This window comes from Prunus mume, linkage group LG8, assembly GCF_029339155.1.
Source record: "Prunus mume cultivar Tortuosa linkage group LG8, ASM2933915v1, whole genome shotgun sequence".
NCBI lineage: Eukaryota > Viridiplantae > Streptophyta > Magnoliopsida > Rosales > Rosaceae > Prunus > Prunus mume.
Genome location: NC_142705.1, coordinates 22868597 through 22993075, shown reverse-complemented (window position 1 = coordinate 22993075; position 124479 = coordinate 22868597). Strand labels below are relative to the sequence as shown.

The 124479-nt window shown below is 38.2% G+C and overlaps 10 protein-coding genes and 2 pseudogenes across 23 annotated transcripts; 4 read left to right on the top strand and 8 right to left on the bottom strand.

Annotated features, from left to right (window-relative positions):
* Positions 1 to 6250: 6250 nt before the first annotated feature.
* Positions 6251 to 6795, bottom strand: LOC107880143 (uncharacterized). The gene is made up of 2 exons (XM_089043403.1): positions 6586 to 6795; positions 6251 to 6466 (listed from the first exon to the last, which is right to left on the bottom strand). Exons 1-2 carry the CDS (start codon positions 6793 to 6795, stop codon positions 6251 to 6253), a joined length of 426 nt encoding a protein of 141 aa, XP_088899529.1.
* Positions 6796 to 13922: 7127 nt separating this feature from the next.
* Positions 13923 to 16110, bottom strand: LOC103343826 (protein VAPYRIN-like). The gene is given in 3 exon segments (XM_008247467.2): positions 13923 to 14748; positions 14750 to 15745; positions 15747 to 16110. Coding segments are annotated over 3 exon segments (1617 nt in total). The 5' UTR covers positions 15894 to 16110; the 3' UTR covers positions 13923 to 14274.
* Positions 16111 to 24232: 8122 nt separating this feature from the next.
* Positions 24233 to 24795, top strand: LOC148915084 (uncharacterized). The gene is made up of 2 exons (XM_089043402.1): positions 24233 to 24263; positions 24431 to 24795. The coding sequence occupies exons 1-2, from the start codon at positions 24233 to 24235 to the stop codon at positions 24793 to 24795; spliced, it is 396 nt and encodes a 131-aa protein (XP_088899528.1).
* An 18975-nt stretch (positions 24796 to 43770) lies between these two features.
* On the top strand, positions 43771 to 45649 carry SRR1 (sensitivity to red light reduced protein (SRR1)). 2 transcript variants are annotated; one of them, XM_008242342.3, is made up of 2 exons: positions 43771 to 44094; positions 44694 to 45649. In XM_008242342.3, the coding sequence occupies exon 2, from the start codon at positions 44759 to 44761 to the stop codon at positions 45596 to 45598; it is 840 nt and encodes a 279-aa protein (XP_008240564.2). In that variant the 5' UTR covers positions 43771 to 44094; positions 44694 to 44758; the 3' UTR covers positions 45599 to 45649. The 2 variants fall into 2 exon arrangements, with proteins under 2 accessions (XP_008240564.2, XP_008240563.2); XM_008242341.3 differs by having other exon boundaries at positions 43771 to 44145.
* Positions 45650 to 45713: 64 nt separating this feature from the next.
* On the bottom strand, positions 45714 to 48203 carry LOC148915083 (uncharacterized; annotated as a pseudogene). Its single transcript, XR_016122923.1, has 4 exons — positions 48132 to 48203; positions 47794 to 47922; positions 47569 to 47671; positions 45714 to 47444 (listed from the first exon to the last, which is right to left on the bottom strand). The product of XR_016122923.1 is annotated as an uncharacterized LOC148915083 (transcript).
* Positions 48204 to 48853: 650 nt separating this feature from the next.
* Positions 48854 to 52993, bottom strand: SLO2 (Pentatricopeptide repeat (PPR) superfamily protein). Of its 2 annotated transcripts, XM_016796182.2 has the most exons (3): positions 52586 to 52990; positions 52207 to 52395; positions 48854 to 51138 (listed from the first exon to the last, which is right to left on the bottom strand). In XM_016796182.2, the coding sequence occupies exon 3, from the start codon at positions 51073 to 51075 to the stop codon at positions 48955 to 48957; it is 2121 nt and encodes a 706-aa protein (XP_016651668.2). In that variant the 5' UTR covers positions 51076 to 51138; positions 52207 to 52395; positions 52586 to 52990; the 3' UTR covers positions 48854 to 48954. The 2 variants fall into 2 exon arrangements, with proteins under 2 accessions (XP_016651668.2, XP_088899099.1); XM_089042973.1 differs by lacking the exon at positions 52207 to 52395 and having other exon boundaries at positions 52586 to 52993.
* Positions 52994 to 53985: 992 nt separating this feature from the next.
* On the bottom strand, positions 53986 to 54972 carry LOC103339061 (dehydrin family protein). The gene is made up of 2 exons (XM_016796383.2): positions 54701 to 54972; positions 53986 to 54260 (listed from the first exon to the last, which is right to left on the bottom strand). The coding sequence occupies exon 1, from the start codon at positions 54970 to 54972 to the stop codon at positions 54715 to 54717; it is 258 nt and encodes an 85-aa protein (XP_016651869.1). The 3' UTR covers positions 53986 to 54260; positions 54701 to 54714.
* FIP2 (potassium channel tetramerization domain-containing protein / pentapeptide repeat-containing protein) lies at positions 54868 to 69410 on the bottom strand. Of its 5 annotated transcripts, XR_016122605.1 has the most exons (13): positions 69225 to 69410; positions 68702 to 68811; positions 68152 to 68286; positions 67032 to 67187; positions 66277 to 66360; positions 65969 to 66015; positions 65796 to 65869; positions 65528 to 65586; positions 63113 to 63172; positions 61190 to 61270; positions 60763 to 60848; positions 57823 to 57969; positions 54868 to 57724 (listed from the first exon to the last, which is right to left on the bottom strand). XR_016122605.1 is itself a non-coding variant. In XM_089042542.1 (12 exons), the coding sequence occupies exons 1-11, from the start codon at positions 69268 to 69270 to the stop codon at positions 60795 to 60797; spliced, it is 906 nt and encodes a 301-aa protein (XP_088898668.1). In that variant the 5' UTR covers positions 69271 to 69410; the 3' UTR covers positions 57776 to 57969; positions 60763 to 60794. The 5 variants fall into 5 exon arrangements, 4 of the variants coding, with proteins under 4 accessions (XP_088898668.1, XP_008240556.1, XP_008240559.1 ...); XM_089042542.1 differs by lacking the exon at positions 54868 to 57724 and having other exon boundaries at positions 57776 to 57969; XM_008242334.2 differs by lacking the exons at positions 54868 to 57724; positions 57823 to 57969 and having other exon boundaries at positions 60494 to 60848; positions 69225 to 69409.
* Positions 69411 to 84791: 15381 nt separating this feature from the next.
* LOC148915082 (putative CCR4-associated factor 1 homolog 11) lies at positions 84792 to 85540 on the bottom strand (annotated as a pseudogene).
* Positions 85541 to 100806: 15266 nt separating this feature from the next.
* On the top strand, positions 100807 to 105664 carry LOC103342291 (mitochondrial ATP-independent inner membrane protease subunit 1a-like). Of its 6 annotated transcripts, none has more exons than XM_089043573.1 (7): positions 100807 to 100962; positions 102758 to 102899; positions 103578 to 104052; positions 104205 to 104429; positions 104549 to 104659; positions 105069 to 105167; positions 105359 to 105664. In XM_089043573.1, exons 3-6 carry the CDS (start codon positions 103807 to 103809, stop codon positions 105129 to 105131), a joined length of 645 nt encoding a protein of 214 aa, XP_088899699.1. In that variant the 5' UTR covers positions 100807 to 100962; positions 102758 to 102899; positions 103578 to 103806; the 3' UTR covers positions 105132 to 105167; positions 105359 to 105664. The 6 variants fall into 6 exon arrangements, with proteins under 6 accessions (XP_088899699.1, XP_088899701.1, XP_088899700.1 ...); XM_089043572.1 differs by lacking the exon at positions 105359 to 105664 and adding an exon at positions 101059 to 101130 and having other exon boundaries at positions 100855 to 100962; positions 105069 to 105289; XM_089043575.1 differs by lacking the exon at positions 105359 to 105664 and having other exon boundaries at positions 103853 to 104052; positions 105069 to 105289.
* Positions 105665 to 107332: 1668 nt separating this feature from the next.
* LOC103342292 (ArgH (DUF639)) lies at positions 107333 to 112779 on the top strand. Its single transcript, XM_008245902.3, has 10 exons — positions 107333 to 107595; positions 107802 to 108081; positions 108626 to 108727; positions 108922 to 109091; positions 109616 to 109749; positions 109859 to 110036; positions 110340 to 110898; positions 111548 to 111660; positions 111744 to 111987; positions 112378 to 112779. The coding sequence occupies exons 1-10, from the start codon at positions 107399 to 107401 to the stop codon at positions 112594 to 112596; spliced, it is 2196 nt and encodes a 731-aa protein (XP_008244124.2). The 5' UTR covers positions 107333 to 107398; the 3' UTR covers positions 112597 to 112779.
* Positions 112780 to 113162: 383 nt separating this feature from the next.
* Positions 113163 to 118276, bottom strand: LOC103342293 (HSP20-like chaperones superfamily protein). Of its 2 annotated transcripts, XR_016122716.1 has the most exons (6): positions 118134 to 118276; positions 117696 to 118039; positions 115391 to 115499; positions 114500 to 114531; positions 114376 to 114421; positions 113542 to 113569 (listed from the first exon to the last, which is right to left on the bottom strand). XR_016122716.1 is itself a non-coding variant. In XM_008245904.3 (5 exons), exons 1-5 carry the CDS (start codon positions 118136 to 118138, stop codon positions 113538 to 113540), a joined length of 459 nt encoding a protein of 152 aa, XP_008244126.1. In that variant the 5' UTR covers positions 118139 to 118276; the 3' UTR covers positions 113163 to 113537. The 2 variants fall into 2 exon arrangements, 1 of the variants encoding a protein (XP_008244126.1); XM_008245904.3 differs by lacking the exon at positions 115391 to 115499 and having other exon boundaries at positions 113163 to 113569.
* Positions 118277 to 124479: the final 6203 nt, after the last annotated feature.

Below are 124479 nucleotides of genomic sequence, written 5' to 3'. Positions count from 1 at the left end.
TGTGTGTATGAGTAATGAATGAATGAGTGTGTCTGATGAATGTGCTGGAGCTCTCTATTTATAGAGTGCCAAATTCGTCCTCCCTTTTGGCTGGTGAATCACACCTCTCTCAGTTGATGCCCAACTGCCTTAGCTACTCAATAAATGCTTTTAGTGGACTTTCTTCTTGGTCTCCTCATGGTAAGCTTGACTTTTGTTCCTTTTTCTGAGTTCCCAAGCTAATTTGTCTCTCATGTGTGGCTGTTCTTATGTGCAACACATGGCTACAGGATGTGGCCACATTAAGGCCATGTTTGGTAGGCTGGACTAGACTAGACTTCTCCAATTAAAATGGACTAAAATCCTATCTGTTATTTGGTGAGCCTAAATGCACACTTGGACTGGTTGGGCCTAATATTTTGATCGGATACCAATCCAGTGAATGAGGGTTTTATAAACCCAAGCGGAACCATGGGTTTCGAAGCCTCAGCCTCCGACTTTCATTGCGTGCCCAAAGTACCTCATTCTTCTCATTGTCTCTTTTTCTTCTTTTTATTCTCCCCTGTGACTTACACCTCTTTGTGCCATTATGATGGTAGATTTATTTCCTCAATGCATCTATGGAGCTATGATTTTTTTTTATTCTCTCTTCTCTCCTCTCCTCTCAACTATCATCTCTCATCTCTCATCTCAGATTTCTCTCTAAATTTTTTATTTAAATGCTAAATATTGAGATGTTTTGATGATTGCCATTAGTTTTTTCTCTCATCTGTGATTTTTTTGTTTTTGTTTTTGTTTTGAATGTTGTCTTTCATATATGAAATATCTAGATTTTTTTTTCATTTTGTTTCGAATTACCTTTTTTTTTTTTTTTTGGCTAGACTACAATTTTCTTTTCCTCCAAAAAAGACTACAATTTTGTTTCTCATGTCTCCTGTCTCTTCTCTGCCTACGAGAAGCCATGGATCAAAGGCTTTGAGAATTCAAATTAGAAATTTCACCTTTTTTTTTCTTCTCTGAATTCAAATCAGAATTCGGAATTACCCTTTTCTTTACGAAAGAATCCCAGATTTGTATGTTTTTTTTTATATAATAAATATTGGTTTTGTAATTCCTTGTCCCTTTTCTTTACGATGATGGGTTATGTATTTTATTTATTTATTTATTTATTTTATTTATCAAAGATGATGGGTCATGTTTGTTTCTTCAGAAAATTTAGTAAATGAAATAAGCGATAAAAAAAAGTTTCTAAATTGCAGTTTGTATTGTAGTTTTTTTCTCTGAGTGTTCATGATCTAATCTCTTTATTTATTTATTATTATTATATATTTTTATTTTTATTGAAGTCCCAATCTCGTTGAATGTATTGGTTCTGTAATTTTTCTATATAAATATTAGTTGTGTAATTTGATGCGTTTTTTAAAATTTGTTATGATTCCAACACCAAAAAAAAAAAAAAAAGTAATTTTTTATGATGCTAAATAATCTAATAAAATGTAAATTAATTTTGAAATTTTAAAAAAATGAAGTCCAATGTTGTCTAGTGTGGCCTTGTACCAAAAAATGGATTGGACTTAAGTCTAGTCCAATCTAGTGCTTTACCAAACAACTCAATAGGACTTGAAGTCTAGCTCAATCCAACCCAGTCCAGTCTAACACTCCAAGTTCAATCTCAATCAATCCAGTTCAGCCAACCAAACGGGGCCTAAATGTGATAGCAGCCAATAAGGACTTTTCTATGTACTGAGTTGGGTGTTTGACATGCGGAGGACTCCCGATTTATCCAATGGGGTTGAAATTTGGATATGTTATAATAGACACCCATTGGAACAATGTCTATCAAGGATGTCTTCTCATTTGAGCTATGTAGGTCGCTAAAATAAGGCTTTCAAGGTGACCTATGAAACTAGACTAACAAGGAAGTGTAGCCCAAATTGGGTTTGTCTTTAAGCTTATATTCCTCTCATCCCAATCAGCTCTTAACATGCATGTATTTGAGCCCACTATGTGTATTAGGGTCATATCTTGGAGTCTTGTAGACCGTCAAAACCTGCACGTAGAAATGATACAAAGGCTTTATGACAGCGTTTTTGACGTACTTCACCGTACCAAGCTCACCTTCTTACTTATAATTTATTTTGTTTTTTTTCAAGTTCATTGTATCTTAATAGTTTTCTAATTTGTTTATATGTTATTTATAATATAAAGGTTTTTGTATTTGGCTTTATGGAAAGAGGAAAATTATAATTTTTATAACACATTTTGCATATTCATTTTAAAACACATTTTCACCGGAAGTAGGTGTGCTTTTCCAAGAAGCACCGTTAGTCAGAGATAGATTCAGGATTTTGGAATACGTTGGGGCTAAACCCTCATTCGTGTTGGAGCATAGAAAGTGGACAAGAGAATACTTGAGTTGCTGGAGAAAATGGAAAGGATATATGGGCTTTTGGGTTGCTGATTATAATCTCTGTCTGAAGTTGGCTGCTTGTGAAGGAGAAGAGATGAAGAAAATTATGGGTTTTTAAAAACTGAACTTCGAAATATTTACAGTTATGCCACTGGGCTTCCATAGATAATAACTTCTTTGTTATAACTCCGATTTGAGTCCACTATGTGTCTACAGACTCATCTCAATGTGCTCTACGCAACGATGCTCCTAAAAAACCCCAGATTCTTTCCCAAACAAGAAGTCAACTTTTAAATCATTAAAATATTTTTGGGATAAAATTATCTTTTATTGAATAATTAAATATTAAATTAGGATCAGGTTATTACAATTTTTTTCTTCTTGTTTTTGCTTTCCAGGCTTTGCATGTTGCATTAGCTCACTGTGAATAGAACCTTTGGTGTATTGGGCTTGGTTTCTTTTTTTTTTTTTTTTTTTTTTTTTGTGGACATATTTGAATATTTATAGGCTTATGTACATGCCTGTGCTTTCAACTTATCTCAGATTACCACTGTGGTGGAAAACGTCTCAAAGTACCCCCAATGTGCAAAAACCGTCTCACGTTACCATTTCCGTCTTTTTGAAGTTCCGTTCTGAATATTCTTTGTTCATCTCCCAAAATTCCGAACAGTAGCCCTCCCTTTATTACTGTTCATCGCTTATTTACCCTCCAAAACTCAGAAATTTCTCCTAACCAACACAACTAGCAGCAAGAACAACTCGAGAGGTTGAAAAATCATACCTGGATCGAAGAAAATGGTGCTCGGAATCGCCCGAACGAGCAATGGAGATTTTAGGTAAAAACCGGCCAATTTCTTACTTTTTGGTGATCCAGACGATGGTTGGCAGCGGTTGAGATGTGAGGGTGGTAGAGGACAACGTCTTTGGTTCTTTTGATATCCATGTCGTCGCTTGGGGTGGCCGGAGGAGGCGATGGCAGCCCAAAAACGTGCGATGAACGGTAACAAATGGGAGGAGCTGCTGTTTGGAATTTTGGGAGATGAACGAACGTTCAGAACGGAACTTCAAAAACGGAAAGGGTAACGTGAGACATTTTGCACATTGGGGTACTTTGAGACGTTTTCCACCACAGTGATAACTGAGATAAGTTGGAAAGCACAGGCATGTACATAATTAAGCCATATTTATATGTCTATACTATTATTATTTATTGTCGGGGCAGCTAGGCCAAGCCTAATTGGGCTTTTTCAGGCCGGGCCTAAAAGGGCTCATGGGGCCAGGTCGAGGGTTTCATATACTAGCCCCAAATTCTACCCAATCTTAGCACGGGCTTGGCCTAACGTCCTTAGGCTGCCCACTTCAGCCCACGGGTCACAGTCCAAATGATGATCCCTAGTTCATGAGACGATGTCGAGTGCGATAAGGACTCTGGCCATGTTATCGTCCTTGACCCTCCGAAGCAGCTGTCTTTCTCATTCCATCAACTCTAGCAACACTCTCTTCCACCTTGTTCACTTGCACATGCTTGACCTTTCAGCAATACTCTTGTTGATGCCTAAAATTGGTTCAACAGAAGATGACCTCTTCGAGATCGAGTCGGGCAATTCTTCCAGACTAGGTTAGCGTGACTAACCAAGTCGTCCTCCAGAACCTGTAAAACAAGATAGCCTTAGTGGGTGACACCGGTGTGGTGCCGGCTAAGGACCCTCCGATGCATAAGTCAGTCGAGTGTTTGAGAGTAAAATCGCACAATAGGTTCTAGTGCTTAGAATTGCATACCTTTTACGAAGGATGGCCTTAGCCTTTTATATCATCCTAGACGACCTAATCCTTCTCGGAGTGGGACTCTAGAGCAAACCAGCTCTCTTCGAATTAGGACTCCAGAACATCCTAATCCTCATCGGACTAGGACTCCATTTAGACTGGCGTCTTGGTGATCCCGAAACATCCCAACTTCCTTGGGATTGGGAGTCCTTTGAGTGTACACAACGTAAATCAAACTCATATGCACCGAGGCTGAGCTCAAATGGGCCCACGAGTCCACATGGGTCAGGGTGGAAAAGTATAGGGTGACCAGGCTTGAGCCCAGCCCACCATTAACACCGTGGTCTAGCCCAGCTTGACCACTAACACCGTGGTTTGGCCTAGCTCGGCCTAGAGGTATTTTACCTCACAAACATAAGCCCCCCAAGTCCCCAGACAAGAGAGTTTTGTGTGGGGAGTTGTACTTTAATAATTTGGCCGAGCTAGCAATATTAAGTTATAAAATAATTTTTAAATATTTCCTGTGTCACCAGTCGGCACCAGGAGTCCCCCAAGTTTCCACAAAAATGAGCTTGGCAAAAGGACTTGGTTACTGGTGGGGAGAATAAGAATTTAGCGCAAAAGAGAATAATAAAACCTGATGCTTGCCTCATCTCGAGTTAACTACTGTGTGGCTGCCTGTGTACAATTATCTGAGTTTGAATTGTACAGACGATATTTGATTTCAGACTTGTGTGTCTTTGAGAATAACAAAAATGATGGTTGAAAATATCTCATGGTGAGGACGCCACGTGGCAAGTTTGCATTGGTGGGGGGCTAAAAAATTTAGCTTTCCAAGACAGCCCCATTTTGAAATGAGAATAACCCCAAAAGCTGCGGTCGGACCCCCGAAAACGCATAGCAAAGAGTGAGAAGGTATTAGCCCCTAACCTAATTGTTATTTGGAGAAGAAAGGAATGGGAGAGGTCTGAAATCTGATACCAGCAACACCAACACATCCAAGGAGGTAAGATCTCATCACCACCCTATTTTTATTTTATGCTACCACCAGCCCCCATTTCTGAACTGAACATATTAGCTCCCATCATTTTATTTTGCAAAGAGAAATCCATACTTTCCTGTTTATCTTTTTATCTGGACCCACGCGTGTCTTCTTGCTGCTGTCCTGTTGCTTCTTAGTGGAGGCCATATATGAATTGATGTTTAACAATGTTTGGGACCTCATGTCAGCTGTTTGTAGGAAATATATAATATGCCATATATATATGTTTGTGTCTATATGAGATGTGTCGTGAGTGCTTATATATATACAAAAGCACACCTATTTCCTACAAACAGAGGTCCCATATGGAAGCTGATACGCCCCCCCCAGATTCCTTTCTTATATATATATATATATATATATATATCCATACGAGCTTGATAAAAAATATAACTTAGACCTTTCGTCCATACGAGCTTGATAATATATATATATATATATATATATATATAGCTCGGACCTTTCGTCCATATGAGCTCGATAAAAATATAGCTCGGACCTTTCGTCCACATGAGCTTTATAAAAAATATAGCTCGGACCTTTCGTCCATACGAGCTTGATAAAAAAAAAATATAGCTTGGACCTTTCGTCCATATGAGCTTAATAAAAATATAGCTCAGACCTTTCGTCCATCTGAGCTTGGCAAACCTTTAGAGCTTGATTTCATCCTGACCTGAATGCGCCCCTTTGAGTTACTTTGTTAAGGCTTGGAGAGACAATACGCTGGAAAAGGAATCCCAATTTTATTCACTAGTAAAAAATTGAAAACAAAACAAGAGCAAGCTCGCACGCTGGCTAACTAAGTTGAAGAACTAAAAGCTAACTTATGAGCTATCATAACAAGATAGTCCTACATCGAATGAAAAGAAACAAAACGAAAAATCTGAATCTCAAACTGATGATCTAACTCTAAGAGCATGTAGACGACGAGGAAGTCATTGGTAATGCTTCCTTAAATGTTCAGCATTCCAAGGATGAGGCAGATTTGTTCCCTTGAGATCCCTTAGTCGATAAGTGCCCGGGCGTACAACTTTAATGACATGGTAAGGCCCTTCCTAGGTCGGTCCCAAGCTTCCATCTAAAGGTTTGCGAGTAGCAAGTATGACCTTGCGGAGTACCAGGTCACCAACCTGGAAAGCTCGATGTTTGACACGGGAGTTGTAGTAGCGAGCTACACGTTGTTGGTATGAGGCATTGTGCAGCTGAGCATGGTCCCGTCGTTCATCTACTAAATCCAGGTTGAGATTCATCTGATCATCATTTGCTTCAGCCTGAAACACTTCCACCCTGTGTAGCTATTCCAATCTCGGACAGGCACTACGGCTTCAGCTCCAAAAGCAAGGGCATAATGTGTGTCCCCCGTGGATGTTCGATGTGAAGTTCTGTAAACCCAAAGGACTTGGGGTAATAGTTCAGCCCATGCTCCTTTAGCACTTCCAACCTTGTCTTCAAGTTCTTTTTTTATCAACTTATTGATTGCTTCGACTTGGCCATTAGCTTGAGGATGAGCAGGAGATGCAAAGAAATGCTTGATGTTGAGCTCTGCACATAACTCACGAAGCTTGGCATTATCAAATTGTTTACCATTATCGGTAACCATGGAGTATGGGATACCAAATCAACATATGATGTTCTTCCAAAGGAAAGCGGTGCAGTTCTTCTCGGTTATTGTAGATAGGGGTTCAGCCTCAGCCCACCTGGTGAAATAGTCCACTGCAACAATTGCAAACTTGGTCTGACCTTTTCCCCTTGGCATAGGGCCAATTAGGTCAATTCCCCATTGAGCAAAAGGCCAAGGACTACTAATTGAAGTCAAATTCTCTGGTGGTTGATGGGGAACCACTGTGTATTCTTGGCATTTGGGACAGGTTTGAGTAATCTTCTTAGCATCAGCTTGGAGTGTTGGCCAATAATATCCTTGTCTGAGGGCTTTGTGGGCAAGAGATCGAGTGCCTGAGTGATTTCCATAAACACCTTCGTGGATTTCACGAAGCACAGAGTTAGCTTCATCTGGTGTCAGGCATCGCAGGTATGGCAAAGAGAAACCTCGTTTATACAACTTGTTGTTGATGATCAGATATTGGGATGACCTATACCGTACACGTCGAGCTTCTGCTTTGTCCTCAGGTAGGAATCCATGAGTTAGATAATCACGTATTGGATCCATCCAAGTTGGCTCGGAACTAATATGGAACATACCCTCGCGATCTTCCTCAATGCTAGGTTTCTCCAAGAATTCCACCGGGATGGATCTCCCCAGGTCGATATCGAAAGAAGATGCCAATCGAGCAAGGGAGTCAGCTTTTGCATTCTCGAGCCGAGGAATTTAAATGATTTCATAACCAATGAAATCATCCAACAACTTCTTGGCCTCGGCCAGGTAGGCACGCATGCTTTTATCTCGATCTTGGTGTTCTTTAGTGACATGATTTACTACCAACTGGGAGTCGCTGAAAATGCGCAGCTGTTGAACCCCAAGCTCGGAGGCTAGGCGAAGCCCTGTAAGGAGTGCCTCATACTCAGCTTCATTATTCGAGGCCTTGAACCCAAACAGTAAGGCATACTGGGTCTCATTGTCTTCACTTCCTTGCTGATTTGAAGCACCATCAACATGTAGAATCCAAAATGAAAAGTTAGGTTGTATCTTCTTCTCCATGCTCATCTCAAGCTGATCGGTCGACAATGATGGTGGTTGTACATTAGTGAACTTAGAAAGAAAATAGGCCACAGCTTAAGCCTTGACTGCTTCTAGTGAGCGGTATATGATATCAAATTCACCTAGTTCAATTGACCATTTGATGAGCCGACATGAGGTCTCAAGCTTTTGCAAGACCTGCCTCAATGGGTGGTTGGTCAGCACGACGATGGTATGAGATTGGAAGTAAGGTCTTAACTTCCGAGCTGAACTAACAAGGGTGAGGGCCAACTTCTCGATCTAGGGTACCTTGTTTCGGCATCTTGGAGAGCTCGGCACATAATACATAGGGTGTTGAACCTTGCCCACCTCTCTGATGAGCAGAGCTTACCGCTGTGGAGGACACAGATAGGTACAATAACAAATCTTCCCCATGTTCAGGCTTGGACAGAAGATGGGGTTTTCCCATGTATTCCTTTAACTCTTGAAAAGCTCGCTCACACTAAGGGGTCCAATCAATGAGTTTCGTCCTCCCTTTTATAGCTTGGAAAAATGGTTGACAACGGTCTGTAGCTCGAGATATGAATCGATTTAGTGCAGCCACACAACCTGTTAGGCTTTGCACTTCTTTTAAAGTCCTAGGCGACGTCATGTTAAGCAGAGCTTGGATTTTCTGGATTCGCCTCAATGCCACGCTGGCTGACCATGAAGGAATTTTCCCGAGCTAACCCCGAAGGCGCACTTGGCGGGATTAAGCCTCATCTTATACCTCTTTAATACCTTGAAGGTTTCAGCTAAGTCTTGAATATGATGATCAACCGTGACACTCTTTACTAGCATGTCATCGACATACACCTCCATATTCTTCCCAATCTGGTTGGCAAACATCTGGTTAACAAGTCGCTGGTATGTCGCACCAGCGTTTTTGAGACCGAATGGCATGACCTTGTAGCAATAAAGACCTCGGTCTGTGATGAATGAGGTGTGCTTCTGATATGGGGGGTACATCAAAATTTGGTTATACCCCGAGTATGCGTCTAAGAAACTAAAGAGCTCGTGGCCTACGGTTGAATTGACGAGCTGATCAATACGGGGTAATGGGAAGCTATCTTTGGGACACGCCTTGTTCAGGTCAGTGAAGTCAACGCACATTCACATTTTACAGGTGTCTTCCTCACCATGACCACGTTGGCCAACCAACCTGGATAGTTGACTTCACGAACGAAACCAATCTTTGTGAGCTTGTCCACCTCTTCCTTCGTGGCAGTATACCATTCTGCATCATAAGCTTAACGTTTTTGGCGGATTGGCTTGAAGGCAAGGTCGATACTTAGACGGTGTGATATGATCTTAGGATCTATTCTCGGCATGTCCTCATACGACCATGCAAATACCTGAACGTTCTCACGTAGGAAGTTTGTCAGGTCATCACGAATTTGAGGTGGTAGTTGGGCACCAATCTTGACTATCCGATCTGGGTGATTATCATCGATTTGCACTTTCTCTAGGTCCCCTCCATGGCATTGCTTGTTGTTTATTGGTACCTTCTCGTGGGTCGAGCTCGACCTCACGGTCTATTCCATCTTCCTCGATGGTGTACATCTCCATCTTTTCCTTCCTTCTCTGCTTGGATGCCATGACATAACACTCCCTAGCTTTTTGTTGGTCACCCTTTACATATCCCACACCAGCTTTGGTTGGGAATTTCATCAAGAGCATGTAGCTAGCGATGAAGGCTAGGAGAGAGCATAAGGCTGGCCTACCTAAAATGACATTATAAGCAGAAGGACATTCAACTATTAGAAAAGTTGTGTAAACCGTTGTCCGTTGGGGTGCTGTTCCCAGTGACAGAGGTAGTGTGACGCTTCCAATAGGGTTGATGTTGTCCCCAGTGAATCCCGAGCAAGGGAGTGACCAGCGGCGAGCTCTTCTCGTGATATTTCCATCTGTTCGAAAGCTGATGTAAAGATGATATTAACCGAACTGCCTGTGTCAATGAAAACCCGTTTCACACAACAATTTGCGATCTCAGCTTGGACTATGAATGGGTCATCATGCGGGTGAACTACGCCTCTTTCCTCTTCCTCGTTAAAGGTGATCGCTGAGCACCCGAGCTTGGGTGACTTCGGAGTTCGATAGCCTAGACCAATATAAAGGGCCTCGAGTCCACCTGGGGTACGTCGCGCATACTCCTTTCATGCTTTGTTGGAGTCCCCAAATAGGGTTGCTCCATCTGAGATAACATTGATGTCTTTCATAGCACGTGGTTTCTTATCTGGTGCATTGTCATGTGGCTCTGCTTGCTTCTTCTCACCCACTAAATCGGCTTAGACGACCTACTGATTAATGCTTCAATCTCATCCTGGAGTTCGTAACATTGGTCTGTCGTATGACCGTTCTCGAGATGATATCTGCAATATCGATTTGGATCCTTTCGCCCCTTGGAAAACCTCGAAGGTCGTGGTTTCGGTAACTTCTGTTTGGATGTGGAAGAAGACCTCCTCTCAATTAGCATTCAATGGGGTGTAGTTGTCGAACCGTGGTCGAAATAGATTTTGTGGCCGATCTTGATCTCTCTCACCTAGTCTAGAATTCTCAAATCTTCCTTTCTTGTAGTCTGGCTTCTCGCGTACATCATTCCGATCTTCTCTCCATTTATCTCCTACACTAGGCTGCGACGGGTCCTTTCCTTCTGGTGTATCATATGTCATCTCCTCAGCTATGGCATGACGATACGCCTCGGACACCAGTCCTCATAACTCTTAGATGGAAACTTGTTGACATGGAACAGGAAAGGTCCTCTCCGGAACCCAGCTAGAAGAGCAGTATAGGCCGTATCTTTGGAGCAACTAAGGATGCTAATTACTTCTCGATTGAAACGGTTGATGTAGTCTCGCAACTTCTCCTTAGGGCCCTGCCTGATGCTGAGGAGGTAGTTAGGTGGGTATCTCTTCTTTGAGGTAGATAAAAATTGGTTCACAAAGCTCTGTTTGAGCGAGTCAAATGGTGATGGAGTGCAGCTTCAGGACTTGAACCAATCCTTAGCTGATCCTTCTAAGAGCAGAGGAAAAGCCACGACATTTCATGGCATCTCGGCATCCTTCATATTCATCCAGTAACCGAAGTCGTTTAAGAAGTCCACCGGATCAGTGGTCCCATCATAGAATCGCATCTTAGGCTGTTTGAAATCTTTTGGGAGCTTGAATTCAAGGATGTCCCTAGTGAATGGTAGGGTGTCAGTTGTCGTGACCAGGTCGAGAGGTCCTGGACCTCTCTCATGCTCGAGGGCTGTTAGGCGGAGTTCCAGCTTCCGATCCATCTCATCTTGCATTCGCTTCATGGCCTCCAAAATTCTACTTTCTCCAGCTTGCTCATCTCTATTAGGGCGGACTTCAGACTGATCCACTTCCCGATCACGATCACGACCATGATTGACTTCATGATCACGATCGACTTCACGATCGCGATTACGAGGTCGGATGTACTGAGCCTTCTTTGCCTCAAGCAAATCCCTTAGATCAAGGTATTCCCTCTAGCTTTTGGTTGGCATGCGAGAGAAACCAGAGAATGATTCGCGAAGGCTAGGTTCGAAAGTTATCAGCTTCTCACGGTTCGTTCCATTGGGAGATCGGGGACGGCTCTCCCCCTCTTCATCATTCTGTCTTTCAAGTTGAAGTTTGCCTCAGCGTTGGGGTCCGCCTTGTTTACTATCTCCATGTTCTTAACACCACTCTTCTAGCCTTCGCTGCCTTCCTGTGTAGGTCTTCTCGGCTCCTCCTCCGACCTCATTTTTCTGGTCACGGAGTTCATTAATATCTCTCCTCATCTCCTTCAGGTAGGTCTCGATGTTAGTTAAGCGATTGGATTTCTTCCTCCCCTTAATAGGCGCAACAGGGGTGACGGGTTCACTGTGGTCGGACTCTTGACTCATGGTGTCAAGCAAGTGGTTGTTGTCTAAAAACTTAGATGGAAATCAGCAAGATGTCGATTCCCACAGACGGCGCCAAACTGTTGATGCCTAAAATTGGTTCAACAGAAGATGACCTCTTCAAGATTGAGGTCGGGCAATTCTTCCAAACTAGGTTAGCGTGACTAACCAAGTCGTCCTCCAGAACCTGTAAAACAAGATAGCCTCAGTGGGTGACACCGATGTGGTGCCGGCCAAGGACCCTCCGATGCTTAAGTCAGTCGAGTGTTTGAGAGTAAAATTGCACAATAGGTTTTAGTGCTTAGAATTGCATACCTTTTACGAAGGATGGCCTTAGCCTTTTATATCATCCTAGACGACCTAATCCTTCTCGAAGTGGGACTCTAGAGCAAACCAGCTCTCCTCGAATTAGGACTCCAAAACATCCTAATCCTCCTCGGACTAGGACTCTATTTAGATTGGCGTCTTGGTGATCCCGAAACATCCCAACTTCCTTGGGAATTCTCAAATCCCGAAAAGTATAGTAAGATTTAACTCCTACAATTAAATTACTTAGGGCCAACAACCCACGGAAAGAGCTGATTTGAGGATGAGGAATTCACACTCCAACTCGCTTTCTTCCTTTACCTTCTCAGTCCAATGGAAGAACTTTTTTTAGGAAGTATTGCAACAAATGAGATATTTCAGTGACTGACATAAGATCAGTACCTAACTCCTACACCTGGCTCGAGCCCGACCACTAACACCGTGGTCTAGCCCAGCTCGACCACTAACACTGTGGTTTGGCCTAGCTCGGCCTAGAGGTATTTTACCTCACAAACGACTCTCAACAGTATCACCACCATCATTGAAAAGAAAAAGAAAAAAAAAAGCCCCAAAAACCAAGAAATCAATATTCTTCTTCAATTAAAATTCTAGAAAAACTCATGAGAATATAACACCAACCCAAACAATATACACAAACAATAACCCAATCAATTACCCAAAACCCGCTACCCACCAAATCCACTGCAGCCCCAAATTTCCGCAACCACCCATAAAATTCCTCTCTCAAACCATGCCCACATCCAACGCTCTCATGCCCACAAAACTCCTTAATTTGAGTTTTTCTTGTCAACCCTTAGTTTGGGTTTTGTAGCAAAGATTGTAAGAGATTGGGGAAGAGAAGGGAGAGAGAGAGAGAGAGAGAGAGAGCAGCTGGGGATGACGGAAAACCACTATGTTCCCGAGCATTTCGATTACGGTGTCGAGCGGTGACAACGCCAAGACCAGGTTACAGCAGGTTAGCTTCTACTCGATTAAGCCATCGGATCTACGAAGTTGTGAAGCCTTCGATGGTGTTGATGGGCTGTGAAGCTATTCGAAGAGAGAGGAGGGGAAGAGAGATATAGGGAGAGAGATAATTAACCAATTTTTTATATGCTTTATTTTAATTGTTTTTTATAGTTTTAATAATTATAATATTTAATTATATCTTTGTCTATATGGAAGTGTACTCTAGTTGCCACGTCACCGTTCAATTGGTGGATAATGATCCATGTGTATGAAATTACAAAAACACCTCTATCACGTCATCATAGTTAATAGACTTTTAGACGAAATTGACGGTAGGAGACAAAGTGGGTCACCAAACCACGATTAAGCAGAGTAAATGGGCTACTTTAAATTTGAGGAGACAATATTATATTTGACCGTAATATCAGGGAATATTAGTATAAATAAGCCTTGTTTTACAGTTGTAAGTTGGTGCACTTTTTGAAGTTGATGTTGCGCCGATTGTTTGGAAGGATATTGCCACCAACTACAATGTCAAGATGCCAAAGTGAAAACATCATTTTAACGTTTTCTGACTTATATAACTAAAACTTAGAATCTGTCTTCAGTAAAAAAAATCTGTATTTTCTCACCCTCACCACCGAACACAAATCACAATCATATTCTGAGAATAAAAACACAAAACGGCCTCTGAAAACACCACCAAACCGGTCCTAATTTTTCCTTTTATCCTTTTATTTTGGGCAGAAAGTTTATCTGGACTAATAATTTGGGTCATTTTATTTATGTCGTTCCATAAATTGTATCACACAATCGTTGAAAGGCTGGCCTGAGAGTTTATCTCGGCCTTGCTAGATACTACCACACTATGCAAAAGATTATGGGCTCCAGAAACAGCAGTGATAATTATATTCATTTTGTAAGATTACTACAATAAAAACATGCGGAATGGGCAAAAATCCGAGCAAACCAAAGCAATGATCATGCTGTCATTTTGTCTTTTGCCTCTCCTGTATCCAGTAGATGTTATGACATATACAATACATACGATATTTATTAACATATAGCTAGGGAATTACAATCAATTTTGAAGGTGTTTTAGAATGCAAATATTATGAATAAGTCTACAACTTGTTCTGCAGATACGTACTTTGAGACAAAAGCAGAGTCATTGTGACCTCCAAATGTGACAAGCCCTAATTCAACAAAACATCCATACCCCCAAACATAATCCAGCATAGCTACAGAACAGCCAATGGCATAGAACGATCGAAGCTCCCACGAAGAGCCCTAGCTCGACTCGATTTCTTCTTCATCCCTCCCTTGAGCTCCTCCTCTAGACCCATAGACTTCTTCCCAAATGTAACTGAAGCCGGTGACAGGAGACGTGCCATATTATTGTCTTTTGTGGCTCCTCCATGAACAAGTATCCTTGTAATCCCAACATAGTGCAAAGACTCAGCAATCTGCAGTGCAGTCACACCTTTATTAGTTCGAGCCTCAGCATCAGCTCCTTTCTTCACCAACATCTCTATCACATCCGCATGCCCCGACTCGGCTGCGCAGTGCAAGGCCGTGTATCCATCCTCATCTTTAGCATCCACATCCACGCCCTTCTCGAGCAGCGTTCTAACCGCATCGATTTTCCCTTTGAAACAAGCTCTGTGCAAAGCTGTCCACCCATGTTGGTCTCTTCCATTGATGGCTGCGCCCTGTCTCAAGCAGCCTGACAATTGTTCTCACCTCACCCTTCCTCGCAGCAATACACAAGCTATCGCCAAGTCGAAGCGAATCAAACAGCCTTGTGTGCCCGTTCTCCGAGGCAACATCATATGCTGTTCGGCCTGCAAAGTTTCTAATGTCTTTATTAGCACCCTTTTGCAGCAACAGCTTCACCATGTACTCGTCCCCCAACCCGGCAGCGATGTGTAAAGGAGTATCGCCGTCTCTGCTGTCACAAACTTCAGCTTTTGCCCCACTCGCCATTAAGAGCCTGGCACAATCCCTTTTTCGCTCCTCAACTGCAAGGTGTAAAGCCGTGCTACCGTCCTTTGTCACTGCATCAACATTAGCCCTTTTGATTATAAGAAGCCTAAGAACCTCCGCGTGCCCACCTGCTGCCGCTAGGTGAATGGGACCCCAAGTAGAGGACTCGGATCTTTCAGTGCTTGCACGCCGGGCCAATAGAAGCTCCACGATCAAGGCCTCCCCGCATGAAGCGGCGGCTTCAAGTGGGCTAGACCCTGACCGGCTCTGAGCCTCTACATCAGGCTCGAACTCGAGAAGTAGCTGGACAAGGTCAGGCCGGCCTTGACTAATAGCCAAGTGAAGCAAAGATTGACCCTCTGAATCCACCGAGTCGGCTGCTTTCCAAGAAGGATCACTCTTCTCAAGAACTTCCCGAATATCATCCATCAAACCATCTGCCACAAGTTGTGCCAAAATAGGTGAACCAACAAACATAACCTTCACACCACTATCTATGAACACTTGCTTCTTCTTCGTGGTGAACCAGTCACTTGGAACGGCATCAAACGTGGACGAAGAGTCTTTGATGGCTGCCCCGGGCACAACCACGCTATGCAAAAGAAAAGAGTCATGGCAATAAGGGAATGAGTCAGGGAGGCTTGACCCTGGAGGAAGATGATACACAATTTCTATGGTCAATTTCTCTAGGGGAGATATGATCCCGGATTGGGGCTTCACCGTGTAAGCGATTCTTGATCAGCGGTTGAAGCCTGAAGGCCACCGGCATGGTGTACATAACGTTGCGCAAAGTAAGCTGGCCGTAGCATTTCTGTCCCGGTTCGATCCTTATTGCAACAAAATTTGATGGCTCCAAACTTATGAGCCTGTCCATATCTTGATTGATTTTTCAGTTTGGATACAAACTTAAACTAATGGGTAATATTTCTGGGATTGAAACAGTTAGGAGGTAGACAAGAAAAACCATGAAAAAAATGAGGCAGGGAGATTGAGAAATATGGAAGGAAGTAAAGGTGGAAAGTTTGGAGTTTAAGAGAAGGTAGGGAATGCCAAGGCCGGCTTTGGTGAGATTGTGCCAAGTGGGGGTTGTTAAAAACAATGCTGACTTGTTCTATTCGGCGTCTCTAAGGATCTCTTCTCTTCTGTATAACTCCTAAGATCACAGTTGTTGTTTTGGAGGGGACAAAAAGTTACTTTCACTCTTGCATTATATTATGCACATAAATTCATTTTTTTATAGTTGCTAATCTAATTAATTAGCTTCTAACAAGGCTTACGTCAATTGGCTACAAAGTGGGATCAATAAAGAAGCCAACAAGATGCTCCATCTCATTGAAAATTCCTATGAGCATAAACTAATTCTACAACAAGACGACAATATATATATATATACGGGGAGCTTCGGTTGAGGGATCTCTCAAATAAGTTTATTTGAGGGACACCTCATAGAGCTCACTCCGTATTATATTTCACAAATTCAAACCGTTTTGTAGATACTCAATCAAAGATCATCTCACACAAAAAAAAAATCACTTGAATTCGATATCATTTGACTGCCCAATTGAATTATTGAAATTTTAGAACCCGTATGTGAACATATATGAGTTAATTGCAAAGTAATTATAAAGAATTGGTTGTGGGCAGCGACTAAATCCTAGTGTCATTACTTGCCGAATTAACTAATAACAATGCCCTGTACAAACAGGCACTATGAACATTTTTTATAAGATTTTGTTTCATTTCTGTGTTGGCAAGACAATTAGGCGCAACAACATATAGCTAAAGTTTGCCACGTGGCGTCATTTCGTTTGTGAGCGTTAAGCTAGGTTTATGTGATTTGCTGTTTTTAAATCTGCACCCTTGTCTTTGCCTCTTCCAATTACATAACATGACCCTTTCTTTGATTGCGATGTTGCAACTTTGCAGCACACAAGCCAACTCTACGGACTTATTTACCCGGGAAAGAGAAAACTATTAAAGGGTCATTGATTAGATCACTCTTGCTATTGCAATCAGACTTGAAAACTATTGAATAGTCAAATATCCATTTGCAATATTATTAGAGCTGTCAATGGATCTAATTTTGATCCGAATCCGATGTAATTAAGAGCATTTTCACCCATTTTCATGGCAGAGGGTAAGGGGTGTTACTATTCATATGAATAGTGTCAGTTCTTACAAAAGGCAAAGTGTGTTTCCACTCATTGCTATGGTAAAAGGCAATTACTATTCACTTTAAATTATTTTTATTTTTATTTATACATAAATGATTAATTTTTATATGGTTTAGGGTTTTGGTGTCGGAAGTTAAGAATATGGCTAGGTATTTATAAATAAAATAAATAAAATTGAATTTTTTGGTTTTTTTTTTTCAAATGTTTTATTATTTTAATTGGTTGCTGACGTCATAATGATGTCCACATTACGTCACTTGCCTAGGCAGCAAAGCGAGCTGGATTTGCCTATGGGCTTGCCCGGTTGGTGGGCCACGCCTTGCTCGAGCTGCATTTGCGGCTGGAACAAGAAATCGGGCCCTCTCTTATCAGGCGGTGCACGCTGGAAGTGCTCGAATAGAAGATGGATTTGGTGGCGTAATTTAATAACTCGAGTATATTCCGAATCTATTAACCCGTTAAATTAATAGAACAAATTTGAATCTTGTCTAATCCGATCCAATTTGATATAACATATATTTCATTCAATTTGATATAACAATCTTGTGAATTTTGTAAACAAATAAAAACATTTTTAAATTATTTGTATATATGAAAAAAAAAAGAAAAAAGAATTCCAATCTGGTATCGGATAATTCAACAAATCAGATATGAATCTAGTTGTTAATGACCCGTCATATTTTCGGATTGAATCTAGTTGGGTTGGATTTCATGTGCTCCGCTCCATCTCTGACCCATTTATGGGCCTAAATATTTGTTGAGGCCCAAAAATCCAAGGGGCTAAGCCCAAATTAACCCTTAGCCCAATATGAGTGATTGGATGCAAAATAAGCTCAATCGGGATAAAAGAAAATTTATAAGAGCCGCCAACACAAGCTACAAGCGACAAATCATGCTAAACAAGCATGTGCAAAAGGAGCCAAGGACATACCGATATTACTAAATCACGCTCACATGCTCATTCGGCACTACTTGGCCCGACTATAGCCTATCATGGCATAATAAAACCCCAAGCACGAGCATAGAAATCATGCGCATTCTAATACCAAGCTACGTCACGAGCTTAAGTGGGCCCAAGCCACAAAATTACCAGGGCTTCGAGAAGGTTGTGGTATGGAGGGAAACAAGCAATCACGGGGCCCATTGAGGGTTCAAGGCGTAGGTTTCAAAGCCACTTGGGGCTTTGGAACTCAAGCCGTTCCTAGAACCCAAGCATATGGGTTAGCATGAGAGAGAGGAGAAAAAATTGACCCATGCTCTAGGAAGACACCAAAGAACCTACCAAGATATTTAGCAGCCCACATCAATAGAATTAGAGGGAAAGCCTTTCCAGCAGCTTGACAAAAGCCTGTCAAACGATAGAAGCAACAAAGCCAGAGGACCCAATACCATATGTACAAGCCCAAGCCCAGCAACTTGCAAAAATCTGGCGTCGAGCCCTATTCCCGTTTGAATTCCAAACAATGGTCATAAGGGAGCCACGGCAAGACCAGAGGAAATCCATGGGGGTGAGAAAAGTGTCCATCGGACAAAAGGCTTCATCTCTCCCCTTTTCCTCATAAGCTGCACAGGAGAAAACACAAGGAAAGCAGGTGGCGCCTTCCTCTATGGGAAAGCCCAACTGCGTCAAACCATTGGAACCATGAAGGGTTCCTTACCCATGCCCCTTGGATGGAAAAATTCATCAAAATAGGGCTAAGTAGGAGCTGCCAAGGAAAAAGGAAGAGGAAAACCAGACGAAATTAGAGCTCCTAACGCCTATAAAAGGAGACTTTTGCTACCCAGAAAAGACATCCACAACTCAACGACCCAGAGCTTGACCAAGCTTTGTCAAGCAATCTGGAATTTACTCAAGCCACCCAATCCCATTTCTCCGTTGTTTTCTTCTTCCCCTGAGATAAAACCTTGCTAAGTTTTCCTTCGTTCTCAGTTTAGATTTGATCCTCTGTAAGAAATTCATGTTGTTCTCTCTCTCTCTCTCAAACTGCTAAACTCATGAAAGCTTAGCTCTCATGCCACATACTCCTCAGGCTGAGCCATTAGCGAAATTCTCATGCTTATTTGGGTGTTAGTGAAGTGATCCTGAGAGTGTTCTTTTAAAATCTCATTAGATTTTCTAAAAACTCTCTTGGGAGCTTGTTTTTCGAACTCAAGCATTTGGGGGATTTTGCTCGTTGTCTTCCTACAGCAGCCCAGGCCTATTCGTCAAGCGGCTGGAACAAAAACCCCTACATAAATTGGCGACTTCATTGGGGAACAAGCTGCCATTTTACTGATGCCTCCAAGAAAGAAAACCAGGAGCAATACCATGGCCTCCCAAGATGGGCCCGACCATGGTGATTCTGAATCAAGGCAAAATGCTTCCTCTAGAGGACAAGAACATGCAAGTGAGGAAGCCTTCACCCTCACTGATCTCATCACGGCTATACAGGCCATGGAAACCAGAAGGAGATGATGGACACTATCAAAGAATTAAAAATCTTGCTTCAAGTCAAGCGAATAGGATAGGCGTCCTTAAGAAGAATCTGCGCTCTTTGGAAAGAGTCCGAACAAAGGGACCGTCTTTTGTCACCAGGAGGATGTCGTTGCCATGCTGGAAAAGGAGCTTAGTCGAAGTCAGGAGGATTGGAAGTACATTCCTCAGCCACCGTACCCAGCAAGTTTACTCCAGCAGCCCTATCCCAAAGGTTACGAAACACCAACCTTTGTTCTCTTCGATGGGAGGAAAGGAAGCCCGAAGGAACATGTCAACCGATTCCTTGATGCTTTGGGGCCACACGCTGGTGATTATAATCTGCGACTCCGAGAATTCTCAAAGAGCCTCACCGATCGGGCTTATACATGGTACACCACATTGGCACCAGGCTCTATGCGTTCCTGGGACAATTTGGCAAGCGAGTTTTGTAAAAATATTTTCAGACGAGGAGAGGGTCACCACCACGCAGCTCAACAACACTCGCCAAAAGCAAGGGGAGGATCCGTGGACTTCGCGAGAAGATTCCGGGACTTGGCTCTCGATTGCTATGACGAAAAAGATGAGGAGGCACTTGTTGAGTTTGCATCGGCAATATTGTGTCGGACTATAGAGTATACTTGGAAAATATCGGCATCAGCCAATTTTCCCTCTTGGAAGTGGTAAGAAAGACAAGCATGTTCGTCAAACCATGGATAAAGGAAATTTGGAGGAGTGAGAAGAAGGAATCACATCAGGTGTTAGCTACGGATGAGAAGCCATCTAACGACTATAGCTCACGCAAAGCGGAAAGATAGGAGGCGTACCGCCGCCTTGCAAAGATGAAGAGTTTCATGCCATCCTCGACACAATGATTCTTGTGGCGCGATCAAACCTCTCGGGCCCTACAAGGTCCTCACAGGAAGAAAAAGTGATCCAGATCACATCGCCGCTACCACGGTTTGTAGGACATCAGACCACCGCTTGTCGAGTTTAAGGAGGATCTTACATGGCAAAATACATGAGGGAGTTCTTGAGCTTCCCTCTAGGAAGCAGGCTATTGATGAGGACCCTTTGCCAAAACGGAGGGGGAAAGAAATGGCTGCTGTTATTACGTGTTCAGATGATTTGCTCGACGATGACGAATTGTGTCACCTATGGAGGAATGATCCAAAGCCACCAGAGGCTATTTGGGAGCCTTGTGGAAACATGGATAAAGCTTACTGGTGCAAATACTCGAAACCGTCAAGCTATGACACGCCATGGCCACTCGCTGATGGATGGGATGGTGTGCAGACAATGGGGTGTTCATGTTGGACATCTTGGAAGAACAACGCCAGGGAGCCTAGTCCGACAGCAGGAAACGTCTGCTGTGACATTTCACACCCTTACGAAGTGAGGCAAGCTGTAATGGAGCAATATCTAGGCTCGAAGCAGGACCTGGCTTCACAAGTCCTCCAGAGAAACCCTAGAGTTAAGTCACTCTTCGACCAACTTGGTTTCGGGCCTCAAGCGAGGGAAGTAGCTGCTGTAGCCCTCATGAATATTTCTGCAGAACCAACCCCCATTGCTTCACTGCTCAACCTCAAAGGTCATTCTTGGAAAATGACAATGCTATTGTTTTCACAGACGAGGACATGGAAGTTCCATACCCGAATCATAGGAGGCCGCTTTACCTGGAGGGACAAATCAATGATGTGTTCATACGGAGGGCTCTGGTAGACACGGGTTCTTCATAACATCTTGCCTCTATCTGTACTTACAGCAGCTGGTATTCCACTATCCAAGATTGTGCAGTCCCAAACGAGCATTAGCGGTTTTGGGAATCAAAGTGAGGTTACGGTTGGATATATGCAAGTAAATTTGGAGGTAGGGCCCGTTCGGTCACTTACCAAGTTCTATGTGGTGGACGTAGATGTGGCTTATCATGCTTTGTTGGGAAGGCCATGACTCAACAAACATAAACTTGTGGTCTCTACGTACCATCAATGTGTAAAAGGAAGAATTGGGCTAAGACCACTCCGCATACCAGGGAATCAAGCACCGTTCAATCAAAGCGAAGCTCACTACTCCGAGGCAGAATTCTACACTAAGTACAGCGCGGAAGCAACCCATCCAAGAATTCTGGGACTTACCTGCCATCGTGGACCGAGATTCGGGATCTGAGCAACGAGGAGCTCATAACCATCGTTGATCGAGAAAGAAAAAGGCACTCGGAGGCCAACAACCATGCCTACGATCATCCTCAATGCTCAAAGGTTATTACGCGGATGGGCGCCTTGTATATAAACATGGCGGGATTGAGGCTTGGCCGTATCCTACGAAAGCCAGAGTATGGTGGAGAAGCTATGCAAGCGGACAGCCATGAGCCTAAATGGCAAGGCACCCTTGCCTTGTCCTTTCCAAGAACCAATGACAGCGCCCAAGCACATGCAAGATGGCTCAACGGCAGTAGCTGAGCGGCTGGAAACAATTAATTTAAGTGATGACCCCTCTGTCCCAAGACCCATCTCTGTCAGTGTTCATTTAACGGGGGAAGAAAGGGAGGCTTTGGTGTCGTTATTGAAAGAATTTCGAGATGTGTTTGCTTGGAGTTATGAAGAGATGCCCGGCCTTAATCCAAACTTGGTAAGTCATACGCTGAATGTTGAGCTCGGTGCAAGACCTGTTGTACAACCACGAAGGAATTTTCATCCTAAAATTGAGAAGCAAATCAAGGTGGAAGTTGAAAAGCTGCTAGCCGCTGGATTCATCAAGCCAATCAAACACCCGACATGGCTAGCAAATATTGTACCCGTGAAGAAGAAAACTGGGGTAATCAAAATATGCACAGACTACCGTGATCTCAATCGAGCTTGCCCAAAAGATGAATTCCCGCTGCCCAACATGGATATCTTGATTGATTCAACCTCGGGTCAAGGCATGCTATCCTTCATGGACGGATTTAGTGGCTATAATCAAATCAAGATGTCTCCCAAGGATGCCGAAAAAATAGCTTTTGAACACCCTATGGAAATTTCTACTACACGGTCATGCCATTTGGTCTTAAGAATGCCGGTGCTACCTACCAACGGGCCATGACGGCAGTGTTTCATGATATGATGGGAAAAGAGGTGGAAGACTATGTGGATGACCTTGTAGTAAAATCCAAAACCAGAGAAAGTCATCGGAGTTACGAGGTGGAGTCTTTGGAAAGGTGCGGTGTATGGGTTAAAAATGAACCCAAAGAAATGCGCATTCGAGTCTCATTTGGCAAGTTCTGGGCTTCGGGTACACAGTGGTATAAATGTGGATTCGAGAAAACCAAAGCCATATGCTCTCTTGCACCGCCTAAGAATCCAAAGGAGTTGAAAAGTTTTATGGGAAGATTGTCATACATTCGGCGTTTTATTCCAGGCCTTGCTGCAATGATGAGTGTCTTCACTCCTCTCCTTAAGAAAGGGAAGCCATATATATGGAGCGGGGATGCCAAAAGCTTACGGTAGGGTACAACAAGCGATCACAAAGCTGCCTACGATGAGGCACCTATTCGAGACTTCCCTTAAGCTTTACTTGGCTGCGACAAGTGCTGCGGTTGGAGCTTTGCTTGCGCAGATGGCCATAACGGGGAGGAAAGCCCCGTTTATTATGTAAGCCGACAACTGAGAGGAGCTGAGGCAAGGTACCCAAAAACGGAACTCTTATGCCTTGCTCTCATCTATGCTGCACAGCGCTTGCGACACTACTTCCTTGCTCACAAGTTACAACTCATAGTAAAGTCCGATCCCGTAAGATATCTGCTCACAAGGCCGGTATTATCCGGTCGTCTCGCACGTTGGTTATTGCAGCTTTCCGAATTTGATATCATATGCACAACTCCTAAGGCCATCAAGGGACAAGCTGTGATTGACATGCTAGCTCTGTTCCCCGAAGTAGAAGGATCAACCCTTTCCAAGGAAGTCCTGGGAGAGCTGCCGGAAATGGTCGCTACTGTTACAGAGGAGGAACCATGGACCCTCTACTTTGATGGGTCTTCCACATCGAAAGGTGGAGGGGCAGGTGTCGTGCTCATTAATCCCAATGGGCAAGCTACGGCTCTCTCATTCAAGCTAGACTTTCCATGCACGAATAACATGGCGGAATACGAAGCTTTTATTGTAGGATTGTCCACAGCAAGAGAAATGGGCGCAGAAAAGGTGAAGATCATCGGCGATTCGAACCTAGTACTAAGTCAATTGCAAGGAAGCTTTGCGGTAAAGGAAGCAACCTTGGCACCATATCGGACAGCTGCTGAAAGGCTCATTAATTCCTTCAAGCAAATCGTGATGGAGCACATTCCAGGAGCCACCAATAGGTACGCTGATGCTTTGGCCACATTGGGATCAAAGCTCTCATTTGTGCAAGAGCAGCCCAACATCACCGTGATAAGGAGAAGCACACCAGTGGTCAAAGCAATGGCCCGAGGGGACTTCTTTGGAAGAGGATGATTGGAGAAAGCCCTGAAGAAAAAATTAGGTGAAGAGAGCAGCATTAAAGACTTGAAAGACTATGTGACTATCTTTGGGAACTTACAGGCGTCTTAGGAGGTGTTCTAACCGGTGTGTTGGGATGGCGAGAAGCAAGAAGGAGGTTGCAAGAGGTACGATGCCACTTGCGGCTTGGAACTAGTAATGTCTGTGCAGCGCTTGCACGCATAAAGGTTATTATTGGCGAGAGATGAAGAAGCAAGCGGTGAACTACAATCCGGTTGTCCCACCTGTTCTACGATACCCTCTACGGAGGAGTCATTCACTGTTTCATTTGCAGAAGATTGGCGGACTCCATACTTGGCATTCTTTGTTGGAGGAACTCTGCCGACCAACCCCAAGCTCGCCTATAAGCTCAAAAAGACCATAAAGACGTACTTTGTTGATGGGTCAACTCTCTATCGGAAGGGGTTTAATGGTGAGCCATTAAAGTGCTTGGGAGAATCAGAAGCGCGTGAAGCCATGCAAGAGATACATGCTGGAGAGTGCGGAGAGCACCAAGGAATGAAGAAGCTTCACCGGCAGCTACTAAGCATTGGGTATTATTGGCCTACCATGAAGAAGGATGCACATGACTTTGTTAAGAAATGCCACACCTGCCAAATCCATGCTAATCTAAGCCACAAACCTCCCACATTGCTGTAAGACATGCGCACTCCCTGGCCTTTCCATACTTGGGGGCTTGATTTAATTGGGACAATCCATCCCCCTTCCGATGGCTACATATGGATCCTCACCGCTACGGAGTATTTCACGAAATGGGTTGAGGCAATTCCCCTTCGAAAGGCCACAGGAGCTGCTGTCTCGAATTTCATTCGGGAATACATTGTGTGTAGGTTCGGAATCCCATACAAGATGATCACCGACAATGGCACACCTTTTGTTAACAAGCAAGTAGGTTCAACCCTTAGTGGGTACGGTATCAAGCATCGTCGCTCTACGCCTTATTACCCGCAGGGAAACGGTCAAGCGGAAGCTACCAATAAGACGATATTGAGGATTCTAAGCAAGATGGTATATGAGTATCAAGGAGGCTGGAGTGTTCACCTGCCGGATGCTTTGTGGGCTTATCGCACCTCACCAAGGAGCGCTACAGGTTTTTCACCTTACTCACTTGTGTATGCGGATCGAGGCTATTTCACCCGTGGAAATCACCATCCCGACAGCCGGGATAGCGGTATCAATGATCTTGAATGGGATGCAAAGACATGCTCAGATTGGCGTTTGCTAGATCTCGAAGCAGTTGATGAGAAAAGGATGGAAGCTGAAAGAAGGATGGCACTCTACAACAAGACTGTTGCCCAAGCCTATAACAGGACCGTTAAGCCTCAAGCCTTCAAGCAAGGAGATCTCGTGCTAAAAGTCGTTGAACATGTGAGAAGGCAAATGTCAGGACCTTCCAAATTTGCCCCACAATGGGAGGGTCCATTCGCAGTCAAAGAGGTACATAGCAGCGGTTATTATCGCTTGATCTCTGTCAAGGAAGGCATGCTAACGGACCCCATCAATGGAAAATGGCTCAAGCCCTACTACTGCTAAGTAGGCATAATATCTTATTTTCATGTTATTGCATTTCCTTTTATCTAAAAAATGTTGTCTCCTTCTATATGCTCTTTGTTTTGAAAAGCTTTTGTATCATCATGGTAGCATGGGGTTTGAAATGAAAATGAAGGAGTATTTTGAAAAAAAAATTGTGTCTAAAAGTTTGCCCTTCTTTGTACCTCGAATTTCTTTTTGAACATGCGTTTACAATTACATATAAATATACGGCGGATATCCAAAAAAAAATGGAGGAAAATATTACTTAGCAAAAGACATGCCAAGCAAAGCCATTTGAATGGGATCCTAGGTCTGTAGCAGCTTTCACGCTTAGGCAAAATGAAAAGGAACAAGCCAAGCTAAGCACCCACAAAAGGAAGCTAGCATGCTCATAAGGTCCAAGAACCTTCAAAGAAAATAGGCAGTGTCAAAGGGCCATCCTAACAAAACTTTGGCAACAACCACCATGCTTCAAAAGGATACCCGATCTAAAATTCAAGCAAAGGATTCTACCAACCAGGCATTTTATACATGTCGAATAAGAGCTACAATGTGTTTCTGGCAAAAGAAAAAAAAAGGGAACATAGGTTAAAAATTTGGAACACAACAACACTAAAATGCCAAGCTACTACAGTACAAGTTTTACAACATAAGTCAAAATCAAGCTATACATGCTAAAAAGTAATGTGCGCTTCAATCTTGAACGAAACTCTAGAATGTGTCAAGCTAGTCAATCCTACACCAAGCAAAATGCGACATGCAAAACAGAACAAAAAAAAGGGAATGTCAGGAGAAATCAGAGTAACATTGAACATATGTAGAATGAGAAACATGAGGAAGGACGAAAAGTCACGAGCCTCAAAGTACCACCAAGGATGGCTAGAAGGGCGGAGGAGGCCGTGAGAAGATCTTATCCTTTGCCTCCATCACACACAAGATCAGCGGAAGAGACACCTTAGGCGAGAAAAGAGGCCACGCAATTCCTGTCTTTGGTTTTCGATTAAATCTTTGAAGACCAAAGCCTCTGCTGCTGCCCTTATTTCATCAGGGCGGGATTTGACTTCATGTTATGAACAGCCCGTGCCCCAAATGCAGCACATGCCAAACCCTTCACGAGTTCGAGAAGAGACTTTGCTCGAAAGCCCGAGTCATAGCCTCATAAAGCGCATCCACTTGTGAGAGGAACTGTGATCGGAATGTCCAGTACTGCGGTATCCATCCCATGGAGCACCAAGCGAGGGCGGAAGCGGCCTGGCGAGAATGAAGAAATAATACCGATCATGTCCATGAAATCCCGCACTTGTCGAAATTTCTTCAAAGCTGATCGCGTTGTCTCGGGATAAACAAGAATTCCCGGAAGAGTGCGTAACCATTAAATCGATGGTAGAGCGGCGAGGAGTTCATCTGCGGATCGAAGGACTGAGCACCGCTGTCAAAGAAAGCCATGAAGGCGATAAATGATTCCTCCCTCCGGCCAAGACGCGTCTTTGCGAGGGTGTTCTCGACAAAGATTCGATGGTAATGATAGCTGGCGTTTTGTGATGCTCGCATTGTCACATTGAACCGGAAGAAGTGCTAGGGGACTAGGCCTGTCGCGGAGAAGTGGTTGAGCGTGAGGCCAGGCAGGCGAGGTTGTATGGGCGACAAAGGTGTTGCTCCAAAAGGCTCTTTGAAAGGTGGCGAAATGGCGAGGATCAAGGTCCCTTTGAGAAAATCTTTGGAAGATAGGTGGTAAGGTTTGTAACTTGGGCGTAGGCATTTCATCCGAGAATCCGTTGGTGTCATGGTTGGAGAGGATCCTGTGAGGGCTGCCTCGACCAGTGTATCGAATGTGTTGAAGGAAGAAGGTACTACGGGCACAATTTCCAAATTTGAAGCGAGATGCTCAGCCTGCAAAAAAGAAAGGGTGCATGCAAGGATTAGTACGTGATAATTGACAGGTAATGGGTATTGGCAGATGAGTAGGAGAAGAAGGTAAATAGAATATTATCTGTAATAACCCAAACCCAAAATTAATATTTAATTATTAATTTATTTGAGAAAAAGACAAAAATACCACTAGAATATTTTATTAGTTTAAAAGTTGACTTTTTGACCGGGAAGGAATTTGGGGATTTTAGTTGTACCTTGCATAGAGCGCGACGAAAGCGAGTTCGTAGACATGTAGTGGACTCAAATCGGAGTTGTAACGAAGGAGTTACGATCAAAAGAAGTTCAATGGCATGACCGTAAATATTTCAAACTTCGGTTTATATAAACCCAGAAATTTGGGTTTCGAAACTCGACCAGCCGATTTCGAGCGATTTCTCCCACCTCCGGTCACGATTCAGGCAAGACCGGTCGCGTTAGAACCACCACACTTTCCTCTTCCAGTCCCAGCCCATCTTAGTCTCGATCTGCCGTCGTGATAGCGGAAACCGCCACGCAGGGGCGGTTTGGACAGCGATTTTGCGAATTTCGTGGAGCTCGTTCTCCCTCCTCCGGCCATCGTTTGAGGCGAGGTATGGTTTCTAGCTATTTTTGTGCTATAGCTGCTGGTTGGGTAGGATTTCAGAAATTTCTAGCGTAGATAGCTCGATTTCGAGCTAGGTTTCAGCAGGTTTTGGTCCTGTTATTAGGCCACTTCAGGCCAGTTTTGGGGTAGGTCCAAGAACAAAAGTGGTTCCAAATAAGGTGGTATACCTAGGATAGGAGTCTTGAGCTTAGATGTTGAGTTTTTCTGGTAAGGCGTGATCGCTTAGGACACCCACGCGCGGCCGCGTGTGGCGCGCGTGAGCAGATTGGTCGAGACCCCATTCAGTTCAGAATGATCCTTGTCGTCATGAGCGTAGAAATTCGCGGATCTTAATTCGGATACCGCTTGAACCCTAACGGATCTCGCCTAGTATGCGATTTCCGGGTTCTATATGTTTGAACCGTTGGATCGTAGTCAACTTCAGTGTATGTTGATCTAGGTTTTTCCGAGATCGTATAGTATTTGGCGGATCGTAAACGGAGTCGGATACTCCGCATAACGCGTCATCCCTAGAGTATGTTTCACGGATAATTGAACGATTACAAGTCGAGGCGGTGAAAGAACTACGTGTGGCTTGATCCTCGTGAAAGGCGTAAGGCAGCTCGATTACGGCGCAGCCACGAGATAGGGCCCGAGTTTGTGTTATCGCTTCCGGTATTTTGGTCATTTACGACCCACGGGCACTAGGTGTCGTTTGCGAGATTCGACCAGGATTCCAAAGTGGAATTTGGGTCGTCATTCAATTGGTATCGAGCAAGCGTAGGTTAACTTCCTGAGACACACTACATGTGCATCCTTATTTTGAGAATTGTTGGACAGTTGCTTGGTTATTTTATTTCATTGGAGTGGGTGAGTAAACAGACACCTAGAAAGATTTGAGAAATTTGTTGAGGTTTTCATATAAAAATCATGTTATACATGTTTTTGTATATACACACTTATGTCGAGAACTGAGGTTTAGCAAGATGAGTATTTCATTATATTTTTTTTATCACCTATTTATATTTGTTCATATAATAAATTTAATATTGGAATGACATGCTAAGCAAAGAGCAATGTGGCTAACCAGCTAGCTAAGTAGTTGGTGCATATATTCAGGAGTTGAAAAGGAAGAAATTTAATTTTTGGTTTTCATGATTTTTGGTACATATAAATATATGTATATATTGTTGCATATATGAATATCTTTTAAGTTCAGTTGAAAACCAATTTATCGAAAGTTTGTGTAAATAGCAGATTATGGTTTTCAAACCCACCGTGAGAGTACCCCCATTGCCTTGAGGCGATCGATTATTTTGCCCCACGAGTTCGGGGCGCTTTGGCCGTGTGGTGCCGGAATTGCTGGCTCCGGATTGAGAGGTTGTCTCGAGACCTGCCGCTTTGGATCAGGTGACTACGGTCCCCGAGTCCGCCGATTGCGGCTCGGGTTGACTCCGTGTCACCGAGACTGCCAGGAATTGACGGATATCGATTGCGGCTCGGGTTGATTTTGTGTCCTCGAGACCCGAGGAATTGACTGCTATCGGGAATTGATGGATATCGTGAATTGGATCACTATGGTGTACGCCTAGGAGAGGATTTTATACAGTTGTCATTATTTTCTTAAGCATTACCTCTACATATATATATATATATATATATATATATATATACACATACATATACCCACACATGGTTACTTATGAATTTTAAATGAGTTCGATGTAAGGGGTGCATGCAAGGATTAGTACGTGATAATTGACAAGTAATGGGTATTGGCAGATGAGTAGGAGAAGAAGGTAAATAGAATATTATCTGTAATAACCCAAACCCAAAATTAATATTTAATTATTAATTTATTTGAGAAAAAGACAAAAATACCCCTAGAATATTTTATTAGTTTAAAAGTTGACTTTTTAACTAGCGGGAAGGAATTTGGGGATTTTAGTTGTACCTTGCATAGAGCGCGACGAAACGAGTTCGTAGACATGTAGTGGACTCAAATCGGAGTTGTAACGAAGGAGTTACGATCAAAAGAAGTTGATGGCATAACCATAAATATTTCAAACTTCGGTTTATATAAACCCGTAAATTTACGGGTTTCGGGAAACTCGACCAGCCCGATTTCGGGCGATTCTCCCACCTCCGGTCACCGATTTAGGCAAGACCGGTCACGTTGTTTCCACCACACTTTCCTCTTCCAGTCCCAGCCCATCTCGGTCTCGATCTGCCGTTGTGATAGCCGAAACCGCCACGACCAGGCGGTTTGGGCGATTTTGTGAATTTCGTGGGCTCGTTCTCCCTCCTCCGCCATCGTTTCAGACGAGTGAGGTATGGTTTTCTAGCTATTTTTCGTGCTCTAGCTGCTGGTTGGGTAGGATTTCAGAAATTTCAGCGTAGATAGCTCGATTTACGAGCTAGGTTTCAGCAGGTTTGGTCTTGTTCCGCCAGGCCAGTTTTGGGGTAGGTCCAAGAACAAAAGTGGTTCCAAATAGGGTGTTATACCTAGGATAGGAGTCTTGAGCTTAGATGTTGAGTTTTTCTGGTAAGGCGTGATCGCTTAGGACACCCACGCGCTGCCGGCGCGTGTGGCGGCGCGTGAGCAGATTGGTCGAGACCCCATTCAGTTCCAGAATGATCCTTGGGTCGTCATGAGCGCGTAGAAATTCGCGGATCTTAATTCGGATACCGTTTGAACCCCGACGGATCTCGCCTAGTATGCGATTTCCGGGTTCTATATGTTTGAACCGTTGGATCGTAGTCAACTTCAGGTATGTTGATCTAGGTTTTTCCAGGATCGTATAGTATTTGGCGGATCGTAAAACGGAGTCGGATACTCACATAAGCGTCATCCCTAGAGTATGTTTCACGGATAATTGAACCGATTACAAGTCGGAGGCGGTGAAAGAACTACGTGTGGCTTGATCCCTCGAAAGAAGTAAGCGACCCTACGATTACGAGCGACCACGAGATAGGGCCCGAGTTTGTGTTATCGCTTCGGTATTTTGGTCATTTACGACCCACGGGCACTAGGTGTCGGTTTGACAGGATTCGACCCGGATTCCAAAGTGGAATTTGGGTCGGTCGTTCATTATCGATGCGGATACCTCAAGGGTCAGGCGAGGATCGGACAATGGTCGCGGCGAGGTTTGGGTCCTCGGCAATGTCAATAACTGCGGGATGAGCCGCGTCGAGTGTCTGATTATTGAGTGAGGAAGAAGGGGACAAAACTTAAAGCGCGTCGATTACACTCGGCGCTAAAGCGGCGTGTCTGCTACAGCGGACTCGAAGAAAACATCTGAACCACCTTGTCCTCTGGATAGTATTGGAATAAGCAAATGCATCCTCACTGCAACCCTCATTGAAGTCCCTGTCGAGAATCTTCACTAGCATCGTCAACGTTCTCTTGCTCTGGAACATTAGCCTCGGATTCGGTGGTGTCACTATCATCACTATCATCGTCCTGTCACTACGATTGGGGTTCAGCGACTTCATGATCTTGGTGCGTGTTCGGAAAATCTTGCATGTAGAATCATGCGCTTGGCGTTTATGGGTCACTGAGGAGATCCAGGGTGTGTCACTTCTCTTTCTCTTTGGGGTTGTACCCATTTTCCATATAAAAAGATATATATATGTATATAATAAATAAGTATCTACCCACATATCATGCACGCAAAAGCAAAAGAGGCATGAAGAATCTGAAGTCAAGAACACTACGGCGGAGAGGGTAGTTTCGGCACCTTGCAGGCGACCGGCTCCGGATCTGGCGAGCCGAGCGTGGCTGTTCAGGGAGTTGCTTCTTTGGTTGAGAGGGCCACTGGGGCTACCTTGAATGAACCTTTTGGGTTTCTTGGCGATGCTTCTCACGCACATTCGCTCCTCCTCTCGCTTCCTTTTGCTGTGTTGGCGTTGCACTTTTCGAGCCGCGGGACTCTGTACCCCGGCCGGCCGTCTTAGGAAATTCCCCAACGATATCACCACTCTTGGAAATCAAGGGCAAGTTGCGTTTTTGGCTAAGAGGGATGGCTTTCTCTTCCGAAACCAAGCCCACAAGGACGAGCCGTTGTAGGAAGCGATTTGTCCCAGGAAAGGATTGGAACTCACGGAAGGAAGAGAGACAGCGGTTCAGATAAGCTTGGTAGCCTCTGGAAAAGCCACCAACCCTCGTCTTGCTCGCTAAAACGATGGGCCTGCAACTGGCTGGTATGTGGTCATTGCTCCAGAAGATCCTGTGTAGTGCAAAGGGGTCACCATGGTTGGGACTACTGGGAACCCCTTGGTCAAGCCCGAACTGCCGCCTGACTCGTTGTGGAGAGTAGGTCACGAAAATCTCTGCGCGATTATGCCCAAGAATAGGCAAGGGGATGGGAGCAACATTCAACAAAGCATACTTCCGGAACTGGTCACTCTGCGACACGGCTGCTGGAATCTCAATCGTATCAGCGCGTCGGTATAGAAGGGCACGAAAGTGAAGGTCTCTGTGAGGTGCCGTAAGGACGAAGACAAAATTCTCGACATTGTCTAGCAGCTTTAAGAAATTCTGGCCTTTCCTCTGCATTCTCTTGAACCACCTGCAAACTAATGGAAGATTGTTTGGCATAAAGGAACCATTGCCCCAGTCAGCCAACTTTATAGCATGCGAATGAGGGAGTGAATGCACATCCAACCCTTTGAGACGCTCCCACAAGAACACCTGCAAGAAACCAGAATTTAGGAGGGTCCAACGCCCATAGTTCCTGATGCACTCTTTTCCAGAAGTTGGGTTCAATTAAGTAGATGGTATAGATGTCCCAGGAACATGGGGGCTAAGGGGATGGTATCGCCTCGGGCTATGGCCAAAGCCAAGGGAAATACACGCTCATGAAGGCATCCTGAGAAAAGTCACAGAGCACGAACCGCCCAAGCCACAGAGCTATAAAGGCAGCCAAACGGCAGGGACTCTGTCTGTTTGCATCCCCAAAATATTGTATCCAGTTGCTAAACCGGGTGAAGTCTTTGGGAGAGGTGGGAGCGCCTCTTCGCAAGACTGCAAGGTTATCTATTTCTTACGGAGTGAGGGCAATGCAGAAAGGACTACGGTCGCCACAGACAGGAAGGCGAGAGATATTCGCCACATCTTCAAGGGTAGGGGTAAATTCCCCCCATGAGCACACAAAGGTGTGAGTAGCGGTGCTCCACCTCCGGACCACGTGACGAAGCATCTTCGCTTCGATATGGATGTCCCACAATTTGGAAAGGAAGATGGCATCAAGGACTTGTGCTCTGCGCAGGATGTTGCATGTGGATGGATCCCGCAGTTCACGGTCGACCCATTCTGACCAACCTTTACTGATGCCGCAAGGATATTGGAAGAATAGGGGAACGGCTGGAAAGAGGCCCTTTTCAATGCAGCATCTGGATATGGAGGCAGGATTAATTACAGGAGTAGTCTCAGGGGATAGCTCATCACCAACAACGGGATTTTTACGGGCATCTTCAAGCAACAGGAGCGGCCCTTCTGCTTTAAGATTGTCATCCATGGAGTAGAGATGGTCTAGCATGATCGGCGGAAGGTCAGTGGATGCCATGGCAGGCCTACTAAGTCACAGACACCTGCGAAAAAAAAAAAAAAAAAAAGAGGAAGAAAGAACAAAATGCATAAGTTCCAAGCACCTTCACGAATTGTTGAACGCACGCACATCTCTGTAATATCATGCCAAGACCATATCAAGAAAGAAAAAAGGAGACCAATTCAATATCATCATGCAAATCTTTCCTATGAGAGGGGAAAAGATTATCTGGTGCTAAAAGAAAAAGAGGAGAAAATGAATCACAGGGATAAAATATGCGAAGGAAGCCATGGAGTGGCTGTTCCTGTTCCTTCCACCATGCTTCGACACCATCTAGAGGTTTTATGGTTAATCAAGGTAAGATATCGCCTCAAGCACGCTTAAAATCCCAAATCAGTGGTCTATGCCCGAAATTCGAGCCTAGGGCTTGGGAAATTAGATGAAACCCAGACCGAGAAAAGTGCCCTGTTCATGAGGAATTCTAAAAATAAAAATAAAAATATAAAGGGTGCCTCCACATGTACATATATGCGTATGTATATGTGTATGTGTATAGATGCATGTGCCCGGAGTAACGAGATGTAGAAAACAAGAAAAAGCAGGAGCGATGCTTACCACTGCTATTCTTGGAATTCTTCGACTTGCAAGTCGAAAGGGGAAGCGCCTTGCGATTACACAGTAGAAATTGCTCCACAATTCGCCAAGTGACTTTGCTAAGCTTGGTTTTGGACGGATTGAAGAGCGAATCGAAGAAATTTGAAGGATTTTAAAGAAAAATCGTGGCTTTTCCCGGATGTTTGCGAGCGGTTTCCTTGGCGTAACCAACCAGCGGTTGTGGTTGAGGCCTCACTGTGATTTCTCATTTCCCAAGGGTTCTCTAGACCTGTGTATGAAAAGAAACCAGCAAAAACGAAAAGGGGGCAACTAGTTTTAGGGCTCGTAGCGTCTGAGAAGAGAGAGTCGAGAGGCGAAAAGAGAAAAACAAGAGAAGAAAAGGAAAGAAAAATAAAATAAAACAAGATTGATGGAAGCGTACCTGGGGAATGCAAGAGACCACTGGAAAATAATCATGGCAGCACACACGCGTGGGAAAGCGAGAAGGTCACGTCAGCAGCCTGGATTTGATTTTTCTTTTGGGCCAGGTTTGATTATTTGACCCATCTCAAAGCTATTCATGGCCCCAATAATCAAGGGGGCTAATGTTGAGGCCCAAAAATCCAAGGGGCTAAGCCCAAATTAACCCTTAGCCCAATATGAGTGATTGGATGCAAAATAAGCTCAATCGGGATAAAAGAAAATTTATAAGAGCCGCCAACACAAGCTACAAGCGACAAATCATGCTAAACAAGCACGTGCAAAAGGAGCCAAGGACATACCGATATTACTAAATCACGCTCACATGCTCATTCGGCACTACTTGGCCCGACTATAGCCTATCATGGCATAATAAAACCCCAAGCACAAGCATAGAAATCATGCGCATTCTAATACCAAGCTACGTCACGAGCTTAAGTGGGCCCAAGCCACAAAATTAACCGGGGCTTACTGAGAAGGTTGTGGTATGGAGGGAAACAAGCAATCACGGGGCCCATTGAGGGTTCAAGGAACGTAGGTTTCAAAGCCACTTGGGGGCTTTGGAACTCAAGCCCGTTCCTAGAACCCAAGCATATGGGTTAGCATGAGAGAGAGGAGAAAAAATTGACCCATGCTCTAGGAAGACACCAAAGAACCTACCAAGATATTTAGCCCAGCCCACATCAATAGAATTAGAGGGAAAGCCTTTCCAGCAGCTTGACAAAAGCCTGTCAAACGATAGAAGCAACAAAGCCAGAGGACCCAATACCATATGTACAAGCCCAAGCCCAGCAACTTGCAAAAATCTGGCGTCAAGCCCTATTCCCGTTTGAATTCCAAACAATGGTCATAAGGGAGCCACGGCAAGACCAGAGGAAATCCATGGGGGTGAGAGAAGTGTCCATCGGACAAAAGGCTCCATCTTTCCCTTTTCCTCTGTAAGCTCTGCCTGGGAGAAAACACAAGGAAAGCAGGTGGCGCCTTCCCCTCTATGGGAAAGCCCAGTTGCGTCAAACCATTGGAACCATGAAGGGTTCCTTACCCATGCCCCTTGGATGGAGAAATTCATCAAAATAGGGCTAAGTAGGAGCTGCCAAGGAAAAGGAAGAGGAAAACAGACGAAATTAGAGCTCCTAACGCCTATAAAAGGAGACTTTTGCTACCCAGAAAAGACATCCACAACTCAACGACCCAGAGCTTGACCAAGCTTTGTCAAGCAATCTGGAATTTACTCAAGCCACCCAATCCCATTTCTCCGTTGTTTTCTTCTTCCCCTGAGATAAAACCTTGCTAAGTTTTCCTTCGTTCTCAGTTTAGATTTGATCCTCTGTAAGAAATTCATGTTGTTCTCTCTCTCTCTCTCAAACTGCTAAACTCATGAAAGCTTAGCTCTCATGCCACATACTCCTCAGGCTGAGCCATTAGCGAAATCCTCATGCTTATTTGGGTGTTAGTGAAGTGATCCTGAGAGTGTTCTTTTAAAATCTCATTAGATTTTCTAAAAACTCTCTTGGGAGCTTGTTTTTCGAACTCAAGCATTTGGGGGATTTTGCTCGTTGTCTTCCTACAGCAGCCCATGCCTATTCGTCAAGCTGCTGGAACAAAAACCCCCTACAATATTATAGCTACAAGACTATAAATTATGGAAATTGCCATTCATTTTATATAAATCGAGACGTTAGATGGGCAACCCAAAGTTTTTTATCTATTTCAATTGAAAATGTTAGGGAGGTCACATTGTCAGTAGACAATGTCAAGCTAAAACTTTCTTTTGGGATGGTCTTAGAATTTGGTGAAGTCCTCTATTTCTACCTTCCATGAAAAGGAACTTATGGTTTTGAAAAGAATGCTCTTTAATGGAAAAATCCTCAATGTTTTGACATAAAAGATTGGGGCATATCTCTAAAGAAAGAATTATGTTAATAAAAGAAAATATGTTGTCAAACCTTGACTTTAGGGAGATCACATTATTGTGACACATTATGTATCAGCCTTTCTGATATAAGTGGGGTCAACTTATATTGGTGAAGCCTACCTCTATTAGACCATCTCCGATGCAAGCAAGCAAGACTCAAAATTTGAAATTTCGGGTCCAAAATACCTCAATGCCCAAAAAGGCCCATACCATTTAACCAACTTATTATATTTTCATTTAACACCTTCAAAACAATGGTTATATTTTTATTATTTGTTTTTGTCCAGGTAACGTAAATTTGGCCTCATTGCTAGGAGAAAATGTCATGACATTAAGTTCAATTAGGGTATAGTATACTAATCAACGTTGGATATGTCATACTATTGTAAATTCATGAGTTGGTGGATGACCGCCATACCTCTTAGCATTCCACCATTGGATTTTATGTAACATATGCACTAAGTATTTGTAATTAGTGCTTGTAACCTATAGGTATATTGTAAACGATGGTATTCAATCTCCTATCTTGTAAGCCTATAAAAAGGTAGTTCTACCAAAGATTAAGCAGTGAATAAACATGGTGAAACTTTATCTTTAGCATGTCACTTCTCTCTGCATTTTCTCCCTCTAGTTTTATAAAACGTTATCAGCACGACATTGCTCTTGGTATGTTTTCTTTCTTTGAATTTTCTTTCTTCTTATATGAGCTAGAGTCATCACATAGTATAGAGTTTCTTTGTACTCACCATCAGACTTCATCGTGCTCGTTTAAGGAAAAAAATTCTTATTCTTATTACACATGAATATAATGCCATGTTTTTTATTATTTGTTTGTTTATTTAATTTTAAGTATGATCTTAATTATTATGATGAGTTTGTATTATACAAAAGATCAGGGCCTGAAGTTCCTCGATCCTCATCATATAATTGATTGAATTAGAACCTGAAGTTCTTTGATTCTAAATAATTGAGGGCATGAAGTTCTGCGAATTTAAAAAGCACATAAGGACATGAAACTCCTCGATTTTGTATTAATCAAAATCAGATTTCCATGAGGCCTACATATGTCAAGAACCCAAACCAGAAGTTTTGAGTGCATATACATGGATTTGAGTATGAAGTTCAAAGCACAACTATTAATTCAATTTATTTAGATCTACGTATTCGAACTCGAAGTTTCGAATATATATTGATATGAACATGAAGTTCACAGTTTTTCATGGATCTTAATACTGTATATGAACCTGAAGTTCATTACTTATTTGTGCCTATATGAACCTAAATTGGTTGGAAATCCAATTCTTAAACTTGTAGTTTTATCTACATATTGAATCCACATTAATATTAGATTATCTTGGAATTTCATACTCTTTTATTTATTTATTTTATTCCTCATTTATACCACTTTACTCATTTTATTTTATTTATGTTATTAGTTAATTTCATTTTACAATGGTAATGTTTTGTATTACCGCCTCAATATTGATAGCCAGAGGCGTCTATTGGAGAAACTTCCTACTTTCTTTTGTGAGTAGGAAGCTTATGATGTCATGAACCAAAAGTTCATCAGGCCCCAATATTACACAACTATTAAAGTAGTTGAAGTTTATGATGTAATGAACTAAAAGTTCATAAGACCCCAATATTACACAATTATTAAAGTAGTTGAAATTTATGATGTCATGAAACAAAAGTTCACGAGGCCCCAATATTACACAACTATTAAAGCAGTTGAAGATTACGATATCATGAACCAAAAGTTTATTAACCGGATAACTTTTATGTTGTGGCATGACTATCTTGGCAATCCATGTTCCACAATGATACATAATATTTTTATAAATTTGTAAGGACATCGTTTAAAGACTCAAAATATTGTCTTGTCCAACAAATATCATTACAAAGAATGCTCACAAATAAAAGCTGTCATAAGATCATCTCAGTCAAAAATTGACTTTGAGCCCTCTTTCTTGAAATAATTCCAAGGGATATTTGTGAGCCTATACAACATTTAATTATGGATCACTTCACCAGTTTTATTGAATGTGCCTACTAAAATGGTCACATATTTGTCTCTTGTCAATACTCTTACGAGCATGACTCCCACATTATCCAATCCAGTCAATTTGAATTGATAATGATGGTGAGTTTATTTTCCTACATTTTGAGACAATTTTCCCGCCGTCAGGGGGAGAAATGACAGTTCCTGAAGAACATTGTGAAATAGTGTTGAATCAATCCGCTTTTGTCTCATCAAGATAATGCATATATAATGTTATGAATATGCAAGCATGGATTGATATTCATGTATCACAATCCATTAACATGACAATAAGTGACTATGAGCATGACAAAAATATAGGTTCTAAAAACTTAACTCCCTAGAAATGGAGATTATTTGAAAAATTCAAGCCCTATAAAAAATAACGCTCTATATGAGGTTATGATCCACATATTCTAATTAATTCATCGTAAAAGAGATGTTTGTCACATAAGTGACAACATCAGCCCCTGAAGAGGCATTGGTACCCCAATTCAATGAGATGCTTATAAATTAGGGAGTTTCACTAAAACACCCAAAATGGGGGTTCGAATTATAAAAAAACCCAAGCATTATTTAAACATATAAACACACGCAAAACCCATCATTACACACACTCAAAACCCATTATAAACACACCCAAAAAGTTGACTTTGGGGTTGATTTTGGGTGTGTTTCTATGTTTAGATAGTGCTTGGGTTTTTTTATAAATACATGTCTAGGATTGGGTTTATTTATAAATTTGTATATAAATTATGCATGCGCTTGCACATGAGAATTGTGGAATCACAAATTGATGATACATTTGGTTTATTAGTAGCTACTACAATCATCAAGGGCTATGATTATATTAAATCGCCTTATGAATGTCAACAAGCTAAGTGATTGGCCAAAATGGAAATAGGCAATTCCATTTATCACGAAATATGAAGTGTGGGATATTAAACCTATAACTCAAACACCAAATTACAAATGTTAAGTATGAAGGTTACGAATTGGTGCTTGTGAAGTGAAATAAGATCACTAGTATGACATGAGGTTTCCTGGTAGAGACATGGTTTTAGTCTCCCATCTCATCATATATGCATCCACATTTCTATAAGTATAGTTGTTATTTTAACGTGAAACTTATAGCATGTGTTAAATGCATATTTATTAAGATTGTATGGTACATGAAGATCCTCAAAGCTCATGAAATATTTGAGATATATCTCATGAAACGACCGCTTGAAGGATATAAAGTACCACGATATTCTTGATTAAGAGTTAACACTAAGAGTTTGAGTATTTTGAATTCAAATTTGATATTGTTGTAACATATTCTAACTATTAGATTAGTTGTTGATGCTACTAAAGAGTTCAATCATTTGAAAAGTGAAAAACAGGTCGAATAGTGTGATAAACGATCATGTGTGAAGATAATGTTGCTTGTATTGCTCAAATAAGAGAAGGGTTCATCAAGGGTGACAATTTCAGAAAAAAGCCAAGAGATTGGAGTTAAAAAAATTCTTTCATAAGATAATCTGGCGAACCTTTTTACCAAAGCTTTTTCTGAAGCCTAAATTCCTGAAGTTAATGAAAATCAAAGGGAGATATTAATCAGGGGGAGATATCAATCAGGGGGAGCATCCAATTCTACTACACACAGGACATATGCGCATTGTACTCTTTTCCCATTTTACTAGGTTTCTGTCCCACTGGGTTTTTTCTAGCAAGGTTTTAACGAGGCAACATAAGCGCATCCAACACCATATCAATGATCCATAAGAAAGTTTCACTCTTTTTCCCTTCGCTTCGGTTTTGTCCTCACTGGGTTTTCCAAGAAAGGTTTTTAATGAGGGAACTATGTCATTGTATGGTGGACATCCAAGAGGGAGTGTTGTAAATGCATGAGTTAGTGGATAACCGCCATACCTCTTAGTATTCCACCGTTGGATTTTATATAACCTATGCACTAAGTATTTGTAATTAGTGCTTGTAACCTATAAGTGTATTGTAAATGATGGTATTCAATCTCCTATCTTGTAAGCCTATAAATAGGTAGTTCTACCAAAGATTAAGCAGTGAATAAACATGGTGAAACTTTATCTTTAGCATGTCACTTCTCTCTACATTTTATCCCTCTAGTTTTATAACACAACAATGTATGGAAGAAAGACTAATTATTGGTTGTTGCAATTGATTTGTTTGTTTACACATTGATGTTGATTCTGTTGATCCCAATTGCCAACACGCCCATAACTACTATATCAAATGAAGAAGGTATTAGTGTATATAACTATAAGGCCAAAGCAAAAGACAATTTTTGCTATATATATATATATATATATATACTTCAATAATTTAATTGGAGCACATGCTTCCGATTACTTGAAGCCTCAACAGTACTTTAAGTTATTGAAGTCTCCATCTCTGTGATGTAATTTTCCTTCTTTTATCATTGAAAATTTGCTTAAATTGTCAACAATTAATATTCCGTTCTATGTAATTTAAATTCATTTCAACATCCCGTCCCGAAAATTCATTTTTTGTTTCTGAATTTCTATGTGAAAGTACAATTTTTTCTTTGGAAATAGGGGACGAGTTTTGGTCCCCATGCAATTTTGCATTTCAGTCAATATTTTATCAGGATGAGTTTTGATAAACTACTTCGCACCCTTTTTATAGAGCTCACTCTTATGAGTTTGTAGACACTTATTACGCATGAATTAGAGCTTTAACGAGGATATTATGGTCAATGGAAGTCCAAAGTAATTTCGGATAGTCCAAAGTAAAATCAAAAGAAAAAAAATAGAAAAAAGCTTTATAAAATTTATAATTAAAACCTAGCCCTTTCCCCACAGACGCATCCCACCACTTGACCAAGACCTCCGTAGTGCTCCGGGTTCTTTCCTATATTTTCCATGCAACCCACCCTAATCCCCAAATTTTGGACCAAACAACTAATTAAACGTCCACAAAAGCAAATGAAATTCGAGGAATGAAAAATGTATGTTAGTATGAAATTGTGTTGGCATTTCCTAGAACTTAGTATTGGTTTGGAAGTGTCATTTAGCTATAGGGTTGAAGCAAAATTGTTGTCTCTGATTTTCAAAAACTGCAGGATTGAAACAACTCAGCAATCCCCGAATTCCAGATTTGTGACTTATAACGTACGAGACATTTGATATGAAGAGTAAGATATGTCATTTTTCATGCACTCATAATAGGAATGTTTTTTTTGGAATCTAATATGATTTTATTTTCTTGATCTTCCTTGATTTTAATAAATTATAATCCATTTAGGAGTGCATCTCATTTACGCATATTTTGCAATATCTTTTTACTTAATATTTCTTTCTCTTATCCATGATTTGTTACTTATCCTTTAAAGTAATTAACTTACAAATCAAGTTTTAATCAGATCACATTATTAAAGGTGTTGAGATATTCTTGGTAGTTGACCTAAGAATATTAGGACTCCTTTAATGATGGGATTATCATAAATTTCCTTTATTGGGTTTTTACTTTCCTATTGTTTTGGGCTTCATGTGTGATCATCATTAGAATAGGAAAAATATCTTTTTATTTTATTTTATTCAAATCGTGCAAATAAAGTAATTTGGTTTTCAACGTGTTTTCTTTCATGTAAAGAAAAAATCTATAAAATAAGAACTTTGTCTTCTTTGTTCGGAGAGCTTTCACGATCATATTTTCAGTCCATAAACTTTGGAAGGCTGAGTTTTAATTTGAGATAAATCATCAAGTGTTCCATGTTTACATGGTGATTTATCAAACACTTTTATGATTCATATTGCATTCATTTGCATGTTTGGTGACTCATACGATCGAGGGCACCAAGACCGTGGTGGTGGCTTTCCTCCGGCGAGCTTGATGCGATCGTGACCAGTATTGCGTTCAACATAAAGAGTGTCAAAGATCACTCCGTGACAGAAGTTAAGTTATGAAGAAGTCAATAAACATTATTTATAATGTGTCTAGGATAAGTGTGTGAGTACTTCTTTTAATTATCGTTCTATAGTGGATTTGTGTTGGACTGAGGAGTCTCGTGGATTTTCCCCAGAGGTGGGGTTTTCTCACGTAAAATAATTTTCTGTGTATTCCTTTATTTTATACTCAACACGTTTCAAGATTGATATTACCGAAGTTTATTTTTATTTATTGATTATAATTTTAAGTTGGCCTATTCACCCCTTCTAGGTTTTCTTAGTCTTCCTACAGGTAATTTCAATGTACATAACCAGTGGCTGAGGATAAAGTTGGGGATGATAATCATAGCCTTGGACTTCAAGTTCAATGAAAACCATTGCAAGTTGGAACTGAAGTACGAATTTGGATTCAGATTCAAGTTATTAGAGTTGGAGTTTCCTTTGGTGGAGTCTTGGTCGACAGCGATGACGTTGGCTTGTGTCTCGCAGGTTATAAGAGAGGAAGATTCAGGGAATGAGATAAGCTTCTAGTTGTGGTGCGTCAGGGAAGGAGAGAAGCTTATGGCAAGAGTAGGTGTTGGATGGGAGCGCTGGTGGTCTTAAAAAAAAACAATTTCTATTTCATTTTTCTATTTACTAAATATTTTAGATAGTAAAAAAATCAAATAGTAACTCACGTGGATGAACATGACTTTTTGGACTGAAAAGTGGATGAAATTTGAAAATTTTAATGGCAGAGGTGAAATTGGTGGTATTTTTTTTAATACGAATTTATAAATAAACCTAATCCTAAACATGTATTTATAAAAAAATCCAAACACTATTTAAACATAGAAACATACCCAAAATCAACCCCAAAGTCAACAATTGTATATTTTTTGGGTGTGTTTATAAATGGGTTTTGAATGCATGTAATGATGGATTTTGAGTGTGTTTATAAAGTATTTTGGGTGTTGAATTTTTTTATAATTTTAGCTCCTATTTTGGGTGTTTTAATGAAACTCCATTTTTTTAAATTCGGACCTAAATTATCTGACGTTTTAGTTCATGAGATTAAATTTGATTAGGGTCATAATTTAGGGGGGAAATGGCTGAAAATCGTTTCAGAAATGTTAGAAAAGCCCAAAAGCCAGCCCAGTGAAAGCACACGTCACCCTCTGAGTCTTCTCTCTCTCTCCCTGAAGATTTCAGAAAAGGGCCGGCGACCCGGCTTTTTCCACCTTCACGAAAAAGCTTCGCCGCCACCTCCTCTACCAAACCCACCCCACCACCGGCCCGGAACACCCCCACAGAAGGCGGCAGAACGCTCGAAAACGGGCGGAGTCGCACCACCGTTGCCCCCGCTGTCGAGGTTGTTTCTGGCCAATTTCGGTCACCTCTGTCGGCGATCTTTCTTGCAAAAGGTAGATCTCGTCCTCCTCTGTCGTTCCCTTAGAAGACCCGACCCAGGCAAGGTGATTTCATTCATAACTTAGGCCTTTAATTGTTGATTAGTATAGTTTTAGTCTATTCCATATCCAGTTCAAAATTTTCATCACAGTGTTTAAAGTTTTCTGCTTTGTTTGACCGTGTGGTAGACCAGCTTTATCACATTTTTCTTTCTTGAGTCTCTAAGTAGTTTAGAAAACATGCTAGCAAGGAGAAATTTGGTAATTGTTGTCCTGTTTCCATTATTTTGCTTGTAGCAGATTATCTGATCAATGATGCTCATCAGAGTTTTAGGTGCTCTTTCTTTTATGCTTTTTCCCCTTGTATATTTATCTTGATTGTTTTTTATTAAAATGAATGCCTGTTTCCACTGAGGAAGTTGGTTGGATTGATTTGGATTTGGATTTGGAGATCATAAATCTGAATCTTGTGGTTGGACTCAAATCTTAATAAGAGTTGCATTTGCCCAAGCATTTGAATTCCTAAATTAAATTAGGAATTTTACATGTAAAACGTCTCTCTCTCTCTCTCTCTCTCACCACCACTGATTGTGTTTTGTTGCAAATTGTAACAGTTGTGTGTATTGAATACCTGGATACATAATCATAGAAGAATTGTCAGAAGGATTCTTGGATTGCAATGGCAGCTTCTGCAAAGACTCTAACTGCTGAAAGCCATACTTTAAATGGAGACTGGACAGTTGTTTCATCTCGTCGTGGAAGACAAAGAAAAAATCCTCCAAAAATTACAATTCGAGTACAGAAGCAACCATCGCATTGGGCTCCAACTGATCTTGAAATCAATTTCGCCCGTGAATCAAAATTAATGCAGAAGATGCAGATCTGTATGAAGAAATTGGAGATGTCTCAATTCTTTCTTAATTTACTGGATGAAATCCAAACTCCAGAAATGATGAATTACTTCCATAGGGTTTTGAGCTCGGAGTTGAAGATGAAGATGGTTATATATGGCATAGGCAGCATCGAATCATATGAATCCCCTCGTTTGCAGTTGAGCCTTGCCATCTTGCTGAAGAGAAAGTTCAATTGGATTGGAGATATAGAGGTCTTTGATCCCATTCTTTCTGCCACAGAATCTCGGGTTTTGGAAGCTCTCGAATGCTCTGTGTTATCGATAAATGAACAAGGTCGGCGTCAGGCTGAGAAACCAACAATGTTCTTCATGCCACATTGCGAGGCAGAGCTATATGATAATCTTCTACAAGCGAATTGGGAAGCACGGCTTTTGAATTGTACAGTATTGTTTGGGAACAGCTTTGAGACATACGAACAGCATCTATCAGAGTATAAGAACTCAGCTATTGTTGATTCGACAAAGCATATCTTGGCTGTTCGAAAATTCACAGATGAGTTTAGGATTAAGACAATTTCAGATACTTATTTCAGTGCCTTTCATGATTCGAGTTGGCATTTTTTCAGGCCTGTCCTTGAGACAGAGCTGCAGTTGAGCAATTTGTAGTTGTGAGTTGAGAAATTTCCTGATGATTGAAACGTATTATCATTTTTAGTACTCCATGTCCTGTTGAAAAAGTTTCAAGTGTTGGTATTATCAGTGCCTTTCAGAAATTTCCTGATGTTTCAAGTGTTGGTATTATTGATTCCTATTAACCAAAAGCCATAGGATCAAAACCCACAGAAAGCCAAGAATGTTACAACAATGAAAAACAAGCTAGAGAAAAAACAAGACAGAGCATTAAAAGGATTGGGGGGGTGGGGAAGGTAATGAAGATGTGATTGTGTCTCATCAATTTATAAATTAACGATCAACAAGAAAAATATACACAGACAGACCCTATACTAAAGTGAAAAGGAAATCTCCATCTCTAATTAAGGCCAAACTGAGTCGACAGAAACCCTAGACTCTAGCTGCTGCAGAAGATCTTCCACAGCTACCATCACCTCATTTTCTTGTGCTTGGCCATTGCATTTGTAGTTGCTTCCATTTCTGGTCAGTGGGTTTTTGGCAGTAGAAGAATTAGAACAAGAAGAAGGAGGAAGTGTTGCCCACCACAAATTACTTGGATCTGCGTTATGGGGCCGACCTCCAAGTACAGACAAGAGAAGAACAAGAGAAGCCATAGAAATTTTGATGGAATTGAGAGAGAAAGAAGAAGGCAAGGCAATTGATGCAGTTGAAGTTGAAGTTGAAGATAGTGAGATGACTTGTTTTGGGTTTTATATAAACTAGTATGCGGGGGTGGCGGGGGGCGCATGAGAAGAAGGTGAAGCAAAGTGAATAAGGAGCCCACTGCTTCTGTTGTTAGATTAGACCCAATGTTTGTTTGTTCGACAGGAAGAGGAGAAAACAAGGGACGCCCACTTCCCCAAATCCGCTAATTTTTCAGGTGACTGAATGCTAGCCATCGATGAGTGGAGCCCACGGAGATCAAAGGCTGGCATTCAACCAAGATAATAGCGTCTAATTTTTCAACAGCTGGTGGTGGATAGTTGGTCGCTGTATTTAATTTTGGGTCTTTGTCGTTGAACTAGATGGCATCCAACTGTTGCAGCTAGCGGTACTACTTGTATTCTATGTGCGTTTTTTATTGTTGTGGCCAACCCGTCACCCACTTTATTTAAAAATATAAAATAAATAAAAAAAGAAGTGCAATTACAAAGAGGATCTTCTACTGATGATATATTACCATACATGTCAAATTTTAATCTAACCAAATACAAGAATCATTATACTAGTGTCCAATGGAGAGCTTGCAATAGTTTTCATTTTCTTCTCTTCTTAATCTCAGAGCTCGTTTAGGAATGATTATGGATAGACCAGAATAATTTCTGGGAAAAACCACATTTCATGTGATTTTCCATAAAATCATTTAAAACAACTTAAAGTGATTATATAAAGAAGAGAAGTGATTCTCCATAAAAGTATTTTTTAGCCTATTTAAAATTACTCTCAAATGATCCCTTAGTCCATGACTTGGAATAAAGGGAAATGACTTTTTACTCGCAATAAAACTCGAGCATTACTTATGAAATCAATATCCTTTTTTTTTTTTTTTAAAGTGGTGTCATGCGATTTCAATTCGGTGAATCTCAGCCTTGTGGTTATGTTTGGTATCAATTCTAAGTCATATTTCGTGGATCCTTAGCCTCTACATTTAGAGACACAAACAGAGTTTCTCAGCTCCGGTGTGACTTGTGGAGAGGAAGAATCAGCTTCCTGCAGTGACTGATGGCTTAAATAATCTAACTTAGGGCATCTGTTGTTGAAAGAGCCCTGAAATCCAGTCCTTTTGTCTTCTGTTTCAATCAACTTCTCCCTTAAACCATCTGGAAGGTAAGCCAAAGCACTTCTGCATGTGGGTTGGTTGAAGATGCACCAAAATGGGGAATGAGAAATACAATAATATAAAGATCTGCAAGTGAAAAATTACTGTAATATAATTCGTCTCTTTACTTTTTTTTGCTTTTTACCTTGTGACAAGGCCTCAGTTGAACCCAAGCAGCACCGATTGCCTAAAGCCAATATTAAATCCCTCTCGTGAAGAAGCTTCTTTTCCCGCTATAACGCCATCACCAGTGAACCATCTACATATTTATATCAACAGTCAAAGGATAGATAAGAGAGCCACTTGAATTCAATTATGTATGGAAAACAACTAAACACAGACAAGACAATGACGAAAGTGAGTCTCAAGTGTACAACCACCGTGTGGAATTGGTGATGCATCTTCTGCCAGTACCTGCCCAAAGTACATGCTTCAATTCATCGTCGGAAGCATCCCAAGATCCATCCTCATGACACAAAGCAATCAATCCTATCATGCTCTGCAACAAAACGTTAAACAGATTTCTTACTACAGAAAGCAGCAAAACCACAGCAGCTATAAAATGCCAGAAGAATTAACTGGTGGACAGGATATAAACTTGAAACACAAGCAGAATCGTTGAACGAACAATACTAAAACAAAATTTATTGCAGCTCATCAACATTTTTATTGTGTCCGTCTTTTTTCCTTTTTAATTCCCAGATTTACATAACTTGGCAAAACACTTGAAATATCCATTTTCACATCCTTGACTACTGTAGGGCCTCCTTTTCCCACCATATTAATTTGAATGATGTTTGAATGTGAGCATCCAACTCAAACCAAATTGGCAATGGGTGAGGAGGCCCAAGATCAATTATACTCTTATGAATAAGCACTTCAAAGAACTTAAACAATGTCACACATGCTTCAGCTACCAGAGTTCACAGAGTTATTATAAATTTTTATAGCTGTTACAAATATAACCACAAATTAAGAGAGCTTCACCAAGGCTATCAAAGTAATGCTAGTTTTGCGAAACAATCACATCAAAATATTCTGAAAAGAATTAAAAAAAAATACATTGATGTTACACAAACAAAGAAGATGTTACGTTCTCTTGATTTACCAAAAAATTATATAAAACAAATAAATAACAAAGAAGAAAACAAAGATATTTGAGATGAACATAAAGATAAGGATGTCAGAGATGAATACAAAGATATCATCACCATAAGAATTCAAACTCTCACTATCTTATCAAGTGAAGGGAAAAGCAGATCTTACCATATTGTTGGATGCTTAGTAACATGAAAGTTGATCAATTGGAGCAATTGAGTGCCGTACCAACCTAACAGCAGACCCATAATAGGCAGGTAGCCCAGTCCACCATAATATGAAATTCAGAAAATAGGCATGATAACAATGAATTGTGACAGAACTCTTTGGGCTTTATTTTCTTTTTCGTTTCCAGGAATGAAGAAAAGTATTTATCAAATTTTATAGAGGAAAATATTGGGGAGCACATTTAGAAAACAATATTGTAGGCAAATCACCCGAGAGCTGCATCTTCCAACATATCAACATCGTACAATGAGGTTAGTTCTGTTTCACCATGTTCTTCACAAATCTCGTGATCACAAGCATCTTCGACATATCCGGATTGCTTCATCTGTTCAATGAGCAACTTCAAAAGATAATGTATTTCCTTGCATTGAGGATGGCTTTTATCTTTCACCATGAAAACATGCACACGACCCTGTATCTCAATCCAACTGCAACCTGGCTGCTTGATAACTCCCCGTTGCCTCATCAGCTTTCTTACTGTTACAACATCACCCCATCTTCCAAGCTCGGCGTACATGTTTGAAAGAAGAACATAAGGTCCAGAATTCCTAGGTTCAATATCTAAGAGCTTCTCCGCCACATACTTCCCTAAGGTAATGTTACGATGAACTTTACAAGCAGCAAGCAAAGACCCCCATATAACAGCATCAGGTTGCATTGGCATGATCTCTATTAAATGTTTAGCTTCATCAAGGCAACCAGCTCGACCAAGTAGATCAACCATACATGTATAATGGTCCTTCAATGGTACCAAACCATGCTCTTCACTCATAGAGTAAAAATATTCTTTTCCTTCATCAACCAACCCTGCGTGGCTACAAGCGCATAGAACACCAATCATAGTGACATGGTCAGGTTGCTCCCCAGATGCCAACATTTTTCTAAATATTTCAAGAGCTTCAGTCCCATAACCATTTTGTGCATACCCCACAATCATGGCATTCCAGGAGACATAATCCCTTTCCAACATACTTTTAAACACCCGACATCCATCTTCAATGGATCCACATTTCATGTACATATCTATTAGAGAATTTCCCACAAAAATATCAGGCTCTTCCCCAACCTGGAACTTAAATCCGTGTTTCAGCAAGTGTACATGAGCCTGCCTGCCAAGCTGCAGATCAACTAGACTTGCACAAGCATTGAGTAGATTCCCAAATGTATAGTGGGTTGGCAAAACAGACTCCCTCTTCAGGAGGAGAAAGAGTCCAACAGCCTCTTCATTTTCCCCATTTTGTGTGTACCCTGAAATAAGTGCATTCCAAGAGACTATATTCCTTTCCATCATCTTTGCAAACATCAATCTTGCAGCTTTTACACTTGCCGCTTTTGCATATCCACTTACCATTGATGTTTCGGAGACAACATTTCTAACAGGCATCCCATCAAAAATCCATCTGGCTTGCTTTAATCTATTGCATTTTGCATACATATCAACCAACGCATTGCCTAAAACAAGATCATCCCTGTATTTGTCACATTTTATGACACAAGCATATATTTGCTGACCTTCCTTTATTGCAGACAAGCTTGCACATGCACTTACCACACTGGCTAAAGTTAACTCATCTGGTTTGAACCCACCATCCATCATCCTCACAAAAACTTCTAGGGCTTCACTTGCTGGACCATTCTGCTCATAACACGTAATCAAACTGTTCCAAGAAACTGTATTTCGGTCACTCATCCAATCAAAAACTCTTTGTGCAGAAGCAACACTCCCACATTTAGAGTACATATCAATAAGTGCAGATCCCATATAAACATCTGACGAGTAACATGACTTAGCAATAAAAGCATGAATTTGGACACCCATTTTCAACTTTCTCAAACCTGCACAAGCACTAAGAGCACTACTGAATGAGTATTCATTAAGCACAAAATCCTCCACATGCAATTTGACAAAATACTCCAAAGCTTCTTCAAAGCGGTCATGCTGGGCAAACCCTGATACCATCGAATTCCACGAGCACTGGTCAGGCTCAGGCATTAACCTAAAAATCTGCACAGCCTCATCAATAAAACCCAACTTCGTTAATGTACTTATGATGGAGTTCCAAGTGAAAGTGTTCCTTTGAGGCATTTTATCAAACAATTTACGTGCATCATCCAAACAACCACATTTTCCATAAGCATCAATAAGCCTATTCTGGATAAAAATCTCTGAGGAAAATTGGGTTTTGATGACACGAGCGTGGATGCGATGTGCATCACGTGCTGACTTGGTTCGAATGCATGAATCCAAGAGCTTCGCAAAGGGTGTAGAGTCGAGGAAAGAGAGGTCACCCACAAGTTGTTTGAACAATCCATGTCTAGTTCCCATTCCATTATCTTTGCTACAATCAATTAAGCAGCATTGAAATGAGAATACATGACTCTATGTCTCCTACAAGGTGGAAAGAATAAATATATCAATGTCATTTTAAAATTAACTCATGAATGAAGATTAGAAAGATTAGAAAGAGTGTGCTAAAGGAAGCAAGAGAGCACATGTCATTGTATTCGTAATTATTTGGGAGAAATTTAATCACTTGTGAACTGTATGCTTGATATATACTGTTTTACTGAAAGTATGAAATAGTTGAGTTACATTGGTTAGACAAAAAAATGCAGAAGTTGCAAGAAAGATGAATGGCTCCAGAATCATCACCCAACCAAGATTTGCAGCATAACAAGACATAGTAAACACAATAAGAGCTTATCTCATATGGTAATACAACTATTATGAGTAACTAAGATAAGAACATAGCATATGCCAAAATATTCGTTCAGTTTTTAAATATCAAGATCGCTAATAACCATGAAATTATTCTCTTATATGGTCAAAATGCATTAAAATAACAGCCCAAGTGAACTCAAATAGGCGTAAAAGGGGACATTTCCATATAAATGATTGGCCCTGCCCAATGTTACAACAAGTTGATCTTATTATTCTCAAAAAAATCCAACATAAATGCAAGTTAGCTGTGATCATGATACAATAAACAGAAGATAACTGAACTAATTCAAGGAAGAAATCTATACATCTGATTCTTAGGAAACCACTGAAATCCAAAAGCACTGATACCATGTTAAAGTCCAACTACTAACAAAACCCGAAAAGGTTGTTTGAGAACAAGCCAACACTAATGGAACTGTAAGAGATTAAGCTAAAGGCTCAAATAGTATTTAGTATCAGCAGTGGATTGGGCTTCCCTGCTCCTACTGACAACAACAAATGTACGTCTGGTTTGCTAAATGGAACTTTAAGAGAAATCCAACCCCCATAATTAAGACAATATAGACAGAAAGTACCACCAATACCCAGTTAATGTTTCAGCTTCAGTAGAAAAGGATGAAACTAATAACCAGAAAATTACATTTCCATTAAGTCCGGTGTTAGCTTGGGGACAGTGAATTAATTAACTGAGAAAAAGAAATGACTTGATTAACTGCAATTGAAAGAGAAGCTGACCTGGGATTTTTCAGTCAGTTGAGAACAAATAGCAATTACAGCGACTGCAATTGAATATCCAAATTCTAGGTTTCAGACGAAAACGACGACGTCACAGCGAGCTTACTTACTGGAGTTGGGACTTCCTTCTTCCTCCTATCAGAAGAGGGAAGAACCAATCCAAGGCACAGTTGTCTTGTTTGTAACTTTCTATAAAAGAAAATATCAAAATAAATTTTCTGACTTTTTATTGGCACAAATTTGGGGCCAAAACTGTATGCAATGCAACACCACAAACCCTGGTTTGGTTATTGTTACTAAAATATGGATGGGCCGTGACAGTTTCGGGCATCTCCAAAAATGAGAAATGAGATAGAGGAGAGAGAAGGAGGAAGCTCACCTGGAGAAAAAGAGAGAGCAGAGAGCAGAGAGCAGAGTGAGAATCAAAGAATGTGAGCCCAAGGTTTAGACAGGGTTTAGGGATGAAGCAATTTCGCCTCACACCGAACAAACGACGGCGTACGACTTTGGAATTAACGGCTAAGATTACTCTTCTCTTGCGCGCGCTTTCTCAACTCGCACTATTTATTTATGATTGTTCAACGTCTCCTCCATAACCATAGTTTGAAGTTGTTATATGTATGAGTGCTAGGAGGAATTGACTAATTACAGTCTTTATCGTATATAGCCAAAATTTAGTCTATATTTTCATCAATGTCAGTTTTTATAAAATCTTTCAAATATAACGAAAAATTCTCTTGCACACGCACAACTGTATGCGTATTGCGGCCATGGTCGAACTACCGCACGTGATGTTCTTTGTTTTTTCGTTTCTTTGACATTGTACATTGTAGAAAGTAGGGGTGGTTGCATTCGAATCGCAATTTTTGCAAAATTGCAAACCGACCGACTATTTGCAGTATGGTGATTTTGAAACCGCAAAGCGGTCGATTACTGTGAATTAGCGGTTAAAACCGCAAATTCTTTTTGTGTCATAAAAATCCAATATTCTACATTTTAAGCCTAATTTTGATGCTTCTTTTGAAGCCTTTTGATTTCAAGCATATTTTAACCCAAAAATATAAATTCACAACATCAACTTTTCAAGCATATATAAATTCACAACCTCCTCAACTTCTCAAGCATTTACAACCTAAAGAAAATTAAAGTTACAATTCCAAGCATTTCAATTAAAGTTAAACTTCTCAAGCATTTACAACCTCAACTTCTCAAGCATTCCAATTCCAAATCCTTTAAAGTTACAAAACAAAAGGAAAATGTAATGCAAAATGAATTAAAGTTGCAACCCAAAAGAAAAATCCAATTCAAAATTAATTAAAGTTACAAACTAAAAGGAAAATGCAATGCACCAATATTACAAATTAAAGTTACAAATTCAAGTGTTGGTGGTGGTGAAATAGATTTGAATGATCCTGTTGTGTTGTTTGAGCACAAATACTATCTACAAAATGCAATTTTTTATTTTTATTTTTCTAAATATAGTCGCAGTTTGCAATAACCACAAATTTTGAAAATCAAATACTGCAACCGCAACCGCAAATACGATTCGATTCTTCGTACTGCAAATGCGGTTTAGTTTCCTGCGATTGCAATTCCATTGCGATAAATTGTCAATTAATTTTTGCGATTTTTCGGTCTACAATGCCACTCCTAGTAGGAAGTAAGAATTGACACATGCATCAATTAATTTAGGTGCATTTTGATGGGGAGATGGTGTTAATTGAGACATAACAAGCGTATGATATAAAACAACAAACCACTTGAATACTAAGACACAGATAATATTAAGCATTTATCCTTATTCATATGAAAGTCGGTCAGAGGTTTCACATATATTCAGTGCCTGCTTAGAAACATTTTACATATATAGCTACCACTAGCAACAGCATTCAGCAGATAAACATTAAACACGACTTCTTTTTTCTTCTTCTTTTTTCGGGGTTGGGCTGTGGAACAAGCCTTTTCTTTTCTTGAAATGTAAAATATAACGTTGGGCCGTAAACGGAAAGGAAATAGGAGTTGAGCATGTTCTCATCTCATGACGCCCCAAACACCTACAAGGCAAATAAAAAAAAACACAAATTCATTAGCAATGACAAAGAAAATCAAATTCATTTCACACAATATTTCCATTATTTGTCATCTTGGTATTTGAGAATCCAGATCCTTTAGATCATGTCACAGATCTCACTTTTTAATTTTTTTTTTTTTAATAAAAACGATATTCTACTCTAATCTAATCTAAATAACGAGAAGGGTGATGCGAACTTGGGTGCAAAAGTACATCTGCTTTAGCCAACTTGACTAAGTTCATGTTTACATCATAGATCTCAATTTTAAGACGTAGCAGAAACCATATCCCGTATATTTATTTAATCACAATCAGATATGTATGCAAAAATAACTTATTAAAATTGTAAAATAAATATTTTTGCAGATATATGAGATCATCAAAAGTTAATGGAACAAAAAGCACAGGAAGATGGTGGATTACCAGAATATTATAGGTTAGTCGCTGTCGCTGCTGCTGCTGTCATGGCCATCCTTCTTCTTGTCCTTCTTCTTCTTCTTCTTCTTGTCGTCTTTGTCTTTCTCTTTGTGATCGCCGTCTTTCTTGTGGTGTTCGTCTTTCTTGTCCTTGTGGTGCTCGTCTTTCTTGTCCTTGTGGTGCTCACCTTCCTTCTTGTACTCCTCGTCTTTCTTGTGCTCGTTACCTCCTCCTCCTATGTGGAGGGCGTCTCCAATCTTGTGAACGATTCCTGCCATTGTTACTCTCTCTCTCTCTCTCTCTCTCTCTAGAAAATATGAATGGATTTTGATCTTTTGTGAAGGGAGGAATGTGAAGATGCCTTTTTATAAGGGAAACACACAACACCTTTCATTTTCCTTTTATTTTATTTTATTTTTTATTACAGGGGCTTATTTGGTACAACAAAACAAACGCGTTTCTTACAACGTTTGGTAAGAATTTGGAAATGCCTTTGTAGAAGCACCTCGAGTGTTTTTCTAGGTATGACTTCCAAATGTTTTTGTTTTAAGGCATTCTAGTAGAAGCGTTTATAAAAATTACAAAAGCGCTTATGAGTAGAATCGCTTTTATCCAATTTGAGCGTTGGGCGGTGTAGGGTTTGACTGAAATTACAAAAATGTCCACAGCCAATGAGATCCATAGAACGTTTGAAAATGCTATATTAAAGTAAGAGAAAAGAAGAGGTTTGTCTGAGTCTACTCTCAGTCTCCATCACCCGATATGCCACATCTTCCGGATGTCGGTAAGATCGTCTTAACTTAAATTAATAATATATGACTATTCTTTTTGTTCCCCGTTGGCCATGTTTTGTCCATAATCCATCTGGTTTGCCAATTAGGTATTTGACTCAAGAAGACCTGCCCTATTATCATGTATAGGAGGAGAACAACTTCCCTCAATCTGGCATGTCCGTTAGAGGTTTTCTCGTGTACGAAGGAATCGAGCCATTAACCTATCTTAATTCTAACTTATTAACTTGTCTAATCTCGCTCGAATTATTGAAACCTTTTATTTTCTATGTTCCCGTCTTTTTAAGAATATATAAACAAAAGATATTTAATATCTGAAAATGACTTGCATTATCTTTGAAATATGGTGTTCCTTGCGTTGAATTATGTTTGCACCCAATGCTATATCGATTTGGGACTTGTAAGTCGCATGTTTTGAATTTGGCATTTGGTAATTAGAATTCACATTCAAATAATAATAATTAAATACAAGGGGAACACAGTTTAGCATAAAACAACATCTCCTAGTGAATTTGAAGGTGAAAAAGGATCGTAGATTGGGAAATGCAAAAGCTCTACAAAAAGATTTTGCCAACACTTCGGATAAGCATGAATCTTTCTGACATTTTGCTATCGAAACTTTCAACAACGATCCTTAAATAACGCTACTGAAACTAGCGTCCACCCACCAATAGCATTAATCTCATGATTTTCACCAGGTCATATGAATCTATGTTCCAATGCTTTACACGTGTACGGTGAATAACTTGCCGACATTACTAGTAGCCTTATGCTGTTCTAAGAAACATCATAACTCTATGTAACCATCACTTTGGCCCATTGTGTCAATGTTGTCTTTATCATCAAACTTTTTCAGATATCCTATCCTATCTTATCTTCAATGAAAATGAAAGGTTTTTTTTTTCTTTCTTGTTCTAGATACAGACCCAATAATTTTATCTTCTTTGAGTAAATTACTCAAATAGTCCTCAAATTTGTACACGATTTACATTTTGGTCCATAAATTAAATTATTAGTCCAAATGGTACATAAACTTTATTTTAATCACTAATTTGATCCAACTGTTACATTTTGTCAATGTTACTGTTAAATATGAGGGCAAATTGGTGATTTCGTACGTTAAAAATAAATATACAAATTTATAAATAAACCCAATCCTAGACATGTATTTATAAAAAAAAACCCAAGCACTATTTAAACATAGAAACACACCCAAAATCAACCCCAAAGTCAACTTTTTGGGTGTGTTTATAAATGGATTTTGAATGTGTGTAATGATAGGTTTTGGGTGTGTTTATATGTTTAAATAGTGCTTGAGTTTTTTTATAATTTCAACTCCCATTTTGGGTGTTTTAGTAAAACTCCCAAATAAATAAATGCTAAAAAATAAATAAAAACTCTCTCTCTCTCTCTCTCTCTCTCTCTCTCTCCATTCCCCCATGGCCACCACCCTCAAGCTCCAACCCCCAAACCCATCCCACAACCACTCTCCACCCAAACCTATCCAACAACCACCCTCCATCCCAAACCCATCTCTCCATTTATAATCTGCTGACCTCTTAATTCATTCAGCAAAATCCTATCTCTATCAAATTGCATTTTATTTCCAACGCCATTCGCGCACATTCATAAAACATTTCTTAGGCTCCAGATTTTTGTTCAACATCATCTCCAGTTTTATATTCATTTGTGCATTTCATTGAACACATGAGAAGCAACCCATGATGTAGGGCATACAAATCCCTCACCCCACCTCCGCTCATTTCTTTTTTACCCTTGAACCTACCCGTAGCAAGCATTGGCTAAGAGGATCTGTGCCCCAACCATCTTGGTGGAGGTGGTCTCCGACCAACTCCTCAACACCATCCTCCGAAAACTGAAGCTAAACTTGGTAGCCTGCTTCAGCTTTTTCAAATTGGCTTCAAAACAGCAAAAATTTAGGCCCAACCTCAAGTCTTATGGTATAATTGTACATATATTGTCAAGAGCTCGAATGTACGATCAAATCAGAGCGTATTTGAACAAATTGGTTGGCCTCTGCAACAATAATTATTCAGCCTCTATGGTATGGGATGAGCTTGTTAGGGTTTATAGGGAATTTACCCATAACCCCATCTCAACAACCACCCAGACCCTCTCCCTCTCCCCCTTGATTTCCCTTTGTTGTTGAGAGACAACCACCCACCACCCTCCTCCCCACCTCATCTCTCGCCAACCCCACCTCCCAAAATCACAGCCACTGTCAAATTTTCATGTGCTTGATGAGTTTCCCAATAGTTCACAAATTGGATAGTAAAAATGAAGAAAAATATTAACTTTCAGGAAAATTTGTGATACCTCTTGACGTTCTTAGCCGAAGAACCCAAGAGTTTTTTCAATTCCAGAACATAATCGAATGGCATTTGCTTGTCAGCTTCAACTTTTTCATCCCCGTTTGCTTCCAAGATGCTTTTGTGTTCAGCATGAAGAATAGAGTCCAAGCACCTGCAAATTAAACAGCTTTTGGTTATTCAATATGTCTTTGTTTCTTCCAGCCATTTAAATGGGTTCAATGGGATTACAAAGAGAGAAGAAGAAAGTATTGCAGAGCATCATCTTCATCGCCATTTTTGTATTTTATATTTATTTTAACCCTATTTTATTTGTTAATTATGAAAAGTCGTATTTGCCCCTAAAATTTGGTTACATTTTGTTGAGGCCCAAAAATCCAAGGGGCTAAGCCCAAATTAACCCTTAGCCCGATATGGGTGATTGGATGCAAAATAAGCTCAATCGGGATAAAAGAAAATTTGTAAAAGCCGCCAACACAAGCTACAAGCGACAAATCATGCTAAACAAGCACGTGCAAAAGGAGCCAAGGACATACCGATATTACTAGATCACGCTCACATGCTCATTCGGCACTATTTGGCCCGACTATAGCCTATCATGGCATAATAAAACCCCAAGCACGAGCATAGAAATCATGCGCATTCTAATACCAAGCTACGTCACGAGCTTAAGTGGGCCCAAGCCACGAAATTAACCGGGGCTTACTGAGAAGGTTGTGGTATGGAGGGAAACAAGTAATCACGGGGCCCATTGAGGGTTCAAGGAACGTAGGTTTCAAAGCCACTTGGGGCTTTGGAACTCAAGCCGTTCCTAGAACCCAAGCATATGGGGTAGCATGAGAGAGAGGAGAAAAAATTGACCCATGCTCTAGGAAGACACCAAAGAACCTACCAAGATATTTAGCCCAGCCCACATCAATAGAATTAGAGGGAAAGCCTTTCCAGCAGCTTGACAAAAGCCTGTCAAACGATAGAAGTAACAAAGCCAGAGGACCCAATACCATATGTACAAGCCCAAGCCCAGCAGCTTGCAAAAATCTGGCGTCGAGCCCTATCCTCGTTTGAATTCCAAACAATGGTCATAAGGGAGCCACGGCAAGACCAGAGGAAATCCATGGGGGTGAGAGAAGTGTCCATCGGACAAAAGGCTTCATCTCTCCCCTTTTCCTCTATAAGCTCTGCACTGGGAGAAAACGTAAGGAAAGCGGTGGCGCCTTCCCCTCTATGGGAAAGCCCAGCTGCGTCAAGCCATTGGAACCATGAAGGGTTCCTTACCCATGCCCCTTGGATGGAGAAATTCATCAAAATATGACTGAGTAGGAGCTGCCAAAGAAAAAGGAAGAGGAAAACCAGACGAAATTAGAGCTTCTAACGCCTATAAAGGAGACTTCTGCTACCCAGAAAAGACATCCACAACTCAACGATCCAGACCTTGACCAAGCTTTGTCAAGCAAATCTGGAATTTTCTCAAGCCACCCAAACCTCTCTTCTGTTCATCTTTCTTCTTCTTAGGATAGGGCTCGCACTGATATTTCCTCCGTAAGAAACCCACGCTGTTTTCTCTCTCTCAAATTGCTAAACTTGTGAAAGCTTAGCTCCCATGCCACATGCTCCTCAAGCTAAGCCATTAATGAAATCCTCATGCTTATTTGGGTGTTAGTGAAGTGATCCTGAGAGTGTTCTTTTAAAATCTCATTAGATTTTCTAAAAACTCTCTTGGGAGCTTGTTTTTCGAACTCAGGCATTTGGGGGATTTTTGCTTGTTGCCTTCTCACAGAGCCCAGGCCCATTCGTCATTCTTTGGAACAAAACCCTACACATTTAACAGAAAATGTAACGGTTGGATCAAATGAAAAGTCGTATTTGCCCCTAAAATTTGGTTACATTTAACAGAAAATGTAACAGTTGGATCAAATGGACGATTAAAATAGAGTTTATGTACCATTTGAACTAATAATTTAATTTAGGGACCAAAATGTAAATCACGTACAAGTTTGAGGACCATTTGAGTAATCTATCCTATCTTCTTTCTTGTTTGACTCTTCTATTTAGTCAATAATATAGGTGATACTCTTTCTTCTCCCGATATTCTATTTTTCTCTAAGAATGTTTTAACTAGGCTTCCGTTAACATGCTAATTCTTACCAATGCAATATCATATTTTCTATAAATAAATAAGAAAGGACACACAGAATTAAGCGAGCAGAAGTGATGCATTGATTATCATTGGGTCAAATTTTGTTAACCTTTCTATTGATTTGAAGTGTAAATTAATAATTTTATTTCTCAATTAAAAAGCAAAGTAAAAAGTAAAAAATGAATTATATGGTAATGATCCTTCAACTTGAATCCAAGTTTGACTTTGGCCCCCCCAGTTCAATTATTCAGGTGTCAGTGAAATTTTACGGTGCCTGAGGTGCAGTGAAGGGGAGATATGCAGAGCAGTGGATGATCATGTAGATGCGGTCTAGTCTAGATGTGCAGAGTAGCATGGGTAAAATTTCCACTCATTTAAGGTTTTTTTACTTGATTTTTAATTCTTAAATCTTGTTTTATACTTTTTATTCTAACTTGTTATTGATGTAAGGTAGAATTACTAATTTACCCCTTTGATTAACAAAATGTTGAGGGATTTGTAATCAGAAAGCGATACACACGTAGAAGTACGAGGACCACAGTTAAATTAAAGAACTGTATTGTATTGTAGGACGAAAGTGAAGATCGGGTACAGATTCAGTGACCGTTGTCATAATTTACCCTTTCATCTTTATAACTACTAGACATTTATCACCAAATGAATTGAATTTGGGTAAAAAGATTTATGTACAAACCACATCATTTGATTACTAGGGTGGTGGCCTCAACCCAGAAATTGGACAATGGGAATCTTGGCAAGACGGAGACAAAGGATGACAAAAATAGGTTATACACAAACAGAATTACAAACCTCCACAGGATCTACAATAGCAACACTCAGTTTCATCTCATAGCTCCGAGTAAATTGGCACCATCAAGCTTTGCACCTTCCAAATGCTGTTCAAAACATAAAAAGAACAGTCACATCCTCAATTCCTTGCCTTGAAAGATACAACTATCAACTATCAACTAAGTTATCAAGAAAAGATCTTGGCCTTCTCAATGCTACAATGGACCTTAGATTATGCACATGTAAAAATATACTACAATTTGAGAGTTGAGACGAACAAAAGGAAAGCTATAAGCCCAGGCATCCCTAATAAAATTCAAGCGAGGAAAGTAAATACTAAACTTGGAATGCAACATTGTTCATGTTTAGTAACCTGATCAATCTATTTTTTGGTTTTGAAAACAATAACCAAAAGAAAGGTCACAGAATGCCGAGCAGCTTTCATTACCGTATCTCGAAGATTCACTTGCCGTAAATAAGCTCGTTGAAGGTTTGCATCCTTCAAATTGGTATTGCTCAACTTGGCACCCTAGCACGCAAAAAATTCAGCCAAACAAATCAATTATGATAGTGGTAGGGAGCAGATTCTTTTAAGATTCATTCATGCACGCATAATGTGATATAAGATGAAACTACAGATTTTTTTCTTTGATATTCACTTTAGGTAAACAAGGGGGTATTTCTCCATAACAACCTCTTATACCAGCTTATACGATTGTCATATATATGAACATTCTTAATCACGGAATTAATGTTTCGAAAAAACATGCTGAGTTCTTTCTTTCAACATTAAATCAAATAACGTATAAGAAATGTGCGCCTCTCACATGCAATTATACACAAATACGATATATAGAGGAGGAACATGAACAAAAGTTGGCTCCGTAAACTAAAAGATAAGTGCCATAAACATATTTCACTATGTGAAATCAATTTATTTTATGTCAGCCACATGAATACATTTTTTCAATTGAGCCATTTCTTAAATTTTTCGTTTTACCTTGTCTTTGTTTGCCACATGTACCCGCCCCTGCCCCATGTACACTCCCTAATTAATTTAAATTGCACTTAATGATACTCATGAACCATTTATTAACGATAAGTCCATCCCACAAAAGCATCGAGGAATAAATCTGGCACAGCTTCTAAGAAAGAGACATGCAGCACCAAATTGTTAACTGACTCTTCCTACTCATGCAACGTCAATAAAACAAAACCTGTTGCCTACAACATGTAGGAAAAAAAAATATATACAATATAGTATACACTATACACTAAGCAAGAGAATATGTAACAAAAAGGTGACTCTTACTGCACATGCAGCGTCAATAGACAAAAAACTGTTTCCTCTTCAATGTCAAGATATTTAGAATGCATCATTAAAGAAAAAACACCACAGATTTTACATTGCTTTTCTTTTTATACCGGCACCACTCACCTCCAGTGACTACCTAGTCCAATGTCAAGATATTCAGAATGCTGAATCCAAAGTAGAAAATAATTAAATGGATATCTTACATTGCTTTTCTTTTTATACATTCACCACTCACCTCCAATGACTACCTAATGCAATCACCAAACATTTTCTCAAAAGCACCACAGATTTGATGCCAAATCTAATATGATAAACATGTTGGTGTAGGGTTTATCTATATCACTAGTGCTAAGAATGGGTATATAACTAAATATACCTCTAGGAAGTAGCCAAGAAAGATAACTCAAGGAGAGAGAAACTGAAATGTCTCAGATTAAAATATGAGAGCTAATTGCCCTAGTACTAAGGCAGCTGAAATGTCTAATAGTAGAACATTAGAACTAATCCCTAAAATGGTGTTCTTCTTGAATGTCCCTTTCCTAGTTTGGTTATATGTAGGGAATCAGAAGCAAAAGATTATTACAAAGTACAAATAATGGGTCCCAAATCTACCCATTAATTGTTTGCTAGAAAAATGCAGGTCCACAGATAAGGATCCCTCCATAAAGGTTAAACAAACAAGGGAATGGAAGAATCATTTTTACATTTCTATCCCCTTCCCTCTATTATCTCAGAGCAAACGAAGCTTTAGAAAAAGGCAAAAAAAATTGGGTAGAAAATGAAAACTATTCTAATGGTACTCTTCTCCTCCAAAAAAAGGAGAGCAAAGATATCCCCCCTCATGTTGCAATGTATTAGCAAGCCGATGGAGCTACGTGGTTCAGAAAACTTAGAATTATGACAATTCATGAGCTTCTTTAGAAGTCAAACTGGATAATTGAGCTCTCAAAATCAATTTATAGGAATGCTTTTAATCTCTTAAGCATAGAAGACATATTTCAGACCTTTTTAATTTATTTATTATTAATTTTTTTTGGCACATAACGACCAATTTACCTTCAAATTTGCTCCTTCCAGAATAGCTCCCTCTAAATTGGCATTTGTAAGATCAGCATTCTGAAAAAATATGAGAAACAAGTAATATATTATTACCCTCTCTAAGTACCAAATCCTAAGGCATCTTGCACTCATCGACAAACAAACGATTGAATGATTAATTGCAGTGCGATCAGCAAGAAAATCAGGAAATTCTTCTCTTTTTATTGGCAACCTCCTAATACAACAATATTGAATTCATAACGATTAACAGAGAGAGACAGAGCTTTTTTCTTTATGGCTATATTTTTGGTGGACATCTTTTACTTTCCTTCTTATTTCCTTCAGTTTCTAATAGCAGAGTCATCTTCCTAGTGGTCCTTGTGTTTTCATGCTTTCTGACTATGAGTCATTTAGAAAGAAACATCTTATCTCACATATGTAGTAGGTTCCCATGATGGACTGGCATTACTAGATTGTAAGGAATATCTTTATTGTGCAGTTCACTGGCAACGAACAGAAGGAATCACATACAAAAGCTCACAATAAGTAAGCCAATCTGCCAGTGAATACGAATTACAGAAAGGCTTTTCTAGACAGATTTATTGTTGTGCTCGTTGTAGTCTGAAATCAATTATCTATAAGCGCCAAAAGCAAAATCATGAGCCAAGATCATAAAGAGCATACTGCGAGTAGGAAGTGGAATTAATCCTCCCAAATAAAACCAACAGGAATCTGAAATTTATGCTGCAAAGGAGAGGATTGGGATGTCTTAAAGTGTTCCTATTTGAATTGAAATCTTTATTTTAAATTCTGAAGGTTATCACGCCAGTAAATTCTATTGCTGATAGTTCTTCTCGTTCAAATCTGCAAGAACTATGCCCGTTGTAAAATTCAAAACTTGGCAACAGCCGCTGGAATATTTCCTGACAGCAGCAGTTTCAAGATTGGCACTCATTATAAACTATCAAGCGAACTCCAATGCTTCTAATGTTTTCCAGAATGGTAGACATATATGTCTAAGCTTAATACTATAAATTTTCAGATTTGTTGGAGTTGTGCTCTCTTTTCAAGAATTTAAAAAAAAAATTCCTGTGTCGATTAATAATAAATCATATCATTTATATGAAATAAAAAAAATAGGGGCAAGAATTATAGTTGGATCCGGAACCTCTGCTTGTTTTTTCTCTGCCATGATCTGCTTGACTTTTATTATAAGCATGACACCTCATTTAAAATATATCTAAAGGCTAAAAAATTGACAACACCTCATCTTTAAACACTAAAAAAAACATTAAACCTACGAAGTAAAAATTCTCTTTAACCAAATCAGGTTTTCCCCCTCGCTCTGCAGTAAGAACCAAACATGATGATCAATATCAATCCTTAAATCGGGAAAAAAAGTGTAGGGTCCTTCAATTTCAAATATTTGTTCTTAACAAACACTTCAATTCCAGTATTTTACACTGGAAAATTATTGTTGATTTCAATCATAAAATTTTAGTCGTGTATTTGGCCAAATAGGCATTTGCAATATTCTGAATATTTTCTGCAGCAATGCCAGCACCATCATGTTCTTTTTCTTCAATTTTTATCAATATGCTTTGTAATAATCTTTCCTTATGCGAGAAAAGAAAGATATATGTTCAATGTGTTAGAAAGGTAATTTCAATTGTATTTCTTGAACTTGGGAAGGTGATATATATTGTCCCAAACACATGAGAATCAAGATGGGGGAGAAAAACTTGATGTGAATACTGGGACGACAATATTTATTTGTTCAGTTATTGTTAAAGGTTTTTCTTTTCTATTCTATTCAAAATTATGTGGCAGTCTTTTAGCCATTAGATATATTTTAAATGAGGTATCATACTTAGAATAAAAGTCAAGCAGATCATGGCAGAGAAAAAACAAGCAGAGAATCCGGATCCATTATAGTTAGCTTGTAAAAGAAAAATATAAAGTCCTATTCATCACCCTCTAGGATGCAATTTCATTCATGTGCCACAGAAAAATTCTAAGCCTAAATTTCTATTTTGCTTTAATTCGTTAAAATCCATGACTTTATTTACTGGTTTTTTTTTGGGTAACAAAATCTGTAGAAAAGACAATGCAATGAAGTAGGAAAAATAGGCTCTTGTAAGCTCAACCATTATTGGCAATCGACTCTTAAGGATAAAAAGAAAAAAGAACCAAAGTAATACAGGCAACTGACAGAATATACGACATGCAGTTAACTTTGCCCTCATTAATGGAAGTAAATATGTTTGGCACCATAGTATAGATTCAATGACGTTAGATGACTAGTTCATCTTTCTTGCATAACGCATCACAGACGAACAGTTACTATCTCATTAATGGATGTTCTGGAAAACCAAGGAGGACAAATTACTTGAAAAATAAGTGAGCTACATATTAAAATTATAAATACAGAACCTGTAGGTGTGCAGAACGCAGGTCTGCCTGGCAGAAGCTAGAATTAATCAAGCATGCATCTGCAAACAGGGTAAAACATGATTAAAAGGAAAATTCGAAGTCTTAATAGGAGTAAATGAGGCACATAAACTTACTAGAAGTTAAAAAAATTAAAGAAAAAATTAAGTTCATGTTAACAGAACACATGCCAAGGAATTTTAGGCAACATTAGGATGGAACTAACAAATAGAATATTACTAAAATTTTATCACAATGGAAAAAAGTTTGCCTTGTAGATTTGCACTTTGAAGATTAGCTCCAGCCAACAAAGCTCCACGGAGATTTGCCCCAGTAAATTCACATCTTCCCTAGGTAAAAGATAATTGCATTAATCAGGCAGCCAGTAACATATTATACATATTATATAATCAATATCACTGCTGGGGAATTTCAATGCCATACTCCCGCAAAGTTGCATTGTGAAAATTGGTGCCCTCAGCATCCACATCCTGCAACAAAATATGAAAGCTTCAATAGTCATGCTGATGTTATAAAAAGAATGGACACCCTATATACCAAATAAAATAAACAGTAGAAAATCTTTAACTTTAATACAAGTGTACAATTAAAACTCTGGATCGTGGATGCTAAACCAGGTCGATGTTCTTTTATAGAAAATAGAGTGGGTATTTCTAACAAGATATAGCATGTATAAATAACAGTAGTTGTTCTCAACAGACCAGATGTACCATCTAATCACTTAAGCTTACCTTGAACTTAGCACAATGAAGGTTTGCACGTGAGAAAAAGACATTTCTCAGACATGCATAGCTGAAGTCAACAAATGACAGGTCCTGCCATTCCATTGACAAAATAAGACCGCAACATCAAAGACACATTATCAAACAGAGTTTTTCTTGCATTTTTACCATCCAAAAGAAGTTCCTAATTAAACAAAAGAATCAATTTCGAAAGTTGCACTCATATGCCTCAGTTTGGTAACACAATTGGCTTAAGTTTAAACTGGCTTTTCTAGAGCAGATTCAAATCAACTGTAGAAAAGCTGCAGTAACGTACTTGAATTCCTTCAGGTCCTGTGTGCTGTGCAGAACATTTGGTGAATACCAATTGTCATCATGACCCAAATAGATATCACTAGTGGTTATTCACTAGCAGGTTTAAATAATCTAGCAATGAATGTAAGGGGTTTCAACATGCTTAAAGGAAAAATTTTCTCATTCTTAACATATATTCAAAATTAAATTCAAAATGTAATAAATTTTGGTTATAAAAGGAATGGTACACTAGGCTTGAAAGAGGGCATTGCAGAGAAAATGCAGATGCATGGATCTCTTTAGGGTGCCGCATTCCGTGCCTGTAATGCTGATGCTACATGTTCTAAACGGAAACTAGCTAAGTGTAGTTTGCAGTTAAAATGTGTTTTTCCAAATTTCTAGAAAACGAATCCTACACGGGACAAATCTACTGCTAGAACTGTTTCAGAACTGAGAACCTGAGAAATTACCAATTTCGAAAGGTCAAGGCCAGAAAGATTGACACCTCGAAACCTGACTCTCTCAGACTGTATACACTTGATGATATCAGTACGTGTTAATTCTGTATCTAACTCTTCATCCTCCTTCGTCTTATTTAGGATAGCATGTATCCCATCTATCAGCCCCTGAAACAGTTTCATGAGTTCATAGCATTGTTCATACAAGATTACTGATCAAACAGAAAGAGGCAGCACCATCTCTAAATATGGCAGGATTAGTTGTGATGGGAGAAAGAAATGGCAAAATGTTTGACATGCAAATTTATTAGTAGATTGATGCATGAATCTCAGCACAGGAATAAACTCCACTGCTTCAACATAGTTAGAGATGAAGAGAAAAATACATAAAATGGTTTGGAGTTGTATAGTTGCAATATATAAGGATTTGTTTTATTGCCGACAGTCTGGAATTATAAGCATTTTATGTTAATAGACTGTGAATCTGAACTAGTAACCACGTTGATCATTGCTTGAATGTGTAGTCCAGATTCACAGTTTGGCAATTAAGATGCTTATGTTGCCAGACTGTATATCGCAAGAGAACAATACCTTATATATCATATACACTTATATAACAGAATGTAGTTAGAAAAATGACGCCTTATAAGAAACCAAGGTTAATTACATCACTTGTGTCTTTGAGTTCACTTGGATAGTAAATAAGGCCAACTGACCAGTATAAAAAGACAAGTTGGCAGCCACGACAATTGCTCCCATGGGCCACACATGACTAGAAACAAGTAGGAAATAGCACTACAGGCATTGAATAAATCCCACTAAAGAGATCCATGCATATGATTTCCTCCGTAGTGCTCTCTCTCAAGCCTAGCATATCATATTACCGAAATTATGACATTTTTCAATCTATATTGAATCAAAACTTTCTTTAGCAAACTGAAATCACTTACATTTCTAACAGTGAGCATTCAAGTTTATTTGAACCTCCAATCAGTTTAAATGAGAAGGAACCAAAAATTCATGATTTGAATAAAGACGCATACAACATGAATTAAAGTGCAAACCTGATGAACTCAAAATATATCACTAACTTTTCTAAACAAGAATAAATGAATATTAAAACCACACTTACAAGAAGTTGATAGTATTCAGCCTCCCTAAGAAGTTCTGTATATTTCGAATCTTTTAATGTGGGAACAACACCATCCCTCAACCAATTAAGGATGTGCCGGAAATGTTCGCCATCCCTATCAACAAATACATATCCCTGCAAGAATAAAAAAGGATATAAAATATTTGAGAAGTTTTTATAAAAGGGTACCCAAATGAATGAATTAACAATCTTCTAATAAACTGCATGAGGAAGAAAAACTTGCTTGACATATTAATAGCTACTTGGTTTCATTTGATGCAGAAGTGTACCATTTCATTAAACAATAGGATAGTGTTTAATCTAAATAGACTGATTTAAAAATCAAACTACGCTGAAATTGATCCTCATATTTTAGTCAAGCGACAATTGTTTAAAAGAATTTCTCCGAGCTTCATTCCTCCACATCTAACATATGCTTGGGTTGTTGTCGGGCAATGGTGATCATGGAAAGTTGTTTACGACAATGCCAAACTTAACATTCGATGAAAATGCAAGACAGAAATTGCTCCAACCAAGCAGAATTGTTTACCTTTTCGGGGTCCTGACACAGAGTATGGCGACCACTGAACATAGCAGCCAGCATGGAATCCGGCTCACGCTGAGTCAAAGTATCAATAGTAGTGCAAAACTTCTTTCCTCCTGTTGACAAACAATAAAATCATACCAAATTATGTACCCAATTCTCAAGTTCTATAGTGTAGGTACACTATCAAAAAGTTTAAGTCCAATAATTAATCTACATCATCAACTATTTACAACTTCAATTAGTTATACACACACATATGCATAGCTCTTCCATTCAAAGGTTGCACTAATTGCCTTACATGGCGAACTTTTTCCCAATCTCATCCCGTAGAATCAAAATATTCAATTCATTTTCCTTATTTTGCTTGGTTTTCTCCGGCACCAAAATTACAAAAATATATTCTTTTCAGAGACTAGGGAGCAAATTAAAATTTAGGGTTTAAACTTCCATTTCAGAGCAACCAAGTCGATTTAAAGAAACAGCAAATTCACATTCAGATGGATTACAACAGGGAGAGGGAGCTGACCGATGTTGAGGCGAATCAGAGAGGAGGAATCAGAGTCATTCGTCATTGATTTGAGGGCTTCGATGAGGAAATGAGTTGAAAATGGCCGTCCCAGTAATTCAAAGCTCTCAACTTGTGTTTATTTGTTTGGTTTCCAAATTATGGCTTTAGGTTTAACGTTGAAATTTGCAGCCTATTTGGAGTTCAAGTTGGCTGTGCTTTACTTTTAGCAACGGAGAAAGAGAATAAAGAAAATAACTATTATTATTTTTAATTTCTACCATTGTTAAAATTTAATATTAAATCTAAGATTGGAAAACAAGGTTGAAGGAAAAAAAAAAGGAAAATTGTTACTCCCATATAATAGTTTAGTAATAAGGACAGAAATCCTCAATAGCTTATATTTTATAGTATAAATACTATATTCATGAACATCAACTTAAATTATTTTTCTTTGGGCTGCTTAGATCTAAGTTCAAAACGATTAGTTGTCATTATTGTTTAATTCACACGTTTTTAGTTTTAGATGTAAGTCCTTTGACATTTATGACTTTTTTTGTCGTATCGATTTTACCATTTGAGGTAAATAAGGAAAACACATTGAAAATCTAAATTTAATGCATTATTTCCTTGTAATTGAATTTCATAATTTAAATTTTGAATTATTTCTTTTATAATATTTACCTAATATAAGAATAAAATACAATTTAATCAATGATGTTGTAAATGCATGAATTCGTGGATAACCATACCTCTTATCATTCACCCTTTCTAATTCTATGTAACATATACACTAAATACCATAGTTATGAGCTTGTAACTTATGAGTTGTTAATGTCTTCTTATCATTGTAAGCCAATAAATAAGAGGTCTTATCAAGATGAGAAAGACAAGTTGATTAACACAAATGATGTTGTCTTTTTCTACTTTCCAATTCTCTCTACAATTTTCCCTTATTTATATAACACGTTATCAACACGAGCCTCCAACCACTTGAGATTTTATTTATTTATTTATTTATTTATAATATCTTAGAAATAGAATAGTTTCCGCTTATATATCGCAATATAGAACTCTTGTCACATAGGCTTTGGCAAACGGAAAGAAGTGCTTCAACAAAGGAAGCTGAAAAACAAGATTCCAATCATATAAGAATTATTTTATTTTTATTTTCATTTACATATCTAGTACATATGAAATTTGATATTTTACAAAGAAATTAGCATTTTTATTATAGATATCTATCTTGTCTATCTACTTACAAGATTTCAACTGTATTTTGTTATTTGTCAAACGTTCAAGATTTTTGTTAAAAGTAAAGATCAATGTGATATTTCATGTCATCAATCTTTATGAGGTAAAGTGTGATAATCAAGAATTTCAATTCTTATATAACTAATGGAGGACACAAGAAGTTCCTCAGTTCTTATTCAATTATGTAAGCGCCAGAAGATCCTCATATTTCAATCCTTATAAAATAAATATTTGTGGAATTGAAGTTCCCCAATTCTTAAAAGACAAATGAAGACCTGAAGCTCTTGGATTCATTTTTGGTTGGAACCAAAAGTTTCAACATTTATTTTAGGGCAATGATTTCCCCACTCCTATTTTATCTACTTACACTCCTTTTTTTAGTTATAAAAAAGGAGTGTAAGTGGATAAAATAGGAGAAAAAGGAGTGGGGAAATCACCACTCTTATTTTATTACAATATTTTAATTTTTGTTGTATTTTATTTCTACTTAGTTCTTTTCTTTAGTGTTATTTTTATTTTATACAAGGACCCGAAGTCCCTAAATTATATAATTAAAGAAAGACCCGAATTCTCTTAGTTCTCAATCCATATAATATCTATATAAGGACTTGACGTTCTGCAATGCTCAAAAAGTAAATCAAGACTTGGAGTTCTTTGATTTTTCTCTAACTTGGAACTAGAAGTTTCAACAATTTATTTTATTCTAGTATTTAATTATTATTTTATTTTTATTGTTATATTTAGTTATTTGTTTTGATTTCAATAATTTATATTTAAGGACCTGAAGTTCCTCATATGACCCGAAGTTCAAATACTTTAAAACCCGAAGTTCAAATATCTTAGAACCCGAAGTTCTTACTATGTCTAATCCAAACTATAAGTTTCGGCCACATGTGCATTATAATAGGTAAATTCTAGAACCTAAAGTTCTAATTGTGTCAACCTCCAAATTGATATTTCAACAAGTGCATATGTATTATGATTTTGGGCTGAAAAATATACCTTATGTTAAGGACCTGAAGTTCCAACATTATTTGGATTTCATGTCTTCTATGTTTTTATTATTGTCGCTTTATTTTATTACCTTGAACAATATTATATTCCCACAAATTTGGACCTGCAGTTCAAAACCAGGTATTCTTTTCATTTGATATAGGCACTCGAACTTGAAGTTTTAGATATACGTTAATATATATCCAAAGTTCATAATTGTCTATTGAGATTAATATTAATATGAACTCGTAGTTCATATCTTATCAAGAACCTGTAGTTCTAGCATAACATATATAAAATGTTAATTGAACCTGAAGTTCAGAATCGAACGAATGGAACTTTCAAGTTCATTGGTTCTTAGTTTTTATTATTCTTATATTTGATTAGAACCCACAGTTCTTCAATTATCATATCTATGCTATTGCTATCAAATTGAGGTTGAAAAACCTTTGATTTATCATTTAGTTTTGAACATATTTTTCTTAAAATCAATACTTTTATGTGATCTTTTTTAACTTGATGTTCAAGATCAAATTCAATCTATAGCCAGAAGTTTTATTTATATTAGTCGCTAGAATCCGAAATTCTATATTTTAAAACTTGAAGTTCGAAACTTTTTAAAATTTCAGTTTATAATAGAAATTTACAAATATCTTCATATTAGAACATGTAATTCTATAAATTAAATTTATCTTAGAACCTAATGTTCGATATATTCAATTCATCTTATAAAATTCTATTTTAGGTTTCACATTTTATGGTATTTTATTTTTATTTTTAGAACTCAGTGTGATTATTAATTTTGTTTTTTTTTTAAAATTAGTACTACTTTATTGTCTTTGTGAATTATTTATTTATATCTTATTTGGACCAGAAGTTTCATGTTAAGCAATTAGTTGAAACTAGAAGTTTCATTATACATATTTGAAATACAAAATTTAATTTGAGATTATAAAAATCTGAACTATTTGCAATGACATACTTAATTCAAAACCTGAAGTTTTGATTACACATTTTAATCAAAACATGAAGTTTTGGATATTTAATTTGTATTATGAACCATAAGTTATCTCCAAACCAGAAGCTATGGATTTTGAAATTTTAAGTCCACAAAGAATATTTTAAGTATATTATATGAACCAGAAGTTCAATGATTTTTTTTTTCTTTCTATTTTTCATGGATATCTTGAAAGTATATATTCTTATATATACAAATAAGAATGAAAATAGAGATCCAAGTAGGATTGTAATGTGGAAGAGCATAAAGGAATAAATTTATTCCAGGTGCTCCAGGAATAAATTAGAGCATGCAATGTGGTTTGGTAACCGAACTAAAGTACCGCTGACCGACCGATAATAATCGATTTATCAAAAATTAAAACCGCCGCCGATCGATTTGAAGTTGGTTCTCCGACTGTCAGTAATACCGCATGTAGCGGTCAGGCCGGTTCAATGGTGGGCCTACCGAAACAAACAGATTGGTCTTTTTTGACCAAAACTTTTTAGCTCACTACTGCAATTTGAGATTTGGATGCAGTTTTTAGCCCAGTTTTGTTGGGCAATGTTTTAAGGATTGTTTTGGACAGCTACTTGGGCAAACATGATAAAATAAGAAATTTAAGCCTAATTTTTGTAAAACTACATTCAAACATGCTCAAAACATAAATTGATGCCTAAAACTAAACTAAACATCCAAATCCAAAGTGAAAGTATGACATAGTTAAACTTAAGTTACAAGTTACAACCCAATAAAGAAGAAGTTTGAATTAGTTTACAAACCAAAAAGAAAAAGTGTAAGTTTGAATTAGTTTACAACCCAAAAAAAAAATAGAAGTTTTAATTAGTTGACAACCTAAACAAAAGAAGAAGTTTGAATTAGTTTACAACCCAAACAAAAGTAGGCACTTCACTTGAGCATTACAAATGTGATGGAGTTGGAGGAGGCAAAATGCTTGTTGAAGTTGAAACTTGAGCATTACCACCTTGAGCCTTAGTGGCCACTACATGAAAAAAAAAAAAAAAAAAAGGAAAATGTACACATTAGAAGAAGCATTAAACCATCAAAGCATCAATAAAATCTAAAGATAATAATTGAAATACTTACTTGCTTGAATTTCTTCAAGTTCCTTATAAAAAGCAATTTCCTCATTCGTTGGTTCCTTGTATAAGTTAAATTCGTTTGCCCTAAGCCAATCATGAGTACACACTAATGCCTCTACCATTTTTGGAGTCAATGAGCTCCTAAAAGGATCCACAATCCTTTTGCCTAGGCTATAGGCATTCTCACTAGCAGCCGTAGAGGAAGGGATTGCAAATATGTCTTTGGCAACCTTGAAAAGGATTGGATATCTTGATTGATTCCCTTTCCACCAATCCAAAAGGTTAAAGTTTTTGTTCCTTGGGTTTTCAAATGGATCAGCAAAGTATTTATCAACTTCATTAGAGATCTTCATTTGTTGTTCCTCCTTCCTTTGAAGCAACATCTCCCTCAACATTTGAGAATGAGCATCATCACCATCAAGCTCATCTTCCAAACCTTCCTCATCCCCCTTATCTAGTGTTTGTAGAGGACCCAAGTTACCAACCCCTTTATACTCATTATACAAAGTAAGCAATGCACTTTTGATTTCATCCCCAATAGTTTCAACCTTTGAAGGTTCGGCTCCAAGATTGCGAAAGCTAATCTTGAGCAAGGCAAGCTTCCATCTAGGGTCTAACACATTTCCTATAAACACAAGTTTGTTGACACCCTCAAAGCTACCCCAATACTTATCCCACTTGAGCTTTATTGAAGAAGCCACCTTTTGCAAAGTTTCATTCCCCCCATATTTAATTTTTCTTTCAATCTCAACTTGTAACCCAACTAATTCGGTAAACATGATATTGGATGTACAAGTTTTGATGGCACTAAGCTTTAGGGTTTTCATAAATTTTTTTAAGAAAATGCACAAAGGCTTGTGCATTCTCCTAATCCGACTCGGTTGGTGGCCCAACTCTCTTCATAAGGTTTTTTTTTCCATCCCTCTCAAGCTCATTAAAGTAAGCAACAAATGGAGCATTCTCGTCCGCAATCTTAGCAAACACATTTTTATACTTAAATACACCATCAAGCATCTTATAAGTGGCATTTCACCTTGTTGCCACATCCAAAGGAATGTTTGTCATATTATTCATACTCTCTAAAATGGTAAAATCCCTAAACTTATCCAACCTTGATGGTGAAGAATGTATGTACTTCACACAATTTCTAATCCCTTCAATTGAGTTAGAAAGCTCCTTCAACCCATCCTTAACAACCAAATTCAGAATGTGACAAGCACACCTCATATGCAAATATTTTCTGTCAAGCATAAGAGTGTTTAATGACTTAAACCTCTTGGCCATATACTCCACCGCCCCATTATTTGCACTAGCATTATCAACCGTAATGCTAAACACCTTCTTTATCCCCCAACTATTCAAACAAGCATCTAAACAACTCCCAATGTCATCACCCTTGTGACTTGTGATCTTAATGAAATTTATTATCCACTTATGCAACTTCCATTCATGATCCATGAAATGGGCGGTGACTACTATGTAGTTGAAGTTTTGGATGGAGGTCTAAGTATCGGTTGTGATACTTACTCTTTGATCACTTATCACACTCATAATCTTAGTCTTCTCTACTAAGTACAAATCCCACACTTCCTTAGCAACCTTCTTCATATTAGGAATCATGAATCTAGGTTGAAGATCATTTATAAATTCCCCAAACCCCGTCCCCTCCACCGCCCTAAAAGAGATTTCATCCTTAATGATGTACTTCACACGCTTCATTTCTGATCTTGCTTGATTGAAGGTGTGAGGTACCAAAGTACTACTTGCCCCCCTTGTGCTAGCACTGATTGGTTTGCATAACCTTTTCCATAGATAGGAAAGAGCTTGCATCTCCGTTCTAAGTGGGTTTTCAACCCAGTTGTCCCATTTCTCTTGGGATCCACTGGCATCTCTGCTTTACAATAATTGCCAATCCCAATTATTCTCTCAACCCCCGTATCATCCTTCTTTCTAATTTTTGTTCAGTGATCCCACACCATACTCTTATTCGGTTTCCTCTTCCCTCCCAAATGAGATGATGACACAACTTCTTCTTCGTGGCCTTGTGTTTGGGATTGTGTTTGAGGTTGTGCTTGAGATTGTGGTTGGGCTTGGAGTTGTGTTTGGGGTTCAATTGTAGGTGCACTAATTGAGGCATTAAGTGTGTTTGATTGGCTAGACTCCATTTTTCTATCATACATAATGAATCAAACAAAATACTAACCAATCTGTTTGGGCCAAAAGAAATCGCATACCAACCCACTTCTCACAAAGACCCACAAAACAGGAGAAACGAATGACTGGGCTTTGATATGAAAATAAAAGGCCCAAGACCAAATCAGAAGGCCTATGTCTTTGACAAGTGGCAGAGTCATAAAACATTAAGATTAAATGACAATCCACCACTAATGCAGATCAATAAAAAATCGAAAGAAAAATTGGATTGGGCCCAGCTTCTGGCTCACCACTGATCTCAAAACACATAGTGCAAAATTAGCATATCTTTTTAAAAAGACTATTCTCAGAACCCACTAAACTACCCGACTTAGAAAAGTCAACAATTTCAACTATCACAAAGAGTTGATTGAGAATTAAATGAAAGTAGGTCAGTAGCAAAAAAACTTCTATGAATCTCCGTCACCAGAAGACCAAAATCCCTTATATATATTTAGAGATAATGTTTCTACTCCAAAGAAGGCACCATCTTTCAAGAGATACGCAGGCGTTGTTCCCAAAAAGAGATAAGTAGGAAAACAGGGAGTTGTTCAAACTAAAAAATCAAACTAACCATCACGGTTTGAGCTCTCACAAGGGGCAGTTGGAATTAAAGAGGGGTTAGGTTCTCTTTCAAAAAACAGAGAAATGATTGTCTTAAGAATTGACTATTGAGAGCTTATCCGCAAGAATTGATAAAATCTTTTTTTTCTTTGCGTTTAAAAATGAGAGATCTTTTGAGAATTTTTGCCGCCCATTATAAAAGAATTATCGTACTCCAAAAAAAAAAAATTCTTATAAATATAAGAGAGGGTGAACAGAGCAAAAGGACAATCAATCAAACAACCAAAAAATCAACCCAAGACAAGAACTCAAAATGATCACTTGATCACTGAGAACCTTCAAAACAAACTGCAACAACCAAAAGCTCATTTGAGCCACAAAAAAAGCCAGCTATAGATCAGAACTTCCAAGTTCAGACTTAGAGAAATAAGTCATTCAAAACAAAACTTCTCTCGTTACAAATTTGGTTAAGCAAAAGCCAGAACAAGCAGAGTTTGAGTTTTCACAAATATGAAAACCTCAACAAATTTATGTAGAGCCTTGATCAAGTAGAACAGGTACTACAGTGCAGTTCTAGCTTAGTAAGTCCTCAATTCCAGCCACGCCTTTCAAACCGAAGAGGCCGCAATTCTGTCCTTTCAAAAGCCTCCCAAGGCTTGAAGTAGATTAAAGCTCTGCCAAAATTGAACTTTGGTATTGATTTACAGTTGAAGCTAAGTAGATTAAAGCTAGGGACAGTCCAGTCCAGCACAGATATACCCAGTCTAACCATCTTTTTGTCTTTCTAGAGTTGATTTTTCCCTTTCTGGTTTTGTAAAAGGCAGTTCTGCATAAAACAATCCACTTTATTATCATTTATTCTGGCCAGAACTACTAATTTTGTACTGAGATAAATTGTGAAGTCCTCATCAGTCTGAGACAGAAAAATAACTTACTTGGGAGATATTCCTCACCCAAATTCACAATCGCTTGTTTAGAAATTAGTAACTTGGGGCGCAAGTTATCTATTTTAAAGAAGTTTGCTATGATTTTCATTGCTAGCAGTGGCACACTCGCACACTAAAGAAAATTGATTTGTTGACCAGTCAATGGTTTTCAAGGTAATGAGGAACTTTACCCTCCATCACAGGAGCAAACACAAAACGGGTGAACACAATTAGTCAACTATAACATAATTGTAACCATTCCAAAAAAATTCAAACAAAGCAAATGCAAATTTAAAACCCTAACCAACAGCCAGCTATAACATTTCATACAAAAACATACTTAAAACTATATAAATCATAGCCAAACACATGAAAACAGATTATAAACAAGTTAAAACAACCTTAATCAGATTCTAAACAACTTAAAAAACCTAAATCAAATTCTAAACAACTTAAAAAACATAAAACAAAGACAAAAACATCAAACACATAATTTCAAAAACATAAAACAACATAGAACAAATTATAAACAAGTTAAAATTTTCAATACCTGGCCCAGTTCACCCTAGCAAAGCAACCAATGATTGTCAACTCCTTCTCTCTTTTTTTTCCTAAGTTTGTCAATTAAATCCATGAAAGAAAAATGGTTAAAATATCACAAATTCACAATATAAATGCTCAAATTGAAACCTAAATTGCAATTACAACCCTAAACTTGAAAGCCCCAAGCTTAAAATTCCAAACCCTAATTCGAAATTCTTAGAAAGAAACTCAAAATCAAACTCAAAATTACTTACATATCTTGTGTTATGTCTGTTTGCAAGTGGAGGAGGCGTCGTCGGCGAGAGAGGTACGAGAGAGAGAGAGAGAGAGAGAGAGAGAGAGAGAGAGAGAGAGAGAGAAAGGAACAAAGAGGGAGAGATGGAGATTGATTGAGGTTGGGGAGGAAAACGACTTGGAGAGGTGGCGACGGCTTCATTCCGTCGTCGAGTCGCGTCATCGAGTCGTCAACTGATCTGAGACAGAGTAAGAGAGGGTGAGGCTGAGTGAGAGGGGTCGAATGGTTTTGGAGGAGAGAAGAGACAGACTTAGGGTAAGGAGATTTGGACGGTCCAGATTATTCGAGGTTTTTTTTATTAATAAGAATCAATGGTCTACATTAATAATATATATAAAAATAATTAAAAAATATATAATTTTAATTATATTGAGTCGGTTCGGTATACCGTTGGGTCTCAAAATTGATAACCGCTTCGACAACCGACTTAATCGGCTCGGCCCAATATCGACCGATGGCACAAAAGCCGATTTTTTGGCCCAAATTTTCGAGTCGGTTCGATCGGTTTCTCGGGAGAAAATCCCAGCCCTAGAAAATATGATGTGTTTCAATTGTTAGAAAATAAAAAGTCTTTATTATGCATCCACGAGTTTCATATGATTGGATCTATTATTTCCTAAAGAAATATAAGCATTACATAATTCCCTAAAATGAATGTAAGCTCTATATTATTTTCAGAAACAAATGTCGCTACACACATTATCTCGGAAGTGAAATATTTTTGAAGTTAAATAGTATAAACGGAGGGTTTTGTATGACAAAAACCATGAGAATTATGTTATTTATTGTTAGTGAAACAATATACACAACTATTTGATTTGAAAATTATTTTGAGTTTAATGAGCACTCATTTTGGTAAATATCATATTAGGTTCTGCAAACCTAACCAAAAGCTATTAATAGGTCAAATTATATACTTACAATGTTTGATATTACTTAGTTCCAGAAGAAACTTACATAGATTCATACACAGACAGAATGGAGTTAATGTTGAAATTATGAATAAACATGACCGATACTTATGGTCTTATGCTAGAAGCATATTAATCATAATTTGCTTCATATGAACTCATTTTCTGGTAAGAACCAGAAGTTCTTTGATCTTTAATAATTTATTATGTGAAAATTTTATTTTTTGATTGAATAGTTTTGGAGACCATGGTATTTATGTTACATTATATATTGAGCAAACTTGAAGATTTTGCTTTACATTATCATCTTTATATTATTTATATTTGGTCCTTGAATGACAACATTTACCACTCCAATCAAATAGCATTATTTTGATGAGACCAAAATTCCCGTCGTTAGAGGGAGATTTGGTTGTTTCTGAAAGAACAAAGAACGGCATGAATGATTATGAAATATATTTATTATTGTCTCATCAAACAAATTAGTATAGAAGATAAATGCCAAAAGCATATTCAAACACAAAAAAGATTGTAAGTCAAATGACCAGAAGCATATATAGACACAAAGTAAGTGACTACTAATAACCAATTTGTTGCACACCTAAAGTATGATAGATATATAGGTTCCAAAGACTTAACTCCTCAGAAGAGGAGATTAATTGCAAAGTTTAAGCTCTATTCAAAATAACGCTCTAGAAGAGGTTATGATCCACATTCTATAACTTATACATCTTAGAAAAGATATTTGTCTATGAAGTGACAATGAAAGCCTTTGAAGTGGCACTAGTACCAGAAAATAATGAAAGCAATGAGATGATTATAAATTATGCATGCGCATACACATAAGAATCATGGGATCATGAATTGATGATATATTGGTTTATAGTACGTACTAAAGTTATCAAGGGCTATACATGATGATATTGAACCACTTGTTATAATTGTCAACAAATGTAAATAAAGATTGGCCAATTGGAAGAGGCAGTCCAGTATAGTTGAATATTTCAGGAAAAAGTGCAATGATTAAACTCCATTTTGATTAGTTTCTATCTAGTTTGTTTTTTGTTTTTTATTTTTATTTTTTTTCAGATTGAAGGACGTCCTGGTTTAAATAGAAATGAAAGCATCAAACATTGTCATGAATAACGAAGCATATTAGGATCTCATCCCTTATTCCAGCACCTATGTTTTCTGACTTTCTATCTTGAGCTATACACTCATATTTTCTGCCTTTCCAAATCAACCCACTTAATTATAAAATAGAAAGAAAAAAAAATAAAGAAAATAGAAAAATATAAAAATATCAATTTTAAAAAATATAAATAAGAGTTTTACAATTATACAATTAGTCTATCAAAATTCTTATCAAATATAAACAAAATTCATGTCAATTACACAATTAATTTAACCATAATTAATACAAATTAATCTAACCAAAAGTACATGTGGTTTGGAAGTCACGACATAAAAGTATACGTGATTACAAGTTTAGGGTAATTTTGGATGAATTTTTTAGAGCACATATGACTTTTTAATGAATTTATGATGTTAGTCCAATTAAAAATTGACATGTGGTGCCTTGTTAATGCATCATTTCAAAAAGGAATTAAAATGAGAAGTGCTGGGCTACAACCCCATCCCCAAACATGCTGTGTCTTTCTTCTTTTTCTTCTTCGGATAGCTCTGCAACTTCAATTCTAAAAGCTCTTAAAAACTTCTAAAATTCATAACTTTGATTGTGGGGCTTCGATTGATGAATCGTTTTCTCCTACATGATGGTGAGATCGAGCCCAACAATCTAAGGTAATATTCAGGGTCTCACCAATAGCAAACAATACAACTTATGTGGCCTTTCGTCAAGCACCTTGCATGCATCTCTTGGGGTCGTCGTTCTGCTTGCCATGTGGTTTGCTTAGACCTCCACAAGTTGTCCATAGGAATTTTTCCAACCAATTTGTGGGGTCAAGAGACCCCTCTTGTCCCTTAATGCCCTTGGTTATTGGGTACGCGTATTAATTAAGCCCGTTTATTATCTTAAATAGGTACTCTTGCTTCACATATTCTAATATGGAAGTACATGCATAAATGAGATTTGATTTAGAACTTGGCTTATTTGGTTTATTGGGATTTGATATATGTGTTGACTATGATTTTATCGAAATGTGACATGGGTTTTCCAGGGATTATTATTGTTATTATGGTTATCATCAAAGTATATGGATTGTCTTGCATATTTATATAATTTGGATGATTTGGATTATTGAGTTTATGAAATTATAATATTGTTTATTTTGGTGTTTATGAATATTTTGGGTTATGGAATTTATGCTTTTGAGAGTTTGATATCTATGTTACATATAAATATTGGGTATTGAGTTCTGGAAGCTATTATTGTCCGGATGTCTATGTATATGGGTTTAGGTACATTTGGGATATCTTAGTTTTAAAGTCAATTTTGTTATATAAATATGTATATCGGTATTTGTGTGGACACATTTGTGGACTTGTTTCCAGGTTGAGTTTTCTGAGCATGTGCATTGAGACTGCTCTATATAGATATGGATTTTTGAAATGAGGTTTGGATTTGAGATTTGGTATTTGCAAATTATTTGACATTTTATGTTTGCAAGCATACGCCTAAGAAAGGGTATGGTTGTGGGAGAAAAATGATATTTTGGGTTTTGATGTTTATATTTTACATCACCGGGATTATTTTGGAAGTTTCAATTATATGGTATTACAATAAAGACTAATGATTAAGCTCATGTTTTCCAAGGAAGTGAGAAGTATTAATTAAATGGATTTCTTTATCGTATATTTTGTTATAAATATATTAAATTGGACTATTTTCAAGTATGAATCCGTATATATGTACGCATACAAAGGATTTTGTTGTTTGACATTATTTTCTAAAATGAAGGGGTTGTTGATGTTGCATATAAATTATGTTAAACACTTTGTTTTCGTCCGTTCACATTTTTGTGCCCCACAGGTCCTAGATATCCGAGGTTAAGACCACCACGTCGACGCATTGCAGCTGCTAGCTCTATAGAAACTTCCTCTTTATCTTTTTCCTACTTTCCTTCTTTCCGGGTTGTAAATTAAATATTTAGTTGCTTTGGTTGCTTGTATCAGTTTGGGTAGAGGGTGTGAGGCCTATTTCCTTAATTTTAGCTATTGTGTGTGCCATTATCTTTTGCGTGCTGGAAATTGGGGTTATTTATGTATTTGTTTGCATGTATTGTAATTTAGGAATTGTTCCAATTACAAGGGAGACTTTGCTAAAATTTTGATAGAAGTTGAACTATTTATCCATTTAAATTAGGGCTACAGAGCTTTTTAGTAAAGTAGGTCCGACGTCGGGTAGATGTCGAATGGGAAGCAGGGTTCGTCATGGATTTTGGGAGGGAATCTAGGGTGGGTCATGTCAACTTGTTATCAGAGGATTATGTTCAATTTCCTGTGGATTTCACACATTGTGTGTATCCTTAGTATTGTTATATGTAGTGTGTTCTGTTTTGAAATGATGCTCTTCGACGTGGATGACCTCATAAGATGTTTCAGGTACGTTTGTAAGCCACGTGGTGAACTTTAACTTCAGGTTGTTAATGTGTTTGAGTTGGTTGTGAGTTTTGGTTAACTCATTTAAGGAGCACTTTTTTTTTTTTTTAGGTAACAAGTTTTTGTTTATCGTGCTAATGAGATATTAAGGTAACTCTTGTGGTATTGAAATAGTTTTACCAAAGGTCTACTGGGTTTGTTCGGTTTGAGCCAGAGTTAATCTTGTAGGAAAGTTTGCGATGAACTTGCAGAAAATGGTCAGTTTACTAGTAAGTTGAAGCAAGAAGAGGAAGGTAGTGGAGTACGCTAACCAGATGATAGCAAATGAACTGTTTGGTTGAAATCGACTATTTATTATAACAAAGTTCCATATAACTGAGTACAGGTTAGTGGAGTGCACGTGTTTAGGTAGAAGGAAGTAAGACTTTTGAGCCTCTAAAATGAGGAATTTGACTAATGGCGAAAGATTCACTAATGGAAGCCAATGAATGAAGTTGTTCCTAAGATTGTTTATAATTTAAGTTATGGACAATGTTGTGGTAGTAAGTGTGGTTTGTATCGTGATTCACTCGAGAACTTGAGGATCATGATTGAGAAACAGTTTGTGTAGAGGTTGGTTTTGATTGGTTGTCATGGTTGCATTAAGCCGATGCAACAACAATAATGGTTCAGTTCTTTTCACTAGTGGTTGTGAGACAAGTAGTTGTGTATGAAGATTGGTACGGCTCCTACCTCAGTGTTGACCATTTCCTCAAGTGGAACTGGTCGTGTGTAAGTGTAGCAAGAGAAAATCTTGAGACTTATATTTTGAGATGATTGAAGACCCATGTTCTGGGAAATTCAACTGATGAATGGAGTTGGCAGCAGTGTTCCCTATTGAAAGGTTGAAATTCTTTGAGAAATTTGAAGGTGTGAAAGTAGAGCAATTGGAGAAAATGAAAGTTAGCATACTTGGCTAAGTTTAGGATGTTACATTTGTGTAGCATCTAATGAAAAACTAGTTAGTATGGGTATCTCAAGTCAGAAAGCCTAGGCAGTCTTGGAGTGACGATGGTGTAAAAAAAGGAAGGTATCGAAGATTGCATCCAGTTCGGGTGTTGTAGCAAACATAGTCGGAAGGAATACCATTTTAGTGGGGGATGTTTTCTTAGGTTATATGACCATTCAATCTATTAGAATTATTAAGTGGTTTGGGGTAAGGACAATGTATTATCACAAAGAAAGTGTTGGAGTCAGCTAAGGCCGACAAAAAAGGTTGATGAATGAAAATAGCTAAGCAAGTTATGCATCGTTCGGGTTGGATCAATAGGAGTTCATATGGGTTGTCATACTCAGAAATAACACGTGTTGAAAAAAGATTTCTTGGGCATATGTTTTCAAAGGAAGGAATGCTGGTGGATCCTCATAAAGTGGAAGCAGTGGTAGTTTGGGTGCAACCTACCAATGTGGCTGAAGTAATGAGTCCTTTTGGATTTGTAGATGACTATTGTTGCTTTGTTAAAACACATCACTACGATGACTACACACCTTACTTAGTTGATGAGGAATGGAATATTGTTCGGGTGAAACAAATGAGTGTGAATTGAGTTTTCAGGAATTCAAAAGGCGATTGACGACCACACCATTGTTAACCTTTCCTGATGACAAAGGAACTTTGTTAGCGAATCCAACTAAGTACCATTTGATCCTTTTGAATCAATTCTTCATGGCCAGAATTAATAACTTCAGACGTTTTTCCTTGGTCATCAGTAACTTTCAAAAACACATTATGACACTCACTAGTGCCATCAACACACTTCATAATACCACGACTTTTAAGGATGGTTATAAGCTGAGCCATTCATAGGGGATAATTAGTACGATCAAGTCTGATAGACAAGAGATTGGAAACGAAGGAAGAAACATTAGAGGAGGAAACTATAAGTGCAAGAAAAAAAAATTGAGCAAACGTGAGTCACTAGGCTCTGGATACCATAAAGAATAATAAACAAAGAATGATAAAGCTCCAGAAAATGAGGTCGTGTGTATTGATAATAATATATAATGTCCCTTGTTTATAGTAGTCATCATGAGATTTATATTTTAATAGTTTACAAGAGACAATGATAAATATATAATAATAAATTACTCTTATCATGACAAACTTTAATAATGAGACAAGGCACACTGCAGACATTTCTAAAGAAAATTCGTAGGCTGACAAAGCGGAAATGAAGACATGTGGAGAATATGCAACATGAAAATAAGGTTAGCGATGGAGGATCATAGGAGGAACAACCACATGAGCTTGCAGGGGTTGCCAATATCGCTGGGGAGAAGCCCAAGAGGAAGGCATATGAATAACCACAAAAGGTGCTCTTACGATTGTTGGGGTAATTCCATACAAACAACCTTGAGACATCCCAGCCACAAACCGAAATATTGTGTTCATCTTGGAAAACACATCGGCAGTCAACAAACTGTTCGAACCAGCTTGATGAGTTCATTAGAACGCTCCACATCAAGAATCTTGGCCACCCTTGCCAATATAATTTCATCGCAAAACAATCTTGGGTAGTAGCGCGTCATGAACTTGACATTATAAATGTCACCAAAGACTACCCTAGAGCCTTAGCAAACATCACAACTGAACCCGACATAGGATTTTAGGTCAGGAGTTTAAGAAGATAAGTCAAGTCATAAAGACCATGAAAGCAAACCCATTTGAGATGATGCAGCCCCTATTCATTTTTAGGATATGCAAAAACCTGACCACAAAATTTTCAACAGAAATCCCAAAATTCCTCATTTTCTAAAATCAAGAGCATTTCTGTTGAGTAAAGAAATAGAATATGGAATACAGGGGTTAGAATTCTCATGAAATCTAGAGAAGTTGAATTCCCGGGTGCCCTCATTATTGCCATGGGCATCAGACAAAGTGAGACCCAACTGGATCAATTTGAGGGAATCAACGTTGAATTTGAAAAGTTGATAACGATGATTTTTGAGTGCATCTAGGGGACGTCATCACAATCAAATGTACATAAGAGACATTTTTCTCTGAAGGGGCAACAACTTGCCTAAGGCCAAGTCTGCAAAACCTAAAACATAGGACACGTATCACTATCACAACAATTTGCCCAAAGTCCCACATCGAAACTTTAGGAAAAATATCCGCATCCTTTTCTCTCTGGGGGTCAACCTCATGCCCCTTCCATATATCACCTCATATGGATTTGCCTCATGCTATAATCAAGGCGTACAAGGATTGTCAGGATCATCTTACCGAACTTCGTCGAAAAAACATTCGTGTCCCTATCGATTTTGATGATCCATGTGTCACACATCTTAGTTCAATGTTAAAACAATGTCTCCCTAATGAAGAGCATGTGGTGATTTCGAAGATTGGGAACCCTATAACTTAGAGGATTAGGAGTCTTATCATTCAGAACTACTCGAAGATTGGGAACCTTACCCTCCACCACCCGTTTGGGACCCCCGTTCTGGTAGAAGAAGAACTACCTCATGTTGACCCATATTGAGGCTCTTGTTTAAAAATATTTGTTGCTAGGATGAAGAAGGCCAGTGCAACCACTAACCGCATGCATCCGAACCTATAGGCAAGAGAAGGACATTCAACCATTTTGCATAGCTTTCTACTCTTGCTTTATAAAGAAATTACTTAGACAGACTCCCAAAGAAAGAATGAAGTATATTTGTAATATATATTATGATGTTTCCATAAATTTTATATACCAAATAGATAATAGTGCTTATTCGACCTTTCAAGAACTGAAACATATACTTTCGGGATAAATTTTTGGTGGACGTATTTAATTATCATAGTAAAACACCATATGTTGTTAAACTCCCCTATGATCTTCTTAGGTTCCTCATAAATGTGCACGAGCACTATAAGAAAGTTGATTGGATGTTGATAGTTGAAGATGTGGATATTCTTATGAGAGACACATGGGGGAGAATTTGTATATGATTCATCACTATTCACCGAATTAGATTGAGAAGATTTTCGTGCTCGTTTCAGAATATTTAGAACGTTTTATTTATAGTATCCATTTTAGCTTCAAATGCCACAAGCTTTTCGCCAAGTTTGTGCCTAAACACAACATCATAGAAGGGTGGGATTTGTTAAATAACACCTATTGAGGTGTTACTCATGGGCTTCAAAGTTCCTCACCATTTCTCAAATCCGTCATTAAATTTTGCCAAACAAGTTAGGTTGATCACATGGGACTTTCAAGTTCCAAATACCCCAAATCCCATCTCTAAGACCATCTCCAACTATGTTGGGGCTAAACTCAAATTTCTACCCTCTAAAATACAACTATTCAGGTATTTTTATTGCTCGAGCTGTTTTTCCTCCGATGTTGCAAACTCATAATTTGAGTCTATGACTTTATTAAATTGTTTAAGAATGGTCAACCCCTAATTTTTTTGTTGTGATTAATTTTTATTGATATTATTTTTGTTTAAAACTTCATGATTTAATTTTCTAAACATTTTAACCTAAAATAATTGAAATTTAATAAACAAAATATTTTTTCACTTAAAGTTAAAATCAAGCTAGAAATTGGTTAAACCATTGATTTTTTTATTTATTTTAAATATATTTAAAAGATGCATCATTGGTTTAAAAAACGAAAGATGAACAAGCTATTCAAAGGGAGTTGTTGGCCTTTGATGTGAGCCTTCCATGTGTTGGAATGGAGGACAGGAGTGGAGCACAAATATCTTTCACATAAGACCTGCTCCGTATTTCCTTCACGTGGCCTTTAATATTGGCATGTTGGACTCCACAAAAATTACTAGTCCAAGCAATATTCAAACTGGAATTCAGCCCAAGATATTGCTCAGCCAAATTTTCACCTGCCCAAATACATTAGAGATGGAATTTGGACTCAAATGTCAAAATTTCAGTTTCCACCCCCATGGTTGGAGATGGTCTAAGTACCTCATCCAAACATATTCTTAGAGACTATAATGCGAATGCCTAAGGTTCGTCCCTAGATTGGGTTGGGCCTGGCAGCGCCAAAAGTTTTGGGTTCGGACCTAGCTTTATGGGCTTTTTATTTTTTGGGCCGGGCTTTTTTTTCTTTTAAATCTTTTTGTTACACATTTTTTGTCAAAAGTGATGGATAAAGAGTTTTCTTTTAAACAATAGTATAAATTACTACATAACTTAAGAAAAAAAATATAATAGCTAAACTCTTTTCATAATATGATAAAAAGTCTTTTGCACAAGACAAAATGTTAAAATGGTCCAGCCCCTCCAAAATTGGATAAATTGGTCGAGTCACTGTTTGATAGTGACATAAGAGTTGTTCAATGTCACTCAAAACGAGTGACTTAAGAGTTTATTTCATGTCAGTGTCAGACTGTGATTGGACCGGTTTGTCCAATTTTTGAGGGGCTAGTCCATTTTTTCTTGGTGCCCTCCTATTTATCCTTATAGGGTAAAGTCCCAACTCTGTCACTAAACCTAGACCAATAGCCAATATATTTTTAAAAAAATTATACTTAAAAATGAATCTTATGAAAATGTGTTACCTCTATCCCAAACTAGGATTGACATCATGAAAATTAAAGCAATTTGTGCCATTAGAATTAATAAAATCAAAATAAGCTTTCAAATTCTTTATTGAACTATTAAATTTGAACTTGACAAAAAAGGGGCACTAGAAGATATAGTGTATATATGGCTTCCTTGTTACAAAATTTTAGATAACATTGAAAAAAATAACTTAATGTATAACATGTGTGAACAAAATAAGAAGTTTATTAGTTTATCATACATATTGCATTATTTTGATTAAGTATAAAATGAGGTTAGAGAGTGCATCAATTAATTTTTTTTAAAAATAAGGGCATAGGTTAGCAGGCCTAGGCCAGGCCGAGGGTTGCAAATCTTAAGCCCAAGCCCTACCCAACTTTAGAGTAGGCCATGCCAAGCAAGCCTAACTATCGGGTCGAGCCAGGCTTTGGCCAATAATAAATATCTCTTTTTGTTTTTAGGACCCTTCCTATTGAGAGAGGCGATCGTATACTAAACTCACACACACTACACAGATACTAGAACTCGAACTTAAGACCTTACCTGTGAGAGCAATTACTCCAAACCACTACACTAGTGGGTCCTGTGCATAAATATCTCCCTTTTAGTGAAACTAATGAGTTGCTAAAAATTAAGTCTGACTTGGGCCCTATGAATAGCCCACACTCAACAAAATCCAATAACTAATAACCCTTTTAGGCCAATTCAGAAAAAATAATATTTTTTTATCAACAGAAAAAATAACATATATACAATTAAGAAGCCCTTTTGACATTTTGGCCCATACCTAGACAATGTAAAATAGAATTAATATGTTAATATAATAATAATTTATATAAAAAATATTATTTTAATTGCTATATTCTTGCCGTACTCATATTCTAATTTTTAAAAATGAACCATATTGAAATATCATATTGCCGTATTCGTACTCATACCAGTGCAACATACACCCTCACACTAGCAGGTGTTAGTTAAGCGCAGCCCAGGGCTTATCTTTACCCCACATTAAGGCCATCTTGGACCCAAGGGGTGAAAATCCAAATTATGATTTTTGAGTTCAAAAATCTTCTCCAACCCATGTATTTTGGGGGGTGAAAATTTGAGAAATGTCAAATTTGGGGTGGAATTCCAGTCCAAGTATTAGCTGGATTGGTATTTTATGTCGGCCCAAACTCTGTTTTTTCTACTCTTTTTTTCTGGCCTGAAAGTCCACGTGAAGACCAATGTATGCTAGGCCCTGCATGACCTTTGCTGTCTGCCAGCATATGCGACACAGCTAGCCCTTGTGCAAGTTGATTCCATTCTAACGGTTATATTTTCAAAAGTTGTGCTGTGTTGTTTTTGTTTTTTTGTTTTTTATTATATATTCCAACAGCTATATTTGTAATCAACGATCATGATTGATTTTAGGCAATCTGAATGGTAAAATTTCACATCCAACAGCTCAAATTTAAATCCAAAGGTCAAAATAATATTTACAATTAATCTAAATAAGATCCAACCCCAAAACTTACTCCAAGTTCTATAAATAGTCATTCATTTGGTAAATAATCTACCAAAAATTATTTTTTTCCTTTCTCCCTTTGTTATATTTTTTCATTCTACTTTCATTCTTGTTGAGAATGGCCCCAAAACCCCAAAGAGGTGTCAATTGGAAACCACAAGAAGATGAGGCATTGTGCAAATGGTGGGTTTCTATCTCTGAAGATGGGGCTATTGGCACGAATCAATCAAACGATTCATTTTGGTTGCGTGTGTACCAAAAGTTTTTTAAAAATGATCCGGGCATGAGCGAAGCAAGGGTACGATCACCACAAGCTATTGTTTCTCGGTTCAAGATCATCAACCAACAATGTTCTCTACGGAAAACATGTATGACAAAGGCCAATGCAAGACATGTGAGTGGCTCCAATCTTGAAGATGTGGTGAGTACCCATTTTTTTTTCAATGCTTAAATTTAAAATTCTAATTCTTTTCAATTATTAACTTTATTTTTTTAATTTTATTTCATGGGTAGGATATGAATGCAAAATCACTTTTCTTGAATGATAATAAACCTCCGAATAGGCCTTTCAAGTTGTATCATGCTTGGCAAATCTTAAAAGATTGCTCAAAATGAAACGGCCTATGTGAATCTCTGAAACAAACATTCAAACATTCTTCTCATAGTGGCAGTACAGTCAATTTGGAGGAAGATGAAGATGATGTGGTCATGCCCACTCCAAGGCCGTTGGGAAGAGATAAATAGAAGAATGAAAAAAAAGAAAGGGAAAGGTGTTGAAAGTTATCTCAACCAAAATGGAAAGTTCTTGTCTAAATTGGTTCAACAAGGAAATGAGGCAAAGGAGGATAGGAGGCGAAAGTTAGAGCTTTTACAAGAGCAACATGCCTATCAAATCTAACAAGATAAGGAGGCCAATGAACAGAGGATAATGTCCATGGACCTATCCAAATTTACTCTAAGAAAGAAGAAGTATTGGGAGAATAAGCAAGACAGGCCCAGATGAATACAAGTTCCCCCTACAAACTAGAAGACAACTCTGGAGACTATTATCCAAGCCCTCCACATAGTGGTTATTAATATATGTTTATTTGTAATTGTTATTTACGTTTATTTATAATTGTTTTTTTATCTTTATTTCTAATTGTTGTTGTAATTGTTGTTTATCTTTATTTTTAATTATCGTTTATCTTTATGTATGATTATTGTTTATTTTTCTATGATTAATCTTTTTTAAAATTCAATGATAAACCACATAATTCCTTAAAATCACACAACCACTTTTATAGTTCAAACACACTTGCATAATTTAAACACACAACATAATTTAAACACGCAACATAGCTCATTGCCCTTCTCCTTTGCATCTCCAAATGTGGTTGATCAAATCATTTCTTAGATTGTGATGCACTTGCAAAGCACGAACTCTATTATGATGGACCTTGTAGTCTAAGATAGTTTGCATGTCTCGGTTTATATCGTACGTGATAGTTGGCTCAAGCTCATAAGCAAGTCTTGCTCTTGATCTTCTAAATGTTCGTGGACAATTATCATCATCATCAGATTCTGCATCTAGATCCTCATACTCATTCTCAACAATCATGTTGTGCAATATTATGCATGTCGTCATGATATAATGAAGTTGTTCTTTATGCCACATACATGCAGGTCCCCTAACAATTTCCTATTGAGCCCGAAGTATTCTAAAGGCTTTCGACATCCTTTCTATAAGCCTCTTGTTTTTGGACAAATAGTCTTTTTTTGGAGTATCCAGTTGGGAAATCGTATTAACCAATGTAGCCCAACTAGGGTAAATACCATCAGCCAAGTAATAACCTAGATTGTATTCATTTCCATTAACAATATATTGGATATGGGGAGACACTCTATTGACTACATCATTGAACAACAGGAAACGAGCTAGGACGTTGATATCATTGTTCGATCCGACAACTCCAAAAAAGGCATGCCACATCCAAGTGTCATACGAGGCCATTGCCTCTAGAACGATAGTTGGCTTATGCTTGTAGCTGGTAAACTGACATGCCCAAGCAGTGGGGCAGTTTTCCCATTCCCAATGCATGCAGTCAAGACTGCCTAATATGCTCGGAAATAATCTGCAACTAGCCATGTGCAAAAGCCTGTAAAGGTCGGCCGGATTTTGGGGACGAAGGTACCACTAGCCACACATGGCTTCAATAACGAAACAAAACTTTCGCAAACATTTGAGGGCTGTAGATTCACCCAATCTAAAATACGCATTGATGGTGTCTACCGAGCATCCATATGCGAGCATTCGAAAAATGGCCATTAGCTTATGCTCTAGGGATAGACTTTGTCATCCACAAGCGTCTATCTTCTGGGTAAAGTATGGTTCATGTGCAACAACATCATTCAAGATTGATAGAAAAGCTCTCTTCTCATGCGGAACTGCCCATGAAAGTCTACTGAGGGATAAAGTGATTTTTCACAGAAGTAGTCCTCCATGAGACTCTTATGATGTTTTTCTCTCTTATGATTCTTATATTCACAGCCTACAACAAAACCACCATATTTGGATTGTTAAGCATATTGCTCTAACAAAAACGTATGGTGTTGAATGGCCATTGCAACCCTCTATTGATGAAGGTCATCGTCATTAGAATCATCATTAAATAAATTTTGTATAGCCTTCCTAAGTGAATTCATTGTAAGAAGGGGAATGAGATTGAAGGAGATTGTGTGGTCAATGTGGGAGCAGATATTTTCGTCTCCAATCACAGCACGCCACGTGGAAAAGAAGATTATTTCTTTTAATTAATTAATTGAACCAGTTTATCTGGCCAATTAATTAATTGGGATAAATATCTTAATTAAATGATATTATCTTTATTTAATAAGATAATATCATTAATTAAGATATTATCCTAATAAAGAGAAGATAATGTCATTATCTCAGATATTATCTTCATAAAAAGAGATAATATCATTTAATTCAGATATTATCTCCATAAAAAGAGATAATATCATTAAATCAGATATTATCTCAGTCCGACTCGATCCCTACGAATTTGGGTAGAGAATAAACTCAGCATATTCTCTACGAAACCCTAGCCCCGAGGCTCCTATAAATAGATGACTTCATTCATCATTCAAGGTACATCTAAACCTACTCCTTTATACCCGAGAAAAATACCCGAAGCTCTTTCTCCCTCTCCACTCTCCATATTTTCTCCACACTGCTCCGGCCGCCCGGTTCACACCCTACATAAACACTACTCCGTACCATTTGCTTAGCTATTGTTTTCCTACAAACACTCGAACTAACTTAGGCATCAGAGGGCTTTTGGCCAACACCCCCCGGGTGTGGTCTATTTACTCCAATCTGTTTTACAGGAATCGAGGAAGAGAGAGAAGGAAGATCGAAGGTTGAAGGATCTAGAAGCAAATATTCTCCTGTGAGATTATTTGCACAAACAGTCAATTCGGTAGAATAACACTTCTTAAATAGACAAGAGAATGAGATGACCTACATGTTTGAAAATAATTGAATGAAGATAGGAAAAGATAGGGAAAGATTAGGGAATCAATTAAAGTGAGATGAACAAAGATGAGAAATGGTTCAGAACATGATTGAAACAAGACAAGATGGGAAATGGTTTAGAAAATAATTGAATGAAGATAAGAAAAGATAGGGAAAGATAAGGGAATCCAATAAAGTAAGATAGACAAAGTTGAGCAATGGTTCAGAATATTATTGAAATAAGACAATAGGGGATGAGAAAGGGTTAAAAAAAAATTGAAGAACACAAGTGGAGGTGGGCAAAAATTCAGAACATTATTGAATAAGGATAAAGGAATCCAATGAAGTAAAAGTAAAAATAAAAATGGAAGAAAATTATGGCAATGGCTTCAATGAACGGTTCGAATTATTCTGGGCATACGTATGGTGTTGTACTTGTTTTTATTTTTAGTGAAATTCTATTACGTTTTGGAATTTTAATTTTTTTTAAGTTAAAATGTTTAGAAAATTAAATCACAAATATTGAAACAAAAATAATGTCAAGAAAAATGAACGAGAAATTTTTTTTAGGGTTAATCATACTTAAACAATTTAATAAAATTACGGACTCAAATTATGAGTCTGCAAGGTTGGAGGGAAAAAAAAAATTGAGTCTTGAAAAGACATGAATAGTTGTATTTTGGAGGGTGGAAATTTGAGTTTAGCTCCAACATTAGGCCATCTCCAACCCATGAGGCCAAACCCAAAAAATCTTAAATTATTGCCCAAAACCTCTCCTAACCTAAGCAATTGAAGGGGCCAAAATTTGGGAAAACCCAAACTTGGACCCAAATAACAGTCCAAGTATTGCCTGGACCTATTAAACAAATTAGTGGAGCTCACCTGCTGCATCAGCAGCCCATGTGCAAGCTTCCCTTCACTATGGCCTACCAACAACCCATGTGGAAGATGCTGCCATTGGCTTGTAGTGATGTTTTTTGTTTATTTTGTTTATTTTTTTATATTATGATATTAACTTAAATCAATGATATTTATTAAATCTAAGCTATTATAACGGGAAAAAAAAATCCAACGGTTGAAATTTAAATCCGAAGAACAAAATAATATTTTAACTTAATCTAAATTAGATTCAACATCAAAACTCACCCCAAACTCTATATATACCCACTCATTTCTCAAATAATCTACAAAAAATATTATATTTGTAAGAATTTCAATTTTTTAAGGTCAAATTGTTCAAAAAATTAAATTATAAAGTTATTTAAAAAGATTAAAGGAAGAAAAGTTATCCATTTAAAAAAAATATATATTCTTAAACCATTCTTAAATAATTTAACAAAGTTGCAGACTTAAAATTTGAGTCCGGAGATAGGGACAAAAAACGATTTGAGTCCGAGCAAAACCCAAATAGTTACTTTTAGAGGGAGGAAAATTTGAGTTTAGCCCCAAATGGGTTGGAGAAGGCTTTAAGACCATCTCCAACCCAAGGGGTGGAAACCCAAATTATGAGTTTTGAGTCCAAAAATCTTCTCTAACCCATGTATTTTGGGGGGTGAAAATTTGAGAAATCTCAAATTTGGAGTGGAATTCAGTCCAGGAACTCGCTTTTTCTTTTCTTTTCTTTTTCTGGCTTGGAAGCCCATGTGCTTACCAAAATTGTTGGGCCCCGCTGACATTTACTGTTTGGGCAGCAACTTGTGAGAAAAAGCTGGCCTGAGTGACATTATTAACAAACCAACGGCTATTTTTTCAAAAAATCTACTGTGCTGTTTATTTATTCCAATAGCTGTATTTGTAATCAACGATCAAGATTAATTTTAAGCAATTTTGAAAGGTAAAATTTCACATTCAACGTCTCAAATTTAAAATCCAACAATCAAAATAATATTTATAATTAATCTAAATCAGATCCAACCCCAAAAATTATTCCAAACTCTATTAATAGCCATTCATTTGGTAAATAATCCACCAATTTTTATTTTATTTTATTTTTTTTTTCCTTTCTCCCTTTGTTATATTTTTTCATTCTACATTCATTCTTGTTGAAAATGGCCCCAAAACCTCAAAGATGTGTGAATTTGAAACTACAAGAAGATGAGGCATTATGCAAATGGTGGGTTTCTATATATGAAGATGGGGCTATTGGCACGAATCGATCAAACGACTCATTTTGGTTGCATGTGTACCAAAAGTTTTTGGAAAATGAACATGGCATGAGCGGAGTCAGGGTACGATCACCGCAAGCTATTGCTTTTCAGTTTAAGATTATCAACCAATAATGTTCTTTATGGAACACATGTATGACAAAGGCCAATGCAAGGCATGTGAGTGGCATCAATCTTGAAGATGTGGTGAGTGCCTATTTTTTTCAATGCTTAAATTTATAATTCTAATTCTTTTCAATTATTAACTTGATTTTTATTTTATTTCGTGGGTAGGATATGAATGATGTGGCGGCTTTTTTGTTCCGGTAGCTACTGCGGGCCTGGGCTGCTGTAAAGAGCCAAATGCGTGAGAATTGCCCCTGGGTCTGAGGTCAAGAATCAGACCCGAAGAATGCTTCGAAAGGGTAGCTGAGCCCTAGGAAGCACCTTGGTTACCTTCACCAGCAAAACTAACAGTCTCTTATAGATAGATTCTTAGCTTAATATGAGAAACTTGTGGCATGGAAGCAAAATAGTCATGAGTTTAGCATTAAAGAAAGAAAGGGCTGTGCGTTCCTATGCGAAACATGGGTTTTAAGGCAAGGAGGAAGGGGTTCTAAGAGGGTTCGTTGAAGAGAGAGAGATGAGGGAATAACAATGGGTGTATTGAGTAGTTTCCGGCAACTTGACGAAAGCTCTGTCAAGCTCTGGAACGATTTACCATATGAGAAAATGGGAGGAGAAGGAGGAATGTGGCTCAAAATTGCAGAGGTTTTAGGGATGAGAGATGAAGCTTGCTCTTTGGATATGTGTTGTAGCTAGTGGTGAAGTAGTGGGTGTGGTTGTGTTTAATAGGTAGGAAGTACCTCTTTTTATAGCCGCTAGAAGCTCCTCCTTCCCAAAAAACCCTAGTTGGTTCTCTCCAATTTTGCTAAGTCTTCTCCTCCATTTCTCTTATCTTCCTTCGATTCAACCTCTTTTGTGAAATCTTCCTCTGTCCAAACACACAAAGACAAGATCTTTGGGAGGTCTAAGGCCTTCCCGGAGCTGCTTCAGTGTTAAACTCCTATTTTTGGCTACTACCTCACCTTCTTTCCTCCCTTATTTCATGGCAAGAGCTGGTAGGAGAAATGAGTGGGTAATGGCGCTGGTCTAGAGGGTGTTTTGCTCAAGTATCCTTTGGTTTTTTGGATGGCTTGTGTTGGGATTTGTCTTTGGCCATGTGCTGGAGATTCCCAACAACTTGCAGACGTGAGTGGCCTTTAGTTTTTGTCGTGGTTTTGTCTCCAGCTATGTGCTAGAGGTTGTAAATATTTTCCTTGGTTGCTTGGGCCTTTCTAAGGTGATGAGTTAACCCATTAACGGAATGGGCTAATTTCCTAGGGTATTGGACTATTTTTCCAAGAGTATTGGGCTTTTTTCTCTCCTTTATGCTTACCCACATACTTGGGCTCAAGAAATGGGCTTGAGTTTCAGAGCTCCCAAGTAGCCTAAAACATCCATTTCTCTGCTCATCAATGGGCCTCATAAAAAATCGTTACTATCCATACCACAACCCACTCAGCAAGCCCCAGGCATTCGCGTGTCTTGAGCCCACTTAAGCTTTTAGCGTGGCGTGGCGCGTGTCCAAGCGTATATGACGAACTCTTGAGTACGTAAGTTGGGTTTCTTTCCAAGTTAGGTGTCATACTGGGCTAGAAAAATATATGGGCCCAGCCTTAGATTTTTTTGGCCTCAACAAATGCAAAAACACTTTTCTTGAATGATAATAAACCTTCGAATAGGCCTTTCAAGTTGTATCATGCTTGGCAAATCTTAAAAGATTGCCCAAAATGGAACGACTTATGTGAATCTCCCACATAAACATTCAAAGATTCTTCTCATATTGGCAATACAGTCAATTTGGAGGAAGATGAAGATGATGTGGTCATGCCCACTCCAAGGCCATTGGGAAAAGATAAACAGAAGGATAAAAAAAGAAAAAGGTGTTGAAGGTTATCTCAAACCAAAGTGGAAAGTTCTTGTCTAAATAGGTTCAACAAGGAAATTAGGCAAAAGAGGATAGGAGGCAAAAGTTAGAGCTCCTACAAGAGCAACATGCTTATAAAATCCAACAAGATAAGGAGGCCAATGAACAGAGGATAATGTACATGAACCTATCCAAATTTACTCCAAGAAAGAAGAAGTATTGGGGGAATAAGCAAGACGAAATTATTGAGGCCCAGATGAATACAAGTTCCCCCTACAATCCAGAAGACGACTCTGGAGACTATTATCCAAGCCCTCCACATAGTGGTTATTAATTTACGTTTATTTCTAATTGTTGTTTATCTTTTTTTTTAATTTATTTATAATTATCGTTTATCTTTTTTTTTTAATTGTCGTTTATTTTTCTATGATTTGTGTTTTTTTAAATTCAATGATAAACCATATAATTCATTAAAATCACACAACCACTTTTATAATTTAAACACACAACATAATTTAAACACACTTAGATAATTTAAACACACAACATAATTTAAACAAACCACATAATTTAAACACACAACATAGCTCATTGCCCCTCTCCTTCGCATCTCCAAATGTGGTTTATCAAATCATTTCTTAAATTATGATGCACTTGCGAAGCACGAACTCTATTTTGACGGACCATGTAGTCTAAGATAGTTTGTCTGTCTCAGCTATATCGTACGTGATAGTTGGCTCAAGCTCATAAGCAAGTCTTGCTCTTGCTCTTCTAGATGTTCGTGGACAATTATTATCATAATTAGATTCTACATTTAGATCCTCATACTCATCCTTAACAATCATGTTGTGCAAATTATGCACGTCAACATGATTGAATGAAACTGTTATTTGCGACACATACGTGCAGGTCCCCTAACAATTGCCCATTGAGCCTGAAGTATTCTGAAGGCTCTTCCAACATCCTTCCTATAAGCCTTTTGTTTTTAGGCATATAGTCTTCTTCTTTTTTTCTTCTTTTTTTTAGTATCCAGTTGGGAAATCGTCAGAACCAATGTAGCCTAACGGGGGTAGATACCATCAACCAAGTAATAACCCAGATTGTATTCATTTTCATTGACAACATATTAGATATGGGGAGACACTCCATTAACTACATCATTGAACAACGAGGAACAAGCTAGGACGTTGATATCGTTGTTTGATCCAACGACTCCAAAAAGGCATGTCATATCCAAGTGCCATACGAGGCCACTGCCTCTAGAATGATAGTTGGCTTATGCTTGTAACCAGTAAACTAGTATGCCTAGTGAGGCAGTTCTTTCATTCCCAATGCATGCAGTCAAGACTGCCTAACATGCCTTGGAATCCTCTACGATAAGCCTTGTGCAAGAGCTTGTAAAGATCGGTCAAATTTGGGGAACTGAGGTACCACTGGCCATACACGGTTTCAATAATGGAACAAAACTTTCGTAAACATTCAAGGGTTGTAGATTCACTCAACCTACAGTACTCATTGGTGGAGTCTGTCGAGCATCCATAGGGGAGCATTCGAAAAATGGTTGTTAGCTTCTACTATGAGGATAGACTTTGTCGTACACAAGCGTCTATCTTCTGGGTAAAGTATGGCTCATGTGTAACAACATCATTCAAGATGTGATAGAAAAGCTCTCTTCTCATGTGGAACCACCTGCGAAAGTCCACTGGGAGATAAAGTGGTCTTTCACAGAAGTAGTCCTCCATGAGACTCTTATAATGTTTTTCTCTCTTCCGATTCTTGTATTCACGGCTTACAATAGAGCCACCATGTTTGGATTGTTGAGCATTTTGCTCCAATAAAGATGTATGGTGTTGAACAACCATTGCAACCCTCTGTTGATGAAGGTCATCATCATCAGAATCATCATTGAGGAAATTTTGTATAGCCTTCCTATGTGAATTCATTGTAAGAAGGAGAATGAGATTGAAGGAGATTGTGTGGTCAATTCGGTAGAATAACACTTCTTAAATAGACAATAGAATGAGATGACCTACATATTTGAAAATAATTTAATGAAAATAGGAAAAGATATGGAAAGATAGAGGAATCCAATAAAGTGAGATTAACAAAGATGAGCAATGATTCAAAACATGATTGAAACAAGACAAGATGGTAAATGGTTCAGAAAATAATTGAATGAAGATAAGAAATGATAGGGAAAGATAAAGGAATCCAATAAAGTGAGATTAACAAAGTTGAACAATGGTTCATAACATGATTGAAACAATACAATAGGGGATGGGAAATGGTTCAGAAAATAATTGAAGAACACAAATGGAGGTGGACAAAAGTTCATAACATTATTGAAGGAGGATAAATGAATCCAATAAAGTAAAAGTAAAAGTAAAAATGGAAGAAAATTATGGCAATGGCTTCAATTAGGGGTGAGCATCTCATTCGAATTATCCGTGTACCAACCGTACCGTACTAACGGTTTGGTTTAGTTTGGTTAAATAATTATTTTTAAATTTTAATTATTCCAATCTGATCCGTACCAAAATGTTTGGTTTGGTTAATGGAAACAATATTTCTAATCCGACGGAAATCCGTACCGATCCAATATTTATACTTATTTTATTATTTAAATGCAAAACAAGAAACAAAAGGTAAATACAATTAGCATTTTGTATCACTCTTTTATCACCATTGTATCACTTCTTTATCACCATTGTATCACTGCTTTATCATTATTGTATCACTTACCGGGGTACTGTAGCACTTTTTGGTCAAAGAGGAATTTATGAACTTCCTACGTTTTCCAGTTTCGACCTTTGTCCCCTTTTTTACCTGTAACTTTCCAAATGTTGATCCAAATTTTATGTTCTTTATATGGTTGGATTCAGCATGAAAAACTAAAGAACCCAGCGTGAAACAAATGTCAAAATCATTTACATAAATGTAGAGAATTCAATAAAAAGAACACTCAAAGGTTCAAACAACAAACACAAGTGGCTCCCAGTACATCTTGAGTACATATTGAATAATATAGCGACTAAGTTATTTGAATTCATACTTGGATGAATTAGACTATTGGATTTTTATATTTTACAAAGATAATTTTGTATATTTTTTCAAGAACTTATGTTATGTAAAAGTATTATAAATTGTATTTTTATTAGTATGTTTTTATTACAATATTACCGGCGTGCTGGCCAATCCAAACCAAATATTAGGTTAACCGATTTGAAGTCTACCGAAGTCTTTGGTTTGGTTAACGTAAGAGAAAATGGTCTACTGAAGTCTTTGATTTGGTTAACAGAAGCGCATTCTATCGTTCCGAACCAATCTATGCCTAGGCCTAGTTTCAATGAAGGGTTCAAATTATTCAGAGCGTACGTATGGTGTTGTACTTGTTTTTATTTTTAGGTGAAATTCTATTATATTTTGGAATTTTAATTTTTTTAGATTAAAATATTTAGAAAATTAAATTACAAGTGTTGAAATAAAAATAATGTTAAAAAAAATTAACAAAAAAAAAATTAAGAATTAATTATTTTTAAATAATTTAATAAAGTTGTGGACTTAAACTATAGGTATGTAAGGATGGAGAAAAAAAAAAGAAGTTAAAAAAATACATGAATATTTGTATTTTGGAGGGTGGACGCACGCTACGTTAAACATGCGCGCTCTGATCGTCTTGTTCGTATCAACGTGTTCGTCGTCCCAAATCACCCTTGCCCCGAAATAAAACCATCAGCTGCTACCTTCTTGTGTGCTTCCAATCTCTGTCTCTCTGTTTCTGTGTGTCTTTCTTTCTGTCTCTCTGGTAGTTTTTGCAGAGAATTGTGACCTTGTTTTCATTTTAGGGTTCCAATTCTAGGAGACAGGCCCAAAACCCCTCGTCGTTTTTATCTTCTTCTGATTTTTGGTACTTCCATGTATCAGAGACATTTGGTTTTGCTACCCCTTATTTTTTTCTTAATCTTTAATTTTACTTTAATTTGATACTGGGTTATGCTTTGGAAAATCTTATGGTATTCATATGGTTTTACCTTGTGGGTTGTTGGTTTGCGGGGAAAAAAAAACAGAAGAAGATGCGTTTCAGTACTGGATTTGTGTGGGTTTTGTTGAGTTGGTGATTAGATAGGCTTGAATGTTTTCTGAAAATTATTCATATTCAAACTTAGCAAACTACTAGTCAATGTAATTGCTTTGTTTTTGTAATTGAAAGCGTGTGTAAACTTTTTTTCTTCTGGATAAATTATTTTACAAGACTAAAATGACAGGCCTTACTGTATATATATATATACCATTGGAGGTGTACTTTGTAACATTTCTTTTCGATTCATTCCTTTTTATTTTAATTTTGATATACTGTCATGTAGATACATACCAAAAGGTTTTGTTCAACTGAAAAGATTGATAGGGAATTTATTCTCATGGTGTAAGGAACTGAGTCATGAATGGAAAATGTGATCCAAGTCTGTTCCTTGTGATCTTTGTTTACAACTTTGGCCTATATTTGGGGGACTTTATTTATCTTGGGTTGGCTTTAAAAATGAGATTTAGAGGGAGAAAACTACTTGACTACAAGATTTGGTGATGACTGATGACTGATGACAGCGATAAAAACTTGATCTCAATGCCCCTAGCCTTAGGCTTATGAAGCCTACTATGTTTCCAACTCTAGGAAAGTTTTTGGGCAGGAATTGATTTCATAATAAATTTTATGATATTGCTAGAGAGTGTCATATGTAAGGTTCAAATGAGGGAAGATTCAAACTTAAAATACCATTAAACTAAGAAGTAGTTAGTTATTAGAAATACAGTTGGCAACATACAAATGTATACAATTGTCAATCAACAATTTCTTTGCTACCAGGGAAGACCCAAACCAAGAGGTTGTGATATAATGTGGGTGAAAATTCTGCTTTTTCGGTTGTTGCTTGGTAAATAATAATAAGAATAATAATGTGACACACTTGTAGTTGGTTTTGATTTTGGATTCCATCCTTCATCTGTAAGCAAAATATCATGCTCTTTGTTTCCTGCAGTACTTCTCATAATGGAATTTTGATTTTAATGTAAGTTGTAAGTTGTAACTAAGTTCAAGCATAATTAGTTTCTAGTAAAGGATTTTTCTCTGCTCATAATTGAATGTTCTTGGGACCTTTGTCTGGCATTCGTTTAAAAATTTAATGTCACTGTATGAATCATTCATTTGTGTCTCCTAATATTGTTTTGTTGTAAAATCTGTTTTGAATTTGATGAAAAGTTGCTCTAGCATCTGGTTGATGGCTTTATAAAAGCAGAATTTAGCATTTTGTATCAATTGGTTATGGTTCTAGTTATGGCAAAAGTATTTAGATATTTCTGTTTGTGGCTTGTGAATAGAATCAAATATATACTTGTTTTGCCTTGTCTACAATCATTGACTCTGCTACAAAGATAATCTTACAACCACTGAGGACTATATCAGCATCTGTGTAGAGCTCTTGAGGTTGGGAGCAACTTAGCTACATGATTAAATAGCAACTTATGCCGAATAATGCCCTTATATTTCAGGGTGGATTCAATATAAAGTGGTAGTAGCACTCAAAAAAGGCTTGCATGGAGCAGAGACGTCATCGTTTTCGTCTGAAACCCTAGAATTCAGATTGCAGTCGCTGTAATTGCTATTTGCACTCAATTGACTGCCAAATCCAAGGTCAGCTTCTTTTTCAATTTCTGTTAAATCATATATAAAATACAATTCTTTGTGATTTCCATTTTTTCAGTTAATTATTTTGATTGATACAACTGGGTAGTAAAACTTTTTACCTTTTTTTTTCTTTTGCTATTTTCATATGTAATTAATTAGATGTTATGGAGGTACAACAGAACATGATTTGCGTAGGTTAGGTGGGCTATTTGGTATTGCTAACTTATCTTTCTTCTGGAAAAAGCTAACTGCTTCTGGTAAAAGTGCCAAGACTGGTTGAAAACTTTAGGCAAGGTTATTTAATTCATAATTTTAGGCCTTTAGTTGTTGATTATTGTAGTTTTGGTCTAAATCCTGTTCTAAATCCTGTTCTAAAGTTTTCATCCGACTGTTTAAATTTTTCTCTTTTGTACTATTAGGGCTTCCTAAGTTGAAGCTGATATGGATGCAATTAATGTTATGCTTGAAGGGAAGAGACTTCTCTCAGTATGCTATAGATGCAGCATAGCTTTTAAAAACTTTGGGGTTTGAGAAGTCGACTAGTTTTTCAGTGGATGTGATATGTTGTAATGGATGTCAGGGCTGCTTTGCAACCATTTTGCTTTCGGCTATGAGTTTTATTTATTTAGTTATTAATTTCTTCTATACTTTAAGTTAAAGATGGAGAGAAAAAATCATGTGCAGGAAATGAGGTAGGGAGAAGGGAGGAGGGAGGGAAGAGGAAAGAGGAGAGGATGGGGAAATGGAGAATGTATGAAAAACTTGAAAAAAAATTGGAAATTGTTTTATGTTTTAGTTTTCATTTTATGTACCATTCCATCACTAGTTTTCATCTTATTATCCATTATTTTATGTGAATTTCAAATGCATGGATTTGAAATCCAAATGCTTCCATCCAACCGGGCCCTAACTTATGGTAGGTGTCATGTTAATGTATATACTTGTTATCCATCTCAAAGATTATACGACCTCCTTCTCTCTCCCCCAACCGTCTGTATATGCTCTGTACTCTCCCATGGCGTCGAGATACATAAGGGAGTTTTTGGCTTTGGAGGCATTTAAAAACACAGGGAGAGACGTAAGCGACATCCTTCCACGACTGGTAAAGTTGCTCTGCTGCCTCCAAGTCACCAAGACACACCTTTTCACCGTCACTCTGGTAAGTTCTAATCACACCACTCTCTCATTCTTAGACAATTCTCTTGTTTTTTTTTTTTTTTTATGTTTTTTTTTATGGGATTTAAATTCAATGAGCTGAGGTAAAAATATTACCAGAGGGAATTGAAATGGGTTGTGATTCTGTGTATACAGTCCTACGGTCCTAGCATGCTCCCAACCCTTGGCCTGGCCGGTAATTTGTGCTTGGCTGAACGCATCTCGACCCAGTTTGACAAACTGGGTGTTGGGGACATTGTACTCGTACAGTCCCCTGAGGTTCCTTGGAAGTTCATGACCAAGCGCTTGATAGCCATGGAAGGCCAGTCTGTTACATATGTTGTCGACCCTAAGAACAGTGACAAGTCTGAGACTATTGTGGTATGTTAATGTTCCACTTTTAAGCTTGTAGTGTTGGTAGCTCTGGGTTTTTGGGTTTGAAAGTTTGCGTTTTTGTTGTTTTGGGATTTAGGAGATTATGTTGTTGTTGGTGCTACTAGGTTCCTAAGGGGCATGTTTGGATAGAGGGAGACAACATCTATGAGTCAAATGATTCAAGAAAATTCGGGCCGGTTCCTTATGGCCTTCTACAAGGCAGAGTCTTTTGGAGGGTGAGAATCTTTTCTTCTTGTACCTCAATTTGAATTATTTGCATATGCATCCTTCTACATTGGTTTTAGATTGAATCGCTCAGCATAAAGGAACACATCTATGTTGGTTTTCAAGTGGAATTGTTAAAAGGATATGCCTTTGAATTTATGAGTGGTATGATTAGTGGGTTTGGGAGAGACTGTATAATGTGTAGTTCGATAGAAGTTCAAATAGTAATGAATATGTGGTAAAAATTTGCAAGTGATGAGATACATGCTGTTATGTTTTTCCCAGGGAAGATTGAGAATATGTATTTTTACTGCTAGAACTGAGGTCCAATGGATGTGAACAATGAACTGTCTCTTGGGTATTTCTATTTTCTACTACTAGAATACTATGATTTCTTATTTTTGATCTTTTTGTCATTAGATATGGCCACCTAAATATTTTGGATCGTTGGTGCAAAACAAAGGGAAGGATTCTATCTCATGAAGTACGCTTATTGAGCATGCGCACTGTTAGTTCCTTGTATGTAATTACAGAATCTTGTTGTAGTAGGGAATTAGAAGCTTGTTTGTAGAATGATATTTTTCTATCAAGAAAAGTGGTTCAGAAGGCATGAATGAAAAATCGTTTCTCTTTCTGCTTTATTTCCCTTTCTGGTCCTTGGCACCTATCATTTTCATGTTCATAGACTTGTTTTCTTGTTGAATCTGCAGTCAGTTAGTTTCGACATAAACAGTTGATGTGAGGTTTTGCAAGATAGTGATAGCAAAGAGCAGAGAGAATAGACCTTTCCAGTTAAGGACGCGACATTATTGATAGTTCAGACATCTTGAACCACATTTGAGTTATTGCCATTCAATTTTCGTTTCTGGAGAAAAAAATCTCTTTCAAAATCTTAGTCAATTTTTGGTTTGAAATTCTATGAACAAGATCCTAGATTTCTGTGGTCCAATCTGTAAATTCACCGACAATTCATATTTTGGTAATTCTCCTTTGATGTGAAGGTTTGCTATTTACAAGATTGGCTTTCGATGGAAGTGGTCTATGATGTTAAGTAACCAACTCTTGGATTGGAGTCATGGAAAATGAAGTCATATTTTCCGGAGAAAAGATATGATATTTTTGCAATACTGAGAAGTCAAGCGATATTCTAATTCATTTGGACAGGTGGTAGCCAAAGTTTAAAATAAAAATAAAATTCATAGCATTGATGTGGGCAATGAGTCTCTTCGGCAGTTTGAAAGGACTATTGTGCCTTCAAACTACGAAGAAAGAGACAAAGTTTAACCTTTAGACACACTGGTGTGAGTCGTGAGCAATGAGTAAAGTAGGGTTTTTTAGTTTCAAGGAACAGATACCTTCTCTTCGAGGCGGAGGTTGGTTTATATAAGATTATATCCTGGCTGATTTTTTGTTGCGAGTCCACATTTTGAAATCAAATTGGGTGTCCGTTAGGCGGCACATCAAGTCAATTAGTTGTTTGTGATTTGGGTTGATTTACCTGAGGCGTGTTTCCTAAGGACAAGAATTCTATCGCGAATATGGCCCTTAGAACGGGCAATAATAAGATACAAGTCCAAGAATTCTATAGTGAGGGCCTCATATATGGCTCTTAGAACGGACAATAATAAGATACAAGTCCAACGTAGGATTTATTTGTTTATGAAAGATTTCATAGACCAAGCACTTTATTTGTGAGAGCTTCAAACATAGGATGTTGGGCAAGCCAAGTCTTCATCCAATCTCCAAGCTCTTCAACATCTATAATTGTTGGGGGAACAGAAAAATGTAGTTCCAAATCATAAAATTTTGAAGATAAACTAAACTGCCTTTATTAATAAATTCATCTGCAAGAGACTTCTAGTTCATGTGGTTACACATTGCATCCGAGATCCTATGTTTTTTCTTTTTTTTCTTTTTTTTCTTTTTGTATAAAAAACAAATAAATCTTATCTTAAGGTTGGCAACCATCGGAAGCAGGGACGGACCCAGGATTTTAAATTGGGGTGGGCTAAATTTACATTACACACAAACCTATTAAGAAGATAGAAAACTCGACAATACAAGTGAATTTCATCCATCACAAAAATATATCATAATCAAGAGGAAATAATGAGTATTACCCCTCAAAATGCATTTAGTACATATCTCTTTTATGTTTTCTACGTGCAAGGGTGCCTGAAGTAAAGGGCATGTTATTTTCTACCTGAAAAAAAGAAAATAAGGGTTGTTTAAAACCAAAAAGTGGGGGTTGTTTGTGTTTGGCCTTTGGCCCCTTTTTGTACCCCAAAAAACAAAGTGAAGGGTTTTTAGTGCAAAATTTCATTAAAAAAAAGAAAAAAAGTCCAAAACAAAACGAGTGTGATGTGTGGATAGTTATAAGCTCATAACAGTGGAGTATCCACATGGCGCACAATCAATAAAGGAGTGCAGTGCATGGTTGTCCATTGGCCGTGCTTTTGGGTATATTAGTTTAGGGTTAAAAAAGACAAAGTCCCCTGGGCTATATCCAAGGTTAGCCAAAGGGTAGGTCGGAAGTGAGATGGAGCCAAAGAGAGCAACGCATTTCGGTTTGGATTTATTTGTGGGTTATTCAGAAACAGGTAATTGCTTGCAAGCAGGTTGTTTTATACCGTTTGATTGATCGAAAGGCTACTATCCGCCCCTCATTCTAGCCGCTTGCTAGAGTTGGAGCGAGGATTGATTTGCTGAGGGAAATAGGGGACGTGCAACAAGTGTACTTGCAATGCTGCATGGCCATCCAAACGTGGCAGCTCCATCAAGAAACACATCTCACCGCTTCTTTCTACTCCCTATTAAGCCAAAGGTTATCTCTGCAAATCACACTACTTCTGCAACCTAATCTGAACGTTGCAACCAACTCAACAATGGCAAACAGATTGAAACATCTTTCCTCCATTGCCAACGACGTCGTACAAAGCTGTGCTCTGTAAGTGATCGCTCTCTCTCTCTCTCTCTCTCTCTCTCTCTCTTGGAAAACTACATGGAAGGCAGATGAAACGGCTAAATAAAAGTGTGTATATGTTTGTTAAATCCTCCTATAGATGTTGTTCTCCAAATTGTTGGATATATAAAAATATAAAACTGGTTGTGTGTGTATATATATATTCGTTAAATGATTACGTTATGTGGCAGAAAATTGGAAACTCCTGTGGAGAAACTGGTGGAGGAATTTGAGACTATATGGAAGGCAGATGAAACGGCGCCGGTTGGTCATAATATCACTGCTACTAATAATAACAACAATAGTTACGGGAGGAAATTTGTAGAATTCTGCAGTGCCAAGGTTCTGCAGACTCGTGACATTTGCAAAACCATTGAGGAAAAGATTGCGGATGGGTCTTTTAGCCGCTTCACTTTCGACATGATGCTCGCTTGGGAGATGCCCGCTTCAGCGGACGAAGAATCTTTCACGGTGATTGATTGATTAACTTTTTCCATTTTTATTGAACAGAAAAAATAGTGATAAACTTTGCATATGATTGTGAATATTAATAATTCTAACTCTGGTTTGGATGCCTCTATGAGTTTTATAGAGTAATGTTTGTACATATGTTATATGTTACATTGCAAAGTCTAGTGGATCAAAATTATCAAAGACCAAATAAGTTCATAATGCAATTTCGACAAATTCGATCTGTTTTACTAAGAATAAAATCAAATGAGATTTTAGGTGTATGCCCTGAATCCAAGAAGCTGTTCTTAGGAGGGTAGATAAATTTTACTTTTGTTTTTTTGCATCATTTACAGGGTCCATTTGGGAGGATGAGTGGTTTCATATATCGCGACGTAGTTATTATTATGTAGTGAAACTTCTTGATTGAACTATTATAATACATTGACACATTCATATTTTTATGGGAAGAAAAAAGAAGATATGCATTTCTAATATTTAATTGCACATTGGTTATTTCAAATATTCCTAATTGCAACACGTGTCATATCTTTGGGGTTTTCAGGAGTGTGTGGCAAAGGAGAAAGAAGAGAAAAAAGTACCTGCAAAATTTTCTACAGAACAAGATGAGATCTCTCTGTTCTATTCCGACATCATGCCACTTCTTGTAAGCTATATCAGTTCTTAAAGTTTAATTTGCAAGCATTGATATTTCGAGAACAAAGCATACATGGAATTATGGATTGAACCAAGTTTTGGTATGAAGTAATGGCAGTGGCTTGAACAATAGTCTTCTATCCCTCCTTGTAGTTGTAAGTATGTTTGTATTTTCTTATTCATGCTTTATGTACTGTCTGGCAGGTTGATAATGAGCAAGATGTTGGAGAAGATGCATTTGTGTGGTTGGGATCGCTGGTTCCACTAGTTGCAGATGTTGTTAATGGGAGATTTACCTTTGAAACTTTAACAGCACCTACAGGAAACCGGCTCCATTTTCCTGCCTATGACAAATTTTTAAAGGAAATTGACAGGTGATGCGTCTAACCCTATATTGCATTTTGATGATGTATTGTAAGCATCTACACGAATAATATTGCTGGAGACACTCTTTAATACACTCTATGGCAAACATGCATTGTAAAAGACTAGCAGCTATGCATTTTAGACTAAAGAAGACAATAACACTCATTTGACATGTCCAAACTTAATCTAAATGTAGTCTTTGACCAATACTTGATTTGAACCTTATCATATGCAAGATTGATTACTGGAACTATCACATCAGTCGGATCTGCATTAGTTTTTAAACCTAGTTTTCCATTCATACACATTTATGGAGATTCTCGAGGTTAGGAAGCCAAACATTGTGTAGTCTGATTAAGAATACATCAACAACCTGCTTGCAGACTAATTTAGTTATCCGCTGAGCCAAATACATTTAAACGGGGTAGCAGATGACAAATGGTAGTGTAACTCATAAAAGTATGCTTACATTTAACGTTTTGAAAAGATTGTTCAAACTTTTTCCTTTTGTGTACTGTTTTGATTTTTGTAGATGTATAAAACATTTGCAAAAACATGCAAAGCCCAAGGGTGCGGAGCTTGCAGATGACGAATTCATTTTACACGTGGAGGGAACTGCTAGCACACAGAGAGTAGTGCGCCACATTGGAGGAACAAGTTGGCCTGGTTTGTTTAAAAGGACAACTTTGATAATCACAAACTTATATTTTTTTTTTCCCCAGAATTAAATAATTGCTTCAATCTGGCCAACCATGAATTGGTGTTTTTATTTCAGGTAGGCTTACACTAACAAATTACGCACTCTACTTTGAGGCTTCTGGAGTTATAACATATGAAGATGCCCTTAAAATAGACCTTTCAAAGGATATGGAGCAAAGTGTGAAACCAGCTGCAACAGGGCCATGGGGTGCCCCACTTTTTGACAAGGCTATAGTTTATGAGTCTCCTGATTTGTAAGGACATATTACTCTGCATCGAATTTTTAGATACTAGTATTTGACACTGAAAAACTAAAACCTTCGCTAGAGTGCCATGTGGCATTGTAGAGCAAATAACTTGATTGAAAAATGGATTGCTGCAAACTTCATAGTGCATGTTTTGACTCAACTTGTTTCATGCTAAATGCTGAAGGGTTTCTAGCCCTCCTTGTGGCAATTGTATGGATGTGACATCTACCTAACAGAAACACAACAATGCAAAGTTTGTTAAAATCATGATATTTTTGTTTTGAATTACTCGTCTCACCAATTTTCTAGATCAGAGGGGATAGTTCTGGAGTTTCCTGAGGTAACAAGCTCTACAAGACGTGACCACTGGCTTGCACTCACAAAGGAGATTATGTTGATGCACCGTTTCCTTGCAAAGTATGAAATAAAATGTCCAATACAAGCATGGGAGATGCATGCAAGGACAATACTATCAATAACAAGGCTTCATGCAGCAAGAGAAATGCTAAGAATATCACCCCCTACACCGACAAGATTCTTAATTTTTTCCTTGTTCGATGAGTTACCAAAGGGAGACTATGTTCTGGAAGAGCTTGCTGAGAGTCTAAAGAAGGTCAATAGCGGGAATCCATGCAGTGCTAGTTCCATTCTAAGGACTATGAACATGTCAGAGTCAATCATCTCACGTTTAGACATAACAGAAGCTGGCAAGGAAAGTATAAGTCCAACTGTTCAAGATGAAGACAGTTTCCAACTAGAAACTGCAATTAATCAATCAAGAGAGGAAGAAAAGGAAATTGCTATTGCCAAAGCTACCACAAAGGAACTGAAAGAGGAGGGAATCAGCGAAAGCACTACTATCTTTTTGGTAAGCATCTTACCCCCATTGATGTCACTTTAGGAGAACTTCCATTTAATGACTCAGCTCAACTAGGTTTTAATCCCACCATGTGGAATCCGGTACTTGAATTCTCTTCTTCCATTGCCACTATGTGGTGAGGCTCTGCACTATCTTTAACCACGTTCTTCCATTTGTTCATGGCTGTCCCTTTTTCCTGTTTCTTTTCTTCATACAATGACTAATCTATGTTGTGGAGCTATTTTCTCCAGGAATAATTACTTTGAAATCCTTACTCCTTGGTATATCTTTGAAGGAATTATGAAATTATTCTATTTGACTAATATTATATACACTTATAAATGTCATTAAGTGCGCATTCCTCTTCCTAAAGCACAGATTTGTATAAATGATATACAGTAGCAAATTACAAGAAGGCCTCTCTTCCCTCTTCCCTTCCCCCAAACTTTACCCGTATGGATCTTTTTATGTCCGTTATCTTACCTGTATGACGATTTAAGTCACCCCTATAAAGATCTTCTTCTCACTAGGTGACCATCTCTAGTATGTTCCTCTCATATTTATGGTGCACTAGTATGGATGTGGTTTTTTTAGATTGTCTCCTCGCTAGGTGCACATTCGCATACATCCCTCATTACTGTGCCGTTTTTTCACGTAGGAGTTACTAAGGCCCCTTAGAAATTCTGTGCCTTGGTTTGAAGAAGTCCTCACATGGGAAAGACCGTCAACCACCCTTGTTGTGATTGCTGCTGCTTTAATAGTGACTTACCAGTAAGTGATTTCTCTAACTGAAGTGCTACTTAAGCTAAGTTGTGATGAGATTTAGTTAACAATAACTTATTACTAATATTTAGGGAATGGGTTGGCAAAGCAATAGCAGCTTTCTTGCTGTGGCTGGTTGCAAAGATGTTTAGAGCCAGACTACAAAGGCTTGATACAAAATGCAATGAGATAGTAGTGTGCACTGCATCAGACCAGAGTACAATGGAAAGCATAGTTTCTGCTCAACATGGAATGCAAACTGTGCACGAAATGGTGCAAACGGCAAATGTTTCATTAATGAAGTTGTGGTCCATATTTATTTCAAAGGCTCGCAAGGTATTTACAGTGCCAAGCTATACATTTACTTCTACAACTCACTGTGATTTCCAGTTCTAACTATAGGGATATCAGAAAAAGAAAAGGAAATTAAGAAATGTGAGCGAACGAGAAATTCTCTTAGAAGTATCAGAAATGTGAGCATAACATTGGCATCGAGATGAGTGACAGCATGCCGCAGTAGTTTAAATATGAATTTGATGGGTACTTGGAATTCAATTAATAGTTCAAATGTCAATGCTCATGTTATTGTCACTTTTTTCATGCTTATTTGAAGTTCTTGTAAGCGCATCATATTCTGCCGGTTCTGCCAGTAATTTACTGTTGAAATTTTGTTGATTACTTATTTCAGTTTCATTCAACTGAAGTAATTATCGATTGTTATTGCAGCATGCAGATATGGCGATGATGGCGATGAGTGCGGTAGCAATATTTTTAGCAGTGGTTCCAATGAAGTTAGTTATAATGGCAGGAATATTGTGTTGCTTCACTATGACATTGGCGTCGAGGTTAGGGATGGGCAAGGGGGAGAACCAAAGCAGCAGACGACTAAAAGAATGGTGGGATTCAATTCCAGTTATCCCTGTCCGTGTTGTCAATACTAAATAGACTTCATCGTGCATCAGGTTTGGCACGGTGTCTCCCTGGAAAATGCAGAGAGAAGGGTAGGTTGCATGTGTCCATTTGTAAATCATTATCAAGACTATACTCCTTGGCAGAACACCAAAAACAAGTTACATGTTGGTTTTGTCACACTCTATTTGGCATGATAATAATGGAGTTATTGTATAAGCAGCTTCTCTTCCGTCGTTCATTCAGTTACTGATTCAAAGCATTCATTCAGTTACTACATACATCAAATATGATGTAACTGCAACTGCCACCACCATACCACCACTAATCTATAGATTGATAAAGCGATCAATTTTGTGTTTAAATCCTACGACACTTTTACGTTAGCCAAATAAGAAACTTCATAAATTCTGTCTTTTACGTTAGCCAAACAAGAAACTTCACAAATTCCATCCTTGATGTGATGGAGAACATAAGGGCATTTTTAACAAAATTACCACTAAATGTGATGGAGAACATAAGGGTATTTTTAACAAAATTAAAGTTTAAAACCACACGACTGGCTTTTGACATGTAGGATAAATAAGTAGCAGTAGCACCCATTTGTGATTTTAAACCGCCTATTTATTAACAAACATCATGATCATATAGCAACAGGAGGTGTCAGCTTAAAGATGATCTGTATGTATTACAACAGCAACTGGTCTACATGTTTTTTTTCTTTTTTTTTTCTTTTTTTTTTTTTTTTGCTGTTATAATTTTAAGATTCACAATGGACAGACTATCCCTGTAATTTAGTTCCGCCTCTTGAAAACTGTGAGTTAGAATCAAAGATGAGACCAAGTTTAGCGCATGAGGATAACCAAATAGTTACAAGGATCTGTCATGTCCAAAGTTCTGCCTTCCATGAAGTGAACTTTCCCTATTCTAATTTCTATCTAGCTCATAAGAGTTCCATGCTGTCCATCCCAAATTGCTTACTTTCTTGCCTTTTCCAGGTCCGGAAGATCTGTTAAACAATCCAAAACCAGGTGTTAAAGAACATTGAGAGAGAGAGAGAGAGAGAGAGAGAGAGAGAGAGAGAGAGAGAGAGAGATGGAGATGCGGAAAAGGCATGTAGCATGCGTAACGAAAGCAGCACTTTTAACACCCAGCACAGTTCATATGATTTTCTCTAATTTTTTCAAGAACAGACCGAAATCGCAATGTCCTAAAATGCAGCGCATGCATTTCTTCTATTAAAAGAGAAATGGACTGACTGAAAGTTGAAAATAATGGAGACAAAAGTGATTGTAGACTTTAGAGAGAGAGAGAGAGAGAGAGAGAGAGAGAGAATGTGTGTGTGTGTGTGGGTGGGTGTGCTATGCATAGAAAAGCCCACACAGCCTACATAATTCACTATGGTTTGTTTAAAAACACACTCAATTAGAAATGTCTAAAAATGCAAATGCACATTTCATCTTTAGAAGGACGACAAACAAAATTTAAACTCAACAATAAGAAGAAATGCCAAATGTACTAAAAGTCCACAAATTTTGGTTTGAAATATATCAACGTGACAGTTTATGTGGCATGCAATGCATATCGCACTACTCAAACCACTAGTAAACTTGGCAAACACAGGATGCTGCCACTGGCTGGCTGTCTATGCTGCCACATTATCTAGTGGAAGAAGTTTTGCAAACTCTTCACAAGGCTAACCAGCACATATGACCGGAATAATTTTAAAATTCAGGAAAACGCAACCAATGCACATCTTTCTATAAAGAAACTATGATTAACATCTCCATGGGTCAAATGGAAATATAGACTTACAGAGCATTCCATCGTCATCACTGCTTCCACCATCTTGACCGACATACTGCAAAAGTAAAAAATCCATTTTACCTGATTAGATGAACTGAATTCAATACTCTATGATATAGGGTGTCAAATTTACCGCAGCATCGTCATCATCAGAGGCCAAATCAGCTGCAAAAGGCCACACAGAAGTTCAGTCAGATCCAGAAAAGTTTCTCTCAAGAACTAAAGTAAATTCCCGGCACATGATTCTAAAGATTATCAATTTGAAGGCAACAATAATACAGCCCAAATGGCATCCCAAGGCCAACCATGGGATTTCAAGTGAACAATAACAGCATCTTATAGATAGTCATACCCATTGGTATCTATAGCATGACAAGACCAGTGCTGTCATATCATCCTTACTAATGGTGGCCTGCTGCTACAGTTCCAGCATGGATGTCCCATAGTGAAACCAAAACTAATTCCAAATTTCTCAGATGATATAAATTCTTTTCTGTGAATAAATGCTGAAGCTCTAAAATAATTGCATCTCCAGAGAGATTGCGTCAAAACTACCTGAGATAGTTAGAAGCTAGGCATGGATATAAGAGTGATGGACATTTTTGCTACCACACATGACAGAAGATGGGTGCCAGTTTTTTATTAAGCATGTCAAAGTTTTTTGGATGAGATACTACATGCCGGTTCAAATTGTGGTTTCTGAACTCATATCAACCTTATAGTAAACAACAAATACACATAAAGAAAATCAGTCTTATTTATCTAATTAATGTTAAGTAGCTAAAAAGAAAACAATCTAGATAGCATTTAAGTTTTCTATTTGAAAACTAAGATGGGCTAGAGCTGTTAACCAGTAAACAAGTTATTCGGTTCCTCTCTCTCTCTCTCTTTCTCTCTCTCTCTCACACACACACACGCACACACACATTATAAGATGCACCTTAAAAATAACATCATAAGTAACATTCATGACAATTCTGCACAACCTCAAACAATCTGATAATAATATGTTCCCCTGAATCACCTTAAAGGACTTCATCACGCCTAAAATGAATCCATCCAATCCTTAAGCACCAGATCCCCAATTTGGATAGCATATCATCCCCAAATGTTCGGGCACCATAACTTAGATGCTAATTTGGAACAGAGGGCAAAAAGTAGAAGTTAGATGCAAGGTTTTTGGATGAGGATCAAATTTGGGGCTTCTTAGCTGGATACAGTCTGAAAATAGGAGGTACAAGGTTGCTGTTTTGTGCTATGCATACATGCAGAAATATTAATAGCCGACACAATTTATATAATTTACTGTGGTATGTTTAAGAACACATTCAATTACAAATGTCTTTAAAAAGCATATAAACATTTCTATCTTTTAGAAGGAAAAAAAAAACAAACTCAAACTCAAACGTAAGCAATGCAAAATGTACTAAAAGTTTACAAATCCCTTGTGAACTTCACATTTTGATGGTAACCTAAGGATGTTGTTTCTAATTCTTACATCATTTTTGGTATATATTTTTTCACTTTGATTCTTTGAGTGTTGGTGGGGTTTGTGGACTATGATATTTAGATTATCTCATCATTAAAACAACACAAACTGCCTAAAGTTTCCTAATTACTTTTATTACAAAGCCTTACTTATACAGATCTTAATCCTAATATAATAAATTTGGAAAAAGGATTTCCGCAGAACTTTAAGAACCCAAATTAAACAGACAACAAAAAAAAAACAGACCTTTAACTAAACTAATCCTCAAACTAAAATTAGAAATCTAAATATTACCTAATTTTCCCTGTCATCTCTTTAAAAGACATAAATACCCCTGAGTGAAAATGCTAATATAACCCCTATCTATAGAAAATCTTAATAAGGACCCCTCCCACGATATTCCATTACAATGTGTAATCTACCAAAAAACCCATCAGCTAACTTTGCGTTAGTTTTGGAAGTCTTATGTCAACGCCCAGATAACAGACATTAGCCCACCTAGGCATGTATCTAGCCATTCACATCGGGGTGGGCATAGCCATTTAGGTGGGGAAGTTTGGTGATGGGTGTGGGTTAGAGCTATGCTATTATTTAGGAATTTTTTCCTGATTTGGGGTGGGCTGGAGCGGTTAAAGCAGTGACCAGCATGATAATGCAGGTGAAACTGCAACTTGTGGACTTGAGATTTATTGAAGACAAGATACAGCTGGCAGCAAATAAACTGACTTTTACAAGGAGTACGATTTTGACCCAAAAGAGAGAAGAACAAAAGGAACGATGTGCAAACATAGCTGAAAGAAAATCAAAATCTATTGAATAGAACCAGCAATGTAGTTACTCTCCAAAAAGTAAAAATGAGGGTTGATCTCATGAAGAAATGGTTTAGCATTTCATCTCTTTTAACCCCAAAAAATGCATTTCCCAACCAGATTGTATTCGAGGAACCTAGAATTGTTTAACAAAATTGCTGAACTGCCACCTAAATTGACTCTCTTATCAGCATCTCCCTTTCCTCTCTAGGAAATATAAACGAACACAAGGTCACCAATCACACCTCTACATCCTTACAGCACAAAGTATGGTGAGAAGTTGTAGATACTCGATTGACTCTACAAATATGAAAAAGACACGTAGCTTGTGAATCTTTGCTTTCTCTTTTTCCAATTACTTGGAACTTTGGTCGTTCTCTGCTATTTTTTAACCTTCGAATAACGATAATTATGAGTGAATCCCTATGGCCTATTTGTTAAAAATATAAGCCTATGAAAGTAAAGGTGCTAGGTTTTAGCCTTTCGTACACATCTTAGTGAGGAAATGAAATCACCAGATAGTGCTCCTTCTCTCCTTTCAATCTTTAACTATTCAGACTAGACAACACCAAGCACAGCAGATAGAAAACGCAACATACCTCTACTCTACCTACCAATCTAGGGCCTTTACATAAACAAATATCTCTTGAATTGTTGGGAAATTTATTCCACCTCCTGCGTCACATTTCCCCTCCTGGCTCTTTTTTCACATATCAATAGTGGCAGTATCAACAACAACATCTTCATCATAACAAGAACTATATTAAAGTTCATTTCTGTTTCACTCTTCACCTTGTAAGTCACAAACTGGTTGCTAAAATTCATAACTACACAACCCAACAAATAAACATACCCAATTACAGAGGATATCAGAAATTTGCTCGCAACAAAAAAGACAGTGATAACTAAAAATAAAACCAAGGTAACAAATAAATTTTAAAAAGCAGCTAAAATGAAATATACAAATACATTAGTTCCAAATGCAACAGCAAAAATAACCCACTGCATGAAATGTTAAAAAAAGAACTCACTAGTAGTGTCTTCCTCGTCCTCATCACACCATTTGTTCCAATCAACCTTAATGTAAGGTGCAGGCTTCTCTTCAGTCTTGAGCAGCCGTTTCCACCAACCTTTCTGATCTTTCTGGATTGAGCAGAGGATGTTCCTCAACCCAGCTTTAGTTTTGCAACCATCAGGCGTTATTGGTCCGTAAAGGTCCAAAGTGAAGTGAAAGGGCTCACCTTGGACTCCAATGGCGGAGAAGCTGAAGGAGCCCTGAGGCTCGCACTTGATGTTGATGTCTTTGGCGTCAGGTAACGCCACCGTTAGGTACACCTTATCGGAGCGCTGGGCCCACAGAACCTCCGGGTGCCGACTGTTCACACCACAAAACACAACAAAAAAACAAAATCAAATAAATCTGTCTATAGTTAGAGAGAGAGACAGAGAGAGAGAGAGCGAAAAGGAACCTCATTTTGGAGCGTGGCTGAGGAAGGGCAGAAATCGAGTGTACTGTAAAACCCAGTATAAGGCAATAAGGAATTTTCCAAATGGAAACTTTGAAACAACCCTCAACCCTAAAAGAATGCTCAAACTCGAATCAAGTACGGCCAACGGGTCAAATTTGGTCAGAGTCTCATTTATGGAACAAAACTTGACCACGGATTGTGGGGTTGAGACCGGGAAATATTGTATACGACCAGTGAATATAACACGAATTCGCATAAAAAATTTAGCATTCGGGTCTGAATTATCGGGTCGTGTAGATAGTGTCGGGTCAATTCGCAAATACCCGTTAACTCATTAAGAGCGGGTTAACAGTAGGAGTATTTTTGTAAATTTATCTCTCTTTCTTTTTTTTCTTCTTTTTTTTTCTCCTTCTCTTTCTTCTCTTTCATCTCTTCCTTTCCATTCTCTCTCTCTCTCTCTCTCTCTCTCTCTCCTCCGTTAACCTATAGATACGATACAACACTATGGTTAAATTAAAACAAGATGCACAACATTAATTTGGTGGTCCTCCCAAAGTTGGATATGGATCCCTTGCATTATGGTTTTCCACCCCTCTATTATCTACATTGTCAGATAATAATTGTGGTAGCATGGTGATAGCTGAATATGGGTCCCCTTCGTTATGGTCTTCCATCTTATGCCATTTACATTTGTTAGATAATAATAGTGATAGATGGATATGGGTCCCATTCGTTATGGCTTCAGATAAAAAATCTTATCTCTTCATACATCTTATAATAACCGTTGGATCCAGTTACCTCATATGAATCTCATCCGTATATTTGTTATCTCTTAAACCATCATATCCTCTATAAATGAACAACCACCTTGTTTTCATAACACACCACCTCCCAACTCTTGTATTCTCAATATTCATTCTTCTACCACCGCACTAGAATGGCCAACAATAGATATGATAGCTCTTCTAGTGATGAGACAGGTGTAATAACTCAAACCCAAAATTAATATTTAATTATTAATTTATTTGAGAAAAAGACTAAAATACCCCTAGAATATTTTATTAGTTTAAAAGTTGACTTTTTGACTGGGAATGAATTTGGGGATTTCAATTGTACCGTTGCGTAGAGCGCGACGAAACGAGTCCATAGAACGTAGTGGACTAAAATCGGAGTTGTAACGAAGGAGTTACGATCAAAAGAAGTTCAGTGGCATAACCATAAATATTTCAATCTTCAGTTTATATAAACCCAGATTTTACGGTTTTTGGGACGACCAACCGATTTTGGGAGCTGTTTTCTCTCACCCGACCCGATTCAGCAAGACCAGTGTCAAACGAACCACCAAACTTCCTCTTCCAACCCCAGCCCTTCGACGCCTCGATCCGCAGCCATAGTCGCCGGAAACAGCCACGAACAGCGGTCTTTGGAAAGCTTTGACAAAACTTCCAAGCTTTCGTTCTCCATCGTTCGGCCACCAAATCGGACGAGTGAGGTATGAATTTCTAGCTATTTTTCATGCTCTAGCTGCTGGTTGGATAGGATTTCAGAAATTTTCAGCGTAGATAGCTCGATTTACGAGCTAGGTTTCAGCAGATTTTCGGGTCACTGTTCCAGCCACTTCCGGCCAGTTTTTGGGGTAGGTTCAAGAACAAAAGTGGCTCCAAATGGGGTGTTATACTTAGGATAGGAGTCTTGAACAGTGATTCGGAGTTTTTTCGACGGCGTTATCGCTTTAGGAACCACGCTGCCGACGCGCGTGGCGCCCGTGAGCAACAGGGCGGGGACCACAATCAGTTCTAGAATAATCTCCTAGTCCCCACGAGCTCGTAGGATTTCGCGGATCTTAATTCGAATAACGTTTGAACCCCGAACGGATCTCGTCTAGTGTGTGATTTTCGGGTTCAATACGTTTGAACCATTGGATCGCAGTCAATTTCAAGTACGTTGATCTAGGTAATTCCAGGATCGTATAGTATTTGACGGATCGTAAAATAGAATCTCGGTTACTCCGAAATGTCAACCCTAGAGCGAAGTTTAATGATAAATGAACCGATTCTGATAAACAAACCGATTCTGATCAGAACAAAGGAAAGAACTACGTGTGGCTTGATCCTCGGGATGGATACGTAGGCGCTTACGATTACTGGCGCACCACGAGTTAGGCGCCGAGTTTCGTTTTGCTTCGGGACATTTTGGTCATTTTAACCCTTAGCCACAGTGTCGGTTTTAGACGTGTTTCGACCGGATTTCAAATTGGAATTAGGGTCAGGTCATTTCAACAGGTATCAGAGCATTAGGTTAACTTCCTGTAGACATTGCATTACTTGTGCATCCTTATTTTGAGAATTGCTGAACTTTTCTTATGTTATTTTATCTCATTGGTGTGACTGAGTAAACAAGTATCCAGAAGAGTTTGAAAAATTTGTTGAGGTTTTCATATGAAAAACATGTTATACATGTATGTTTATATGTCGAGAACTGAGGTTTAGCAAGATGAGTATTTAATTATCTGTTTCCTTATTACATGTTTATATTTGTTCATATGGTTAACTGTGTGGTGAGAGTATAAATATAATATTGGAATGATATGCTCAGCAGAGAGCAAGGTGATTAACCAACTAGGTAAGTAGTTGATGCATATATTTGATGGTTGAAAAGGAAGTAATATAACTTTTGGTTTTTTTTTCCTCAGATTTTGGTATATATATATATATATATATATATATGGATATATTTTAAGTTCAGTTCAAAACCAGTTTATTGAAAGTTTATGTAAATAACATATTATGGTTTTCAAACCCACCATAGGATACCCCCCAGTTGCCTTGAGATAGTTTATGCTCCACGAGTATCGGGGACGCCTGAACCATGTGGTGCGAGGATTGCAGCTCAGGCTGACTAATGGTCCCCGAAACCTGCGAGGATTGCGGCTCTGATGGACTTGATGTCTCCGAGACCTGCGATGATTGCGGCTCAGATTGAAGTGTTATCTCTGAGACATGCTAGGACGCGGATCAGGTTGACCAAGGTCCCCTGAATCTTGCGAGGTTGTAGCTCAGATTGACTTTGTGTCACCAAGACCTGCGAGGACGTGTCACCAATGGTGATGCGAGGGGAATTGACGGAATATAAGGAATTGACGGATATCAAGAGTTGACGGAATATAAGGAATTGACGGATCAGATATGGGGGTACGCCTAGGTGGAGAGTATTTAAGTTCTGAGATGTTTTTAAAACTAAATTGAGAATTTTATACAGTACTATTATTTTCTTAATCGATATACTTATGTCACGAGAGCAAGTTGGATATATATATATATTTATATATATGTTTTAGGTAAGTTTCGATGCAAGAATTTAAGGGTTTTCGGAACTTATAAATCTTTAACTTATTTTATTTCACCCCATTTTACTTTGGTATGTTTATTCATCTTTATCTTTCATTGTTTTATATAATATTAAATATCTTAAGTTTTTTTTAGCATATTTCACCCTACGAGTCTCAGAGTTATCCAGACCGTGGGAGCAAGGATTGCGGACCAGGTTGACCAAATGTCTCCCGAGTCCAGCCAGGATTACAGAACATGATAAAGTATACATTCAGTGTTTTCCAGCAGAATTACTATTTGATAAGTCGTGCATAAGTAAGAATGCATGAGTCAGAATGTTGAGATTGCCAGAGTATCTTTATTGATCAGGAAGTTGAGATGAATTTTATTAGCAGATTGATTTATTTGAATTGTTGTGGCCTGAGGCCAAAAATATTATGATGCTTGATTGCTTGGATATGAGTTCATGCATGCTGGCAGATGAGTTATATAAATGTATATATGCTTGTTTTACATGTAGAATGTTTTTGGGGAATGTTCAGTTTAGAGGGGAGACCTTGCCGAATTTTCGTGAAGTCGCATTTAAATTTCAATTAATTGCATTTAAAAATGGTAAATTAGTCTTTTGTGCAAGCAGCAGCCAGGTGTCGGATATTTATAAGAAAAAAGGATTTTAGCTAATGATCAGATTAAGGGCAACATAATTTTAAGTTACCAGAAATTCAGTTAATTAGCATACCTCCCAGAGTTTTATATTTCCTTAAGCCAGCTCAGGTATTCAGATTTAATATGTGGCCCTCCGATTTTATTGATTGCCCTATAAATACAGTTTTGAAAGGCAATGGTGAATGCAATTTTAAAAAGAATAAACTTGAGAACCAAGGTAATAAATGTAAGCTTAGTACCCTCACCTTTTCGAGTGATGGGTAAGTAAATTTCGAGGACGAAATTTTATAAGGGGGGCAGATTGTAATAACCCAAACCCAAAATTAATATTTAATTATTAATTTATTTGAGAAAAAGACTAAAATACCCCTAGAATATTTTATTAGTTTAAAAGTTGACTCCTTGACCAGGAAGGAATTTGGGGATTTAAGTTGTACCGTTGCGTAGAGCGCGATGAACCGAGTCCGTAGACACATAGTGGACTAAAATCGGAGTTGTAACGAAGGAGTTACGATCAAAAGAAGTTCAATGGCATAACCGTAAATATTTTAATCTTCAGTTTATATAAACCCAGATTTTCTGGTTTTCGGGGGACGACCAGCCGACTTTGGGAGCTTTCTCTCAGCTCCGACCCCCGATTCAGGCAAGACCAGTGCCAAATGAACCACCAAACTTCCCTCTTCCAACCCCAGCCCTTCGACGCCTCGATCCGCAGCCATAGTGGCGGAAACACCACGAAACATGGTCTGGACAATTTTGACAAAACTTCCAAGCTTTCGTTCTCCGTCGTCTGGCCACCAAATCGGACGAGTGAGGTATGGATTTCTAGCTATTTTTCATGCTCTAGCTGCTGGTTAGATAGGATTTCAAAAATTTCCAGCGTAGATAGCTCGATTTATGAGCTAGGTTTCAGCAGGTTTTGGTCACTGTTCCGGCCACTTTTGGCCCCTTTCTTGGGGTAGTTCCAAGAACAAAAGTGGCTCCAAATGGGGTGTTATACTTAGGATAGGAGTCTTGAGCCGTGATTCGGAGTTTTTCCGACGAAGCGTTATCGCTTTAGGAACCACGAGCTGCCGGCGCGTGGGCGGCCTGTGAGCCGTAGGGTGGGGACCACAGTCAGTTCTAGAATAATCTCCTAGTCCCCACGAGCTCGTAGGATTTCGCGGATCTTAATTCGAATAATGTTTGAACCCCGAACGGATCTCGTCTAGTGTGTGATTTTCGGGTTCAATACGTTTGAACCATTGGATCGCAGTCAATTTCAAGTATGTTGATCTAGGTAATTCCAGGATCGTATAGTATTTGACGGATCGTAAAATAGAATCTCGGTTACTCCAGAAATGTCAACCCTAGAGCGAGTTTAACAGATAAATAAACCAGTTACAAATAAACAAACCATTCAGATCAGGAACAAAGGAAAGAACTACGTGTGGCTTGATCCTCAGATGGATGAATCGTGGCGACCTCGATTACAGCGCAGCCACGAGTTAGGGCCCGAGTTTGTTTTGCTTCTAGGACATTTTGGTCATTATAACCCTAGCCACAGTGTCGGTTTAGCGAGTTTCGACCGGATTTCAAATTGGAATTAGGGTCAGGTCATTTCAACAGTGTCAACATAATGTTTTTGGAAATGTTCGAAAGCTACCAAAGGAAAAAAGCAGCAAAGAAGAACAGGCCTTGATGGTTGTCCACGGGGGTACATCGTCACGACGATGTACTATAACAAGAGATCGAGTAAGTGCCCATGAAAACCTTTTTCAAAATTACTTATCTAACCATCCGTTGTATCCCTCATCAGATTTTGGGTAATAGGTTTCACATAAGGCATGAGTTGTTTAATCGAATAATGGAACAAATTTTCCACTTTGACGATTACTTCAAACAACAACTTGATGCCATTGTTAGTTTCATTTTGGCATTGGCTGGTGGTTTTCAGTGGAAACTCAAACACATAGCTCAACCTCCTGGTTTTACAGAAACTTTATATCTTGTTTGTACACTCTGGTTTTCCGCATTTCGGATATTGCTTGCTCCTATTCTTTCTGTACCACGTTCTTCACTGCTCCAAATCCTTGTGCTCATGCAGTTTTTACTTAGCCATGCTTGCGTCTCCAGCATGTTTCCTCTGCTGAACAGTTTGAAGATATTCTTACGAACCGCCTCATTGCCTCTCTTTTTCCACATCATTGTTCCAATCTTATGCTTGGCTCCTCCAAGCATGAGATTGAGGAGGGATGTAAGAGTAGCAATGATGATCATATTGCCAAGTGTCAACAGATCAATGAGTAAGCTGTTAGAATGTGGTTAGAGTTGTTAGCAAAGTGAGTAGCCAGCTAAGACTGTAGTTAGGC

Excerpts from the sequence above, each read along its gene's own strand:
- FIP2 (XM_089042542.1), bottom strand. The coding sequence starts at position 69,270 with ATGACGAATGACTCTGATTCCTCCTCTCTGATTCGCCTCAACATCG. Across the intron at positions 66,361-67,031 it reads GCCTTGACCTTTCGAAATTG|GACCTGTCATTTGTTGACTT; the intron begins GTAATTTCTCAG and ends ATGGAATGGCAG. Across the intron at positions 66,016-66,276 it reads TTCATTGTGCTAAGTTCAAG|GATGTGGATGCTGAGGGCAC; the intron begins GTAAGCTTAAGT and ends ATTTTGTTGCAG.
- SLO2 (XM_089042973.1), bottom strand. The coding sequence starts at position 51,075 with ATGGGAACTAGACATGGATTGTTCAAACAACTTGTGGGTGACCTCTCT.
- LOC103342292 (XM_008245902.3), top strand. The coding sequence starts at position 107,399 with ATGGCCATCCAAACGTGGCAGCTCCATCAAGAAACACATCTCACCGCT. Across the intron at positions 109,750-109,858 it reads TGGAGGAACAAGTTGGCCTG|GTAGGCTTACACTAACAAAT; the intron begins GTTTGTTTAAAA and ends TTTTTATTTCAG. Across the intron at positions 110,899-111,547 it reads AAAGCACTACTATCTTTTTG|GAGTTACTAAGGCCCCTTAG; the intron begins GTAAGCATCTTA and ends TTTTTCACGTAG.
- LOC103342291 (XM_089043573.1), top strand. The coding sequence starts at position 103,807 with ATGGTAGGTGTCATGTTAATGTATATACTTGTTATCCATCTCAAAGAT. Across the intron at positions 104,053-104,204 it reads ACCTTTTCACCGTCACTCTG|TCCTACGGTCCTAGCATGCT; the intron begins GTAAGTTCTAAT and ends CTGTGTATACAG. Across the intron at positions 104,430-104,548 it reads ACAAGTCTGAGACTATTGTG|GTTCCTAAGGGGCATGTTTG; the intron begins GTATGTTAATGT and ends TGGTGCTACTAG.
- LOC103342293 (XM_008245904.3), bottom strand. Across the intron at positions 114,532-117,695 it reads GGACGAGGAAGACACTACTA|CTGATTTGGCCTCTGATGAT; the intron begins GTGAGTTCTTTT and ends GGCCTTTTGCAG. Across the intron at positions 113,570-114,375 it reads TGATGACGATGGAATGCTCT|ATCTTCCGGACCTGGAAAAG; the intron begins GTAAGTCTATAT and ends ATTGTTTAACAG.
- LOC107880143 (XM_089043403.1), bottom strand. The coding sequence starts at position 6,795 with ATGGTTACCGATAATGGTAAACAATTTGATAATGCCAAGCTTCGTGAG. Across the intron at positions 6,467-6,585 it reads TATTACCCCAAGTCCTTTGG|GCTGAAGCAAATGATGATCA; the intron begins GTTTACAGAACT and ends GAAGTGTTTCAG.
- LOC148915084 (XM_089043402.1), top strand. The coding sequence starts at position 24,233 with ATGGCGAGAAGCAAGAAGGAGGTTGCAAGAG. Across the intron at positions 24,264-24,430 it reads CAAGAAGGAGGTTGCAAGAG|AAGATTGGCGGACTCCATAC; the intron begins GTACGATGCCAC and ends TTTCATTTGCAG.
- LOC103339061 (XM_016796383.2), bottom strand. The coding sequence starts at position 54,972 with ATGGCAGGAATCGTTCACAAGATTGGAGACGCCCTCCACATAGGAGGA.
- SRR1 (XM_008242342.3), top strand. The coding sequence starts at position 44,759 with ATGGCAGCTTCTGCAAAGACTCTAACTGCTGAAAGCCATACTTTAAAT.